This window comes from Cryptomeria japonica, chromosome 6 (assembly GCF_030272615.1).
Source record: "Cryptomeria japonica chromosome 6, Sugi_1.0, whole genome shotgun sequence".
In the NCBI taxonomy this organism is placed as follows: Eukaryota; Viridiplantae; Streptophyta; class Pinopsida; order Cupressales; family Cupressaceae; genus Cryptomeria; species Cryptomeria japonica.
In genome coordinates, this window is record NC_081410.1 from 565,338,079 (window position 1) to 565,482,257 (window position 144,179).

The 144,179-nt window shown below is 37.4% G+C and overlaps 1 protein-coding gene across 3 annotated transcripts; it reads right to left on the minus strand.

The window, feature by feature from the left end:
- Positions 1 to 14,765: 14,765 nt before the first annotated feature.
- On the minus strand, positions 14,766 to 121,175 carry LOC131041249 (uncharacterized). 3 transcript variants are annotated; one of them, XM_057974275.2, is made up of 17 exons: positions 121,033 to 121,175; positions 120,531 to 120,918; positions 89,257 to 89,659; positions 89,072 to 89,143; positions 88,840 to 88,902; positions 80,808 to 81,017; positions 79,973 to 80,617; positions 63,138 to 63,890; positions 39,060 to 39,350; positions 38,686 to 38,841; positions 36,807 to 37,255; positions 35,810 to 36,701; positions 32,659 to 33,448; positions 32,451 to 32,515; positions 15,938 to 16,525; positions 15,787 to 15,825; positions 14,766 to 15,637 (listed from the first exon to the last, which is right to left on the minus strand). In XM_057974275.2, exons 2-17 carry the CDS (start codon positions 120,914 to 120,916, stop codon positions 15,455 to 15,457), a joined length of 5,985 nt encoding a protein of 1,994 aa, XP_057830258.2. In that variant the 5' UTR covers positions 120,917 to 120,918; positions 121,033 to 121,175; the 3' UTR covers positions 14,766 to 15,454. The 3 variants fall into 3 exon arrangements, with proteins under 3 accessions (XP_057830258.2, XP_059063473.1, XP_057830259.2); XM_059207490.1 differs by having other exon boundaries at positions 121,043 to 121,167; XM_057974276.2 differs by lacking the exons at positions 79,973 to 80,617; positions 80,808 to 81,017.
- Positions 121,176 to 144,179: the final 23,004 nt, after the last annotated feature.

A 144,179-nucleotide genomic window follows, 5' to 3' on the forward strand; every position in this document is an offset into this window, starting at 1 on the left:
ATTGAACCTAGGAAATTGTAATGTAATCCTATTGGACCGACATGAAATCAAATTCCTTTAAAAGGACATCATGTCTGGGGTTTTAGGTTGTTGCTGAAAGGGTTCATGTTGTGCTAGGGTTTAAGGTGGTTGTTGAATTGTTGTAAGAGCAATCTTATCTGAGAAGATCAAGTTGTTACTGAGAGAGAGATAGAGAAGACTGAAGTAATGCTGGAACGCATTAGCAGTGAGCTATACTGGATCTAACCAAGTAGTTTGTGCTATTAGATAGATCAAACACTTGTTGATTACTCACATCTTTGACAAGTCTGTAGCCCTTAACTGGGTAGGCCCAAAAGCCTTTTGTAAAATCCTCTAACAAGGTGGTTCACTTCTATGAATCTAAAATCCTCTAGCAAGGTAGTCTTTAATCGGACTTATCTCCTAACAAAGATTGAGATTCCTAACAGGATCTGTTTTGGTGAAGAACATTGTAAGACCTTAACCGGTCTGGTTTCCATTCTGCAGATAGTGACTTGTGAGTTCCATCTCACCGTGGTTTTTCCCAGTTGGGTTTCCACGTCAAATATCTTGTGTTATGGTTGTATTGCTTTTGTGGGTGAATGCTTTATTTGCATTTTGGTTTACATGTGTGATAACTGGTCTGTCTGTTAAACTATTTTACCGATTTATTTTCAGACTGTTTAAGTGTTTAAGGACAGAGATTTTTGGCATACTAATTCACCCCCCCCCTCTTAGTATTCATCATATTACACTTTGAGTTAGAGTATTGTCACTTTCTAGAGATTGCATTCCTCAAGCTAGCCACTTGAAGTAGTGTGACTCTCCTCTTATTTCTTTTGGTTAGATTAGTTTCATGTACATATGCATTAGTTAGTGACTATTACTCTCTTAATTGCAGTTAGTTAGTTTATGGGTTTTGTTAATGTTTTCATTAGATAGAGTCCTAGTTAAAACCAAAATAGTATAATGTTACCCACAACCACTATTTAGTCACTCTTCAAGTAACCTGTACTAACTATTGTATAATATAATTTCCATTTCTTGCATTGCTACACTTTCTTTATTTAGTATTTCTTTCATGCAATGATAGAAGGCTAGAGAAACCTCTATTGCACATATAGTGTTAGCATTATTCTAGAGTTATGTCCCTGGTCGATAATTTGATGAGCCTCCACTTAGGACATTTGGTTACCCTATTGGGCCAAGTGCATTACATTATACATGAACCATATGTATGTTGTGGAGACTAATCAATAAGAGTGTGAATTAAAAGTTGAAAAATTATGTAATTAATTATCTTTAGGGAACAAAAGGAGATTAGAAGAACGATTTATTAATTGTGGGGGATAATCAATTAAATAATGGTATTTAATTAATTGATAAAAAGATAGCATAAATAAGTAGAGTTGGATACAAGGTGTCTATAGTAGTTTCTTTTAATAAAAATCTTGTTTTCTTCTATAGAAAATCAGCAAATCCTAAGAGGTAGACATGAAATCTGACACTTGCTCTTGATTTTTTAAGATGGAATAAAGGCAAGCTCTTGAAAACAAGTCGTCATTAATTATTTTCCCTTTGATGCTCCTCACATAGTTTCCTCATTTTGAATATATTTTCTTCACAACTACTTGATTTCATGAACATGTAGAATCAGTAAATATATTTATTTTTTGACACAAACTAGTCCATTTTGAACATATCATGTTATCAATATGTCATTGAGATCATCATGAAGACATTGAAGATTAGCCAAAAAGAATTGATATTCTAAACTAGAGACTACCAAAAGATACATCATGTGATGCATCTTTAGACAATGTGATTATTATTGTTCTTTTTTGCTTCTGGATTCAATTGTGTTATTACTTTTTACATCAATCTTTCATATCTCACTCCATGATCCATTATTAGGATTAAGAGAGCTAGAGAGGAATAATTTTTTGTAGACCAAGATATATAAAAAGAAGAGAGGAGGGACAAAGGTGGTGAGAGACTTTGGACTATTCTATTGAAATTATCTTTTCATATTGGTCATGTCAATTGCCACTTATCATAGGAGAGGGGTTGTAGAACTTGGGACTTGTGGCTTGACGGAACCATTTCTAATTTCACCAATAGTGATCATGTCATCTTAAATATTAACTAATTGTTCTTGGGATTCTTTGAGTTCATTAATTTCATAATTTTTGTTAATAGAAAAAAACATTTTTTGATGGAAGCTTGTTGTTGAAACAACTCAAAATAATTTATGGAGCCAACCTTAAATAATTAGGAATTCTACCAGGTTAGTTGAATTGTGTGATGGACTCCCTCATGGACTTGTTATTATCATTTTTTACATTTAAAGGTAACAAGAGTTATGTTGCAAGTTTAGATTGTTGTATCTCATTCCCCAACAAAATCCTCAAAAAAATAACAAGTTAAATTATCTATGGTGTAAGACTATAAAAAAATAGCATATGTGGTATAACCATTCTTCAGATTCTTACTAAACCTAAGACTAACAATTTACAATTATTCACACCATCAAAGATTTCATAGGGGTTTGCATTATTAGCTAAATTAGACACCAATAATATACAACAATAAGAAATGATTAAACAAGTAATACCATATAAATTCATGAAATAAATAGCATAAATGCATACAAAGTTACAAATTGAAAAGATGGATTTTTCCAATACTACGCTTACCTAAATATGATATTTTGCCAATTTTAACTTAGAAATTACAAATATATAATCATTTATACTAAACAATGACCTCTTAAACTTAGATGTGGCTTCCACCACTTTGATGAAAATGCAATAACCTCGCTAACAATTTCTATAACATTGATTCAATATTAACTATCGTCACAAACTAATGTGCTCAAGACACTTATGAACTCTCAAAAGATAGCTTTTAGAATTAAAATAATAATAAAAATTTAATAAATTCATTTTATAAAACAATTGTATCTCTATCTTTAAAAAAAAACCAAAACTATTTAAAGAAAACTAATTCTAAAACAATTAATAAAATAAAATCCTATCAATAAGCTCAAACTTATCTCCTTTAGGAAAATATAAACTTTTTGTCACTTTAGTCATTTTTAAAAAAATAGAATGACTTTGTCTTACAAATTTTATCAAAAAAAGCTTGTGGAAATTGTTGAAACATTATCCATGGCTATGAAACCAATGATTGCTTTAGAAAAAGAAAATTAGGAGAAAAAAAGTTTTTGAAAAAAGTGACTCTTTAAAATAGAAAAGATTTTTAACTTAATTCACCATTCTTTAAAAAATAATTTTGAAAAATAACAACTTTAAAAAATAGAAAGATGGATTTTGAACTTTTATTATTATTTGTCAAAAAAGTATACATGTTAAAATATTAGTTCTAAAAAATAAAATTGTTTAAAAAAAAAAGATAAAATATTTACTAAACATCGAAATCTTGGCTAGGAGATTATGCCCAACAATTGAGTTTGAATTTTCCTATATATGAATTTTATCATAACAATGTCAACTATTGGGTGGAAACACTAGCCAATTGTAAGAACTTTTGGGAGATAACACTAGCTAAAATGTGCAAGTTTCCCTTCAAAATTTTGTCATGCTTTTGTGCTAGTAAGTCACTCAAAAAGTGTGATTTCTCTTTCTTTTTTTCTTTTGGTCGATAAAAGGCATAGCCAGATTAATATATTGATTCAAATAAAAGTTTACAACATTAAATCCAGGATTTCCAATAAAGCCCAGAGGAACTAAAGACAAAAAATATGAAACTATGTCCCTGAGTATGCACAGAAAAGGAAAACCAACTCCAAAGCCCCAAAAAAATTAATGGGCTCGAAGTGGATATAGAGTTTTTCTTACAAACATTAATCCTTATCAAACCTCGTAAAGCATTCAAAATATTATAAAAGTTTGAAGCTGCGAAAACGAAAGCATAGCAGAATTTTATGAAAGTTTTTGTTTTCGTAGACAATTTAAAAAACCAATTGTGGGCTCTGAGACAGCCTCAAAAGGAAAAAAACCCAACTAAAACACCTATCTTATTAAGAGTCCTCTTCTGGCATTGATTGAGGCATTGGAGCTTGGCCTCTTCCAGATCCTCTACACGGAGGACGACCCCTTCCATGACCAAAGTTGCGACCAGAGCCTCTGCAACCACCTCGTCTGCTCTGTTCTGCTTGGGGGTCCTCTTCTTCTAATTTTGGAGGCAAGACACCGTTAAGTCTGGCGAAACATAAAAGCTCTTATTCCTTGCCCAAATCTTCTAGATTTTCCCCTAGAAAATGTCATTTTAGGAATATGCGGCCCATGCCTGGAAAGGTTTTGTGCTTCTAAAGGTCCTTACCAGTAAGGTCAAGTAGAAAAGGGTAGAATTTGATCAGCTCGTCGGGAACGTTGAAGAGAATTCTCTCACTCGGCCGAGGAGCCCCATAATCATGTCGCACCTTGTTAAGAACCTCTTGCAGTTTGAGCAAGATGTCATTAGGAAATAGTCTTTTGGTGAGGGTCCAGACTGCTTGTTTGTCAAGCTTTAGATCCATGAGGGAAGCGACAAACCGAGATGAGATGATGGTGTTGTCACGGGGGTATTCTTCCCTGCTAATATGTCCACTGCCAAGGATGAGCTTAACGGCCAGGATAACCGTTGGCTCGAGGAATAGGAGGAGCCTCTTCAGCCTTATGTTCGTGATTTTCTTGAAGGAGACTTGATGAGTGGAGGCCAAAAGAGAAATGGGAGTGTTTGCACCAAAACATGAGATTGGTCTAGGGTAGACACTCATTATAAATCCAAACGGCTCCTCACCAGACATAGATTCAAAAATTTGTAGCACCTTGATCTTCTTTGTGTGCAATTGCAAAGATAAACTAGTTGATAATTGAGGATCTGAAGCTACTTAACCTATTTTGTATGCGATTGCAGAGATAAATTAGTTGATAATCTTGCAAAGGAAGCTGAATAAAAGCTAGATGGCACTTTCTTCGACAAGCATTAATGAGAAATGCCTTGCAATTAATTCACCTGCAAAGGTGGCGAAGGATATCTATCTCTAATCATGCCAAATCTCCCGGCTAAAGAATTAATCTCTATCCAATGGACAGCGCATGCCTCATACTTTGAATGATGGTGGACCGCAGGCTATCTTTTTGGGAGGCGAGTGGGAGAATTCGCTGATAAAAAGGCCAAGATTAGGTGATGTCATTGATGACGTGACTTATTCAATTCTTAAAGTTGGCGGAAAAGTTTGAATTCAAAGAAGTAGTCGTTTCACCAAACTTAAATGTCAAAGTTAATGCCTGAGGAATAGAGAAAAGAGACCACTGCTGGGAAAGATAGATTAACTCTCTGAAGGTTGACCTTGGGAATTTTTTCCTTGCTCTCGCCAGAGCAATGAAAAGTCATCTGCTATAGATTTTAATATTAAAGTCTGTCTATGATAGAATCTTTTAGCAAATAATGGAAATGCTCTGTAGGTTAGCCCTGGCAATTACCTTCCTGCTCCCACCAATGAAAAGAAATGTCTTCTGCTGCAGATTTTGAGAGAGCACATGCCTCTGTATTCGCTTCTCTATAGATATGTTTAACCTCGAATTGCTCTAATATAGCCAAATTGTTATGTTATCCAATATTTCCTATACCCGCTAGTTTGGGGTTGACTTCAATTTGATTGCATTAATTTCTATCTCTGAATCTCCCTCTACTATGATGTTTCTTAACCCATGATTGAGGCAATCTAGTAGGCCTTTGAATTTTTCTATATTATTGGTATCTGATGGCAATGGCTTGGCCATTTTTCCATTAATTGACCCTGAGTAATCTCTAACCACATATCCTATATCTGAAGGACTTGGGTTACCTTTGGAGGCTCCATCAAAGTTTAGTTTGAACCAACCCTGTTTAGGAGGGGACCAAATAGCTTCCTTTCAAGCATTAGGTTTTTGCCCAAATGAATGAGGAATCTTGATTCCTTGCCAGTTATTTCTTATACCATCATCCCAAGGAGAAAAGATTTTGGAAGAATCTCTTGCGAAAGCTAGTTTGTAATTTATTGTCTCAACAATTGAGGTTTCAATTGAGATTAAAGCTGATTGAAATCTCTTTGCTTTATTGTCAAAAAGTCTTTGATTCCTTTCTTTCCAAATTTCCCAAACAAGGCAGGAAGGAGAGATTTCCAAAATCTTGCTTAAAGTGCTTTCCTTAGAAGGAAGAGGCTAGCATTGAAAAAGAGAGAGTATATCATTAGGAAGGGTTGATATCCACCCCAATTTTGCACGAAGTCATCTCCAGCTTTTTGAGGCAAAAGGGCAATTCAAGAGAAGGCGATCAATTGTCTCTACATGGGCTTTGCACAAGATGCATCTCAAGGGCCCTTCATAACCCATTTTAGTAAATCTTTTTGTAGTAAGAATCCTCTTTTTGAAGGCCAACCATGCAAAGATTACTGCTTTTAAGATGATCTTACTGCTCCAAAAGAGCCTAGTTGGAATATCTTGTTCCTCTTGATTCCCAAAGTTAACTAGAACCCTATAGCCATCTTTAGCATTATATTGACCTGTTTTCGAACAAGCCCAAATAAGAGTATCTTTCCCTCTTCTAGGATTAATATTTCTTAGTCTTATAAGGTCTAAAACATGTTTGATTTCAGCAATTGGTATAGGCAATCCTTCCATAGCCTTCCAGCTCCATCCTTGCATGCTAGAGGTCCTTTCCAAAACCATGTCGTTGCTAACTCGGGATCCCCAATGTTGTTTAAGACAATGCTTAGTTGTTGGAATCTTAAGAGAACTTTCAATGCTCGGGTATCCTCCTCATGAGTCTTCCCAAAAGAGCCTAGAGGGACCATCATGAATGTCCCAAGACAAGAAATCTGCAACTAAGTTTCTGCAAGAGACAATGAAATTCCAAGTTCTAGAGCCCTTTGGATGAAAATTAGATCCAAGGAGGTTTTGAGGATCCCCATTTGTTAGATATTTAGTTGCCAACATCCTAACCCATGTCACTTTGGGATCTTTAATGAGCTTCCAAACTAGTTTAGCTCCTAAGGCTTTGTTCTGCAATTTAAGATCTTTGATTCCTAGACCCCCAAAGATTTAGGTTTGATGATTTTATCCCAAGCAATTAGGGTAATTTTCTATTTTTCTTCAGTGTTTTGCCAAAAGAAGTTTCTCATCTTCTTGATAATGAAGGAATTTGCACCAACGGTTAGGGATAAGAAGGATAAAAGGTAGATGGGAAGGGCCAAAATAACTGCCTGGAGCATTACTAATCTACCATCCCATGAAATTCATTTCCCTTTCCAAGAGTTTATATTTTGAGTCATCTTTAGCTTTAGAGGGTCCCAAAGTTTAGTGTACCTCAATCCTCTGTCTATTGGAATGCTCAGATGTATACAGGGGAGGATGTTTGATCTACAATTCAAGATTCTTTGGATCTTAGCCTGAAGGGGGGGAGGGGTGGAGAAGAAGAAAACTGTTGATTTTTCTTTGTTAATGATTTGTCTTGAAGCCTTCCCAAAGGATTCCAGAAACATTTTTAGTTGAATTACTTCTTGACTTTTGTTGCACCCATCAAAAGGTTATCATCTGCAAATTGTTGGTGTGTGACAACAAAATTTGTGGTTACTTTGACTCCTTCCAAAAGGTTGTTAGATTGTTTTGATTTAATGGCCCTCCCTAGAGATTCCGTCATGATAATGTAGAGAAATGGAGAGATAGGATCTCCTTTCCGGATGCCCCTTGAGGAGGAGAAAAAACCTATTGGCTTCCCATTTATCAAGATTGAAAATTTGGGCGTAGAAATGCATTCAAAAACCCAATTGATCCAGTTTTTGTCAAAACCAAAAGCCTGCATTATTTTGCATAAGAACCACCAGTCCACATTATCATAAGCTTTAGAAATATCTAATTTGATTATCATACCTAGTCTCTCGTATTTTGAAGAGTGTGGATAGCTTCTTGGGCCACAATGACACCATTGAGAATTGAGCAGCCGGGGACGAATCCAATCTGTTCATCTGATATAATGCAAGTCATAAGGGGCTTCATTTTGTTTGTGATTACTTTTGAGAGGATTTTGTAAATTGTGTTGCAGAGTGAGATAGGCCCGAAGTCCCCTAATTTAGAAGCTTTCACCTTTTTTGGAATAAAGGTTATAAACGTATTGTTGATTTCTTTGAGCAAGTTGCTTGATCTTCTTGTAAACTCCAGAGCCTCAACAAGATCTTGACCCAAAATATGCCAGCATTTTTTGAAGAAGTCACTAAGGAATCCATCTGGGCCAGGAGCCTTTCCAGAAGGAAGCTGATTAAGAGCTTGAGTTACTTCTTCCAATGAAAATTTCTCATTTAACTTCTGATTTTGTTCATATGAGATGATATTTGGAATCAAGGCCAAGAACTTTCCCTGCTCTATAAGATGGGAACCTTCTGCATTGTTTAGTAGAGTAGAATAATATGAGATTATTTCTCTCTTAATCTCTTGAGGGTCTTCTATAGTTTGGTTATGATTCAAATCCAGTTTTAAGATCCTATTTCTGCTCCTGTGAATCTTTGTCACATTATGGAAGAACTTAGTATTCTTGTCACTCATTTGGAGCCAATTTTCTCTAGACTTTTGCTTCCTGGAAAATTTATTCTTTAGATAAGATATCCTCATAATCTATGAATAGACTCTTTTCTTGTTCAAAGGAGTCTTGATCCATACCTTTAGAAATAATTTTAGCATTTAGGACAGACAACCTCTCTTCTAAAGATTTTTTGGAGGAAAAGATGTTTTTTAAATGTTGAGAATTCCATTGCAACAACTTCTGTTTTACATATTTTAGCTTTGAAATGAAGCAATAAAGTTTGGAGCCTTCAAATGTTTCTTCTTTACACCAGTCTTCTATTAGGGCTAGAAAATTTTGACCTTTCATCCACATGTTCTCAAATCTAAAAGCAGATTTGGAGGTGTCAAAGACACCTTGAAGGGAAATCATAATGGGGAAATGGTCAGATCCTAAACATGCTAGAACTGAGCATTCAAAGGAGAAGGGAAAAGAGCTAAGATCCCCCAACCAGAAAAATCTATCAATTTCCTTTGAGATGTTACTAAAACCTTTTCTCCTGTTTGTCCATGTAAAGGAATCCCCTAAGTCAATATCTAAAAACCCATTCCTTTCTATCCAATCATTAAAATCATGTTGAGATATGCCTAGCCTGATAATGCCTCCCCTTTTGTCTGACGCATACCTAATAGCATTGAAGTCACCTCCTATGATGAGTTGTTGATCCAAAAGATGGGATATGACCCCATCAAGGGATAGCCAGAGTAGCCGCCTGTTTTGAGGAGACATTGGTCCATAAGTGTTGATGATAAAAAAAGGAAGTATTTGTTTGTAGGTGAATGAACTTTACTAGCAGCCAGTTTCTATTATAGGCAACACCTTCCACATGAACTCGAGAAGGCTTCCAAAGTATCATTAGACCCTAGAGGCCCCTTCTGAAGCAACTATTGATTGAAAAGAAGCTTGAAAGAGGGAGCTAATTCCCAAACCAAAGGAAATAGCTTGCTGGTAATCTAACTTAGTTTCTTGGAGGAGGGTAACATATGCGCTGATCAAGAGAATCCTTCTCTTGATCACCCTCTGTTTGTTAGGGGCGTTGAGACCCCTAACATTCCAAGAAAGGATTTTCATTGTTGTTCAGGAAGGGTGTTTCCCTTCCCTACTTTCCAAAGGTCTGTGATTTTGGATTGGCTCCCCACTGCCCCTTCTTGAGTATTCCATTTTGTGTTTTCTACACCCATTTGTCTCCTTTTTGTCAAGCTTTTGTCTTGGCAATGCTAATAAAAAAGTGCAACACTAAAACTTGGTTTGATTCATATTCCCCATTGTCACCATTTTATCATCTCTTTGCCAATTCATTGTCATGATTTTCCAATGGCATAGCCACTAAAAGAGATTAATTTCTTTTTCTTGCAGTTTCATAATGGCCTTGCCACTTCTGTCACACTTTTTACTCTACCACCATGGCTGCTTTTTTTACATAAATTGTTGATTCAATCAATCATTCCATGAGTGTATTTTTTTGGTCTTTCAATAATATGGACCCAAATTCTTATGTAAAGTTCATGTTTAACTTAGTCAACTCTTCTTAAACAACTCTCTAAGTTATTATTGTTAATTAACTTAAGTATTTTTCATATAAATATCTTACTTATTCCATAAGAGCTATAATTGAATCAATGGTAAATCTATGAATCCTCCTAATAAAAAAAAATTGTTAAACCTTTGGATGTATTTTCTATATAAGAAAATTTAAGATGTAGATTATTTGAATTTCAAGAAATATTTTAATTTTATTTTTAATTTTTTTTTTATTTCCATTAAGTTGAAATGGAGAACCCTTTATGGTGATAACAATATTTTATTGCATAGATGAGATGAGTGGGATATATGGGAGAAGTGGAAAGGGCCTCCTATACTAGTAACATATTTATTCACATTTGGGTCCTAGAAAGTTGTATTGTACCAAGGTTCTAAGATGAGAATAGCAAAAAGTGGGGACATGTTTCTATATAATAGCAGACAAGATGCCTTTTCTAAGGGACAACAATTAAAATATAAGGAACATTGTCGACATATGATTTCCACAATCCATAACATTATTGTGTGTATCTTCTAGTAATAATTGTGTGTGTTTATTTCCTCAAAAATAAACCAAGCACATTCTTCATGTACATTCTTTCTCAACCAACCACCACATTCCCTTGGAAGAAACCCAAATCTTGGCCAAGGAAGACAATTTCTTTAGAAGAAAACTCAAGGAGGCAATTAAAATCTACCAACATCCCTCCAACCTTAACTGGGATATAGGTTGGTGTCTTAACTTTTCTTGCAAAACCCCTTCTATCCAACTAAATTTGGGCATCTCACCTTGAGTCTCCATCCTTCCCATCAGCTAAATTTGGACATCTCACCTTGAGTCTCCATCCTTCCCCTTTGTTCTTTTGTATCCCCTCTCCTCCTTTTCTTCATTCCTTTACCTCCCCCTAGTCTCCTTCCCCTTTCCCCTCTCCTTTTTTGACTACCCATTTCTTCTTTGTCCTCTTTCCCCTTTACTCATCTTCATTTTATAACCTTATATTTTTATTTATAATTTTCATTTTCTTTTAGCTTATTTATGTTTTTATAATTTAATTTTTTCTTTCCCTTTTCTTACTTCTCATTTCTTTATTTTCTATTTAGTTATTGTATGTTTCTTTTTTTTTCAAATCCTTGTTCTTCATATTCGTTCCTCATATGCGTGTGTTAATTTTATTCTTTCTTTTCCTTTATATCCTCTTGTATTTTCTAATTATTTTTTAGTTTTGTTATTTGTCTGTTTTGTAATTTCATTTTCTTTAAATATATTTTAATTTCTTTTTCTTGTTTTTAGTTTCCTTTCTCACCCTCTCTTGTCACCTTGGTCCTTGTACCCTCCCACCCTCTCCTTTTTTATCCAGTCTAGTTTGCTAGCAATCTAACTATTATGTTCTCTTGATCATGTAGTTTGATCTAAAATATGATTAATTTTGAGGAAATAAACACATGCAGCTATTACCAGAAGATACACACTATAAGGAACATCTTTAAAACATAAGAAATTTCAATTATTCATATATAGGAGATTTATCAAATACATTATAGAACCATTTTATGAAATAGTAAAGCTAAATATTCACAAGTCAACATAAAAATTAACAAAATTTATTTGTATAATTAATTTCATTTTGAGTTTTCACTACCAATGTGCATATTAATAATATAACAAAATGAAAAGGTCAAAAAGCTACTACTACTATGACTTTGTGTCATCCTCACCTAAATAAAGAATCTAACTTTGAATTTGACTCCCACCAATATTAGGGGTTCCCTTATTCAATAGAAAACCCACCAATCCGTTTCATGCCCCCATATCAATTTATGTGGCATCTTTAGAATCAACATCCCACCATAGTGTTGAAGTTTGTTGATCATGAATTCTTAAGGCACCATGCACTACTACCAATTTATTGGCTTGTAGTGAAGCACAAGCATGTTCCTCTTGATAAATAGGAATTTGTATGTAAACTTTTTTTCCTCCACATTAGAGGAAGTGGCAATTTGTGAAGGAAGTAAATGGAAAACATCCTCAACTTTGATGTATCTTTGTCATGTCATCTCCATCATCCAATAGGGTTGGATTGAGCTAATATAGCTCTATATGTCATCAACTCTATTTTTTTTTTAATGTTGGACCATGAATATCAACAAAAGCAAGTCATTGTATTTTAGGCAAAAGTTGTCACATGAAAAGAGTATTCATAGTGTTCCACCAGCATACCATAGTGAGCCTATTAAGCTTCAAATATAGCCTTAAAATTAAGATTTGTTATGAATTGTTTGATTCATCTACCCAAGAATGTTGGCAAGTGTCACATTGATCTCTTCAAGACTACAAGAGTTTGTTTCGAGATATCTAATCACATCTACAAGGGATATGAGAAGCATATGCATCTACAATCAAAATTTCCCAAAAAAACGAATAAGATTGTATAAATGACGAAGAAGGAAAGTTGATACAAAATATAACAATAATAATAATAAGTTACAAACATTAAGTAATTATAATTTAATAATAAAAGCATAGTACTTCTCTCACCCCAATCATCATCAAGAATCTTGTGTTTCGTATCTATTCCCTCAATCGTGCTTGTATCAAACCATCTACTCCACTTTAGATTAACCTTCATCAACTGTAGAGCTTCCTACACCTCAAAAATTGTCTATAACAAAATAAACTAATTTACACATCTAGTCTCCAAATGTTTGAGAAATTTATTCGTTGAAAAAAACCTAAAGAGATTGAGACATGGTGATCACAAATGAACACTTAAATTGATCTTTAGCTTCTACCACCAATCTCTTCCCCCAATCTATATTCCCTATCTTTTAATATATTGTTCAATACATGAACACAACACAAGATATAAAAGATGTATTCAAAAACACCCTCAACCATCATGCTGGCTACTTTACACACATGATAAAACACAACATTTGACACCCTAGCCTCCTCTACGGCCTCTTTCGAAACCTAAAATTGGAAGTATGCATCTTTGGGTTTCCTTGAAGAAGCAACAACTCTAGAAAATAAGCTAACTACACATTTGAATACGATGTTGATGAGTGGTCAATATTTAATATTGGTCAACCCATCCATTATAATAGAGCAACTCTCCCTTATCCAAATTTCTTTTATTTCTTTGATCAATGCATTCACCTTAAAATACTCTATATCAAGAAGGGCGGTGCATAATTTATGTTCACCAAGGGTTGCCAACAGCAATTGCATTCTTTTTTAATTTGTTTGAACTAGGAAGAACATGCCACATAAATATCATGGCATGCGCAATAAATAAATAAAATGGTAATGGAAGACTGAACCACTTTTTGTGATTGCATATTGATCATCTATGCAACTATCACCAACCTTTCACTATCACAAGTCTTCCTCTCTACTCTTGTAGAAACATTACCAATACTACTAGCAACTATGGTATTGCAAATTGTGTAGACTCTACTACCATTGGCCTACCCTTAGATCTTGTTTCACCTTTCATAAATGATCCATTCACCTCTTCCTTCTAAGTTGTTTTATATCGGGACAAACCTTATCCTCTATCCTCTAATATCCAAGAGATGACCAGCTACCCTAGTGTAACTCCCTTTAAATTATTTATCAAAATTATGACAACCAAACACTACTTTCCACAAAATTTTGTGTCTTTTGCAAAATGTTTGAAGAGAGTAAAAGGGCACTCAAACATGTATGTGGTTGTCGTACTTCAACACACCATAATGAAGCCCTTGCTAGAACCCTTATTAGTTCCATACCAATTGTTCCACATTCGCTCCCATTGCTGCTACTCATGTTTAGTGTTTTGTGAAAAGGAGTGCCACTTGCAAGTGCAAAGTGAAAATGCATAGAAGTAGTTAAAAGAAAAAGAAAAAGCATTAGACAAAATTAAAAGAAGAAAAAAACACTATAGTAAATTGGATCAGCACTTCCCTTCTCAGTCTTCACTAATGTCGCTGCCTCAAAAATCAATAAAATATAGTATTCAGCTGAAGTCTAAAACTCAAACTGAAGTTTTAAACTCTTTTTTTCTCTCCAACTTCTAGCAGCTAGCGAGGATGACGAATGTCAAATGAATAAGGGGGCTGTTTTTAACGTGTTTAGGGCTTATCATGGTGTGGAGCAAACCAAAAAACTCTTGTTTTTAACTATTTTATTCAACTTAGGCTGCTGCTTTTTTTAAACTTGCTGTAAATGGGGATATTCAGGGGATGTCATCAACGTCCCTGGCTCTCTTGGAGATGACCAGTTTCACCAATATTTTTGTCTCTCTACTTGCAAGACATTTCCATGCATTTGTGAGGGTCAAGGGGGATGGGACGGAAATTTTACATCCTCAAAACATCCTTGGTATGGGTACGCCTGCAAAAAGGGAGGAAATGTGTTCCCATTTACCCTTGCTAAAAAGTAATTTAATAAGGACGTAAAATAGATGCGATTACAAGTTGTAAATTGATGCTATATTAAATGTCACCCTATCGATTTATTTAATTGCAAAAGAGTGAGTCAAATTTTTAATGTTGTTAGCATACAAATGTTGTGGTACAACTATTGAGTTTTTATATGGGAAACCAGTAGTAAATCGCTAAATTGAAAATTAAAAGAAAACTCCTGTGAAAATAAAAGTTAATTTAAAAATACAAAAAATGGCACCTTCATTTTGCTGTGATTATACACCAGATATAATCATGCTGTGATTATATACATGCTGAACTCATCTCTCAAATAACAGAGCTCGTAAGAATCCTCTCAGATCAATCTTGACATCATTGTTAGCTTTCCACCATTGGTTCCCTCAAATATGAAAAGAATCATAATTTCTGAACAATAAGGTACATAGAAGCAAAATATTCAACCGATCCAAGAGTAGCACATGGAAGTAAAACACATGGCAGCTCCAACTGTTGAATTTCTCTTCTAAAAATATGTTATATGCATAAGGCCAGCCAGCCCAAAGACAATCACAGTTCCAAGAGGAAGCTAGATCTCCCTCCATAGAGTGAATGAGCATTAAGTGTGCCTTTGTTTACAAATATGATTAGGGCCAATAAAGGTGCAGACTGCATTCAATTACATAAAATGTAGCCCAAATGCTTCAAGTGAAAGCTATTTTCGCATTAGTCATATGGTAGTTGTTTGCGTGAATCCATCAAGAGCATTCAAGACAACTTCTATCTTCGTACTCAAGTGTTGATAGCATATTGCTTGCTGAAATTCATAAACAGACAAACGACTACCCTCCAGTTAAAAATTATCTCCACCTAAGAGAAGGTTAACCTTTAAGGCAGGGAATTGAGAAGAGCCTCCCGAGGCTACATATTATAAGATTGCCGTACTCATTGGATTGGCATAGTAATGTTTTCTCCATACTTGTTTTCGCTTCTTAAAATTTGGTCCAATTAGACTTTTCAATATGTTCGGTGGAGTTCTCTTTGACTCGCACATTTCCCTCAGATGAAGATGGTTATCCAACTCAAGTAACTGTAGCAACTTTCTGGCACTCTGAAAATACACCAAAATTAAATGCATATTATAAAATGCTTTCACATGGACTAGTACTGTACCAGCCACAATGGTATGAGATAAAAATAGAGAAAAACTAGAAACAAATAATATCTTCAAATGGACAATTGCTATGGACAATTTCACACCTGTGGATTCAAAATGTCCAATTGCTTAATAAGATCATCCTGTACACAGTTGGACAAAATTAATTAGCAACTGAATACACAAACAAAAAGAGTAAACCATGCTTCATCAAGAACAATAATGAGATAAAATTGAAAGAATTTAAAGCTTCACCTCCAAAATTCCAGGATGTTGCATAACAATGCCCAAGGCTCGCCGTGTTAATGCTTTCAGCATAACTGTATTCGTTTCGCCATCTGCTCCTAGCCAAGGCAAGATAGGTAGAAACTGGCTTTGAGCATTTACAGGCAAATCCTGTTCGCTTTGTGTTGTCTCCTGCTCCAAGTTAAAATTTTGAACAGCAGGACAATTTGAAACAGTTTCTAGCTGTTCCTCATTTTTCTCTGTATTTCCAGTAGACACTACTCCCAGAGGATCACATTGCTTACAGATGGCTGGATCTGTCTTGTCCATTTCTGGCATTTCTAGTATCGTTACTAGATGTCCATCACCCACAGTTACACTCCTGTCCTTATGTCGACCTAAGCTAATGGAGGGAATAATAGAAGGTCTACAAAATCCCTCATTTTCTTGTGTATACATCTTTTGGATATCCTGGGTTGTCTTCAGTATGCCTGTTACTGCTTTGTGATGTCTGGCATCAGCTGTCTTAGTATCTTCATGATTTTCAGGGAACACAAGAAGAGAATACTTTGAACCATGAGGATGTGTAAAGGCACGGACATGATCAAATGCATTGACCTGAGAGAAATGATAGATTTCATTTTAGTAACAAATAACATAATCAAAAAAGAAATTAACATCTAGGAAAAGTTGAAGTTAGAGATACCACAAAAGAATATCAGGTGGGTAAATTTTATTACCTATGCATTTTCTATAGAACCAAAATTCACATCACAGAAACTGGCAGCCAAAAGAAGTTGGGTTCTTTCATATACATGCATGTCACAGTAATATTTTAACTTTAAATAAATATGTACTTGATCTATCAAACACAGTTTTAATTGCTGAGTTGCCAGTTTGGTTTTTGGTTCGGGTTCAATCTTTGGATTTGGCAGTTAGTAATTTGTTTAACCAGGGTTCAGTAGTGATTGGGTACAACCGTACAAAAATATAAAAAATAGCCATAATCTCTGATTCCTTGACCAGGAATCACATGCAAATGAGCTTTCAACCAACCACGAGTTGTTCTCTTTCAAATTTATGTTGCTTGTGTAGTTAGAGTAGTTGCTTTTAGAGCTTGTATAGTTTTTTTTTACATTCTTTTTCAGATTTTCCTCAATTGCCAGTTCTGGTATGGGTGCGGGTATTGGCACAGGGTTCTGGTAATTCTTTGGCTGTGGTACAGCTGGGTACAGCTGTATACCAAGCCCAAATCTAGGTGCCTTTGAAACCATAGAAACCTTCATGGTGCATGTCATTTTCGCAATTTTATCATTTAATGGGGAAATTAGGTGTTTGGCACATCTTTGCTTATAGAATGTTGTTTATTTATTTTTTGGTTTGGGTGATCCTTGGGATCGCCTAGGAGCAGCCTGGGCACACCCTAGGTTCCGCCAAAGAACCCTGGGTTCACTATGAGTTCACAGGAAGGACCCATAGTGAACCCAGAGTGCTTGGGCTGCTTGGGCAGGACCTTGGGCATACCAAGGCTGCTCCCATCACAAAACCCATACCGACACCCATTCAATACGGGACCAGGACCCCAGAGGGGTGTACTCGGTTACACTGCAGATTTGTCTCAAATGAACCCAGGCCACACCCAGGCATTATCTATTTTCTGCAGCAAAATTAAGGATACTCATATTTAGACCATAGCAGGACTAGAACCCAGTATGGGTGCATAAATATAAACACACAAACCTAGTATCAAAGTTTAATTGCATATATCTTATTAATATAAGATTACTAGTGTCCAGATATGGCCAAAGCCTAAAATGGATTGCAAATTTAACAATGATCAGAATGAACAGAAATTTTGCAAGGTGTGCGCCTTGGTCATCTTGCCCTGTTGTAGTTAGCATCAGGTTTGCAAGACATTTTTGTATCTTGCCCCAAGAGCAGTTAGCCTTGGTCAGCATGTCCGGAGGAGTGAGCTCCTTCGCTGTAATCTGATATACACTTAGTCACCAGGTTCACCGAATTTCATGGTTGAAGTTCGAAATTCAGCGAACATTAAAAAAATGTATAAAGTTCGTTGAAATTCGTCGCTAAATTCGTACGGAGCACTCTGTATTAGGTTTTTTCAAAACAAAATTCCTCCTACTCGCGGCTAGGGCACTACATATTTTTTCAAGGCGTGACAACAAAGAAATGGTGGGTGAGAGGATATGTTTTACTCAACATGCCACCACGGGATCAGTCTGCTCGAAATCGTGATGGCTGTCGGGCAATAGATTTGGTAGTGTTCTTTCTTGGCTTAGCTTTCATTCATTCCACGACTGCTCTCTCTCTCCCATCATTTTCATTCATTCCCACTGCTCTCTCTTGTTGCGACTTCTTTTGAAGAATTTAAATTTTCTTATATGTAGTTGATTTAAAACTTTTCTATGGTTTATATTTTTTTATAACATATATTTTATATTTGAATAATTTATATTTATTAAAAAATTAATATTATTTTATTTATATTAACATTTAATATATTTAAACTTAATATTATTTTACTTGTTTATTTTTATTTTTAAATATTAATATTTAATAATAACTAAACATATTTAATTTATATATCTTACAAAATTACATATGGTGACTTTAATTTGAATTTTATACATTTCAAATTTTTTCCTTGTCGAACTTCATTCGAATTTCAAAGCTGTCGAACTTCGAATTCGAATTTGAACTTGGTGACTTAGGATATACATAGTCGATATATTTTGTGTGCAGGTGCTCACCGTGGTTTTTTCCTGTTTAGGTTTTCCACGTACAAAATTATGGTGTTGATGTGTTGTTTATCTTTTGTTATTGTGTTACTACATTAATTTTGATATAGACTGATTCAGCCCCCCTCTGAGTCCTGCCTTGGGTTCAACAAGTGGTATTAGAGCCTGGGTCACAGGTTCAAACCCCTCGCTTGCAGTAGAGGGGGGATTATTGCAAGGTGTGTGCCCTTGGTCTCCTTGTGTTGTGTAGCACAACACTCGGGTTTGCGGCATGGCTTAACTGACCCTTGTGGATTCATTAAGTCTCATGGTTGTATTGGGCATTGACAAGTCGATTTTTTGGTGCAACGGCAACTGTGTTTCCAACAAAATTGAGCCTAATGCACCTTCCATGAAGAAAAAAGTGTACATGAGAGAAGTAGGAACAAGACAATGAAGTGAAGAAAACTCTAAGTATAGATGTAGTACTAGTGGTAGTCCCAAATGTGATAGAAGGTACAAACAATTACATGAATTTCATAATAGACTAAAACCAATACACATGAGAAGAGAGAAAGCATTTGCAAAGGCCAGAAAGCATTTTTATTGGATAAACATGAAAAAAGAAAATAGAGTACATAAATGCATGTCCAAGATCATGACGTATAAAAAAAAAATCCCTCAACAAGATTATCAGTGTTTTACCGAGTTTCGGAATGGCAGGATGGGGGGGTGGGGGTACCAAGGACCTACATTTGGGGATGGTGGGGGGATATACAATTCGTAAATTAATAAAATAGAAAAATCACAAATACTAATTACTAAGATTTAAGATTTCCATTTTCATTTTACATACTTGAATACTAAATAAAATTTGACAAATGAAATCATCAAATTAATTGTTTTTTCACATCCCAAAATGGGAGACTTCCAGTCGTCCCATAGACATATGGACATCCCTAATGTCCCAGTGGAGGTGGAGGGACAATAGGGCGATGCCCCATCCCCGCACCAAAAACATGGGGGTTTTGGGGGGAAGGAACGCGTCCCAGTGGTTCACCGAAGATTATTGATGTCCTTACATGTGAACCTTATTGTTGTTTATTAAGGATTCTATAATGCATATGTCAATACGATGAATGCATTATCATTGTTATCGATGTTATCATATGAATATTTGAAACTTTCCTATATTTTTTAAATTTTCCATATTTTTAATATAGCCAACCCCCTATGTCGTCATCTACCATCCCCAAAAATGGCCTCAAAAAATCCCTCCTAGAAACTTGGTGGAACATAGCAAAAAGTACAACCAAAGCAAGTTTGGCCTGGCAACAATAGGGAAACAATAGAAACCCAGCTACTTAGCAAAAAAGCTTAAGATTTCCATGGAGATAAGCTACAATAAAAAAAAATTAAATGGTACCTCACCAAACATCCTAATTTGGTGACTTGGTCTAGATTAATAATAACAAGTAAATCAATTCAAGTTTTCGAAGTAAGATTTATTTAATATCAAATGATTTTCTAGAAAATGGGGTAGCAAGGAACAAAGATGTTAGATCAATATATGAAGGACAAAAAGTAGATCGAGGGTGATAGGTTGTAAATGGGTTACACAGATATGAAGAGTAAAGGTGTGCAAATAAACTTGTAAATGTCCCTTAAGCGTCACTTTTCTAGATAAAAAGGAGCACACTGTTAATCATTCTCAAGTGGCATGAATTTGAATAGCATAAACAAGAATTTATGACCATTAACAGTTGTAAAAATAGACTTGGGCATAATTTTTTGATTCATATTTGCAATTGTAGCTGTCAAAGAATATTTGATCGATCATCTAATTTTGTTGAAACGTGTTTTTCTCTTAATATCCCTATCTAAGGAACTCTACACGTTGTACATTCGGTTCATGTGAAATTTCCATTACCATAAAATTTGATATTGCTATGATATCAGCATAATGCATATAATATTGTACTTTACAATTGTGTTTTGGCATTGAGTGTAGGCATCCCATTTTGAATTTATTCAATTGTTAGAATCTTTACTCCATAAACTGAATGGTTCTTGGGTTAAAAGAAAATAAGTTTTTCTATTTTGTTGTATGTACTAGTGCATTTTCAACCCAGTGAATGGTAATTCCTAAGTAAAATGTTTTGTGAAAGCAGAGCTGAAAAGTGGGTGTCTCTTCCCATTTCAATAATCAGGGACTTGGGAAAATAACAACACTCATCAACACTAATGATAAGAGAAGGAAAAGTGTGAAATCCATGGACCAAAACCTACATTAATGTCATCCTTGTACTCTAATCATTGAATACAAGAAGCTCAGTGAAATGTTTAAGTCAAAATCATGCAGATAATGGTTAAGAATGCTTCGTGGCTAATGTACATCCATCAGTCTTACACTAAGACTGCGCTAAAATCTTTAAAATTGAATCATAAAATGAATATCATAAGAAGCAGCAAATCCCTAGATAGCTATCCAAAATTCCATGATAGGGTGCAAGTCTAGTTCACCTCGCTACATTCTACAAATTACATTTTAAATATGTGAATGTCAGAACTCCCAATGGTAGTGCCTTCTCTTTGAGGATAACCCTAAACTATTTTGTTTAGTACATTGCAAGAATCGTAACATGAAATGCTGCATTCACCATAGTTTGCATGCAAACCTGGTGTACAATTAATCAAACCACTCATTCCTGTTTTCTTCTACCAGATGCTGTTTTAGCCAAGTTCTCATACCTCAGATGTAATTTCCTAACAAATTACAATAAGCTCAAACCATTCCTAATCCCACAAAGTGTCATCTCCATCCTTTTTTGGAAAACTATATTAAATGTTCAACCCAACAGTTCTTAATGCATTCCTCATTTGTCAATGTTCTTCCCTGTTGTGCTTCGCACAACACACTCCATCTTCGCAGGGGACCCCCATTGTTTTTTGCAGTCTGCCTGAAGTTGCTTAGCTGAGAAGGCGTTTAAAACCATTCGAAGCCCTAGTCATCACTGTAATTTTGTACCCTAGGTTTGTTAAACAGATTTATATCCTTTAAATTATGCCCTAGATTGTAATCAGATTTGTAGCATTTTAATAAGTCATAATTCAGTAAAATCAGAGATGAAGGAAATAGATCAGAGACAAACACAAATACCTTGGGAAAACCTCCAAGGAGGAAAAACCCAGCATTAAAGACCCTTAGGTCAAATTATATATTCTCTTGATAGCAAAAGTACAATAATTAGCTCCCTTTAAAGTACAATAATTAGCTCCCTTTACAAATCTGAATCCTTCATGAATGACAGATCTGCACTTCTTCAAGTCTGTACCAAAATTGCCTTTGTCCTCTAGAACTAGTTCGCATAAGTCTGGCCAATTTCGCACCCTCAAGAGCAAGTTCGCACTTCTTCAGGCAAAGCTACTTCGCTGAAATAATGAATGAGTGATATTGACTTGCAAGGTGTCTTATATTTATATGCATCTTTAACTTTGTTTTATTGCAAGTCAGCCTCCTTTAATTTGGGCGCCAATATTTGTTGTAGCGTGGGGTTTTTATCATAGGGCTGGGCTTAACCTTGAGGCACGTTACCCTTTAGGATAGGGCCCAGTCCTAAGTGGGTTCGGATGTTGCCTTTAAGGCAATCCGAACCCATACATTATCCTAGTTACAAACAACACTCCCTCTTAACTAGGGAAGAAGAGAATACATAATCTGAACCTTTAAAGTTCCATCTAGCACACAAGCATAGAATTACATCTTCCACCTAGCACACAAGCATAGGATGGTTCTAGCACACAAGCATAGAAAGTGTAATACACAAGTGGGTCTTTACATAATTACAATTATCCATCTAGCACACAAGCATAGATTGGACATAATTCATTCTTGCACACAAGCAAAGAATGATTCAAAGTGCTACAGAAGAGTCACTGAGATTGAAGCTCCCTCTCAATCAGGGTTCCGTTTTCCACAACACCAAGTCTGTCTCTGAAGTATTTGAGCTTCACTCTGGATAAAGGTTTGGTAAGAATGTCCGCAATCTATTCATCTGTGCTAATGTACTTTAGATGAATGGCGCCTCTTTGCACCATGTCTCGAATGAAATGATAGTGAGTTTCCACATGTTTAGACCGATCATGGAATACGGGATTTACTGACATCTTTATACAGCTTTGATTATCACAATGAATGGTGGTAGGACCACTAGCTTGACCAAATAATCCAACAAGGAGCTTGCGAAGCCACATTGCTTCTCTGAATGCAACAGATGCGGCAATGTACTCAGCTTCTGCAGTGCTTAATGCTACCGAAGATTGCTTTCTACATGCCCAAGAGATCACTGCAGAGCCCAAGTTGAAGCAAATACCTGAAGTACTTTTCTTGTCCTTGACACTTTTTGCCCAATCTGAATCTAAGTAGCCTTCCAAGAGGATTGAGGTATTAAGTGAATACTTCAGCCCATAACCAATCGTGCCACACAGGTATCTTAGAATGTGCTTGGCAGCAACCAGGTGAACAAGTTTAGGTAAGCTCATGAACTGACTGAGAGCATTCACAGCATAACAGATATCTGGCCTAGTATTGACTAGGTACATCAGGGAACCAATCAACTGCCTGTACTCAGATGGATCTACAAAATCAGAGTTAGCTGCAGAAACACTTAACTTCTTTAAGTTAGATTCCATAGGAGTATGCATAGGTTTACATCTATCATTCTAAATCTTTTCAAAATATCAATAGTATATTTTCCTTGACTTAGAAAAATTTCATTGGATCTTTGCCATACTTCTAACCCTAGGAAGTAATGCATTAGACCTAAATCCTTCATTTCAAATTCTGAGGCTAATTCCTTCTTACATCTTATGATTAATTTATTCTCACCAATGAAAAATAAATCATCCACATACAAAACTAGAATAAGCATCTCATCATTATAAACTTTCAAGTAAATGTTAGCATCAACATCATTCTTGCAAAATCCTAAGCTTAGTAAGTACTTATCAATTCTTTCATACCAAGCACGAGGAACCTGTTTGAGCCCATATAAGGCTTTCTTCAACCTGCAAACATGAGAATCTCTTTTATGGATTACATAACCTTCTGGTTGCTCAATGTAGACTTCCTCCTCAATGACACCATTGAGGAAGGTTGTCTTAACGTCCATTTGATGCAGCTCCCACCCTTTGGCTGTAGCAATAGCTATTATAGATCTAATAGAAGTATATCTAGCAACAGGGGCAAAGGTTTCTTCATAATCTATTCCTTCCTTTTGAGAAAAACCACGAGCTACAAACCTAGCTTTATATTTTTCAATACTACCATCAGCATTATGTTTAATTTTAAACAACCATTTAGAGGAAACAATAGACTTACCTTTGGGTCTGAGTACAATGTCCTAGACATCATTCTTGATGATAGACCCATACTCTTCATCCATGGCTAATTTCCAAGCATGATGGGACATAGCTTCTTCGACATTGTGAGGTTCAGACTCAATGAGATTGCACATCACAGAAATGTAGCTGGCGTGATTTTGGAATCTCTTGCTATCTCTAAAGGTTCCTCTGGGAGCAGCAAATCCTTCAGCATCTTGAATCGTGTTTCTAACCCAAAGTGGTCTCTTCTTGCAGACCACAATATCCTGAGGTATATCGGTAGAGTGCATAGGTTCTGATGGGTCATTCTGAACTTCCTGATCTGGAAGGTCAGTAGACTCCTCCTGTATCTCAGGGTTAGCATCAACTATTGAATCTTGATTTTCAATCACCATATCATTATTGTTGGATAATGAATCTTTAAATCTTTTGAAAGCAATATCTTCTTCAAAAGTTACATCTCTACTTACCTCAACATACTTTTGACCTGGAATGTAGATCCTGAAAGCTTTGGAAGATTCGATGTATCCCAGTAAGATGCCTTTCTTTCCAGATGGATCCAATTTGGTTCGTTTTTCTTTAGGCACATGAACATACACCGGGCAACCAAATATCCTTAGGTGACTGATGTCAGGTTTGATTCTTGTAAATGCTTCTTCAGGAGTTACATCCTTTAGGGCGCGATGAGGACATCTATTCTGAATATAAACTGTTGTTTTGGATGCTTCCGCCCATAGAAAAGGTTGCAGGTCTTGATCATGGATCATGGCTCTTGCAGCTTCAACAATGGTCTTGTTCTTTCTTTCAGCAACTCCATTTTGCTGAGGATTGTAGGGAACGCAAAACTCCCTCTAATTCCTGCTTTAACACAAAAGTCATAGAAACTACCTGAGGTGTATTCACCTCCATTGTCAGACCTCAAACATTTAATTCTATTTCCTGTAGTATTTTCAACTAAGGCTTTGAATTCTTTAAATCTGTTTAGGACTTCTTCAGACTCTTTGGATTTAAGAAAATAGATCCATGTTTTCCTAGAGAAATCATCTATGAAGATAACATAATATAGGAAACCGCTAGGAGATGCTACAGACATAGGACCACATAAATCTGAATGAATAAGTTCTAACCTTTCTTTAGCCCTACTATCGCTTTTATGAAAAGGATTCTTTACATTCTTACCCATTGCACAACCTTTACAAGCATCATCATGAGATAAACTGAGTTTAGGCATACCTTTAACCATTTTACCGAGAGTGGGGAGAGCTTGGCAGTGTAGGTGACCCAATCTTCTATGCCATAGCTCGCATGATTCAGGGGTCTCATGAATGAGAGCTTGAATTGGATTAGCTGCAAGCTTATATAAACTATCACATCTATTTCCAATAATACGAGCAGATTTGAAATTAGATTTCTTAGGCCAAGCGAGTACTTTCCCTTCAAAAAATGCTATTTACAAACCCTTATCTTCTAAGGCAGAAATGGAAATAAGATTTCTTTTAATACCAGGTACAAAGAGAATATCACATAGTTGTAAGGAAATACCAGAATCTAGTTTTAAAGAGGTAGTGCCAGAACCTTTTACCGAGTATCGAGCATCATCACCGATTACTACATGAAGGTTGGTGTCCTTTTCAATCAGATCTGAGAGATGCTCACGAAATCCTGAGATGTGTCTGGAGGCACCACTGTCAAGTATCCATGTATTGCTGTCTGTGGGAACATTGCTGGATAGAGCAGAGATAAGAAGGTAATCTTCACTTTGTTCGGCAACTTCATTTAAGTTGGCTTCCCTTTCCTTTGGGTCAGTCTGACAATCTCTGGCATAGTGACCATACTTATCACATCTGAAGCAATGAATGTGAGAGGAATCTCTTGACTTTTTCCTTGGATCATAGGAGGAGGATCTGAAATCTTTGCTTCTCTTTTCTTTCTTCCAACATCCACCTTTCCTAGATTTAGCTAAGAGAACATGATTATCTTTGTGAGAGTTCTTGAGTTTTCCTCTTACCTCAATTCGAGATTCCTCTTCGATGCAATCAGATTGAAGACGCTCAAAGTTGGGACGATCGGCTCTTCCACCAATGCTATGAATGAATGGTTCCCATTCATCAGGTAGACCATTTAATGCAATCATAACAAGATCTTTATCCGAGATTTGGCAATCAAGAGTGTTTAGCTTGTCCTTTAGTTCATTGATCTTCATGAAGTAGGTTATGATTGAGTCTTCTTCTTTCATTTTCATGTGAAGAAGTTGCTGTCTTAGAGCAAGGGCCCTGCTGAGGTTGTTGACTTCATACATCCCTTCCAAGTGTTTGATCATTTCCTTGGCAGACACAAACTTTGATATGACAGTGACAAGATGATTCTTGACGGAATCAATTATGATCCTCCTAGCCTTGAGGGAATCTTTCTTGAACTATTTCAGCTCTTCAGCATCTTCTGAAGGAGACAGCTTTTCTTCTTCTACAAATTTCAGCAGATCATTCTCTTCAAGGATCAAAAGAATACGGACTTTCCAAGCAGCAAAATCAATGGCTCCCTCAAGTCTATCTTCAGCCTTCAAACCTGACATTTTAATCTGAAAACACACAGCAGCTATATGCAACAATTGATTTGCTAAAATTAAAAGTTAGAAACACCTTGGCTCTGATACCATGTAATTTTGTACCCTAGGTTTGTTAAACAGATTTATATCCTTTAAATTATGCCCTAGATTGTAATCAGATTTGTAGCATTTTAATAAGTCATAATTCAGTAAAATTAGAGACGAAGGAAATAGATCAGAGACAAACACAAATACCTTGGGAAAACCTCCAAGGAGGAAAAACCCAGCATTAAAGACCCTTAGGTCAAATTATATATTCTCTTGATAGCAAAAGTACAATACTTAGCTCCCTTTACAAATTTGAATCCTTCATGAATGACAAATCTACACTTCTTCAAGTTTGTACCAAAATTGCCTTTATCCTCTAGAACTAGTTCGCATAAGTCTGGCCAATTTCGCACCCTCAAGAGCAAGTTCGCACTTCTTCAGGCAGAGCTACTTCGCTGAAATAATGAATGAGTGATATTGACTTGCAAGGTGTCTTATATTTATATGCATTTTAACTTTGTTTTATTGCAAGTCGGCCTCCTTTAATTTGGGCGCCAATATTTGTTGTAGCGTGGGGTTTTTATCATAGGGATGGGCTTTTAACCTTGGGGCACGTTACCCTTTAGGATAGGGCCTAGTCCTAAGTGGGTTCGGATGTTGCCTTTAAGGCAATCCGAACCCATACATTATCCTAGTTACAAACAACAATCACATTCAAAGTCGAGAGTCATGTAAAATTCACCCATTTTGGCAAAAATGCTCGAGTTAGCTCAGTCGCGCTAAACCTAGAGCCACGCATTCTCTCCAAAATTCCTGAAATGCAAACCAATTTGTTCTAACCACGTAAGTCCCCTTTGTGTTTCCAACAAAACACATCAAACCGTTGAGTTATCCCGTAGTCATGACCTGACATTTGGAACCTTGAGGTTGTCCCCTTTGATCAACTAAAACAGCATTAGGGATTCCTTACACAAGAGAGGATAGGATACTCAACAACATTCTATTCTGTGTTGACCGGATGGAGTTGGTTATCCGACTTTAGCCATGTCAACAAAATTGGCGCTAGAAGGAGGGCCCCTGTCAGGTTCCTTGCAGCAACTTGAGTCTATTGAGCCCTTTTAAATGTTAAATTTGGGATATACTAGATCCCTATTAAACCAGAAAAACCAAAAAAATATGAAAATCTGAAGAAAAAAAAATACCAAAAAAATTTCTGAGTCAAAATGTCGGGTCAACTACTTCATGAAGACTGTCCACAGTCTGACACTTCCCAAATCCAGCAAAGGCTAAGTGTGCAGTTGTACCCCAAGAAGCTATCTGAATTCGCATCTGCAGGTCACTGCAGAATCCACAGATAGCAGAGTACGAAGAATCGAACTATTTGACATTTTTGTCAAGAGTTGAGCTTGCATTGCAAGGACATGTTTTCGGGATATCCCCAAACCATAGGAGTTCATACAGCCGGATATCCCCAGTCCTCCGTCAAGCATTGATGAGTTTACACGATTTAAGGACCAGATTGAGAACCGGTTTGGTCTCGATGAAGAATTATGCTTGGAGAGCATGCTGTCACCTTGGTGGTGCAGAATTCATCACACCCCACACTCAGAATTCACCTGCTCATTATGCATGGAGGCAGTTAGTCAAGTCAAAGCCCGAAAATCACTGAGTGGAAGGCTGAAATTGTCTACAAATTGCCCAAACCCCCCGCGTTTTGACAAAATCACGCATTTTTATTTCGAAGCGTTGAGTTTGCAAAAGGGGGTGAAAGTATAAGTCTGGCCATTCAAGAACAAGTTCGCTCATTTTGCCTTCAATCACTGAGAGTACCCCCTGACCCTTCTCAAGCAAAATCCTGAACAAAGAGTCGAGACGAGAAAAAAAAACACACAAGCTCATTCAAAAACCCAAATTTCACATAGTGAAATGATTAAAAAGATCAAAGTTCGACATTTTCTGGTATTTTGTAAGGGTCATAAAGTGCATTCAAAATTGTTCAAATGCCTGAAAATCACTAAGGCAAGAAGGGCAATATAAAATTCGGCATTTTTGTTTAAGAAAATTACCAAATAAAAGAGTTCGCTCATTCCAAACAAAATGCCTGAATTTCATAATAAGGCAAAGAGACATTTAAAATGATTCTTGGCATATATATTTGAAATATCACATTTTAAACTTAAAACCCTAATTTTGCAAAAGAGGAATTTATATTGTTTTAAAGGGCAAACATCTCTCATTTTCGTCCAAACAAAGCTCGACATTGCCCCAAAATTTAATATTTGTTAAATTAATTTATTTAGTTTTACAAAATGATTAACCCAAGTTGAAATTGATTATTTGCAGATCGACAACATCGAGAAGATAGGATCGCGATCGACACCAAGAAGCGAAAATGCAAAGCGCAAAGTCAAAACGACGACCCCAGAGCACTGCTAATCCAAAGCGCACCCCGAGCGTAAAATGAAGCACGGGGAAATGCACCATCACCAGACGACAAGTTGAAGTCCACCCTCAAGACCGAAGACAAAGAACACTCGGAATGCTACAAGTCTATGCATTCTAAGGAATACACGATTGGAATTAATTCCAGAAAAGATAGTTTGTAAAAACTGAAATTGTTTAATGTTCATGACTACCTGTGGGCCCCCATCTAATGTATTAAAAATGAGGGGACACTGGTCAGTTATTTCCAACTACCAGATTGACCAAATTGATGTCAAATAGTGGTCGATACTTGAGAAAGTGGTTGGGAGGATAACTAAGGATTAACTAGGCATGGGTTAAAGTTGTCAAGTTCTAGAAGACAGATCAGGACTGTTACATGCAGTCAATCCTAGCCATTGGTTCAATTTGTAAAATCTATAAAAGGCAGGATGCCTCTCATTGTAAAGGGTTAGATTCTAGTTAGAACAAATTAGATTTTTAAACTCTTAGAGGTTAGAATTAGTTATATTTTAGTAGTTAGATGCAGTTTGCAAATTAGGAGTAGCATAGAACTGCTACAGAAATTGTTGTAATGGCAGCTGAAGCAAATATATGAACATTGAAATATGGTGTTTGTTGTCTTTGTTTTCTTTTGTTTGCATGGTTTCCCTTCAGTTGGTTAGTTAGAGTTCAATGGTTTTAATGGCAAAATGTGGGGGGTATTTGATGCATTTCAGGTTCATACCATTGGTGACCTGCTGACTGTAGGTCACCATGCATGGTTAGTCTGAACCGAAAATTGTGCTTAGTTCAACTATAGGTATTCATTTTAGGTTGCACCAGAATTGGGTGCCTAGATGAGTATCTCCGGTCTGAAAATCCTTCATCCTCTTGGAGATTGCATTGTTCTTGTCGAGTTGTGAGGGTGTCTCTAGCGAAACAAAAATTGGTTATGGAAATATGTCTACCCATAGCACTAGCCATTCCTATCATTGCACTTAAGATCCCTAAACCCTTCTCTTTTGCTTTTATTTTTCCCAGCTTGAGAATTGCACCATCGTTGGATGCAGACCAACTTGTTGCAAATGTAAGGCCCCTTGTGTTTCCAGCAAAACACATCAAACCATTGAGTTATCCCGCAGTCATGAATAGACATTTGGAACCTTGAGGTTGTCCCCTTTGATTAACTAAAACAGCATTAGGGATTCCTTACGCAGAGAGGATAGAACACTCAGCAAGAACATTCTATTCTGCATTGACCGGAGGGAGTTGGTTATCCGACTTTAGCCACGTCAACATTCCCATGATTGACTTTACACACAAAATTGAGAAATTTTCTAGACTAGCTGTGATAGCACCAGAATGTACAACTAGATTGTACCATGACTGAAATATACCTGCTCGGTCTTACACTATTTTTTTACTTATAAAACTTACTAACACAGAGATATTCAAATAGACAGATGAATCAGACAGATTGCTCATCACTTTCACTACAAAATAACATAAAGTTTACAATACTGTTTTTCCAACATAGATACAGCATTAAGTCAGTCACATCTGGATGTATATTTAATCACAACATGTATTCTATTCACCTGATATAGAATTCTGTAGATTCCTCTGGACTAGCAGACAGGCACAGTTCCCTCCTATCAACCAGATTGTTTCAGACCTCCGATGATTATAACTGGAACACTAATATTGCCTTTACCAAGCCTGCGTTTTCTTCCTTGCTGGTATGTTAATGATCTCTGCCACTACTCTGGGTTGTCAACTCACAGAAAATCGCTTCACCAAGACACCAATTGCTCTATGTATTTTGCTACTGTCACTGACACATAGCAAAATACTAATTGCCCTTCTCCAAACAGTCAAGGAGCTTCTCACAACGGATAGCAGAGGTGCCCTTCAAATATCCACAACTCAGCCACCAGAAATATGGAATTATAAACCATCAAAGGATCCACGGGTTCCTCTCCAGTGTATCGGCTAGGTCTCAAATAGTCCGCAAATCAGATATACCACCGTCTGAATATCCAGCTCACTATCAATCTGGCAATGATTCTGAATCCTCACAATTTCCAAATGTAATACAAGCAAATGTGATGACGGAAAGCGTATATGCACCGACTTCAAACAATGAATCGGATCCACCAATAATTACCATATGATACTCCGAATATTTATTTAGGGACGGCTCTTATGATAATATCCGCGAGGTTGCTCCAGCCATGATTTCATCCTAATCACTAAACATTAGCCATATTAAAGCCTTTGAAAGCACTAGGTATAAACTGTCGTCCTATGTGTCGCCCATCTCTTCATCAGGCTAGTGATTTGGCACCTCTTGCACTGCCTCAGCAATATCGTGTTTGCAATTCAATCGAGCAGGCATACAACCAGCTCACCAATATGAAAAAGTTCCTTAATTTAGTTCCAATATGACTTCGGCTATAGGAACTGAAAGTATGAAAATGTCCATCTTGAAATAATATTGAAACTTAATTTCTGAAAAAGCCCTTATTACTGCAAATTTGTCTCTAAAGGAGACTTCACAAATTTGGCTCAGATGTAGACTGTCATGAATCTACCCCTTCGGAAGAAATAGGTTTTCGTCCAGCTCTTCTATCAAAACTCCTGAAGGGTTCCATATCCAGAAATCAAAAGTCGTTTATCAAATTCTAGCATGCCTTACTTCCTCCCTCCATTCACCTTATAAAGAACTCCAAGAAGCTTCTAGAATATTAGGCTGACCACATTTGGAGAATTTTATTTAATTAATAATATTTTATCAAGTTATTATTATTTAATTAAATTAATTAATATTAAGTCATCATTTGAATATATCTTTTATTTTTTCTGACAACTTAATAAAAATCAACTTAATTAATTGTCACTTAAAAATCTGGGGCATTACAATGCCTTTGCTCCCAAGTTGTGTCATCTCCTCCCTCTGCTTACACAAGTCAATATTTATGATTTATCCAGCGTTTCCTATTGGTTCGTATCTTCCATTCACCACTGTTTTTTGTGAAATTGACTTTTCACATAAAAAGTTACAACCAGCTCATACCATGTCTTAGCCCTCAAATTGTGTCCTCTCTGTTATTTACCTACCTAGTTAATTTTCATTCTAGTAATATAATTGGATCATATAAATCTTGTCACTGCTTTTCTGATTCTCCTACCATAGGATTTTCACACAGGCTCACAACTTCAAATATTTTAAATTTATTTGAATCATGCATTCAATATCCCAACTTGCAAGTTCCTATCTTCTTGTTAGGTAGCTTTAGAACAGAGTAAAACTAAGAGTCAGCTGGCTATTGGTATACTAAAAATGAAAACAACCTACATAGTTATCTGTATACTTTCTGAGCTTAATAAAATCATCTTGACATACCTTTATAACTTGGTTGAAGGACTGCAGTGCCTCGACAATTGCATCTGTCTGTACCATATGATGTTCTACAGCCACAACATAAATACAATGGTTAATAAATATGAGTTAAGCACCTTACTATGGAATAAGGATGAAGAAATCCAGGATTTCCAGTTATTAGACTTCATCTTCCAAACAACAAAACACAACACACAGAAAAGGCACATACCATCTAATCCAATAGAATGTGCGACTTGTTCCAAACTCAACCCTTCATCACCAGCCTTCTCAATGGCATCCAAAGCTGACTCAAACCACTGGGGTTGAAAAAAGGAAGGTTCTTCCTGCATTGTTCTCAAAGAGAAAATCTCCTCTGCAAAACTAACCAGAGCTTCCAATAGATGTTTGTGAGATTCTATGCTCTGTGTGTTTGGGCCTTCTAGATGATCACAATTATAGTTTGGAAAAAGGTCACGATTTACAGTGACTGAACTCAAATCAGCATCTAAATCAGATTGACCAGAACATCCAACTGCATCATCTTCCAGCTGGTTCTTATCATTCACGTCCCTAGTGAAAATTTCAGCCATGGGAATTGTTGCCCGATGCACATTCACTTGAATCCCAGGAAACCCCCTTTCCCGACGTGTACAAAGTTCCCCTTCTCTTGGCCACGGGAGCTTTCGTTTTGCAGACTGCGGGTCTCGATTGACTTTCTCTTTATCAATCTTACGCTTCAAGCCCCTGGGATCATCAGCATCCCCGATCCCTTCATTAGGCAGATTAGGTGCAATAAGGATGTCTCCAGAAGATACTAGACCAAAAAGATGAAAAAGATCACCACAGTTCAGTTCAGAAGGAAGGCTTATCCAATCCTCTTCAAGCTCTTTTTGAACCCTAGTTAACCATTTTGCAAACTTGGAAGCTTTTTCCCCTGTACCAATAGGAAAGGGAGATGCAGATGCATTATGAAAAAACTTGGGAGAAAGCACAAACGGCTGAACACCATGACCTACAACCTGTAGAGAAGCAAGAAACAACACATAGTCAAAGAATATACATAAAATGGATGTAAATGTTGCAAATGGATACACCTAATTTGTCGGTATGTTAAACATATCAAATAAATAATAAGACAATAAACATCATCCAAAATATCTCAAGGGCTGAAATCTGTATCAATTGTTAATAGCATCTTCACATAAGCTCTTCTAATAAACCTATATATATGTTTGGCATTTAATCTATGAAAAAATCGAACAATTTCATAGAAGTATGGTCTTATATAGTTTAGCAATCTTAGAAAGTAAAACAACACAAATTCCATTCTTCATGATGCTTTCTTGTTAAAACTTATTTCTGACGTTAAAATGCATTTTTTCTGACAGAAGTGACACCTAGATACAGCTGTAAAACTCCAAATAGAAGAGTAAATTGAACAATATATCAAGGAATTAAGGGAGCGGTAGAGAAACAGTGTCAGCACTAGAAGCCATGCAAAAAATTCTCATTTAACTCTTGCACAGGCTGCAGCAAACTGTGTTAAGCTTTTCATGATCAGAAAATAAAGATCCCTCGAGATCATCCAAAGCAAATCTGCATCCATCAATGAATTGGATGATATTTAACACAAACAAATCAACACATTCTCATGGAACAAAGAGAATAACTATGAGAGCTAAACCTGTCCTTGTCTCTCAACAGTTGGACAAAATGTCCATGGTCATAAACTAGTTTCACCATAGTCATCCTCTCCAAACAATCCAAAAGATGAGGAATTTCTCAACTGAATTCAGGAAGATCTAGAGAACAGGAAGAGAGAGAGAGATGAAAGGAACTTCAAGAAAGAAAATATGGCAGTTGATTTTGGTTTTACTTTTCACTTTTAAGCAAAGACAGGGAAATTCTAAGGAGTTTTTTGCATAATTATGTATCTGAATGAAAAGATAAAGCAAACAAGCGAGCATGATGATCTGATTGAGATGTCAAACATAGACAAAAAGAGCTGTTAAAAGAAGTAATGGATTTGATGTTTTTTACTCTGTTAAGTAGTATGATATTTTATGTTTTTTTAGATTATATTCCAAGGATTAGTTGTTCTCAAGCATTTCAAAGTTATGCATCAATCTCACTCTGTTAGTGGTTAGAATTTCTAGCTTAAGTTTGCTTTTGATTTTATGATTGTGAGTGCAGTAGACTCATCTTATCATGGAAAATAGCAAAAATTGATGAATTGGTGTATTAACTCCATTTCAAGCATAGCAAAGCATTGGGCTTTCTATGTTTTTAAAGATGTAAATAATTTTGAGTGAGGAACTGCAGTAGAATTGAAAATGACAGGGACTCTTCATGCCAATATGCACTTTCTTGGAAGTTGGAATGGTAAGAGCTTTTTCCTTGATGATAATCTCATTAGTGAGGCCTTAAGCATTGGGAAAATGGTATCTTTGTGCAGTTAGATTCAGAAAAATTCATCTCATACATTTGCACTGCCAACACAACGTAGCCATTACAGATGTAAAGGTATCAGCCTGTCAGGTAACTGCTTCATTTCCAGAGAAGACAATTTACAGGGGAATGTGCCAAATTTTAGAGGACAATGTGCTCAAACTTTGGACTTGTCTATATATATTATATGTAGAAGCAAGTTGATGCTGCATTTTCTTAAAAAGAGACTAAGAAGATGGGTATTTTAAATCTATCAAGGGGAATATTACCATACTTGAGAAAGTATTAGGGTCAAATGAAAAACAACTTATGATGTTATAATCTGGGAAAAAAGGTTTATTAGTAAGCTATTTCAGGATTTCATGAAATCAACTCCGGAAGGGTATGCCAGAGCCTCTCCATGATGAACCACACAGTAAAATGATTAAGTAAGAAAAGCTTAGAACAGATTACTCGAGTTAGAACAATGGAAAGGAGCAATGAAATAGGAAATTATAGACTGTTGAGCTAACAATGGTCAACAATGATCATTCAGCATACAGCACCATCAAACTAAGACTGATGATGCAAACCACAAATGTAAGGGATGTAAATGGTTCTATTGTTGATAAGGAAAATGCAAACAAGCAAAAAAAATAGAGAAATTTCAGAAGTAAATCAACACTACAAATATTGACAGAAAAAATCACCAGTCAAGGTTCCCCTACCAGCACCAAGGTGATACTTACATGATTTGACATGGTTAATTTAATTTCAACAACACCTTCATCCAGATTTTTATTCATAAATATAATAGAGAATTTATCCTTATTAATTAGAATTCTCACTATAGAATGGCTACTTTCACGTATTTGGGTCCACAATAATATTTTATATTATTTATTTATCACTCTCACAAAGGAATACATGGAGTCAATGGAAGACTTACATACCACAAGCCCATGTGCTCTGAGAAAATTGAAGGCCGCAAAGACATCAAATTCACTATACTGGCGAAGAGTATTCACTAACACTTGGGGAACCTCAGTGTTTGTTGAGGAATTGAGGAAAACAAGCTTGATGAGTTCAACAGCATTTGCCACTGCAACAGACTTGTGCACTAGCTTTTCAGTACTGAAATCCTCATTCTCCAATAACTTCTGAACTTTCTTTGGCAAGCGACGACGATTTGTCCTTGTTCTGCCTCCTCCAATATTTATCCGACCAGATGGATTAGTATCAGCAGAGCCAGACACCACAACACAACTCATTGAGCTAGCAGAAGTGGGAACACCAAAGTCTGCTAAAGCACATGTAGATGAAGAGGATACTTTAGAGGCATGCTCTGAAGAAGAATATGGGTATTCACTGACATAAGCTGGACCCGAACCATTATTCACAGAATCATTGGAGGTAAATTTATCAGATGGAGTAGACTCGGACCAATTTGCCACAAATGTGGAAGAGACTCCATTCTTTTTAACTGCACTTAGCTTGGCCATGCATTTGCATCTCATAACCTCATCAACTGCAGCTGCAATGCTTGGTTCTTCAAAATCATCCCACAATGGGTAGAGTTGGCTGGGGCCTTCTAAATTTCCTATATCAGCATCATCTACAATTAGATCTCCATCCATTTGTTGGAGATGCTTAGAATATCGTGCAGTAAGCAAATTACAGAGATGCATTAGTGCTTTCCTCACAGTCGGCTCATGTTTGAAAGAAGCAATTCTTCTTCGGCAAGTTTCTGGGGGAGCAGGCAAACCAGGTACTGAAACCCAATCAACTCGATGAAATCGAGCCCCAAGTGGTGTTCTGTATCTTGCATAGCTAGTAATCAATGACCTGTCAAATTAAACAGAAATGAACATTGAATATTATTCTGGTTAAGAAATAAATGATATAAGTCTAGATGTGAATGCTTCATTATAACTTTTCTTAAGTGTGCACCTTTCTAAACTATCGGTCCAGGGAAAACGTCTCTTCCGTGTAGGCTTCAGCCTAGACAGAGAACTTATGTGATTAATAAATATGTCATCATTAGCATCTTCATCATCAAGATCATCTTGATCTTCCCCACCTCCATCATTGCCTTCACAGAGTTCTTTTTTGTGTTCATTATGCCCTTCGTCAACATGAGTACCATCATAGAGGTCACCTTTTTTGTCAGTTCCTTCATAAGGGTGACTTTCCCTCTGAAGAGATGGCCTTTTAAATTGGATATCTAGGTTTTCATATTCTGAAAACTCCTCTAGAGAAGACCTCTTTCTCTTTGGACTATGTCGCTGAGTTTTAATGCGTATTTGCATTTTATCATCTAGATCAGAAGGATTCATAGCTTCTCTCTGCAATGCCACAAGACGAGCTTTTCTGTTCTTCTCATAAGATACCCTGAGCACCTGTGATAACAATACTTAAAAAAATTAAATACTTCTTTAAAATTGCTTTTGAAAAACCTTATCTAATTGATGTAATATAAGATGCATGTTTCGAAAAAGAAAACTCTCACATCTAGACATTGCAAAGATCGAATAGTGCTTCAGTGATATGAGAAGTAACTAATTCTAAACCAAGAAGCTAGAATGGTATGAAGCTATCTTTCAGAACATGTAGAAGATTTACATAGGCATCAATATGAAAGTGGTCAAATCAACTAGGACCATATAGATTTACGAACCTGAAGAATACTTGGATAAACACCAATATTATCAATTCATCACTGAACCATACATTTTTATTGCAATCATATCAGATCAAAAGGATGAATAAGAAGCAATAACTGCCTTCAAATTTAATGGGCATAGACAACAGAGGTGCTGATGCTTGAATTAGTGTAACAAGCAAAGCTTTTATCGAAATGAAAGCCAATCACTAAAACAAACAGTACATGGAAAGACCTTTGAAAAATGGTTGATATTTAGATGATTAATTCAAGGATGCTCACTCAACCCTGAAAATATATAAAATGATATTAGAACCACATAACAAGTCAACAAACAAAATCCTTGTAAATTGGATAAAAATTGCCATTTGAACTGTCAAGAAAATTGCCAATAGTAAAGCCAAGTATTTACGAACGAATTTTCAGAAAAATCTCTTTAGAAGAAACCAAAAATTATCCTGCCAAAAAACAAAATTTTAACTGTAGAAAAAAACTGATTAATTGAAACCACTAAAAATGACATGGAATGACACTAAGAAATTTCACAAAGAATTGTGGTTGGCCAGAATTTTTATTAAAAATGACACACATGAAACAATGGCTACATATATCTCACAAAATGCTGTTACAAAACTAGCAGAGAGAATAAATGGATCCACGCCTTCCAAGACAACAAGAAATATGGTTAAGAAATGTTCGTTTTGTGCCATTTGTAAAAGGAGGGAAAATATCTCACCCTATCAAGGTCCCTGCTGATTAAGTACCCTTATTTCTATGTATAAAAAGAGAAACAAAAAAAGTAGAGAGAAGAAATGGATTCAAACCTTCCAATGCGAAAAAAGAAATATGATTAAGAATTGTTCAACTTGTACAAATCATAAAAGAAATAGCTACAATGTCTCACCCTATCAACTAAGTTCCATTTCTCATCTTATACATAGATAATGATGTTAAATCAGTTAGGACATTATCAGTGGAAGCTGCGTAGGACTCGTTGATGGAATTCAAAAACATTCAAGTAGCAAGAACCAAGGAGCATAATAAACAAACAATTTAACAAGATGAAAAATAAAATCAACTCTATGATACATAATTTGTTTGAGGGAATTAACTATGATAGATAATACTGAATTTACATTACAGTTTACTATGAATGTAAAAGATAACCTGTTCCAAAGTAAGATTTAGATCCTTGGAAATCTTAACACATTCCTTGAATGACATGCGCTTCTCAAGATCATCATTTGCAACACGCTTCAGCAACTCTGTTCGCTGATCAACGGTCATAACCCGAACTGATGTCCAAGAACGCTGTAAGAAAATCTGAAGATAAAATTGAAAAATAAATGTAGTCACAACTTAATATTAACAAAATACAAGTTATGCTATAAATGAGTTCAAAACTACTGTGTGACAGAACTTCATTCTAGTCTAAATAAATAGATTGTGGCAGATTCAGGATACAACACTCAAAGAATAAAGTCAACAAAATCTTATCTTCTTGCAACACAAACTTATAGCTCCTAAGTATGTACAAATACCTCAGGTACACTAGATCCAGGAAAAGCACGAGCTGCAATAGTTGGATCTGCAGCGCAAAAGCAATATTCGAGAGTTTTCCAGTATGCATCCAATGCATCCCTGCTGGAGAGGACAAAGTCATGTCGCACCCTTGGTCTAAGGTCGAAGACATTCGCAGTCAATGACGGAACCGCACGAGGTACAGGCTCTTCAATGTAAGGTTTGAGTTCCATAGCATATGTTAGAACAGCCTGGGGGACTGCATCGCCATCGTCTTCCTCATGTCCCTTGACCATCACAAGCCGAAGCAACTAGAAGCATAAACCATTTCATTATACACATAATCAGATAGCTATTTATCAAAATAATATTTGACTACTCACAAAGATGATGGAGCTATCATAAGAATACAGGCTTAAAGTAATCAATTAATCCATGTGATAATAAGCAATATATTGTGTTAGTAATCATAATTTAGCATTAAACAAGTTACTAAGCATATGGATGTAGCCATGTCGTAGTTCTAAGTAGCAAGTTACAAATGGCACTATCTTGGTGCATATGTGTATGTATTTTAAAATAAGATATAATTAGATGCTAGAGAAATAGACCCTGGTCTCATGTCAACATATTTAAATTAGAGGTCAATGTCGTATTTTTCTCTAGTTATTTTGCATTAAGAGTGATAAACACACATGCACATATGTGCAAATATTTATGAGAAGTGGCAATAAGAGAGAATGGCTAAGAGTTTTAAGATTGAAAAACTAACCTTAAACCATTTGCCATACTTTCCAGAATTTTCACACTCAATGAGTTCTCACAAGATTCACCAGATTCTGCAGTAGATGAGTAGCTTGAAATTACTTATGAGAAATACATGCTGCAGAAACTCAAGAGTTACTCAGCTAGGCTGATAGGAGAACTCAGCAGCTGCAGAGATATCTGAAAACCCTTATATTTGTCATTTTTGTCTTCAGCATCTTGAGTGATTGAAAAGATTTATTGATGGTTGCCTAAAAGTGATGTAGTTATGAAAACTGCCATGCACCATGAAGGTGCATGTAAGATTTGACAATGGAGATAGCCACCCAAGATGAAGAAATCCTAAAGGAAAACTTGAAAGACCAAAATGATAATGTATAAATTGTATTCCAATCGAAAGATGCAATAAAATGTGATACAAGAGTACATAAGGGGGGTATATGTAAAATACACCACCAAAAGATGTGAATGTACAACCAATGTGGGATAAAGGAGATGTAAAGTACATGTGTGCACAACATCTCGACCAAACTAGGAAAATACAAGTCACAACGCACATGATACAAATACAACCTACACAAGTAGATATCTTCCCAAGTAAGATCATCCTAACTTGGATACATATAATGCAATAAACTAAATTCAAGAAAATAAAATAATACATGAATTCCCCCCATAAGAGCCGCTTAAGTGTGTATCTAGAGATGGATAAATGGATCGTACTAAATATATAACCATTATAGATACTCGTGTACAAAATTGCCCCCCCCCCCCCAAAAAAAAGAGAAAACCCTTAAGAAAAAGTTCCCTCCAATCAAAGGATGAAGAGATAAGGGTTGTGTGAGGGCACCCCTCCCTTGAAGAAAGTGTCTTGTTCCCTCAAGAGAGCTTGCAAATAATGAAACTTACTCTTAGTGAAAGGTTTGGTGAAAATGTCTGCAACAAACTCTAGTATAGGACAAACTTCAAATCAATGACCTACCACTATATCAACTGGTTGATGTAGTGCATATGGATCTCATTGTGTTTGGTTCACAAATGATGAACAAGGTTCTTTAGAATCTACATGATACTTTGGTTGTCATGAAAGATGACTAATGGTCAAGGAAATGAGATACCAAACTCAATAACAAAATTCAAAATCCAAATAGCCTCAATGGTAGTATTAACGGGACCTCAATTCTCAGCCTCAATCAAAGAAAGAACAATAGCATGTTGTTTCTTGCTTTGTCAACAAATGGGGCTAGAAACAAGGTGAAAGTTGTAACCAAATGTGGACTTAAGATCATCAAGATTGCCAACCCAATCAAAATCCATATATTCAACTAGGTGTAAACTATACCTATGGCATAGTGAATCATTTATTTGTGGGTGCCTTGTATATAGAGCAAGAAGTGTTTGGCAACTTTCTAGTGAAGCTCATGTGGTTCCTACATAAAGCATCAAACCTTATCAACTACATATGAAATGTCACGGCAACTGTGAATCAAATAGATAAAGTTACCAAGAAGTTGACAATACAATATGTCATAAACAAGTGAAAGGGAATATAGCCTCAAACTTAACTCCAAACAAAAAGGGAGATGATATAGGCTTACAATCAGCCATGTGAAAGTGAGTTAGAAGACCAAAAGCATACTTAGGCTAAGCAAGACTAATCCCAAAAGAAAAATAAGTGATCTAAATCTCAAGAAAATAGAGCAATAAAGCCACGTCAATCATGGAAAACCTATCATGTCAAGCCAATGATGGATGATGAGCTCCCTAAAATGATCAAGTCATCAACATTGAGAACTAGAAACAAGTCATCTTGTCTCAAGATGTAGACATTCACATTGGAGTGACATTTTAAGAATATGACCAAGAGAAAAAAGTTGCCCATCTTGGCATATCAAGCCCAAAGAGCTTATTTGAGGCCACAGATAAACTTCTTCAATCTACAAACTAATGCAAGAGGAGAATCGTCTAAATCATCATCATCAATGAAGGAATCTATTGTGGAGGAACAAGTGCAAGAGAACAAGCTAGGAGAGCTTTCCTCAATGTGAACATTCCAATCAATGAAAATGTCATGTGTCTTGAGATCCATTGGCTTGTAACCCCTGAACCATCAAGATATCCAAAAAGGATGCAAGATTGGCTTTGAGGTTCTAAAGCCTCGTGTTTCTTTGTAGGAATATGTTCCCATGTGTTGTGACCATTTCACACATCGCCCCATTAAAATGGGGACCCCCCTCTTTTTGCTTTTGTTTTGCTTGTTCTTCTCTCTGCTTTTAGGATTTTGAGTAAGTGAGTGAGTCGTCTGGACTAGGGTTAAGCCTTAGGAGTTGCCTTTTGATATTTTCAAGCCAAGTCTAGTCTAATTTTGAAAGATTATTAAGCATCCTCACGGAGATTGCAATTTTGAAATAGGATGAGCCTGCCAGGAAGTCAAGTATGTCTCAGGATGGGTCCAGTTAAGATTTTGAGGGCAAATTCAAGTTAGGTCTAAGGGTTAGCATTTTAATGATGGAATTATACATTTTGTCTGGGCAAACTCTAACCAAATTTTGGAAGCAAGGTAACCGATTCCTGGACTTGAAGATGACTTAGCCTTGCATGATGAAGTGATTTGAAGACCTAATTTTTTGATATTTTGGCTTATAAGGGCAAAATCGCTCCTGTCCCTCTCTCAGGGACCAGAGCGATTTTCTTCAAAGCACACCTTCTTGGACATTTTTGGATTTGGACTTTTGTTCATAGCTTGCAAAATGATGGTATTTTCCCCAGCAAAGGAAATTTGAGATGAAAATTATAAAGATTTGACCTTGAGGACCAAAATCGCTCCTGTCCCTCACTGAAGGACCGGAGCTTGTTTTTCAAAGTTGCACTGTTCTTGCAGGATCAAGACAATTTTATGATTGGAAGAGATCAAGGAGGGCATGTCTTGTCCATTGAATATAATTTGAGTAATCGACAAGCAAGGAAATATGCTAAGATGACAAAATCGCTCCTGTCCCTCACTGAAGGACCGGAGCTTGAATTCCAAGTTTGCCTTATCCTTGCAAGATTTAAATGATTTCGCGATTTGAGAAGGACAAGGAAAGTATGTTTTGCTCATTGAATATAACTTGAATGGACCACAATGGAGAAAATCGATCCAAATTGGCTAAGGCGATCCTGCCCCTCTCTCAAGGACCAAGGCGATTTTTAAAGGAAGCTCTTGTCCCTCTCCAAGGGACCAGAGCGGTTTTCCCTCAACACAAGTTTTTGGCAAAGGAAAAGCAAGTTTTTCGTTTGAGAGGAGTAAAGGAAGGCATAATCGATCCATTGAAGATAATTTTGAAAGTTTGCAAAACACAAGTGGAGCCTATAATGGCCAAGGCGCTCCTGTCCCTCACCCAGGGACCAGGGCGAAAAATACATTATCAAGTCTTCCCTTCCAAATTTGGTCGAATCCAGGCCAAGGCACATGATGGCGATGATATTTGGAATGCTTCAAAGAAGAACGAAGTTGCAAAAAACCACAAAACTTGATGAAATTGGCTAAGGCGCTCCTGTCCCTCACCAAGGGACCAGAGCGAAATCTTCAAATTTGCCTGATTGCCTAACATTTTGGAGTGCTACTTTCGTTGCAAGACTCAAGATGGATTAAGGAACAATGTTTTACGCCTTGAAGATAATTAGATATTGATATGATTAAGGATTTGTGCCATGGACTAAAGATCGCTCCTGTCCTTCACTGGAGGACCAGGGCGATTTCTATAGAATCAATCATTCCTTTCCAAAACCACGTCAAGGCGAGATTATGCAAAGTGAGAAATATCTTTAGGAAGATAATGAACAAGGAATTAACCTAAAAATCAACAATTTTAAGCTCAAAAGCAAAAAATCGCTCCTGTCCTTCACTGAAGGACCAGGGCGAATATCCTTGGAAGAGCTCATTTTGTCTTGGAGAAGCGAGTTAGGCATGCATAGAACAAACAAGGAAGATCATTGATTGCCCTGCAACATGAATTGGCGATTGGAAAAGACAAGGACCAAGGGCAAAAGGTAGGATCGCTCCTGTCCCTCACCAAGGGACTAGGGCGAAAATGTTTTAAGATACACTCCTTCCAAAGATGGAATAAATCAAACTCAAGATTCCAAGCGAAAAGGCCATTTTGGACGTCCAAGATAAGACTTTGAATGTGAAAAGCGAGAAATACAAGGCCAAAATGCATGATCGCTCCTGTCCCTCTCCCAGGGACCAGAGCGATGTTGATAGATGTCCCTTATTCTTCCCATGCTTAGGCGCCAATATTTTCCAAATTACATTAAAATGCCAAATTCGCTAAAAACGTGAAATATTTAATTAAGTTGGCATTTAATAAGTTCGCATGGGCATTTAATAATTAATTTAGGCCTTTTAAAAAAAAAAATCGAAATTTTAATTGCAAAGGCATTTAAATTAATTATTATTAAATTAAATAAAAAGAGAGCGCTTGGGATATTATTTTTTTATAAAGGTCGGCCTCCTCTTTTATTTAATTTTTATTTATTTTTTACCTATTTTCCAAGTCGGCCTATGGGCAATTGCAATAGTAAGCGCCTATATAAGGGAGGTATTTTGATGCATTTTAATCCATCATTCAATCATTTATTTAAATGCGATTTGGAGAAGCAATAGAGGTGTGAATTTTGATCCAAGAAGAAGTGCGAATTTCAATCCAAGAAGGAGTGCGAACTTTGTTGGAGGTTAGAGGTGGAGCGAGTTTTCCTCAAGGCGTTGAAGACCCAAAGGGTGGTGAAGTTGATGAAGGAGGCGCATTTGCTAGAAGACTTCGATCTTCATTTTGCCTAGCGAATTTCTTAATTTTTGCATCGTTTTTTAGAGCTAGTTCTCAAAGAGAGGTATGGCAAGATCTTCCTTGTTCAAATTTTGAAATTTTGAATTTCCAATTGCATAGTCATATTTAGGAAATGATAATTCAAAGACTTATCATGAAGTTTCCTAAATTTAAAACTTAAATCCAGTCTATATTTCTACGTTCCAAGGTATATTGCTCATTATGAAATATTGTGTAGGTGTCAAGATGGCGACCCCAAAGGCAGGAGCATCCACCAGTCGTCCAGCCCTCATGAAGGAAGATCAAAGGAATGAAGAAATGGAGACCAAGATCGTGTCAAAATGGAGCAACATTGGAGATACCAACTTGGGAAACTTCAGTGTGAAGAAGTTTCGAGAGGTCCCTTATATTGGAAAGCCATCACCTGTCGCAAGGAGAATAATTGAAAGTGGCATTATCAAGGCGGCCGGCTTCACTCCAGCAATCCAGTGCCATGAGCTGATGATTGAGTGTGCTCGCCATTATGACCCACAGTCAAGATCGATCGTATCCAAGGACGGAAACACTTTGGCTTATCTTTCAGAGGAGGCTATCAGTGAAGCTCTCCATCTACCAGAACATAAAGATATGATTTACAAAAGCTTGGAAGGAGCTAGATCCATGTATGAAGATGATCCAGACACTTGCTTGAGCATCATCAACAAAAATTGGTTACTCAAAAATCGTCCTCGCCTGAGCAAGATTCCCAACACACCACATAGGATCGACTTCCAGGAGGAGTACAGAGATTTGATAACCTTACTCAATCGAGTTACAGGGGCTCCTCAAGCCTTCTATTTTGAGAAGTGGATGTTCTTCTTCATCCAAGTGATAGTTCAAGGAAAAGGAACAATTCATTGGGCTAGAATCATTAGCCATTGCTTGGATGTGCAGTTAAGAAGACTGAAGGCTACCAAGTCATTCCACATGAGCTCATACATCATATATGCCTTGATCAGGAGTTTTGAATATGCAGGACTACCTCACAGAGGAGTGATTGGAAGAGGACCTGGAGAAGTCAGAGTTTGTGACTCTTATGTTCATTTGCATCATCCACCAGGAAGTAACTACAAATTAGTCAATGATACTTTCACAATGAACATCACCAGGACACTGCAAGGCAGGATTCACAATCGGCTATCTCAAGAGGCACAAGAACTTGTAAAGAGGTATGGTGTCTGGTTTATCCAATTTCAGAAGTTTACATATATTAGAGTTCATGGGTGTCCTTCACCTCCATATATGTTGCCAAGATATCCGACAGACCGGATAGTACTACTTGAGGTGACTAGGCAGTTGGCAGCTTATGCAAAGGCATTCAGACATAGGCATGGAAATGGAATTCCTGTACCTATCATACTAGGAAATTCAGTAGAGGTATGTCCTAATGCTCCAGCTTTAGATGATGCAGAAAGAGAGTTGGCCTTATATTCATTTTCATTCTTTTCATTAAGGGAGAATTTTGATCCTTATGGGTATATAGAAGAGACAGTTGGTAGAAAATACAAGCATGAATGTCAGGTAGAGGACTTTTGGATGAATCTCTCAGATGATTTAGAAGTAAAAAGAAAGATGCATTCCAGATTGCCTTTGGATTTCATCAGGAAATGCAAAGTTTACAGAGTGGCCGATCAAGCTCAGGACAGTGGCAGGCACCTCCAGTCATCCTATGATAGAGAGGACAAGGCAGTAAAGATAGATTGGAATGAACCTGAGGTTGTGGACTTAAAAGCTTTGATGGCCCCAGTTTTGTCCTGTACTCGCAGATGGGTTGATGTGCAACATCAAAAGTTGAGAGAGCAGAACATAGCTATGACTTTTACTTTGGAGGAAAGATCGGCAGAAGGAGGAGCAAGCGCAAGTGAAGGCCATCCTCATCCTAGAAGCACAAGCGAAGGCAATCCTCACCCCAGGAGCGTAAGTGAAGGCAATCCTCATCCTAGAGGTGCGAAGAGGAAGGAAAGACCTGAGAAAAGAGAATCTTCCAAGAAGAAGCAAGAAGCCAATCAAGATCGCTCATCCGGCACATCTTCTCGACAAGAGAAGAGGACACTTGAAGTGGAGGAATCTATGGAATCAATGGTTCAGAATGATAAACATGAAGAAGGACAGGCATCTCAACGTTCATCAAGTCAATCTCCCCAGGTCAATGAGCTACATGAAGACAAGAATGATGATGAAGCGACATCTCCTCTCCGAAAAGAAGAGCCACTACCTAAAGAAATACAAGTTAGAGAGACAAGGTCCGCCATTCCAGATTGGTTGAAGGAGAGACTAACAAGGGTGATTGTGATCGAAGACGAGGATAATGTGATTGATTTAGATAGCCTTGTTGGAAATCCTCAGGGAGTAACAGAAAAGAAGAAGGCCACCAAAATGTCCAAGATGATCAGAGATGAGACAGGGTCCAGGAAGTTGCAGATAGCTACACCGGCAGTGGACAAGTACGAGGGTGAAATCCTTGCAGAAGAATATGATGTAGAAACCGTTGAGCTTGGTCCACTCACCACCGAGCAGGCAATGGATGAGGCAACTGATTCATTTGAGGCGCTTAAAGATAAACTTAAGGAAGAAATGGAAAAGAATAGAAAACTTGAGAGAGAGAGAGGTGCTTGGAGAGGCTACTTTAGCCACCTCAGTCAGCCTTTGGAACGTCAGGATCCAGCAGTATCTCCTGTGCAAGCACTTCCCCTTGAATCAGTTGGTGAGGCAGAGAGAGTTAAGAGCTTGGTCCAGCTTATGAGCTCTTGGATTGACAAATCCCATACAGTTGCCGTTGAGTTTGCAACAAGAATGATGCAGACCATTCATCGGGCTATCCACGTCCTTGAGATCATCCACAACCTAATGATAACAATAGCCGCCTTTGCTCATACTAAAGATGTTATCATTCCTGTTCTTCAAGTAATTAGGCAAACACCAAGGAAGACCTTAGCACAAGAAAAGATAATGGATGGAGGAGCTCATAATTTACTCCAGTGGTCTACTTTACTCCAGATGAAGGAAGTTCTTTTCGAGGACACCAGCGCCAAATGCAATCAAGTGGAGGAGGTCATCCATCCAATCCAGGACAAGGTGTTTGGGGTTTTATGTACTATTCTTGGCAGAAGGATCGAAGTTGAGACAGATGTGGATCTTCAAGAGTTGGAAGAAAGGGTCAAGGTCATCTTTTGCAAAGATGAGAATGTTATTACAGATGAACAAAGAGATCAAATGTTTGCTACTATGCTCTTGATTGAGAAAATCAAGGAACTCGAACCTGAATGGGACGCAGCTCTTCTCAAGGCCTTTGATCAGATTATTCACTTGGAGGAACGAATGAGGAATCTTCCTGAGATTCCTATTGCTGAGATTGAGGGAATCGTGTCCAGATTCATTGCATATGCTAAAAAGGAGCATTGGAAAGGGAATAAGGTTCTAGAAGAGAGGTTGTTATAGATGACATGGCACCTTAATTATCATTGGTCTATGTTTCCTAGATTTTTGTGCCAAATTAAATATTTGGCTATGCATTTAATATTGTTCAATAAAAAGGGAACTTTTGTAATAAAACCCTAATTAGGGTTTAGGTGTCAGAATCTCAACCGTTGATCTTCTTTTGATCTGAGCCGTTCATTGTAATTGAGGATGCTATATATACCCTCATTCATTTTCATTTTGGAATTAGAAATAGTGAGCAATAAGAAATAGTTAGAAGATTAGAGCTTTTGGAGAGAAGAAAGTTATTTTGTAGCAAGATTGAGTTTTGAAGAAAGAATTTCAAGCAATTTTTGTCTATTTTGGCTTTGAGATCAATAAAATATTGAAGTTATGGTGTTTTACTGCAATTCTTGTGGCTATCTTCATGGTTGTTTACTTTCATGAATCATTCTCAGTCGAAGTAGTATTTAAGTTTGAAGGACTAAGTGTTGGGTTTGATTTTGGTGAGATTCACGTTCCAAACCACTAGCTTCTTACTGATTGTAGGAACGCCTTGTGTGGTCGACTGGAGAGACTTGAATTGCTTAAACCTTCAATCGTCATTGAGCATTGGATATGTGCCTTTGTGGTAGTGTCTATGATCCTTGATGAATTGAAAAATCATTTGTTACCTTAGAAGATCGCATCAATTTCAGTTAGGTTGTTATTTCATGGCAATATTGAAATTGGTAGAATCTTGCCAAGTCTAGCCTACATTAGGTCATTCTTAGGATTAGATTAGAATTTATCCCTTGCAAACCCTACCTTTTGATCTTTTTGAGGACTTGTTAGTGTAGCGTCCTAAAATTGCGACACTTGCAATTTCGACTGCATTTGGGTCTTCACGATGGCGGCGCAACGTTGAACCTGAATGGAGACCCCGAAACCTGTTTACAACATCAAAAACTGCATTTTCTGCACCCTGGTCTGATCCCTCCTTGCACCCTGCTGTCCCGGGAGGTGGGACCATGGCGCCCAGCGCCCTGGTCCCTGGCCCTATTTTGGGCCCGGTCTCTTGTGGGCATCGGGTCTTTAAGTTTGCAAATTGGAAAATAATGTTTCCTGGTCGGCCTAAGGTCGGGAAAATCAGTCTATCAGCCCTAATTGACAAATATATAAACTACTTTTCCTCTCCCATTTGAGGAGGTCGGAAAAAAGGAAATAAGCAAGAGCAAGATGCAGAAGCGATATTCACACATTCAAGCATTCAAGCATTCCTTCAAGCAATTGAGCATTCTAAGTCTCCATTCAAGGCTAAGTGTTGCATTCAAGACAAGGATTCAACCATTGAAGAGGAGATCGCATACAACATACAACATACTACATACATTACACCTTCGCATGTAAGAATACAAACATTCTTACAACAAGGTATCAGTACTTGTTTACATTACAAACATTTACACTTACAGCATTCTCATTTCTTGGTTAATTCCAAAACCGGGGTTTGACCTAAAGGCAAACCCCTCATCCCTACCCCCCCAATCGTCCTCTCTTTTCTGTGTGTAGGTTGCAGGTACACGGCTGTAATTGAAGATCTGGAATCCTTGTGCAGAGACGAACAGATCCCCCTTCGTTTCGCGGATTTTTCGGAGGACTGTGTGCACGCCGGGCGCCATCGTCCCGTCAACTTTCGCTCAAATTTGCAGAACAGCACCGTCTTGACATTTTACTGCTAATTCCAGGTCCACAGCTTCATCCCATATCCCTATCTCTGTTTATAAGCGAATCTTTCCTACTTTACATGCATTCCTAGTTCAATATTTCTATCTACATTCTTTACAAAAGAGGGTATCCTTGATGTCTTAACCCTTGAAACTCATTTAGAATCCAATCTTGCATTGCGTGGGATTGGATCTTGTGGGTTTCAACCCCTCTTTTGAATGTAAAGTCTCTCCTAAGTGAAAACCATCAACCCTAGTGACTCTCCCTTCTCTCTCCTTGGAGTTGGGGAGGGGAGAACGACTAGGGTTCGATTTTTCCGCTTTACATTTTGGTGAACCCGACGTGAACATCCTCATTCTGATTATTCATGGTTAGATCTGAAAAATTTGCTTCCTTAATTACATTTCCATGTTTGATCTTTTGCAAATTTTAGAGGCTAATTGCATAAAAACCCTAAAATTTGTGGAATGTTTAATTGTTAATGCTTGTTTCAGATCTACCCTTCTATTGCAAATTGTCAATTCATATTTGTGCTTTAATTCTGAAAATTAAGTGGTTAAATGTCAAAACCCTAATTTTTAAGACCTTCTTGATTCAACCTTTGACTGATAATTTCACTAATCAAAACATCTCCAAATTGGTTGTAACTTTGGATTCCGCAATAAAATCACAATATCTTTCATCCCTGAAAAATTTGGAAAAAAGTTGCGAGGACCGTGTGCACCCTGAGCGCCTTCGTCCCCGACATTTTTTCCGAAATTTCGGGAGCTAGATCTTACTGTATTTTTCTGCTAAAATCCAGAATTTTGGCTGATTTTATCAATTTTAACACTTTCAAAATTAAAGTCAAAGTTGGTCTAGCGATTGCTTGGATTGAGGCTTCTAATCATTCAAAAATTGTTGAAATTAAAATTCATATCAAAATTGTGTTTCTTACAGTCCTAAATCTGAAAAGTGTGTTGGCATTCATTCGAAATTTCAGTGCTTTATTCAAATTTTTGCAGTTTGTGACCTTTGAAATTAAGTGTTTAATTGCAACAACCTTGATTTCCACTTCCAAATTCGAATTTTGCATGAAATCGAGTCAACTTTTAAATTTCGAAACTTGCATTGCTTTCAGTATTCCCTCTAAAATCATAAAATTCAAAATTTCAGTTTCCCCCTCTTTTTCAAAATTCAAATTTTACATTTTTCAACAATCTTGGTAGGGTTCAATTTTGAGATTGCAACTTTAATTTGGCCTATCTACAGATCATAAAATCACTCATTTTTTTCAGATTAGCTTTAAAATCATCATAACTTTCATCCCTAAAAATTTCGAAAAAAGTTGCGAGGACCGTGTGCACTCCGTTCGCCACGGTCCCGGACATTTTTTCCGAAATTTCGGGAGATTGTCCTGATTGCATTTAACAGCTTAAATCTAGGAGATTGGCTGATTTTATTGAAATTTGCTACCTCTAAAATTCAAAATCTTCTCTCTCTTTAGTGCATGAGTTTTACAACAATAAGCCCTACTTACACTATTCCTGTTAGACGAAGCCTTAGAATTAAGTCCTTCCAAGGTGTAATTACCGAGGAGATGGAACCTAATTTGAATGGCCTTTTTAACGAGGACATGGGTAACTCCTCTAATCCTCTTAATGATGAAGAAGCTCTCCATGAGGTTTCTGTAGAACAACTTTCAAAATTGGATAACCAATTTGATGATTTTCGACAATGGATGTCTCAAGAATGCCCCGATAGTCAAGCTCTTCCTTTAATTGAGGGTCTAAAATGTATGGTTCAAAGTGATAAGAATGGAATTGATATTTTGCGTGGTATTGCACACATTGTGGATTCGAATGTGATGCCGATGAAAAGTTGTGCCGAAACCTTAGGTTATACACAACCTCCTACTCAAGTTAATCATTCTATTCCTTTGACAACTCCTATTGCTAGTATACCTACTTTTACACCAAACATAATGACTACTTCAATACAAGACATTCCTCCTATGATCACCAGTCATGGGGGCAATCCCTCTTCTTCAATCAACCCTCTTCCTTCATTCAATCCAACTTCTTCATTCATTCCTTCAATGAGTGTTCCTATTATATCTCCACAAATAAACATGACGCAAGGGGGCAATTCATTTAACCCTTCCATTCCTCCTTGTAGTGTTCCTCCTTTCCAATCATCTCCTATGACTAACTATCATAGTGTCCCACCACCTTACTCTCTACCTTCTTTCAATAACATAACACCTCCATCACAATCTAACACATCTAATATGAACTCTTCGACTGAAGTGACCATTAACAATCTTGCACAAACTGTCTCTTCTTTACAGCAACAAATTGCCTCTATGAATCAATCTAAGTTTAGTGTGCCCACATTTGATGTTGCGAGCCCACTTTCTCTTGACATTGTTCGAGCTATCCCCCCTAAACATGTTGAAATTCCGCATTTGGAGCTTTATAATGGTAAGGGTGATCCTCTAACACATGTTAAGACCTTTCAAACAATATGTACTGATTTTGCTTATGACCAAAGGTTGCTTGCAAAACTGTTTACTAGAACATTAAGAGATAAAGCCCTACAATGGTATTGCTCGTTGCCTTCTTATTCTATTACTTCTTTCGAACAACTTGCAAATGCTTTCATTCAACAATTTCAAAACAATATATGTCCTAAAGTTACTTTGATTGATTTAATGCAATGTAAACAAGGTGTTAAAGAAAAAGTGACTGATTTCATTGGTAGATATAAGCATTTGTATGCTCAAATTTCTTTTCCAGTACCTGACAATGATATTCAAAGAATCTTTATTTCTAATTTACAAAAAGATATTAGAGAAAAACTTCTGTTTTCTGAGTTTACTTCTTTCCAACAGTTGTGCGCAACTCTTCACAATTATCAACTGACTGTGAGTCAAATGGAACAAGCAAGTCCTATGGCTCCGAGTGATAAGGGTGATAGTAGTCAACAACCATTTGGGAAGTTTAAACCGAACAGAGAGTCTATTAAATTCAATGAAAACATCATCAACAACAATGTGAATGCGGCATCAGGTGTGCCTCCTATTTCTAAGTTTTTCAAGAAAGAAAGAAAGTTTACTCCTTTGAATGAATCATTGCATAGTATTATGAATAAGTTATTGGAACAAAATGTGCTTACTCTTCCTCCTATAAGGCAAATAGATCCTGCAAAGATTAATTCACCCTATTTTGATAACAAATCTTTTTGTCAATTTCATCGTCATCCTGGGCATGATACTGAAAAATGTTTTGCTTTAAAGGGTAAAATTCAAGATTTGATTGATAATAATACTATCTCTGTTTCTGGTGTGAATGATAAAGGCAACACATCTGTAGCTCCTCCTAACCAAAATCTTCAGATTTTTACTGATCCATTGCCTTCTCATACCTCTAATGCGATTGATACTACTGATTCCTCTGTCTCACCTGATGATCTTGTGTCCATGACTCCGAATGTGATTAACTTTGTAGAGCAGCAAAAATTCCCTAAAGAACCTTCCATCACCTTTGATTCTAGTGAAACTATCAGGGCACCTGATGGTCCTTTATATATAGTTGCAAAAATCAAGAATACACCTTGCCGTGGAGTGCTTATTGATCCTTCTTGTATGGTTAATATCATTACTGAAGAATTTCTTTTTACTTTGCAATTGAATCAAGTGATCTATGATGAAACAAATGTGGTTGTAAAACTATTTGATGCATTTTCTTCTCCTGCAATTGGTTCTATTACATTACCTATTGAGGTCCATAACAAATCCCTTGATGTGGACTTTGATATTATTCCATCATCCGAACAATTTCGTGTGAAGCTAGGCTATCCTTGGCTATCTTCCATGAAAGCTATTGCTTCTCCTATTCATAAGTGTCTGAAATTTCCCCATAATGGTGAAGTTGTTACTGTCAATCATAGTCTCTTTAAACCAGCTGAAAGAACTTCTAGCGTTCCTATTGATTACTTTTGGCCTAAACAATTCCAATCTCTTCCTCGGCGAAGTGATCATCTTTTTAAATCTTATCAAAAGTGGAAAAAAGATATGATCCTATCTCTAAGTGAACCTAGAACACCCAAACTTGACATTCCTATCGTTCTTGAGAAGGAAGTTCTTCCTTTGAAAGATAAAACTAATGTCTTTCCTCAAGAAGATTCTCAACCCATCCCTATGAATGTGATTATGCCTATATCTAATAAACTTCCTTAAAGTAGACCTATACCTCCTCGTCATGATGGACTTGGTCTCCTTCCTAAACCAAGTATTTCTCCCTTATATGGAGCAGTTCCTCCTCCTTCCTCTTATGGAGAGAAGAGACCTTCCTCTTCTCCTATTATTCAACCTAAGAGACCACAACCTAAACACCCAAGTGATAAGGATGAGAACATTCCTCCTCCTCAATCTTCTCAACTTCCTACTAAGACTAGACGGAATCGTTCTGCACATGAACGCCGACGAAAGCGTCGTCTTAGAGCTCAGGCAGCTGCTTCTCAAACTTTGCAATCCCCAAAAACAACTTCAGCCAGTATTATTCCATTTTCTCCTCAGCCGACGATTGAGCCGAAATCTCCTAAACATAACATGCATGATGGTTTTGATCCTGTGCGAGTTAAAGATCCTGTTTTTATAAATCTTGATGATGATATAGATGAAAATGTTATTCATGATGAAAATGTTACTCCTGTTCATTCTGATAGTGAATATGAATATGTTGATGTTGATAACCATCTATCTAACGAATTTTCTAAAGCACTTATCCTAGCTCCTAGACAAGAACACCGTGGCTTGGGATATGAACATAGCCCTTGTTTGGATCTTGTGATAGCTCCATCTGCTGTGTTGGATGTTCCTCCTCTAGCGTGTTTCCTACCTTCCCGAAATATTGATCAGCAAGATCAGGGGGTAGATGACGTGCTGGACTAGTTTCATTAGCATAGCAGACTCTCTCCTCCTCTCTTGATCTCTTTTGTTACTTCTTCTATGTGTTATTCTCATTCTTCTATTTGTTGTCCTTAGTGTTGTCTACTTGAGGACGATGCAAAGCATTGAGATCTCTTTTGGTCTCTCTCATGTTGACTCAAAAGACACATGTGTTCCCTTCTTCTAGGTGACCTTCCTTGATTGGGGAATGAAGAACAATTATGCATACATATATATGATATACATGAATTATCATACAGCATACTGACCCCAAGGAAAGCGAAGTCACCTTGTGCTTTGTGTTTTGTGTCTATTATCCTTGGGCTTATCTCACACTTGGGGGCTAAATCCTTGTGATAACGTGCTCCTTTCTCATTTCTTATATGTATCACTACCTTAAAGCAATCACCCTCGGTGAGGCGTGTGCGATCGTTTTAACGTAGGGGGGCATACATCCCGTTCATATCTTTTCAAGATACTTGAAAATTTCTTGACAAATTTAGCTTTGCCTTGAAAATTTTTGATAACTTTCTTGCATGGCTCATAGTGAGGGAACCTTACTACTAACAGTCATGGTTCTCCCTCGTGATCTTCCCTTTTACTTTGTCAATCGAAGTCGTAAGATCCTTAGTCCACTGGGGGCTTGGTGTATCTTGCCTCCTTGACGTGGTGAAAGTTTTTCAATGTTGTTTCCTTGTACTTTACCGGAAGTATGAGCGTACGCTTATACTCCCGCTAAAGTGGGGGCTAAATGTAGCGTCCTAAAATTGTGACACTTGCAATTTCGACTGCATTTGGGTCTTCACGATGGCGGCGCAACGTTGAACCTGAATGGAGACCCCGAAACCTGTTTACAACATCAAAAACTGCACTTTCTGCACCCTGGCCTGATCCCTCCTTGCACCCTGCTGTCCCGGGAGGTGGGACCATGGCGCCCAGCGCCCTGGTCCTTCAGGACTAGGGCGCCCAGCGCCCTGGTCCCCCAGGACCATGGCGCCCAGCGCCCTGGTCCCTGGCCCTATTTTGGGCCCGGTCTCTTGTGGGCATCGGGTCTTTAAGTTTGCAAATTGGAAAATAATGTTTCCTGGTCGGCCTAAGGTCGGGAAAATCAGTCTATTAGCCCTAATTGACAAGTATATAAACTACATTTCCTCTCCCATTTGAGGAGGTCGGAAAAAAGGAAATAAGCAAGAGCAAGATGCGGAAGCGATATTCACACATTCAAGCATTCAAGCATTCCTTCAAGCAATTGAGCATTCTAAGTCTCCATTCAAGGCTAAGTGTTGCATTCAAGACAAGGATTCAACCATTGAAGAGGAGATCACATACAACATACAACATACTACATACATTACACCTTCGCATGTAAGAATACAAACATTCTTACAACAAGGTATCAGTACTTGTTTACATTACAAACATTTACACTTACAGTATTCTCATTTCTTGGTTAATTCCAAAACCGGGGTTTGACCTAAAGGCAAACCCCTCATCCCTAACCCCCCAATCGTCCTCTCTTTTCTGTGTGTAGGTTGCAGGTACACGGCTGTAATTGAAGATCTGGAATCCTTGTGCAGAGACAAACAGATCCCCCTTCGTTTCGCGGATTTTTCGGAGGACCGTGTGCACGCCGGGCGCCATCGTCGCGTCAACTTTCGCTCAAATTTGCAGAACAGCACCGTCTCGACATTTTACTGCTAATTCCAAGTCCGCAGCTTCATCCCATATCCCTATCTCTGTTTATAAGCGAATCTTTCCTACTTTACATGCATTCCTAGTTCAATATTTCTATCTACATTCTTTACAAAAGAGGGTATCCTTGATGTCTTAACCCTTGAAACTCATTTAGAATCCAATCTTGCATTGCGTGGGATTGGATCTTGTGGGTTTCAACCCCTCTTTTGAATGTAAAGTCTCTCCTAAGTGAAAACCATCAACCCTAGTGACTCTCCCTTCTCTCTCCTTGGAGTTGGGGAGGGGAGAACGACTAGGGTTCGATTTTTCCGCTTTACAGTTAGTTTAGAGAAATCTTGTTCCTAAAGCTCGGAGGACGTAAGGCCCCTTGATGAAACAGTATTCACAACGACCACTGGTGCTTATCCACACGTAGAGACCCTACATAAAAGAACATTGGAGTCACCCTGATTGATCCTTTTTTGCGACATCTTCAGCAATCAGAGGCTTTATTCAAGAGAGGATAAGGTACCCTTGGGTATTTTATTCTGTGTATGATTGTGTACAAAATACACGTCAACACCATGCAAGGATGCAAAAAACTCAAAAATCCCATACAATCATTTCCTACCACACCAAGCTTCAAAAGGAGTGATACCTTTCAAGGCCTTATGAGGAACCTAAATGTGAGCAACATATTAACAGCTCCAAACCATAATTTTAGAGCTAAAGATCAAGCATGAATCATGCAGCTTGCCATCTCCTTCAAGGACATGATCTTCCATTCTACAATACCATTCTATTATGGTGTGTATGCAACTATATGTAAAAGATCAATCCCCTAAAGAGTACATAATTGTTTAAATTTGTGATTCACATATTTTTTACCATTATTAGTGCAGAGAATCATCACATACTTCCCAAATTGCTGCTCAACAAGAGCCTTGAAGTCTTGAAACGTTTCAAAGACTTCACCCTATTGATGAAGTAGACCCATGTCTATCTAGAAAAGTCACCAATGAATGTGAGAACATAGCAAGCCTTGTTGAAAGAGAAAGACGGAAAGAGACATGTTAGATCATTGTGAAACAATTTGAAGACTTGTGAAGCCCTCCAAAACTTTCCTTTGTCAAATTTCTTCTTTGGGTGCTTGCCCATTACAACCTAAACATGCACCATTAAAAAAGTTGATACAAGGAAGACCTATAACCATATCCTATGAGCTAAGCTATTAAAAATAGCAATAGTTGAGAGGGACAAACCACTCATGCCATAGTTTGCTCACTGTATGAAAATGAGTCAGCAATGCAATAGGAGAATTAAGCACAAAGTAGAAGAATGCATATAGCCAAGTTTGATGGTCAACCTTCCCCATTGCAATCAAAGAATTATCCTCAAGATCCCAAATCACAACTAAATCTAGAGTGACTCGACCTTCCTGTCATTCTCACGATGAGTGATCTAGAAAATAAAAAAGAAGGCTAGTAAACAAATGAAGTACACAAAAGACATCCTCAAACCTTCATCCATGTCAATCTACTATCGTGTATAGATCAAGGTTCCAAAGAAGAAAATTGTTCTCAATCAAAATCCATGTGGTGTGAAGCATCAAAGTCAAGTATTCAAAACTTAAATGAGTCTACTAATGTAACTAATGTCTTTCCTCTCCTGTTAGCTGACTTTGAAGAAGTAGATGAACCCTGTCAAAGAGAGGATGGCAGAGTAACGTGATTCTTCTCAAGAAGATGTTTCAACACATCAATCTATTTAGGGTGACATTAATTCTCATCATGACCAACTTTCTTGCAAAAGAAACAAGTTGGCCTTTCCTTCTAAAAATCCCCTTTCATAGAAGACGATTGTGATTTTTCTTGTGAAGAAAATGAAGGCTATTCTCTATCATTTCATGACTTGTACTTATATTGCTTTTGTTTCTTATTAGGATTACTAGACCCTTTCTGACTCTTTAGTTGACAAGCCACCAATGTTTGTGATTTGAATGGCTTGAGAAGACCCATTAAGATTAACTTTTCAGATTCCTGCATCAGAATTTTTGAAAATGAACCAAAAGTGCCTATAATATATATCTATTCTATGGTCATCTACTAGGTTTGAGAGCTCGAAACTAAATGAAACATATTGAGGACCAAGTTTTCTTAGTAAATTGAAAATCAATTGTACATCCTTTTTATCAATACTACAACCTTTGAATTCTACTCTTAGATCATTGACCATAGTTACATAATCTTGAATATTGTCATAACTTTTAGGGTCAAGGTTCATCAAATTATTATCTATTTGATAGCACATAATCTCATCAATTTTGACCATTCGAATTTGCATCATAACTCTTTAGGTGTTGTACACTTTTCAATGTGAAAAAGAAGATCAAAGAGACAAATGTACATAAATATACAACAACTCTTGTATGTTTAATGAGCCATGCAATCTGTTTTTTAGTTTCTATCAGTTCTAGAAAAGATTCCAATATATAAGGGGAGTACCCTGCATTCATTAAAATATTCCATATGTTTTGCTTCCAAGTTGAATAGTTGTATGGAGTTGAGGATCTTAGTATGACCCATAGAAAATTTAGAAGAGCACAAATAAGACTCAAAATAGAAAAAAAGAGCACAATCACATGAACACTCCCCCTCAAATTACTCAATCAAAAATTCATCCCAACAAATTTGATAGTGGCATTTTATATTTAGAGTTTTTGCAGTTTACACTTGTTGAAATGCAAAGTGGACTTGATTTCAATACTTCTATAAGTGCCAAAAGTATGCTATAATGCTAAAGGTATAATTCCATATAACAATGAGTACAAAATCATACACTTTCAAAAAAATTGTACCTTCAAATGGAGCAAAAGGTCTCAAAACAGAAACTGCTCTGAACAACACATAAAAATCTGCAAATTCTAAACAAACCATGCATCAAATTAAAAAAATATGTGCACCCTCACAAAGGAAGTTGTAAACTCAAGATTTTCGCCCTTGAAAATCCAATTCAAAATCCAAGAGCTCAATGGTGAAAGAGACCAAATCGAAGGATTCAGTTGCTAACACTAGCAAACACCAAATGATGAAAATGAAATATGCCCAATTGATAGAATATTCCATTCTGGTTACACGACTACTATCACTTTGCTAAGAAGCCACCTATAAATTTGGCCTTTGCACAATAACTTCCTTCCTTATCCAAACAAGGTGAAGTGGTTTGATGATAAAAGATGATAATACCCTAAAACCATAGTGCAATATAGGCAAGATGTAGAAAATCTACCATGGTTTGTGGAAGCTATGTCACATTATAAAATCATCTTCATGCCACATGTCAATCAATTAGGGCAAGACATTCTCTACAGGCCTAGGGTAAACTGCTCAAAATTTGATAAAATAACAATTGATCTACATGTTTTTCAGCCTTCTTAACACAAAGGTGAACTCTAATTTGATCAAAAATGCTCCAAATTGATGGTGACTTGCTAGGTATGGTAAGCACCTTCCAAACAAAACCCTTTGTAGATTTGGCCTCTGTAGTGTCGTAAATTGTTGACCTTAACAATTTCACACTAGGTTTGGGACCCATTTTGGCAAACGTGCCTAATTTATGTGTGATTGTGCCTAGTTTTGGGACTTTCCATAAACTTGGTTTATTCCCCTATTCTTACCGCCATGCCCCTGTCCAAGCAAAAGGAGCTCACCTTTTCAAGAATGAATGTCGGCTTTGCAAGTAGCAAGAATTTACCTTGCTTCGTCGACCTTCCCTAAAAGATTATTTTGAAAAGGTGTGAGTTGCAAATAAATACAACTCTCTTTCTCATTTCAAAGTCTAGCAAGTCTTTCAAGCAAGCATCCCAACACTCTAGCAATCAAGCACATATCTGCAATTCAAGGAGCATTCAAGCATTCAAGTCTACTACAACAATCATGATCAATTGCATTGTGTTTCGTCATGTTGAAAGCATGCACTAACATCTTGCATTACTTCACTTCATCACATTGAACCTTGTGTAGGATTCCATGAAAGGGTTTCACACTTGAGGTACTATCTTGTCAATTCAGCATTTAATTACTTGTTTAGCCTCTGTCCTTGCAAGGGAATGCACTTAGATCTCATCATTTGCCGTTGTGGAAGTGAAAACACTAACACAAGGTTTGACTTAGAAAAACCCCTAAATAGTGAAACACTTTTCCTCGTTTATCGTGTGTGCAGGTGCAGATCTGACAACAAGAAAGCTACATGAAGACCAAAAATAGGCAATGACAGATTGAGACATACTAAACAGACAAAAAGCCTCAAACTAGGGCATCCAACATCTTCATCCTACCATTTTGAGCTAGATTTCTAGGAGACAATAATACAAAACCTCCTGATTGCATTTTTTATTGTCTTCCGAAGCCCCCAATCTTTAGGAAACCTCTCACTTGTACTTGTGCATGCTTTTACTTGTATGTACTCTATGGAATCCTTGTGCTTGTGCATCTTTCCAGGAATCTTCCACTTGTGCATACTTTGGGAACCTTCCAGGCATGTTCATATGTCAAGAGCACTTGCTATGATTGTGCTTACACAAGGAATGTAGCATATACATTGAAGCATTATCAATCATTCAGAAACTGGATATTCTCAGTATCTTGGGTGCATTCTACTCTTTTATTGGTCTTCTTAATTCTTATTGTCTGCACTTGTTCTTGACATGCATCAGAGCCTTTTCTTTGGTGCTGATTAATCTTGGTAGCTTGCTCATTTGTAGTGTTCTCGTTTTTTAAGAGTTTCATGGCATAAGCCTTATACCAAGCCACTTTCATAAGCTTTAAATCAGCTATCCTGAAAGTGGTTTTTTTGCATCTTGCCTATACTACACTATGTTTTGGGGTATTATCATCAAGCTTTTAATTCATGCTAAATTCATATTCTTTTGAATTACCTAGCATTGTGGAATATAAGGGGATACCATATATTTGTTTGCTTGTGGCTAAGTGATCTTATCCCTTTTAATTCAATTTTGAAGTATTTAAAGAAGCAAGTTAAGTGTTAGTTTTAACACTTTCAGATTAATATAAACTCAGAAAACCAGAATTTAGTTTCTAACTAAATTGATTAGATGAAAGATTTATAGTTTTCCAGATTTAGGCATAACAAAGAAATGAACAAAATAAGAACAAGACACGGTTACCCTGGGAAAACCTCCTAGGAGGAAAAACCCAGCTGGAAAAGATCCTCAGATCTGATTATGAATTATGTTCATATGAGGGTTACAACACTTATCTCAAGAACTTGAAGGTGTTTGTACTGAGGACTGATAATGTCTTCCACAAAACTGCACTTTCACAAGCATCAAGTAGTCACATCTGCACCTTTAACCCTTCCAACAGCAATCAGGTCCAAACCCTAGGTTGGTAATGTATGAAGTCTGGTCTTTGATGGACAGCAACCTTATCCCTTAGTTCGCTCTCTTCATTAATGAATTTCGCACCACAACTGGCATGTGTAGTTCGCTGATATGACAGGGATAAATCCCTTTAATTGCAGATGTAGTCTTCCTCTTGAATTCGCATTGGTCGACACATATATTTCGCATGGATGGAAAACCTGAAATAAGCGAATGATAGGGCGAAGTTGGAGTTTATTTATATGGGGAATAATAATCTTAATCATGTCGGCTTGCATTATGATTTAATGACTTTAATTTATTTATTTAACCGAAAGCATTAAGATAGGGTTGGCCAAATACATGGTGGTGTGTTGGCTTGAGTGTAGCATGGGATCTTCATTTGATGCCATGAGGTATGGGGCCCAGCCCTACACGTTGGGAAAGGGGCTGGCCCCCTTGGGCGGATTCCAATGTTGCCCATGGCAATTGGAATCCGCCATCCCTAATTATAATCAACATTAAGGAGAGACATAAACTAAAAGAAACGTATGCATGCACCTTGTTTAATTATAAAACTGTCAATTGTGTATGTGGAAATAATAAATAAAAGAACTATTAACTACTTCAACCATTTGGGTGCCTAAACAATATTATTGTTCATTCTCTTTATGTAGAGATAGTATTGATAGAATTTATGACCAAATAAAGCGTAAAGACTGAAATTGATTGAATTTGTAATTTGTTCACTTCATTCTACTGTTCTTCTATCCTGGACGTGGATTTTCATCAGCTTAACATTGAATATACTACATTATTTTTGGGATATTATCTTCTTTTATCATCAAGCTCTTGAGTCATATGAAGTTCATATGCTTTTAATTTACCTCGCATTGGGATTGTCAGGGGATATGTATTTTGGTTCACTTGTCTCTGAGTGATCATATGCCCTTAATTCCATTTTTAAGTACTTAAAGAAGCAAGTTCAGGAAAAAAAGAATTTGAAAAAAAAATAAGCACAGGCCCTGTTTGATAAAATAATGTTATTCACGTATGTGAAAATAGTAACTACAGAAATTAAAAACAAGTTCAACTGTTTGGCTGCCTGAACATATTGTCCAATCTCATTTTGTAGATATTGTAGATAAAATTTATGACCTCCAAAAGAAACCCAAAATATTGGAATTGATTGATTTCAACAATAAGTATATACCAAATGATATATCATAGGTTCAGTCTGCTTGGAACAAACACTAAAAGAAAGTAACTTTTATGAGGAGAAGAACGTCTAATCAACTTTATGCAAGTCCACTTCACATGGTATTGACATCTACCAAACAAGATATACTTGATCATTCAAACAAAACACAAAACTAACCTTTAATCGCCTTATCACATCAATGAGCCAAGAGAGACGTCCAGTTGCATGTGTATCCATAAGAGATTTAAATTCCTCCTCAGGGAGGTCACATAAGCAAAGTCCAAGCCTGCAATTTTCGGCCAAATCTCCAATTTTCTTCACAGATCCAATTACTTGCATAAACAATTCCAGTGGCATTGCTTTAATGGCACCATCCAAAGAAAATAATTTACATGTGCTATTTGGATTCTTGACATCATATCCATGTTTGCCAGAAGATAATGCAGCATCCCAGTCTGGTAAACTGCTCACATAAGACCACAAATATTGATGTAACAGTTTAATACGAACCATCTTTGCAGGAATAAAACCATTGGCACGCATGGACTCTGCTCTAACTGATTGAAAATCTGAAGGTTCAGAGTGAGATGTCCTCTTTATTCCACTTAGAATAGGTACAGAATCATCATTCTTAGACCTAGCTAATCCCTGTCCACGACTTTGCATTTCAAAATTTCTTAATTTTTCATGAATTTGCCCCATAAGTTCTGGTCCTACTTCAACAGATGGATGCAAGACCACTTCAGTTGTTCGACTCCGGCCACAGTTGGTTACAACAGGTACACTAACTAATATAGACTTACAGTGACCCTCATTTTGAAGTCTTTGTAGAGCACGTGTCAATGTCTTCCTGTCCATAGTTGTACTTTTTCCTTTTTCAAGATCTTCAAGCCACCTGTATAGCTCAACCCTTAAAATAAACTTTTCCACCTGTAGCCGAAGCCCAATATTAGAAGAGAATAATTGTCACAGAAGATAAGAGATCATGTAATCAAACAAGAAGAAACACACAGCAAATATTAATAAGCAATCATTCTAAAATAAATTGACCTATACACTGATCAATTTACATAATTGTATTAAATTGTTTAATAGCAAAGAGCAACAATTTATACATCTGATAATATTCTTGACCATGTTTGGTAATTTAAAAATGAAGAAAATGCCAGTATGCCAGATAGGCCATGTATGGATTCAATTATTAAAATAATATACTATAAGAAAATGTAATGGATATAATCATATAGATAAATTATTTTCAGAGTTTGTCTTTTCCTGACTACAAAACAAAAACAGGTTACCCCAAACAACACATTTTGTGTTTGGAAAACATAGCACACCATACTGTGCAATTGCAAATATGTTTTCACTTTTCAATGCTAATCTGCCATATCAGTTTTTCAATTTCACTCTCATATCTGATCTCAACTAGCTCAGATGGACAACAGAAAAGAGTGAAGATAGCAAAGGATTTTGAAAGGAGCAAAAAGGGGTTCTCCAAGGATACAAAGAGTACTGAAAGACAAATTTTCAGCAATTAAATGAAACGTTTATGAATTTCCATTGAAATAGTAGTCAGTGACTGAGACTGTAAAGTAATACCACAAGAGAATGCTTAGTAATACCACAAATTAAAGTTAGCCATCTCAAAAAGGAAGACATTGATAAAAGATTTTATCAAGAGAATGCTTAGTAATACCACAAAGAAAAGTTAGCCATCTCAAAAAGGAAGACATTGATAAAAGATTTTAACGTCCAAATGGTCTCTAGGCCATCATTGTCCATTCCTATATCCAAGGATAAAGAGAAACCCGTGCTCATTAGGTGGTATACTGATATCCCTATCTGCTGGAACAGTGGACTACAGTAAAAGTTAAAACTAGTTGCTGTGCTAGATGCAAAAAAAGGTATTAAGATATAAAAAAAAATAAACCAAAAAAATGAACAAACAAACAAACATTCCAACATGCATGAATTAACTTATCTAGGGTGACCTTCAAAAAACCACCTTCAGTTCTACAAAATTTTAAATTCAAAAATGGTGTACCTAGCAATTACAATTGGCTTCCCATATTAACAAAAAAGCTAAGAAACTTACTAATTATCAAACTGGTCTATATTAGGATTTAGCCCAGTTTAAATATCATTGGATTGCTCACTTGCAAACTTGCGAATGTTATCTTTTCTAACTGCTTGGTGGGAAGATTCGGGTGCATTGTTCAAAAACTGTGATACCGGGTTCGCCTATCTAAAGGCTCTAGCCCGGACCAGGTCCGTGTGGGTCTTGGTTTGCACTGGGTTCGCAACGGGTGCGACCTGGGTGCACACCAAGGGCCCTGGGTTCACTGTGGGTCCGTGAACACAGACCCACAATGAACCCAAGGCCCTTGGGGTGCACCTAGGTCGAACCCGGCTGAACCCAAGTTCGCCGGCTGGTCTAAGTCACATAAAATGACTTTAAAACATTAAAAAATAAATAAATTGCCTTTTTTAAACAAAAAACCCTAATCCGCCCCTTGCTAGATACATTTGAAACCTAAAACAACTTCATTTGCTCATCTATTCTTTCTTGGTTTCATTTTGGCATTTTGAAGGCCAACTGATTATTTTCGAAGGAGATTGTTTGTGGAGTGCTTGACGAAGGTAGAGAGCTTGCACAAAGGAGATTCAAGCTCTTAAGGTAAGTATTTATCCCTATTCTTTGATCTTGTAACAAAAATTTTCAAGTTTTTCAAGAATTTTTTCAAGTATGATTTTTTTTATATTTATTTTAGAAAAAGATAAACAAGTTCTACTATTTTTTTATAATGTTTTTTCATACTTCCATTAGCTTTTACATTGTGTAATCTTGCAATTCTTTTTGAATTTTTTTCTAAATTACAAATGTTTAATTTCTTATAATAGCAAAAAACAAAAATGTTAACAAGTTCGAGTTCAGTGGGTGGGGGGCGTTACAAGACTAAAAACCAAAAATTTAAAGTTAATAGAGGATCTCCTTTATGGAACTATACTACAATGCATCAACAACTTCCAAGAGGTGGGGGATATGAATGGACTTGTAATTTTGTAAAACCAATTATAGGTGCTCGTATTATCGAGTGAAACGTCACTTTTGTGGCCTTGCTAGGAAAGGGATTAAAATGTGTGTAGAGCCAAATGAGAAAGGGTTGTCTGGAACACAAATAGCAACATTCATTAGAAAACAAGAAGACATTGATCAAGCTATAGCAAGAGAAAAACAAAGAGCTAATCCATCTACAAGCAAAACACCAATGACTTTACCTAATGATCATATACTACCAGAAAAGGCCCCCCATCATCCTTTCTTGGAGATACCCACTATGCAAGATGAAGTTGAAGTAGAAAATTCCCCTCTTTCCCGCAAAAGAGGCACATTGGATAAAGCATTCAAAATGGAATCAAGAGATATTGCAGAGCAAAAAATTGTGTGTTGCCTCTATGCTAATGGTCTTCCTTTCAACTTGGTAAGATCACCATATTGGCGGGAGATGGTGACAGCAATCAATAATGCACCTATTGGTTTCACAAGTCTTGGGTATGAAAAAGTGCGCACCACCTTATTGGCAAGAGAGAAGAATTTTATAGAGACGTCATTAAAACCAATTAGAGATTCTTGGGTTGAATCAGGTATTTCTATTTTTCTAATGGATGGAAGGATTGCCAAAACCGGCCATCGATAAATGTTATTGCAGTGTCCCCCAAAGGGGCAATGTTTTTGAGGGCAATTGATTGTGAGGAGCAACTCAAAGATGCAAAATTCATTTCCAGAATCCTCTTTGATTCCATAGATATGGTGGGACATGAAAATGTTGTCCAAGTCATCACAGACAATGCAAAGGTTTGTAGGGTTGCAGGTGCTTTGGTTGAACAAAGATATTCACACATTTTTTGGACACCATGCACCGTACACTCCCTCAACTTGGTGATGCAAGCAATTGGCACTCAAATAGAGTGGGTCAGGAGATCCAAATGTTCGTGACAAACCACCATATGTTACAAGCCATTTTCAAGAGCTTCTTGAAGTTGGAATTGCCGAAGGTAAATTTAATTTATCTATTTAATTTATTTATGCCATGTTTAATTTTATTTTATATTTTTTTAAATGTGTTATTGACAGATTTTTTACATGAACCTAGGTTGCTGAGACCCGATTTGCATCACATACAATAGTGATGAGACGAATTTTGAAGGTGAAAGAGGCATTGAGTGCCAAGGTTATTAGTAACCAATGGAGTATTTGGAAGCAATCAAATTCAGTGAGGGCCCAAAAGGTCAGGTCATTGATCTTGGATCTCACTTGGTGGGATTGTGTGGAATATATATTGAATTTCACCAAGCCTATCTTGAGTATGATACCTAATACAGATGCAACATGTTTGGGGGAAGTCTATGATGGCATGGACACCATGATTGAAAAAATCAAAGTCATTATATCAAAAAGAGACAAGGAACCCCAAGAAGAGTTTTTCAAAAAGGTGGAACCAATCATTCATCATCAATGGAACAAGATGACCACGCCATTGCACCTCCTTGCACATGCTTTATCTCCCATGTACTATAGCAATGAAGTGCTTTCTTTGCCAGGGAGAACTAAACCATATAGAGATTTTGAAGTTGCTACTGGATACAAGCGGGCATTTGCTAGACTCTATAGTGATCCCGAAGTGGTGGAAAGTGTTAGGAAAGAGTTTGGTTTGTTTATCTAAGGAAGAAAGCATAGTCCTTGTGCCATTAATGACCAATCCAAAATGGATGGTACTACATGGTGGTACCTCCATGGTCAAGATTATATGTTCCTCCAACCTCTTGCAATCAAGATACTATCACAAGTTTTTTAACTCTTCAATTTTAACATTTGTATTGTAGACTTTAGCTTTTAAGTTTTTAACATTCTTTAATTTATTTTGCATTTTTTTAATTTTAAGTTTTGTTGGTTTTCTCTCCAATTTCAACAAATTGCAAGTTCTTCCGCTGCTGAACGGAATTGGAGTACATACTCCTTTATCCACTCAGTGAAGCGTAACTGGTTGGCTTCAAAAAGAGCAGAAGACTTGGTTTATATTCATTCCAATTTGCGTCTTCTAACAAATAAAGGACAACAATACAAGGGTCAATGAAGCATTGGGATGTAACCCTTGAGTGTACCAACTTGGATGCGATTGTTGATGATCTGGTTAGAGTCACTTTGGATGATGATGATGAGATACCTACAGCTAATGTACCTAGTGGGAGTGGCACTTGTTTGGGTTCAAATGATTTTGAATTTGAACTTGGAGCAAATGATGATGATCTTGATCTAGATCCTTTTGATAATTAATGAAGATAGAAGACAATTATTATCTTTGATTCTCAATTTTGTAATTGTAATGATTTTCATTTGAATTGTGAACCTAGATATATATGAATCTATGATACATTGATATATATTATATGGCATATGACAGAATATGATATTATTGAAATCCTAAACTATCAATTGGCATTTGGCATTGATCAATGATGAAGTAGCATACTATTAAATGTATTCAGATTTGTAATTTTGCATATTTCTTTAAATTTTTGCATATAGTATGTATACACACACACGTACGGACGAACCTGACCCACGAACCCAAAAGGCAAAAAAAAAATTTGCCCAAACCCACGAACCGGGTTTGCATCCTCAAACCCAATCCAAAATCTGAACCAGTAACTTAGTTCAAAAACCTCAAATCTTCAAAGGCTATCCCTCTAAGTTTTGTTTCAAACTTGTGGCCCTTCTAGATATGAGCACAATTGGAGTTTACTCGATTCCATTCATATTAAGAAGCACAATAGGTTGACATAAAGCTATGTCAATGATCTTATCTTCATACGATACAAGCTTCAATGATGGAATCTCAATTTGTAATACCACTTTTCTCTGAATATAAAATTGGATAGATTTAATATAAGTGTTGATTTTATATGGCAGTGGATTTATTTATTTACTTTTTTGTAGATTACAGGTTTTTTAGCCTTGTCCATTTCCAGATGAGGCCACAAATGGGGGAACTCATCTCTATATGGCAGTGGATTTATTAATGTTATTATTTAAGTTAAATATTATAAGGTATATCTATAAGTTAGATACAAATGTCCAAAAATGCTTATTTAAAAATGTTAACTCAGCTAAGACTTAAGCGCATTAAGAACACCATCATTAACATATAAAATCATGTCTAGAAATACAAATATAATAAAAAGGAAATAAATAACATATTTTGAGAATTTAATTAAATCAACTCCATTTCATTTATTTATAAATTATAATCACTTTAGTGCTTATCCAAATCACAACACTTGGAAAGGTCACTCACCTAGGAAGATTTCAATGGTATCAGCCCCCACACCTATGGCACACTCTAGACTCTAGAGAACCTATGTAGTATGTGCCTACTTGCACAAAATCCCTAGCCAAGACAATCCCAAGTGTTATTTTTACTTGGACACACTCTATGTGCCCCCTTCTACAATGCCCATAGGCCACCAAAGCACCTTCTTCCTTGAATGATCTCCATGCCCTCTTTCCAAGTCTCACATTAATGCTTTATATAAGCCTTTGGGGGTGCTTTCTAAACAATTACACCCTTTCATAAAAGTTGTCTTTTATTATTATTTAATAAAGGCGGCTATTCCTCCCTTTAAAAAAGTTTTCATAAATATTCGTCATTAATCTCCACTCTAACCAAAGAATCATATTATACTTTTATTTGTCCATCTCCCTTTAATGATTTAATAACTTTCTTTTCACTTTGGGGAAAAAATTTCATAACACAATCAGTCATGAGGCAATTGACTTGGAAAACATTTCTCTATATAGTGATTGGACTACCCTTGCCAAATTTGAGAGAGTAGAGGAGGGTGCAGCAGAAGTAGAAGTAGGGGAGAGTGGATTGAAGGGGACCATGGTTGAGGATGAGGATGGTCCTAATGAGGAGTCATTACCTTGTAGTTTAAGGGCGGTGCTGGAACTGCAAGTGACATGGAGTAGAATCCCAACCATCAATTGGATGTATACGGGGAAGAGAAAAATATAAAATGTTGTCACTTGAATGAAATTGTTACTTTTTATGATGATTCTCAATCATTGTGTGATTCATATTTTTGGAAGGATATATTGTTGTGAGGCACCACATATGTTATTTGGGTCATTTCTAGATCCATATGTCCATTATATACCCCTTAAATAGGCTTAAAACACCTCTAAATGCCTCGATAAGCTATACAAGAGTAAAATATTATAGAAAAAAAGGCAAATCCGTGTGAATAAGATAATTAAGAGTTATTATGAAAGGATATGATGGAAAGGCATTATGAAAAGGCATAAAGAGGCTATATAAAGAGGGAAAAGTGAGAGATAAGAGTGTGGAAGAGTGTGCAATAGAGTGGAACATGTGTGGAATAATATTTATTAAATATATGTGAGAATAAGGAAGTGTAAAATATATATGTGATATATGCATATATGGATGAAACATGATGAATGAATAATAAGATGTGTAAGCTATAAAACTATACGATGTTATGGATGTATATATATGAATGAATGTAACATATTATAAATTGGTTTATACTAATTGCATATACATGTTCTCCCTTTGTATTGCATCACACCAAGGTTGACTATAGATAAAAGAATATTAAACCTTACACTTTAGTCAAGGCTTTTCTATGAACACATATCATATTATTGACTATTGTATTCTTTTGGCAATGTGATATTATACTCTCTTTTTATTCAAATTTAAAAGGAAATGCTTCGCCAATGTTCTACAAACTTATTTCATATGTTTCTAACTATATGTTGCATAATATCTATGTTACCATTTTGCTGGGAAAAGCTCCTTGTTTCGGGTCCAGTCCAGCCTAGATATGGGTATGGATTCAATTTGCCCTAGGACCTGTCTAGGGTCCTTCAAATTGTCTGCAGGTCCATCCATGACAAACCAGTGCATACTTGCAGCAAATTTTGTAGGAACCAACACCCAAGCAGTAAATTTGGTCAAATTTTTAATTTTTTTTACTTCTAAGTTTGCCCAAAAAGCCAAATTTGCCCCTCCCCCAACCCTAAAACATGGATTCAAAACAATTAAACTCTTATTGTGAATGCAAAATGATGTGTGCCATGAAGGTCTGTGTGGTTTTGAAGGTCTTGTTTGATATTGATAATAAAACAAGAAGAAACATACAACAAAACATTGACAGGGAACACCCCAGGGGTGCTGCCCTCAGACCTCGCAAGGGACACTACCCCTTGACCCCACAGTGGGCATCACCCCCAAACCCCGACGAAACTTATTTGATTAGCCAACTACTCTCCGGGTCCAAGTTTGCAAACTATGCTTCCAAGTTTGCCTACAGGTTTTTGTCTACAATATCATCATCAAATTGGACCATCTTCCCCAATTTTACCTAATGCTCATTTTTTCCTTATCATCAAAAAACAACTTTTTCTTTTAGAAAGATGACATAATTAGCATACAATGTTAGTTTTCATGATCAGATTATCCACAATAAACAGAAAACTAAAGTTGCACAGTAAAGCATACAAATAGAGGATCACACAACACAAGACTACCCTAGGAAAACCTCCCTCTTGAAGGAAAAACCCAGCAACAAATCAGATCTAGATCCTTTTATTAATTGTAGAATACAATGGCAATAAAGATCAGATTACTTATCTGATATAACTGTCAACCTAGGGCAGAATTAGAGTTACAGTTGTAACCCAACTAGGGCACAATGTAACAGCAGAAGATAACAGACTTAATAGCATACAACTTCCAGCTCTTCGTAGTTCTTCACTAAACATTGCAAACCTAATGATGTTTGTGGACCTTCAAGAGGAACTCGCTATCCTCTTCAATGTATTCACTGTCCAAGATCGCATGTATGGCAAATGCTGATGGCAAAAGTAATTCGCTGATCTTCAGAGGTGGTTCACTTGCCTTCAATGAATATTCGCTAACCTCCAGATCTTGCAGAGCTAACTTCACATTGATGATGATAAAACTGAATGATGAATACATACAAATGAATCTCTATTTGTATGTGGCATGGAGACCAATTCAAGTCGGCTTTACCTTAAGTTTTGTGCCAAGATTTAATTGCAATTATAAGGCTTACACGTTGCCTTAAGTCTTGCCCTATTTTGGCATCTTAATAATGATTAAGTTATATTGCAAGGGGAGCGCACCTATTTAGGACCACACGTTACATGAAGTGATATAGGGTCGGCCCTATAATATGATGAACACGTTTCATGTTGCTTGGCGTGTAGGAGATAAAGGGCCCAACCCTATTTGAGTTTGTGCACATAGAGATAGGGCCCAGCCCTATTTACACGCCTCCTTAATGAAACAAGGCCCAGCCCCCTTTTTGGGATTCAGACAACATTGGAATAGGGCCCAGCCCTATTTGTTTTACACATTACATATAAATACAATAGATAGGGCCCTGCCCTATAAGGATTCGGATGATGCCTTAAGGCAATCCGAATCCTATTTATTTTCCTAACCTAGTTACAAAATCAACACTCCCTCTTAACTAGGGAAGAAAATAAATACATAACCAAATTCACATGGACAAGCCCATGGCATGAACATTTACAAGGTTTAGGATTAGGGCCCAGCCCTAATAGTTCAATCAATATACAATTCGTGATTTGATCATGCAATTACATTACAATGAACCTTTACATGATCTTCTCTAGCAATGCCTGTAGAGGAAGAAGCCAACGCTTCACACTTTCCTGGGAACCTGCATATAACACCATTATCTTTCATCATGCACATCCACAGAGGATGAAAGAGGCCTTTCCATATGCACACCTGCAATAATTAATACTCAAAGATATATATAAACATAAATCATGCACAACCGCAAAGGATACATAAACTTCTCCCAGAGAAGAACAATCTGTCACCTTGCACACCGCAGAGGGTGAACTCACCTTGCACTCCGCAGAGGGTGAGAAATAACCGCCACCTTGCACTCCGCAGAGGGTGGGAAATAACCGCCACCTTGCACTCCACAGAGGGTGGAAAGAACTGCCACCTTGCACTCCGCAGAGGGTGGACTCACCTTGCACTCCGCAGAGGGTGAGAGAGAACTGCCACCTTGCACTCTACAGAGGGTGGATGATACACCCAGTGTATCATGGTTTGTATCATCATAAATAAACATTTTGCAATAGACAAGGAATATACATTAGATATATATTATCAATTCCTCTATTAAACCATAATGATTAGAACCCAAGAATGAAATTGAGATATTAAAAGATATCAAGACTCCCTCTAAAACCCTATTTAAATAGAGAATTCACAGACCTAATGATTCATTCTTACTTACAAAGTGGACCCATAGCATCTTAAAAGAGAGAGATGAAAGGTAGACTTTCATAATTAGTCCGATGACAAGATCTGATTGAGGGAGGGCTTCTCAGGTCATGCATGAAAGCTTTCTTCAGAGAGACATAATCTGAAAACATTATCTTCAAGAGTAGACATTAGGTTACCTTAGAGACATGATATAGTAAAACAAAACACCAACCCTTACAAACCCTCAACACACAGATTCAGACATATAGATAGAAGAAATTTACCTATACTCGGATCCTAATAGTTAATACACATCCATATATATACACTATCACTATTCAGCCATGAATACATTGAATATAAGTGATAGCAGGTATATGATAGCAGAAATATAAGGATGACAGCAAGTATCAAAATAAGGTAAGTTTTAAGGTAGCTTCAAATCACCTACAACTTCACTTACCTATCTCCCTTGAAATAAGTTGAGATACATCACCTTTGAAGGTTCTAAGATACTAAGAGGATGAGGAATCCATTGATGCAGATGAAGGACCTTGACTGTGCATGAAATCTTCTGAAAACCCTAGATCTGCACTAAGAAGTCTAGGCTGTAAATCTGATCATTGCACATGCAAACTTGGCTCTGATACCATGTTAGTTTTCATGATCAGATTATCCACAATAAACAGAAAACTAAAGTTGCACAGTAAAGCATACAAATAGAGGATCACACAACACAAGACTACCCTGGGAAAACCTCCCTCTTGGAGGAAAAACCCAGCAACAAATCAGATCTAGATCCTTTTATTAATTGTAGAATACAATGGCAATAAAGATCAGATTACTTATCTGATATAACTGTCAACCTAGGGCAGAATTAGAGTTACAGTCGTAACTCAGCTAGGGCACAATGTAACAGCAGAAGATAACAGACTTATCAGCATACAACTTCCAGTTCTTCGTAGTTCTTCACTGAAGATTGCAGACCTAATGATGTTTGTGGACCTTCAAGAGGAACTCGCTATCCTCTTCAATGTATTCACTGTCCAAGATCGCATGTATGGCAAATGCTGATGGCAGAAGTAATTCGCTGATCTTCAAAGGTGGTTCACTTGCCTTCAATGAATATTTGCTAACCTCCAGATCTTGCAGAGCTAACTTCACATTGATGATGATAAAACTGAATGATGAATACATACAAATGAATCTCTATTTGTATGTGGCATGGAGACCAATTCAAGTCGGCTTTACCTTAAGTTTTGTGCCAAGATTTAATTGCAATTATAAGGCTTACACGTTGCCTTAAGTCTTGCCCTATTTTGGCATCTTAATAATGATTAAGTTATATTGCAAGGGGAGCACACCTATTTAGGACCACACGTTACATGAAGTGATATAGGGTCGGCCCTATAATATGATGAACATGTTTCATGTTGCTTGGCGTATAGGAGATAAAGGGCCTAGCCCTATTCGAGTTTGTGCACATAGAGATAGGGCCCAGCCCTATTTACACGCCTCCTTAATGAAACAGGGCCCAGCCCCCTTTTTGGGATTCAGACAACATTGGAATAGGGCCCAGCCCTATTTGTTTTACACATTACATATAAATACAATAGATAGGGCCCTGCCCTATAAGGATTCGGATGATGCCTTAAGGCAATCCGAATCCTATTTATTTTCCTAACCTAGTTACAAAATTAACATACAATGCCTATTATTATGATGACGGTGATAAGATTCTGTGAGTCCAAAATTATAATGCCATCAATTATGTCATGAAAGAGTTCCAACTGGGAGTAAGAGTTGAGTGGCACATAAAAATCTCTACATATAAGTTTGGGACTAAAAAAGAAGGCCCTACACATAACAATAAATCAGTAATCTCAAAAGAGGGAGCATAAGATTAAAGTAACTTCATCCTGACCATTACTAGTTTTAATAAAGTAATTTTTAGCCCCTGCACATAACAATAAATCAGTATCCTCAAAAGTAAAAACATAAGATTAAAGTAACTTCCTTCTGACTCTGAGTAGTTTTCAGATAGCAATTTTTAGCTATCTTTTTATGCAATACAATTCATCATATACAATTTCTGAGAGAATAAACTAAACTGGAACTAAAGTTATGATATTTCCACGGTCCATTATAGTGCATATGAAAGCTTCTTGATTAAAACTGCTTAGAAGATTTATGCAAAAAACTCATGAAAAAGTTTTAATCCAAAATCTTTCGTATAAACTAGAATTGATTAATTATATGGTAATTAGTGGATATGCTAAGAATTGTGTGCCAGGATACTGTATAGAACCTCTCCGAGTCTGTATGAATAGACTATATAATACCGATCCATGACCTAAGTTATGCACTTCCAATCACTAAATTATCTACCATCTGTTTGACATCATTGTAAACATTTGTTCTCATAATAATTCTAAGAAATGAGATAAATTAGAAAAGTGCAAAAATTTACATCAGCAGATAATGTTCATTCCCATTGTTGAAGATTGGCAGCGTCGGTTATCACTTCCGGTCTGAGGAAGACAAATGTGTAAGTGGCCTAATCGGCTAAGATGGAGTGTTGATCAAATTCCTACAGGCCGACATAGATAACATAAAGGTTGTGATTATTATTGTCATATAATAATTATATTGATAGGCATTGATAATATAATTATTATGATATAATAATTATATTTATAATATTATTATTATTATTGAGATTATATTATATTATTATATAATAATATAATAACATAATTATATTATAATATAATATAATTATTGGGCCAAAAGTGGTGACCCTTAGTGAAGGGACACCACCAATATATATAATTGAAGTGATGAACACATACAATCAATTAATGGACGATATGTAGATGAGCACCCATATGCATCAATAAAAGAAAGAATCAATACCTGTGGTAAAATCAACATGGTATCAGAGTAGGCACGATTACAGGGCTATTGTTGAGGCAATGTAAATGGAGAGGAGAATATGATAAAGGAGGTTTCCATTTTGTGCCCATGATCTGATTCTCCCAATTGGTGGTTGGTTACCCTATTGAAGGGGTCAGCTTTACATCTGTGCATTTTATGATGCAAAGGCGATTCACCAAGTTACCAAGCTCAAGGTTCTCATTGCAAACATTCAATATGTGGCGTCTTATAGTTGTTTCTATACCATTAGTGAAGGCAGAGGTTGAACCTCATCAACCTCCCAATAAGGCAATACGGTCACTCATGTTTGCCAATCTGATGAAATAATTAAATGAAAGGCGTCGAGGATCACAGTTTTTTTTTAATGCAAACTATTTAATACAAGCAATATCAATCCATTGTGATGAGGCATCGGACTTTAAGAATTAATATGTGTTTGAATTCGATCATTTCATTGATCAAATTCAAATAAATATTGCTTGTATACAGGCGATTACTATTCTGAAGGCGACTTGACTGCACTTCTATATTCAATTGCCAACAGCGACTAATGCAACGATGGAAGCCCATGTGACTGTGATAGATGCATAATTTCAAGGAGGCAATACTCATCTTGATTGTGTGAAAGGATTCTCGGCCTAGGCAATATTCAAATCACTGAGAACACCATAGTGGCGATTATGTCTCTCCAGCCTCAAGTCAACAAATTCAATTGATTAAGGATAGCAACTTATTGAAGAGAGACGTTCATCTAAACGGCGATTTAATCAGATATCTTCAGCAAATCAAGGGTCATCAAGATTCAAAACAACAAATTTGGATCAGTGATTTGACCATATACAGCAACTACATTCAAAGGCGTCGATTCCAAATCTTCAATGCATTTCATCTAACAAATAAGCGACTTGGTAAGATAGCAAACACGCAGAAGGTGATAGCTGATGGTTTAAGTGCCACAAATTTGAGTCCTTTAGTAGGCTCCTACTGCATCCAGCAAACTCATTCATGTCTCTAAATTGAATTCATTTTATGGGGCAAATTCAATTTCGTGCCACTGTATTGAGTTTGCGGTCATAGATTTGCTCAAAGATCTTACGACAGAAGTTGTTTGATCGTGTTTGATCTCATTTGATCCTCTCCACTCCTTGATTGGCTGTTCACTGGTCCCAAAAGTAGGACCTGATTCTTCATCTACCTGCAGCACTGAGAAGTGCTGTATCTACAATTTCACAAGGACCCTGTTGGGCATGATCTGCAATAGAGGCACGATCTATGGTGGTTGATATTTTATCTGCCCACATTGAATGATTAGATCGGCTGATATATCAAGAGGCTGGTATAATTGACAAACTTGTGTATTGCTTTGGATCGACCTCTATCTTGTTTGACGCATAAAACCTATGAGAATTTGACCAATTTTGAGGAAGAATCTGAGCATTGGTGTCAGCTGTGCAATTCCCATGCTTGGAGGCACGCAGTTTATATATTGGCAATTGCTGTTTTGTTTGAATGGATGCTTCATCCCTCGCGCGCACACTTGGAGACATCAGCTTCATTGATTTGTGGTGAATTTGGAATTGTTTTGGAACGTATTGGATTGACAAGGTGGGCCTGGAGTATGTTGTATGCGGTGGAGCATTATCTCTTGCGCTCTATCTCACGTGCATCATGATTTACCATATTCATTGTTGAAGGCCGTGGCATGTGCTAGTGTGCCTATGCAGGTGGATAGCGAAGTGCCAAGCATCATTGGGCAAGCGGAATAAGTGTTGGAACAATTGGGAATGCCGTGTTACATCCTTGCATGAAGAATCATGAGGTGGACTGTATTCTATCGGTTTGGTTACTACTTTCTGTAGTGGCAACCATGGACAACTACTGCGTGGGCGATGCTCTTTGTTTGAGCCCATATACAATTCCTCTTTGTGTTTGTTCATATCGTTGTTTCCTATATACTCAGTCCCTTCCAAGGAAGTATATCGCTGGGCCTAGAGATCTGAAAATTAAACATCAGCGATTCTAATATTGGCTGGAAGTAAGTTTACCATATTGTTGTAAACCTGATGCTTAGTGCGTGGAGTTTTGAACCTGTGTGTCAGTTTTCGCTGAGTGATTCACTCTAGAATCCAAGTTGTTGCATTCTAGATGGAGGAATAGCTTGATGCATCCTGTGAGGAAGTCATGCAGGCTGAAGAATGGAAACATAGCTTACAGCCATGGGACTGAGTTGGTGGCTAGAGATATCTCTCGACGAGGGAGAACATATACAGATTGCCATTACAATCAGTTTCTTCAAAGAGGAGGAATCAACATTCAGAGGGAGTCTGACATTTCATCCGAAGCAACTTTAGACAAGGAGGTCAGAAGGTTGATATCTGTTTCAGAGGGAGCCACATCATCATCAAGCACTTGTTAATGCATTCTTCTCCATTGAGATAGATTTGAGGTGAAAAGCCCTTATCTCCACCCTCTGGGATGAGCCATGGTGGATCCACCCTATGGAATGAGTTATGGTGGATGTCATGTGTGTGACACCATGACAACATCATGTGAGAGTCCGTGGTGATTTTTTTTTTTTTTGTACTTGTGTGTTTACCCTTTGGATGAGCCATGGTAAATATCATTGTGAGGGGACAATCTCACAATAATGGTTGATATCTCGTGAGGTGATATCTATGGATAAGCCATAATGGTGGATATCATGTGAGGTGATATCTATGTATAAGCCATAATGGTGGATATCACGTGAGGTGATATCTATATATAAGCCATAATGGTGGATATCACGTGAGGTGATATCTATGGATAAACCATAATGGTGGATGTCACGGGAAGTGATATCTATGGATATGCCATAATGGTTGATATCACGTGAGGTGATATCTATGGATAAACCATAATGGTGGAGTCACAGGAAGTGATATCTATGGATATGCCATAATGGTTGATATCACGTGAGGTGATGTCTATGGATGAGTCATGATGGTTGATACCACAGTGAGGTGATATCTTTCCTTTCCACATATGGATGTAGCCATTGTGGTTAACATCACTATGAGGTGATATGTTTTGTGCAGCTGGAAGTATCCTCCCTAGCTGAGAGGGAGTGTTGAAGATTGGCAGCGTCTGTTATCACTTCCAGTCTGAGGAAGACAAATGTGTAAGTGGCCTAATCGGCTAAGATGGAGTGTTGATCAAATTCCTACATGCCGACATAGATAACATAAAGGTTGTGATAATTATTGTCATATAATAATTATATTGATAGGCATTGATAATATAATTATTATAATATTATTATTATTATTAAGATTATATTATATTATTATAATATAATAATATAATAATATTATTATAATATAATAATGTTATAATATAATAATATAATAATATAATAATATTATTATATTATTATATTATATAAAAATAAAATAGCATAATTATATTATAATATAATATAATTATTGGGCCAAGAGTGGTGACCCTTAGTGAAGGGACACCACCAATATATATAATTGAAGTGATGAACACATACAATCAATTAATGGACGATATGTAGATGGGCACCCATATGCATCAATAAAAGAAAGAATTGATACCTGTGGTAAAATCAACACCCATAATATATAACAGTATGTTTCTCAGGCAGAAATTTAAAAGGACAAAGGAATTGTCAGAAACATAATAAACTTAAGTAGGTTTTGATCTTACATGTAATCTCTCCAGTATTCGTTGTTCTCTTTGAGCACTCACAGTTGTTACTGTAAGACAGGGATATCTTTGACCTGCTCGCAGCATTGGAGTGGTAGAATTAATAGGTTGAGCCATATGAACTTTTTCATCAAATTGCAAATTTTGTGTCCTTGAAGTTTTTGGGAAAATGTTCTCTTCTCCTCCATACATGTGGCCATCAGGATCTAACTGTTTTATGGTGGTCTCAGCACAGACTAATGCTTGACAATTATCAGAAAGGTTACAACCTCCTTTTTGTAATTCTGATTTTCTCTGTTTTATTTTTATTTTCAACCTTCCACACTGAGAAACGGCTTCTTCTTGTTTATGACTTTTCCTCGTAGAATTGAAATGTGTTTCTGAAATGGGATTGTATGAACCACTAATTAGCCTTTCTTCCCCATCAACAAGAGCAAGTTCAGATCCATGTGCTTCTTCTGAGACATTTTGTTTGCTGTTGGCTGGACAGTCATTCTCATAGGAATTAAGATTGTTTGATGTCCACACACGATAATGCATTGATCTTTTGTGACTTTCTGCTTGTAAGTGTAAACCAAACCTTGAGACCATATTGGTAAGTCGGTAATAATTCCTCTTATAATTAAGCCCAAGCCTTTTCCACATCTGCATAATCACAATATAAATGTAATATCTAAGATTGATATACTCAGAAGCCAACTATGGAGTGTCTTGTTTATTTTCATGTCTTGGATACTGCTAGGTAGAATTAACTCATTAGAGAAACAAGTCAAAAATTAGAAGTATGAATGAATAAATGGAAAACACATAAAAACTTGAAAATCTCAAAATAAACCTCTGTGACAGTCAATCCTTTGGACCCCTCACTTTCAATCAGATCATAAATTTGATGATCAATAGGAATTTCCACAAGCTGTTCAGTTGCTTGGCCACGTTTTGCTTTCCTTATAGATTCTAGCTCACAATCATCATTCCCACTATTGGCAAGTTTTGGATGAAAAGCTTTAGCATCAAAACTCTTCAAGAGACGAATGCATTGCACCACCTGAATAGAAGTTATTGATCAGTAAATACATCAAAAGCTAAAATCCATTGAATATTTCACCTCTTACCCCCTAAAACCATACATATCCATCAATCTCTACGCAGTCATAGTGAACATTAATGGATTATCATTAAGGACAGAAATTTCCAAAGGCATATTTGTATATGTTTTTCTAGATATATCTAAATTTTAATTTCAGCTGTTCATCAACTCCAAAAGCATTAATAAGATTTCATGTTCATGAAGAGGCTCATTAACTATTACTGGGCATGCAATCCAAATTCCAAACTAGACTCAAAAAAATGTTGCAGACATTAACCGTGACCTGATAGAATGTCTCTGGAAGAACATTATGCAGACTAAACATCTCATATGCCTTGAAAATATTAAAGTCCTCATTAAAACCTAACAATTTCATTATAGCCTTGGTGGAGAAGTAAAGAAAATTGAACTTCAACCCAACAAAATCATTGAGAAATGGGCTTTACCCTAAGCCGAATTTGGAGACATATTTTTGACAAATTATTTTGGAACCTTATTAAAACTTCATTGTACATCTCAATTTTAATCTATTTGTTTAGAAATTTTTACCCATATTGTCTCTTCCCCTTTAAAAATTTTCAAAACTTACCCTAATTATACTTTATTCCTACATATACTAAATCTTCATTTCTTTCTGCTAGGAAATATATTTAAATCTATGAAAAATTGTTCCAGAGCCATGCCTATATTCTTTTGCAATCATTTTCACACTTGGCACTTTAGAACTTGAATAATTATTCCCACAAAAAACAAAAGACATATCTCTAATAACCGAGAGACTAGTAAAGAAGCATTTCTTGATGCCAGGAGACTTTATTCTGCATCTTATGTGTATTCTCCTGCTGCCTGCAACGGAGGTTTTTTTTCACAATTTTCTGCAGATCGCATGAATACTTTTTACCGCATGTGAAAAGGGTTTTACACGCGACGGCTCTGCAGTCGGATTTGGCACGATTTGATCAGACAGTTTGTTTCTGGATCGCGCGATTAGGATTTATTTTGGCTACCACGTCTGGTGACTTTTCCAAGTGTCGAGTGAAGAGTTTTCTTTCGAGTTTCTGGGGTTTTTTTTTTTTTCGTGAAGTTGCAGAACCATGGTGCTTGGGTTCATTTTGTCTGCCTAGGGTTTGAAAGATCCCTGATGGATCCCTTTGCTGATCTGCTGTAGTTTTTTAATTATTTTGATTGAATTTTCTGTTTATTACTATAATCTTCCAGAAAATAGACAGAAGTTGCAGAAGGTTGAATTTTTTTTTATGTTTTGATAGTTTTTCAGCAAGTAATAATTGAAGAACAAGTACATGAAAAGAGTACTGGAAATAAATGTTCATACACAGCCATATCAGAATCGTACCAAGCAGATTTCTGATTATTTAAATCAAATAATTATCCATATAGTGATTTCAAACAATTCCAGGAAGATTACAATAAGCAATGAGTCCAACCTGGATGAAGAGTGAATACTGTAATCAAGAAGGAGGCTATGGCAAACGCCCAAAGCTCTTACATAGCTCCACGTGGGAAGAAAAATGGCTGCAAAGTACGGCCGTACGGTTGTTTGGTGAGACCAAGCTGGAAACCCCAATCTCCACGTTGAACCCTAACTCTATCCACTGAATCCTCCAGAAAAGATGTCGTACCAACTCTAAGGCACTGAAAAATGAATGCAAGAACCAAATAACCACTGTGCTGGGGGCTACGTCCCAGACAGGAAAGACCCTGGGGTTTTCGTCCCAAATGTTGAATCGCTCTCCAAAGCAAATTCTCCAAATCAAAGAAACGAGACTCGGACTCGGCACGGACTCGGCAAGGCCAACTTGGACTCGGACTCGGGACTCGGCGTCAGACTCGGCTCCAGCCTCGTCTGGACTCGGGATAGTGAAAAACTCAAGAAATTTAGAGATTTTTAAATATTTAAAACTTGTTTCAGACACCCTTTATTGAATACACCTTAAAGACACAATAACATCATCAAACTCGGTTCATTTGATTACATACACAAGTATACATCAATCACATAAGCATAAACGCAAATTGTAGCTGAAGAAAATAACAAACATAGATATATAAATATTGTCAAATGTATACAATATTACAAAACTCATGGAATAAAAAATCCATGTCATCATATGATCATCATCAAATGTTTCATACAAATACCAAAGGTAAATACAACTACAAGTCTATGGCTCAGAGGAGCCTGCACCCTCCGGCTCCAGCCCCCTGCGAAGGTGTCTAAGGTAGGTCCTGGATGATTCGACTGCCATAGCCGCTCCCCGTGACACCATGCCATGCTCACCAACATCAGGAACATCCGTGTCACTATCTGCCTCTGAATCTCCTGTCTGTGCTCGTGCTCTCCGCTCCTCCTCTGCCATGGCTACAGTCTCAACCTCTATATCTACCTGGTCGATCCAATCAATGTCAAATTCGTAGGTTAAATTTTCTCTACTTCTATCGACGCAATTTCCCCCATATTTTTCGACGGGGGTTTGGGGGCAGCGCCCCCAAGGTGGGGTCAAGGGGCAGCGCCCCTTGCGCGCTCCTTGTCCCGACAGGGCGAGGTTGAGGGGCAGTGCCCCGCGAGGCCAAAAAAACTTATTACAAGTCTGAATTAGGGTTTCTTTGAGAGTCTTCCTTAGGGCCTGGTTTTGCTCTTGTTGCTAATTGGGTCTTGCTTGGTGAGTGAGTATCATTCTTGAAGGTCCAAGCTAGGTCAAGTTGGTGAGTGATAAAGTCTGGAATGTCATCCTGATCTTCAAATGCCCTGAAATTTGGCTAAGTCTGGAATGTCCTAATCCTGAAATTTGACTAAGTCTGGAAAATTGAAGAATCCTCCAAAAACTAGATTTTGCAATATAACTCCTTGAGGCCCGAAACCACTCTCAAACATCCTGACAGTATTTATGGAATATAACTTAAAGTATAAGTGCTTATACTTAAATGTTATATTCCATAAAATAATCCTGACGGAGAGACCAAAATGTCAAATTTCGCCCTTTCAAAAAAACTTATTACTTTTTAAAAAACTTTTTAAAATGTTTTTTTTTTGTCATTTTATTAATCTAGCCAGTAGCCGAGTCTGGGGCTCAGGACTCGCCGAGTCTGGTGATTTTGAGCCAAAATCGCCAACTCGGCGAGTCTGGCGAGCTTACTCTCCAGACTCGGCCGAGTCCGAGTCCGAGCCCCTGGGACTCGTTTGGCTTGACTCGGACTCGGACTCGCCGAGTTTGGGCGATTTCAGGCGAGTCTCGTTTCTCTGCTCCAAATCAAAGATAAAATGTGTAAAAGATAGATGATAATTAAGTTACCATCTCCTTATAACTCCTCCCCTCTAGCTCGAACCCTAAAAGTGTATGAAAAGTGCCCTTAGGCTTATAAAGTCTTATTTCTCATTTTTAGTCGCCAAGTATAGAGAAAACGCCACTTTTTTAATATAAAAGAATTTCGTTCATCAAAAGGGTCCCTGACAAATGGGAAACATTTAGAAAAGTTCAAGACCTTTCCAATGAGCTATAAAACATGGGCATATGCATCCAGATGAATCCAAAAACCCCTTATTACTCCAAAATGGCTATAAACATAGTTTTAATTAATTAAACGCTAACTTAGGAAATATTCAAATATATTAAAATATAACCCAAATAGCTGCAGAAGGCTCAAATGACTCCAAAAGCCTGAAACGGAACCTGCCACCTGTCTATGACTGTAGTTGGAAATCATGGATCCACTGGCAATCTTATCCCTAAAATCTAGGGATGCTCCTAGAAACTAGGAAACATACCCAAATCTTCTGAAACTGAAACCAAGAAATAATCTCATGGAAACCCAACCCTGGATACTGTCATAACCTCCTAAATTGTAGGAATAGCCTCCACACATGTAGGAACTGCCTCCTAAAATTAAGGAACTGCTCCAAACTAGTCTACTATTGCCAGAACACCAAATCCCAAACACTGAATATCCTCACTGAGTCTCTATCCACCACTGTCAGCCTACAAGACTCCAATGATAGGCCAACTCCTCCGTCTCTGATGTCCACTCTAGAAAGGGGACATGACAGGGTTTTATTGTTTTTTCCTTAAAATAAAAAAGAACAAAAAAATTTAAAAAACGAAGTTTTGTATTCTGAGCAAATTTGTCTTGGGATTCGTGTCAAACTAGTTTGACTAGTTTTGACCTGAAAATCAGATTTTTTTAAGTTTGTACCAGCTGTTGCTAGAGGTTTTTGCTTGGTTTTTGATAGAAAAATCAGCCTCTTTTGAAGCCTCAAGTTTGCCTCGTTTTTTGTGCATAAGAAAACGGGAGGGATGGCAACTTTAATGAAGGTAATCAACGCTTCAACGGCAAGAACTACAATACCTGGAAGCAGCTGATGCTTTCTATTTTTGAGTACCAATACCTTGACCAGATTGTTCTGGGTAAAGCATCTCGTCTTCCAATGGGGGGCGACAACTAGACCAAGTTTGATGAGTGTAACCGAGAAGCAATTATGTTGTTGCAGTTATCAATCATTGATGAGATGCTTCCAGAAGTGCCATCAGGCAAGAAAGCTAATGAGAGTTGGGATCACTTGAAGAATCTTCATGACACATCCGACAAGAGCCAAGCGTTCAATCTGAAGAACATGTTCTCAATTATGATGGATGAGAAGATGTCACTACAGGAACTGTAGACGTATAAATCTGACCACCTTCTTAAATAAATATTTAATATTTATTTAAACCTCATCCCCCCTATTTAATTAAATCTTATTTAATTAATTTCTTCATTTTCATCTATTTGATTAAATAAATTATTCAACTTATTTAATTAAATTTACCTAAACCTTTTCTAGAATTTAATTAAATAAATCACTTTATTTAATTAATTCCCCTTTCTTCCTTTTAATTAAATTGACCCTTGCATATAAATAAATCTAATTTATCTATAAAAATCCCCCCACTTGTATTTATGCAAGTTGCATTTATTTTAGTTGAAATAAAACATTTTATTTTAATTAAAATTCTTTTCTCCCACTTGCCCTCTCCTACATTTCCCACTTGCCTCCTAATCATTCTTCTAGAACCCATCTAATCCTAATCAATTAGCTTTAATCCCTCTAATCATGTCATTTCCCTAAATTTGAGAAGGTCACTTCTCAAATTTGGAAGAAAGTCTTCTAAATGCGTTAAAGGCTTTATTTCTTCAACAAGCTAACTTGTTGAGTTCCCCAAATTTGGAAAGACTCTTACAAATTTGTCCCCAAAGTCTTCCAAACCATTAATGGTTAATTCAACCTCCCCTCGTGGTTGGAGACTTTCTCTCTAACTTAACCCTCATCTAACTCAAGGGTCTCATCAAACACTCATGGCTTTGACCCTAGTTGTCCTATCTAACCCTTGCACAAGAGTTTACCCCTTGGGTAAAAGCTTTATCCAATGGATGACCCTAACCTAACCATAACCTTACCTCCTAAGGTAACCTTCATGTCTCCTGAGGCATTTAATGCCTCATGCATCTCCTCTCAAGCCACCTCTTGTTGACAATTGTCACCATTTCATTGGTGAAAATTGTAAACATGGATTGAGTAACTTTCAATCCTAACCATTGTTAAGATTATTCAATCTTAATCATCCATTGCCCTATTTTCCCTATAAATAGAGCTCACATTCCTCATTCTCCATATCCAAGTTTCATGCATCTACATTATAGTCTAAATTATTAAGCATTTTAGCCTCTCTTTGTTAAAATATCATCATAACATTTAGAAGCATTTCATTTCATATCATAGAATATCCATGCTAGTATATCATGTTAGGATAATTTTTTAATCTCTTTATCATATCACTATCTCAATCTTAACTTAAGCGTCATAGTTTTTAACATATCATATAGATCTTAGAATGCATTCATGCATATAGATCACAATATCACTCATTCTTGGAGTTGTCATTCCTAAGTCATTTGCTCAATGATCTGAGAGCAAAACATTGGCTTTAGGGATCCTATGAGATAGAGAACAATGGGACACCCCTTGGGAAGTTAAACTAGTTTAAATTAGTTTATACTTGCACTAAGAGTCTCATTGGTATGTAGGTCATTTGATCTCGATTTATTCGTTTTGATCACCACATTTTACTGCGTACAGGAACATCTTACAAAGATCAAGGAAATTTGTGACTAGTTGGAGGCTATTAGTCGCAAGATGAAGGAAGAGGATATGGTCGTGATCACACTGAAGAGCCTGGCCAAATCCTAAGAACACTTTATTGAGACGCTCAACATTACCTCCACTAATGTTGACTTAAAGTTTGATGAGTTGTGCAATAAGCTATTGCAACAAGCCAGATGGAGACAACAGTTTGGTAGCAACGTTGACATGGCCAGTGTAGAACACGCGTTTACTACCAAGGACAAAGGAAAAGGTGATTCCACTCAACAGAAAGAACAGCACACACCAATGGAGGGGTTCAAGAAGAAAATCACATGTAACTATTGTGGTGGACCTAGACATATCCAGAGGTTCTACAGAAAGAGGTTGGCTGATCAGAAGTCCAACCAAAGAGGGTCTCAGGAGTAAGAGCAGACTCATGTCGCAGAGCGTTCTGAAGAGGAGTCATCCGTCTTCTATGTTTTTTAATAAGCAGATTCGTCATCGGTTGAGTAGTTGATAGAATGACCATTAAAGGAGGATATTAGAATAAGCTGTGTGTGTTTATTAATGATCATTCAGTTATATTTTTAGAGTAAGTTATATTTTTAGAGAGTTTTTTAGTTGGTTGTTATATTTTAAGAGACTTCGTGATAGAACTGGGAGTTTCTATGTTTAGAGTCAATTTAATGGTTAGTCCCGATTTGGACAACCGCCTTGTAATTGCCTATTAAATGCCTGTTACAGATTTTTGGTTTCAATTTGACACGGTACACATGTACCCATTATTCTTAAAAATGGTGTCCCTTTTCCAATCTCCTCGGTGACTATGCTTATGCCTCTTACCTGCTTTATTTTACTCAGCAGTTCATCAATCTAATGATGAGTGACATAGCACACCTGAGATCTCAGAATAAAAACAAAAATGCAGATATATCCAGAAACTTCAATACCAAGATTGCTGTTATTTTGGAAGAGAAGTAAAAATTCTATACCAAATGTTGCTCCTTCAAAATAAAAGTAGATGCAAAAGTTTGATGGTGTATGTATGTGAAGCCAATAAGACTTCCCTGTGGGCATCAGCACTATGTGACAGTAGCAATTGAATGGCAATTTCTTTAGGGAAATTTTAATTGGAACCACAAATCTATGGATGAGGAATTGTAGAACTAGAATTAAAATAACTAGGTTTGGCAGGACACACCATGCTCTGGACCACAAAGGGCCTATCTCTCATCATAGAACACTCCTGCATGCTCAACAAGAGTCCAGTACTAGCCGGTAAATGGAAAACATTATCAAAGCCTTACAAGGAGCATTAATTAAAAAAGAATAGCCTTAGGGGTTCCTGAGAGAACAATCAACACTCCAAACCTCAAGGAGAGTTAATAGGTTAGCAGTATTAACACTCCAGCATATGCTAATGGGAGGAGCTACATTTGAGCCCTTTCTAATCCATCAGAAATAAGTTGATAACACTAGACTGTCTTGATTCTTAATCTCTTAAGGGGAAAAGGAGGAGAAACCTTCGCAATCAATATGCCACAGTGAAATGACTTGAATTCAGTAGATGTCACTAATCCTTTGCATTTAAATTTGAAATTGCCATCTATCATCCAGGATTCAAATCATCTACAAAATACACACCTTTTTATCAATACGAGCCTGGAAAAGTTCAACAAGTCCAGCTGCAATCAACCTTTTTGATATCTGTAAACAATTGTTATATGAAATTATTTTCTCATTCTAGACAGGAGCTATATAACAGTTCTAGTTACAGACAATGCCAACATAATTTAATGCCTTCTATAACAAGTTACTGAGAACTGAAACTTCAACTTAGAGACATTGATTTAATTTGGTAGAAAATAAAGCGTACTCTGCGCCATGCTCGATGCCCTACGGTCATGCGATATCCAAGACTCACTTTCAAATCTGAAACCACAAGAACCTTTAAAATGGCAAAAGGAACAACTATTATTAGTAACTACAGAAATATTGCATATGCCATAAACCATTCAAAAGTAAATATGGTATTTACAAATGTTTACATTAAAGAAATACCTTGCCATCTGATTCCTCTAGTTTGTCACATACAGATTTCATTGCTGGAAGATCATCCTTAATAAGGAGGTCTTCTCTACCCCCTTGTCCAATGCCTTCCATTCCAGAAGGCATATTTCTATCTTCAATAAATTCTGAAGCACTGGATTTTCTGATCTCAAACCGTTGTTGAGAGCTTAAATTTAGATGTTTTGCATAACGAGATAAATGAATTAAGTTGGTATTAACAATAGAGTTGCCTTTGAACCCATTTTCAGCTTCAGAACCACCTCCTTTTGTACGTACCAGAGTTGACTGTCTTACCAGCAAACCTCGAGACTCAAGGCTCCTTACAATATAAAACAATTTATTCCCTTTTATTCCAAATTCTTTAGCCAGCTGATTCTGTGTAACTCCCTGTGTTCTACAGTTATTAAACCAAGGGTAACCCTCCATCAAAAAACAAATATGGAAAATTGAATGTATATAATGCTACTTTCTATATGGAAGACAAGCTACATTAGAGCCTAGTATAAATATGAATCATTTACCCAGATAAGAAATAAACTGAAAACATGTGCGTTCATTTTCACACATTTGTTAAAATATGTTTGTTAAAATATGACTACATTCTTATTTCCAAATAGATAGAAGACGAGCAAGAAAAAGAAGAGGACTTGCATGCTAGATGAATGGAAGCAAGGGACTAACTAGAATGAAGACAGAACCAGATTTACAGAGACAGGGCAATATACCCTGTTGCTCTAAACTTAGATAGGACAAGAACTTACAAAATATAGGCATCGCCATTCAGGCTGATTGATAGCATCCTTTTCAGAAGGAATTACAATGGTGTGCAGTTAAGGTGTACAGGAAAAAGAAAGAGTCCCACCACTGTGTTGATGTGTGTTTTATGCACATAACAGTTTAGAATAAAATACCAAGGTAATCTACCCTCTCTTGAACAAAATCACCTCAGATGCTAAGGATAAGATCAACTAAAATGATTCCAAGGTTTCTACATGTCAGGTCTTGACGAGTGGGTAACTCAATGGTCGATGTGGATTGCTGTGTTCACTTGGGGACTTACGCAAATGTTAGGATTATCTTCATCGATCATGAAGATGCAGAATAGGTGTGCTGACAACTTAGGATTTAACAATGAAGCTCCAGACTTAATTCTTACTAAAATATGAGCAAAAGGAATAGGGTTCGGGAAATCTATTCTAGGACTAGGAATGTAAGAAATGATGAACAAATCTAGTGGAATCAAACTAGGCAAGGTCTCATAAACAAGTATTGACACAAGCTTAGTGCAATCGGCTAAGGTATACTTAAGGATTTTCAGACTATTACCATCACACATTGACACCATTCAAGTTGATGCTTGTCAAAGGTTGCATAATAGTTGAAGTTAAGCTTACTCAAATTTTCAATTGACCACACAAGACGCACTTACCAGTGGCAAGAGGCTAGTGGTATGGATGAAGGATTCCACACAAATATATTCAACAAATCTTTCACTCAATCTAACATACATGAAAATAAATTCTAATCTAACTTGGAGGAATTGAGAACCATGAATGCAAAGACAACATTTGAAGAGCAAAATCATCAACAATTGAACAATGATTATGATTCAAATAGTTGCAGCATATACCAACAATTCTACAAAAACTCTCTCTTACAAATGAGAGACAAGGAGGCATATATAGAGTCTTTTACAAAATGGATGGCCAAGATTGATACAAGATCAATGGCCAAGATCATGCCAACAAAACCCTAGAATTGCCCTAATTAGGGTTTACATCAAAAATGGCGCCACCAACATATGGCCCAATAAAAAGATACCTAGTCATCAAATAGGGAATCTTCTAGAATATTCTTCCCTGCATCTCTCTCTCTCCTAGCATATTCCAAGAATCTAGCCAATACAGAATCTAACTCCTGCATAGAAATGCTAGGCAAGGTATCTTGTTGCAAATCAATCACGTCCAGTGAATCTAAGCAAGCGTCCAAGGTGTTCTCCCAATCTGGCATGAGCTTCTGCGAACTATGAACATGAATCAACAAAGAGACCAAGTCATCTATCTGACTCTTCTTCAAAGAGTCCAATTGGCAAAAATACATAAATTTCATCTTGTCTCTTAATTCGGCAAGTGTAAACCACTAGCATCACTAACATCAACACCCGATAACTCCTCAATTCAAGCAAGGATCTTCATCTGAATGTCCTAAATCAATCCCTCCATCTCCATACAACTCAACTGAGCGTTCTCATAAGTTGATCTCTTCATGGCTAATGAACAATACCAGCCATGGAAATCGTATCTGTCTCCACTGTGCACAATGTTCTCGCTGACCAAGGTCGAATTAGGAATCTTCTTCAAAGCCTTGAGGCGTGGAATAGTCTTCTCCTGAATAGGCCGGAATTCTTCCCAAACTCCCTCCAAATACTGGATTCTAAACACAAGCCCTATTGTCCTATCATATGCCTGGACAAACTGAGTAAGGAAATCATCCGCTTGTTTTCTTGCACTCTCAATCCACTTTTGCACCTCAGAGAGTGTATCTTTCGTTGTCTCATAGTGTGAATGTATTCCATGGTCAACTGCAATAGGGGAAATAAGGGTGGGATTCTCACGCCTTATCCCCGCAATATACTCTCTAAGTCTGATATTCTCTTCTCTGTACTTCTTTCTCTTCAATTTCTCTATCTAACCTTGCGCTGATCGCCTTAAGGTTATCACCAACCTTCTGAAACTCTTGCTCTCTCGATGTACGGCCAAGGGCAACTGAAGTAATCTGAAAATCCATAGGAGTAGTGTTGACGTGTATTTTATACACAATCATACATAGAATAAAATACCCAAAGGCATCTTATCCTCTCTTGAATAAAGTCGCTAACTACTGAAGATTCGCAAAAAGGATCAGTTAGGATGACTCCAATGTTCTTTTGGTAGGGTCTCTACGTGTGGATAAGCACCAGTGGTCGTTGTGATTGCTGTGTCATCAAGGGGCCTTACGTTGCCGAAGATTTTGCTAAACTAAAGAAGCTTTTCAAAAAAAAAAAAAAAGATTGGGTTTTGCGAGAGGTCCAATCTAATCTAACCCTAAGAATGACTTCATGTGGACAAGACTTGGCAAGATTCTACCAACTTCAATTTTTCCATAAAATAACAACTCAATTGAAATTGATGCGATCTTCTAAGGTAACAAATGATTCTTCAATACATCAAAAGATCAAAGACACTACCACGAAGGTACATATCCAAGATACAATAACGATTGAAGGTTAAGTGATTCGAGTATTCTCCAGTTGACCACGCAAGGCGTTCCTACAATCAGCAAGAAGCTAGTGGTTTGGAAAGCGAATCCTACCAAAGATCAAGTCCAACACTTTGTCCTTCGAATTAACACACTACTTTGATCGAGAAATGATTCAAGAAAATTGAACAACCATGAAGATAACTAAGAGAATTGCAACAAAACACCATAACTTCAATATTTCATTGATCTCAAAGCCATCATGTACAACAATTGTTTGAATTCTTTCTTCAAAGTTCAATCTTGCTACAAAAAGTAAATTGCTTCTAAACTCTAATCTCTCTCTAATGCTGATTTTCTAGTTATTTCTAATGACAAAATGAAATGAAATGAGGGTATAAATAGCATCCTCAATTACAATGAATGGTCCAGATCAAAAAGCAGATCAATGGCCAAGATGATGACACCTAAACCCTAATTAGGGTTTTATTACAAAAGTTCCCCTTTTATTGCACAGCATTAAATGCATAGCCAATTATTAAATTTGGCACGAAAATCTAGGAGACATAAACCAATGACAACTAAGGTGCCATGTCATCTATAACAACCTCTCATCTAGAATCTTATTCCCTTTCCAATGCTCCTTTTTAGCATATGCAATGAATCTTGATATGATTCCTTCGATCTCAGCAATTGGAATCTCGGGAAGATTCTTCATTCTTTCTTCCAAGTGGATGACCTGATCAAATGCATCTAGAAGAGTTGCGTCCCATGTAAGTTCAAGTTCCTTAGTCTTTTCGATCAGGAGCATGGTAGCAAACATCTGGTCCTGTTGCTCATCTGTGATATTAGCGTCCTTGCAAAAGATAACCTTGATTCTATCTTCCAATTCCTGCAAATCCACATCTGTCTCAACTTCGATCCTCCTGCCAAGAATGGTACGTAGTACCTCAAATACTCTGTCCTGGATCGGGTTGATCACCTCCTCAACATGACTGCATCTAGTACTGATGTCCTCAAAGAGAACTTCCTTCATCTGGAGTAAGGTTGACCACTGAAGTAAACTGTGAGGTCCTCCATCCATAATCTTTTCCTGCGCTAAGACCTTCCTCGATGTTTGTCTGATTACTTTCAAGACAGGAATGATAACATCTTTGGTATGAGCAAAAGCGGCTACCGTTATCATCAAATTGTGGATGATCTCAAGAACCTGAATAGCCCTATGACTAGCCTTCATCATCCTTGTTGCAAATTCTACGGCAACTGTATGAGATTTGTCCATCCAAGTACTCATACGCTGGACCATACTCTTGAATCTCTCTGCCTCACCAATTGATTGAAGGGGAAGTGCCTGTATGGGTGATCTTGCTGGATCCTGACGTCCTAAAGGCTGATTGAGATGGCTGAAATATGTTCTCCATGCACCGACCTCTCTCTCAAGCTTTCTACTCTTCTCCATTTCTTCTCTAAGCTTGTCCTTCAATGCCTCAAAGGAATCTGTGGCATCATCTAGTGTCTGCTCGGCTGTGGATGGACCTAGCTCAAATGTCTCTATATCATATTCCTCTGCTAGGATCTCCCCTTCATATTTGTCCACTGCCGGTGTAGCTATCTGTAATTTTCTAGATCCAGTCTCATCTCTAATCATCTTGGACATCTTGGTAGCCTTCCTCTTCTCTGTTACTTCCTGAGAACGTCCAACAAGGCTCTCTAAATCAATTACATTGTCCTCGTCCTCTATTACGATCACCTTGGTTAATCTTTCCTTCAACCAATCTGGGATGGCTGATCTTGTCTCTTTGACCTGTATTTCCTTATGCAATATTTCTTCTTCTCTGGGAGGAGATGTTACTTCGTCATTATTCTTGTCTTCATGTAGCTCATAATCTTGGAGAGATCCACTTGGTGACTTTTGAGGTACCTGTCCTTCTTTATCATTCTGAACCATCGACTCCATAGACTCTTCCACTTCAAGTGTCCTTTTCTCTTGTCGAGAAGATTTACCGGATGAACAATCTCGGCTGGCCTCTTGTTTCTTCTTGGAAGATTCTCTCTTTCCAGGTCTCTCTTTCCTCTTCGAGCCTCTTGGATGGAGATCGCCTTCACTTGCACTTCGAAGGTTGCCTTCATTTGCATTTCTGGGATTAGGATTACCTTCGCTTACACTAGCTCCACCTTCGGCTGGTTTCTCTTCCAAAGTGAAAGTCATAGCTATGCCTTGCTCTCTCAACTTCTGATGCTGCACATCAACCCATCTGCGAGTACAAGACAAGACTGGAGCCATCAAAGCATCTAGATCCACGACCTCGGGCTCATTCCAATCTAACCTTACTGATTTGCTTTCTCGGTCATAGGATGACTGGAGATGTCTGCCACTGTCCTGAGCTTAGTCGGCCACTCTGTAAATCTTGCATTTCCTGATGAAATCCAAAGGCAATCTAGAATGCATCTTTCTTTTCACTTCAAGATCGTCTAGGAGATTCATCATAAAATCTTCTATCTGAAATTCATGCTTAAACTTCCTACCGACTGTCTCCTCTATATATCCATGTGGATCAAAGTTTTCTCTCAAAGCAAAGAATGAAAAAGAATACAAAGCTAACTCCTTCTCTGCGTCATCCATGGCTAAAGCATTAGGACATACCTCAACTGAATTGCCTAAGATGATAGGTACAGGAACTCCATTTCCATGTCCGTGTCTGAATGCCTTCGCATAAGCTGCCAACTGTCTTGTTACCTCAAGTAACACTATTCTGTCTGTCGGATATCTCGGCAACATGTATGGAGGTGAAGGACATCCATGAACTCTGATATAAGTAAATTTCGGAAATTGGATAAACCAAGCACCGTACCTCTTTACTAGTTCCTGTGCATCCTGAGATAATCTATTGTGAATCCCGCCTTGCAACGTCCTTGTGATGTTCATTGTGAAAGTATCATTAACTAACTTGTAGTTACTTTCTGGCGGATGATGCAAGTGGACATAGGAATCACAAACTCTGACCTCGCCGGGTCCTCTTCCAATCACTCCTCTGTGAGGTAGTCCTGCGTACTCAAAGCTCCTAATCAAAGCATTTATGACGTATGAACTCATGTGGAAGGACTTGGTAGCTTTTAGTCTCCTCAACTGTACGTCCAAGCAATGGCTAATCATTCTGGCCCAATGAATTGTTCCTTTTCCCTGAACTATCACCTGGATGAAGTAGAACATCCACTTCTCAAAGTAGAAGGCCTGAGGGGCTCCTGTGACTCGGTTGAGCATTGTAATCAAATCTCTGTACTCCTCCTGGAAATCGATCCTATGTGGTGTGATCGGTATCTTGCTCAGGCGAGGACGACTCTTGAGTAACCAGTTCTTGTTGATGATGCTTAGGCAAGCATCTGGATCATCTTCGTACATGGACCTGGCTCCTTCTATGCTCTTGTAGACCATATCTCTGTGCTCTGGAAGATGGAAAGCCTCACTTATAGCCTCCTCTGAAAGATAAGCTAAAGTGTTTCCTTCCTTGGACACGATTGTTCTGGATTGAGGATCATAATGACAAGCACACTCGATCATCAACTCATGGCATTGTACTACTGGAGGGAAGCCGGCCGCCTTAATGATGCCACTCTCAATTATCCTCCTGGCGACAGGTGATGGCTTGCCAATGTAAGGGACCTCTCGAAACTTCTTCGTACTGAAGTTACCCAAGTTGGTATCTCCAATGTTGCTCCATTTAGACACGATCTTGGTCTCCAGTTCTTCGTTCTTTTGATCTTCCTTCATGAGAGCTGGACGACTGGTGGATGCTCCCGCCTTCGGGGTCGCCATACCTACACAACATTTCATAATAAGTAACTAGATATTGCAATGCATAACATAGATTAGATTAAAGATTAATTTTAGGAAACTTCATGATAAGTCTTTGAGTTATCATTTCCTAAAAACGATTGAGCTACTGAAATTGAAAATTTCAAAATTCAAAATTTGGAGCAATGACGATCAAAACTCAAAATCAAAACAAGGGATCACATTGCCATACCTCACTTGAGAGCTAACTCTAAAATGCAAAATAAAGAAAATCGCCTAGGCAAAACTTAATTTGAAGCTTCCCACGTGATCCCTCTTCAAATGAACGTCCTCCTTATCAATTCGCCACCCTTGGGGTCTTTGATGTGATCTTTAATGTCTTTGGCAAGTTCGCCTTACTTTAACTTCAAGTTCGCACTTCCTTGATGATGTTTGCGCCTTCCTTGGAATGGAAATTCACTCCACTTGAATACCAATCGCACTTCTCCAAAATCGCATATGGAAGATGATAAAATGATAATGTGAAAATGAAAATTTTCACCCTCCTTTTATAAGCGCTCACCTCTCATTTACCTCTAGGCCGACTTTGCCAAAATAAAGAAATTAAAATGATTTTTAAATAAATAACAAGGGCCGACTTTTATAAAATAAATCCAAGCGCTCCAATTTTCTATAATAATAAATTAATTAATTGCCTTTATAATTAATTTTTTCGATTTTTAAATAGGCAAAATTAATTAAATAAATGTTTTGCGCAAATTTTAAATGCTATCAATTAAATATTCCAATTTATCGATTTTTAGCATTTAATAAAAATTCAAAAAATGTTTAGCACCAAAATTGGAGGAGGGAAAGATGCAAACCATTATCGCTCTGGTCCCTGACTGAGGGACAGGAGCGAATTACCATTTTAGCCTAGAATCTCGTGCTTTTGACATTCGAAACCTCCATCTTCATGTTGAAACTGGCATTTTTGCTAAGAATTTCAAACTTGATTAACTTGGTTTTGTGGATGAGTGCCTTTTATGACCATTATCGCCCTGGTCCCTTGGTGAGGGACAGGAGTGAATTATGTGTTTTCTCCTTGACCTTCGTTTCTATGATCACCAAATTTCATTATGAGGGAGAAACAACGTTAGATTTTCGTTCCATGCTTGCTTCACTTGTCTTTAACAAGGCATTTTGATGCTTGAAGGATTTCGCCCTGGTCCCTTGGTGAGGGACAGGAGCGATCTTTATGCTCTTAGCCAAAATTCTTCGTTCTTAACCTCAACTTCTCGTTCATCGCCTTCCAAACGATATCTTTGATCTTGTGTACCTTGGCTTTGACGTGATCTTGAAGGATAATGAGTGATTATGTGAAAATCGCCCTGGTCCTTGCCTGAAGGACAGGAGCGATATAGCTTCTTGGTTCAATTTGATCACCCTTTGACGTTTGATTTTCTCGCATATCATCTTCTTAAGACACCTTAGACCCTGTGTAACCTTGTACGTCCTTGACTTGGCGTGATTTTTGAAGGAATTGGCTAGTGAAATGAATATCGCCCTGGTCCTTCACTGAAGGACAGGAGCGAACTTTGGTGTCTTGGGCGCATCCTTGTTCTTATCAACTTGCAATTGCCTTCATAATGTAAAACGGTGTCCTTTGGTCCTTCTTGAACATACGAAATGTGATTAATATTCAAAATTTAAGCCTTCATAGAAATTTCGCTCTGGTCCCTGACTGGGGGACAGGAGCGAACTTGAGCATATAGTGCAATTCCTTCATCATATTAACTTGCAGTTGTCTTCAAGGCTCAAAATGATGCTCTTTACTCCCTTTCGAACACTTAAAATGTGAGTGGCAACTTAAATTCGGACACATTTGAATATTTCGCTCTGGTCCCTGGGAGAGGGACAGGAGCGAACTTGGGCATTTAGTGCAAATCCTTCATCCTTGGCGGCCTTTGCAACTTCATTCTTCGTCGAGACACCTCAAAACGTCATTGCCTCCTTACACCTTGACTTGGAGTGACTTGAATTTGGGTGGAAGGCAAGATAATTAACATTTCGCCCTGGTCCCTGACTGATGGACAGGAGCGAATTTGTACTTGTAGGCTCCATCACAACTTGCTAACTTCAAAATTTATCTTCAATGGACTCATTGTGTCCCCTTTCACCTATTCTTGGCATGAAATTCGCTCTAACTTGGCGAGAAATTTTCTTAAGGCAAAAATCGCTCTGGTCCCTGATTGAGGGACAGGAGCGCCTAGGCCAATTTGAGTCTCCTATTGATGTCTTGTAATCTTCAATTTGTATTCAATGGGTTCATTTCATCCTCCTTTCTTGCTTCAAACTCAAAACTTGCTCAATCTTTACCCAAATTTTGCCCTATGAGGAATTTCGCTCTGGTCCCTGGGAGAGGGACGGGAGCTACACTGAATTTCGCCCTGGTCCCTGGCTGAGGGACAGGAGCGATTTTGCATTTTTGATCCATTTTCCTTCACGAAGGCACTTCCAAATTATATTCAACTGATGAAACATATCTCCTTGGTTCTCCTTAAATCGTCAAATTGTTTAAATCCTGCAAGGACAAGGCAATGTTTGATTTTGAGCTCCGGTCCTCCACTGAGGGACAGGAGCGATTTTTACTCCTGGGGCATTTCCGTGCTCATGAAATTCTTCAAATTATATTCAACGGAAAGATCATGCCTCCCTTTACCACTTCCACTCGAAAGATCATCTTGATCCTACAGGGACAGTAAGATTTTTGAAAACGAGCTCCGGTCCTTCACTGAGGGACAGGAGCGATTTTGCTCCTACAGGCCAAAATATCAAGATTTTGGGATTTTGATCACTTCACAAGGCAAAAACAAGTCATTTCCAATGCCCGGGATCAGTTATCAAAATTCTCAAAAAATTGGTCAAAATTACTCAATCGGACAAAAATCAAAATCTCATCATCAACACTTAGGCAAATTATCAGAGTTGCACTCAAAATTCCAATTGAAACTAGACCAACTTACTTAGCCTCTGGCGAATTCACTTTATTCAAAATTGCATCCTACGAGAGGAAGCTCAAAAAAGCTCTCAAGACTGACTGGACCTTGGGCTGAAAACGACAAAACAGAAACCCTAAGGCTTGACCCTAAATCCAGACAACTGACAAACTACCAAAACCCTAAAAAGCAGAGAAAAAGAACAGGCAAAACGAGCAAAAAGTGGGGGCCCCCATTTTAATGGGGCGATGTGTGAAATGGTCACAACAAGTAGCAATGTCCGTTGCCATACCTCCAATAGGAACAACAACCTGCGCAATCTGCATTCCTATCTCATCTCTAGCTATGTGTGACAAAATCTCAGCTCTCTTGAGTTTTTTCTCCTTATTGCTCCTAGCTAGGTAATCATCAATGTTATCAATAGGTTGTACCTCTATCATTTTCTTACTCTTTTCCATACTTCTCATCAGCCAATCAGGAATAGAGGCCATCTCCATGCCATCATCGAGACACATCTCTCGATCAAGCCCTCTCAATGCCGAGATAACATCATCATCATCATCAGGATTATTCCTGGTAAAATCGTATACCTCATTTCCCAAACTAAATTCCAAAAGGACAGTAGGGGATCCCGACTGATCATCGTTCTCATTTGGAGGTGCAGATGTTGTTGTGGCATGTAACTCCCAAATATTCTCTAGTAGTATCACTGTGTTGGAACATTGTTGGGTTTCTCTATTCTGCTTTGTTATGTCAATCACCTTAATTGATGAGACACTGAGAGGTGGTGAAGGAATGATAGGTGTGGGAATGATAGTCTTTTGTTTCTTCTTCCTCACCTCCTCAATCTTCTTCCCTCTGGCCTTGACTCCTCCTGGCATGTTCTTCCTTCTCTTGGGAGCTTGACTCTCTTCGTCTGCATGAATCCTAACATCATTGATAGTCCTTTGATCATCCTCGGAAGTAGACTCTTCCGGCTTTATCTTTTCATAAGTGAAGGGAACACCCATATCTACTAACTTATTCATCTGAATATCTACCCATGCATGGGAGAAACTCAAGACCTCTCTCATCAATACATTCAAATCAATCTCTTCTGATTCTAACCAATTAGGCAACAAGATTGCCTTCTTCATTTCATTCTCATACTGTGGATGCGTATGATCCCTGTCATCTAACACTTGATCAAGAATGAGAAAAAGTCCACACTTCCTCATGAAATCCACTAACATTCTAGACCACATTCGTCTCTTCACTATCTGCTCGTCTATCAGGTCAGCCTAATAATCTTCTATGTCTACCTTGTGGATGAACTTCTCTCCTCTGATCCTTCCAACTTTCTTATCTGGATCAAATCTTTCTCTTTTCTTGAAGGTTGCAAATCGATAGAATGCAAGCTCCTCACTCGTAGTGCTGGCAGCTAAGGCAGACTGGCAAACCTCCGATGTCTTCCCAACTGAAATAGGGAATGTCATGCCTGTCCTATGCTTCTCTCTTTGAATAGCATCAAACTCTAGAAGCTGTCTCACCACTTCCAACAAGATCATTCTGTCAGACGGATACCTAGGAAGCCTGTAGGGTTTGAATTGAAACCCATGAATCCTAGGGTACGTGAAAGTGGGAAACTGAATATACCACGATCCATATTTCTCTATTAGCTATGTTGCCTCCTTGGACAATCTTCTATGGATTCTGCCTTGCAGCATCCGCATGATGTACATGCTGAATAGGTCATTCACTCTCTTATAATCTTAAATTCTATACATGTTCAATTGGGGGTAGCACTCATGACTCCTGAATTGTCCTTGTCCATTCCCGACTTCACCTCTGCATATCAATCCTTTGTATGAAACGAACCGTGCAAGCAGGTATACCAAGTAGGAAGTCATGGCGAATGACTTGGACCGCTCTACATTCCTCAGCTGAAAGTCTAGATTGTCACTTATGATTCTAGACCAATTTACCAATGTCCCTCTTAAACAATCCTGGATGAAATAAAACATCCATCCATCGAATATTGCACCCTGTGGCATCCCCATCACTCTGTTGAGCAGGAATACTAAGTCACTATATTCCTCTTTGAAGTATGTGCACGAGTGTCTTAGAAGCCTTGGAATGATGAAGCCTAGGCTCGATCATCCACTCTTTGTTTATCATACTCTTACACACATCCATCTTCTTCGTGTACAGCTCTTTATATTCATCCTTAGTTGCATCCTTCATATCTGCTCCGCGTGGAATTTCGAACACCTCAACAATTGCATCCTCAGCAAGGTAGGCAATAACAACGCCCTTGGGAGTCTTGATCATTCGCGAGCAAGGATCATAACATCGTGCACACTCCAGGATAAGCTCACTGCACTGTATGGACTGTGGAAATCCAGCGACATGAAAAATACCACTCTTCGTAATGTTTACATATGCTGGGGAAGGAATCTGATTTCTAATTCCGAACATCTGCTGTCGCATCAGGTTCAGGTTCAGGAAATGCATGTTTGTATCTGTAACCTCCTTCCATTTGGATGATATCTTGGGCTCTGGATTGGATCCAGTCTCCAGTATCTTCTATTGTTCTTTCCTTTCCTTAAATCCGGACTTCGACATTGTACTTGTACGAAGCTTGAAGTTAGAACTTAGGAGAATAAATAATATTCTTAATAAAATTCCTAACTTTCTAAAGATTTTAAGCTAATTAGAGCATGAAGTCAGGAAAATAGTCCACACTCTTGGTAGATCTTAACAATTAGATTTGAAATGTGACAATGACTAGGGTATGAAAACCCTCATGAAATTCATTAACACCTTATACTTAGAAATTGTGTAAACTAAAGTGGAAAGGAGTATACTGGATCAACGGTGACTAAGGAAAAGTGTGAAAGGTTGTGTTCTCACACAAAGTATGTCTAAGGACACCTTCCGCAGCCAACAATGGAGGTCAACAAAATCTGAAGACAACCTGAAAATTAAACTTTTAAAACATGTTGCAATCACCTAGATATGCACAAATTTGATGAGAATCAACCTTCCAAGGCAAACACAAGAAAATCTGAGCATGAATGTAGGGTTGGAAATGAAAACTTAGTCTGAAGACAAATCTGAAAATGAAGTTTTCAGACTTACCAGCACCCTTAGCAATGATAAAATACTCAGAAATAAACTCCGGAATGAAGCAAGAATGCTTCTCAAGTGAAATCGCAGGGTAGGTAGGTGGCTGGAAAAACTTCTTTTCTGAGGACAGACCCCCTACAATGGAGTTTCAGACCTGCAACAATGGAAGATAACTCTGAAAATCGATTGGGAATGCCTCCAATCAGCCCTTCGGATAAAATCGCCTAAGGCACAAATTAGCTGGGAACAAGATATAAGTCTGAAATTGATTTTCCAGCCAGCTATGGAGGTTGAAACAGCTGCAACAATGGAGGATAAACCCAGGTCTGCAGCACATCAGCAAGTAGGGAGAAATGGCAGCCACCAAGTATGAAGGGAATTCACCAAAATAATGGCACAAACACTTGCCAAATTAAAATCGTAATTTCCAACTATGGCGCCATCCTTCATAAGTCTGAAAATGGTCTTCAATGCACCTCAATCTGCCAACAATTTGCAACTAAAATCTGGGAACAGCAAGCAATAATGGTGGAGATAAGGAAAATCGCCAAAGTTCTTCAACCACCAAAAATCGCCATCCTTCACAAAATCGTGATTTTCACCAAAAATGGTGGACTTCACCAAAATTGAAAATCTGAAAATAATGGAGGCAATAAGCCTCAATGGCAGCAATGGAGAGGATTGCCAAGCTAAAAAAATGGAGGCCTACAACCAAACACTTCACTTCAACACTTTGCCAAAATTCGCCAATAAGAGAGAAAAATCGCCAAACATGGAAACACCTAGCAAACTTAATAATAAAATATTGCTGGAGACTCCTCTCTTATACTTGCCTTTGTCTCAAATTTCACCACAGAAGCAATGTGGGATAAAACCAAAGTTCCCATACTCGGACTCGACTCTGACTCGGCTCGTGACTCAACTCGTGACTCGGCAATGACTCGACAACGACTCTGCAAAATAAGAAAACCCTTGAAATTTAGAGATTTTTAACGATTTAAAACTTGTTTCATACACCCATTATTGAATTAAGCTTAAAGACACTATAACATCATCAAATAGAAGCTAATTTGATCACATACATAAACATACATCCATCACATGCGTAGAAATGTAAATTGTAGCTGAAGGAATTAGAAAACATAGATATATAGAGTTATAAATGTTGTCCAATGTATATAAAATCCACAACTTCAAATGTTCCCAAACATATATGTAACTGTAAAGTGTAAACAAAAACAAGTCTATGGCTCAGGCTCTGGCTCAGCTTCGTCTATCTGCCTCCTAGAAAGGCGTCTAAGGTAGGTCATGGATGACTGAGTATCCATAGTCTCTGCCTGTGATGTGCCAGTCTGAGTAGCCATAGGTGTTGTGCCTGATCGTGCTCTATACTCCTCCTCTGCCATAGCCACAGCCTCAGCCTCTCTGTCTACCTGGTCAACCCACTCAAGGTCCTCATTAGTGAAGACTGGATCGGTGGACTCGGTGAGCCAATCGGACTCGGGGTCGACTTCCTCTAGAGTGATTGGAGAGGAGTCAACATCCAAAATCTGTCTGGTCCTGAGACGAAGGTTGTAATGAACAAAGACTAGATCATTCAACCTCTCCACAGACAATCTATTTCGCCTCTTCGAGTGGATGTGCTCGAACATGCTCCAGTTGCGCTCACATCCAGAAGCGCTGCATGGTTGGCTCAATATGCGGATGGCAATCCCTTTTAGGGTTATAAGAAAGAGAAATGACAAAAAAAATTATTAAAAAATGTTATGTTTTTTTTGTTTTTTTTACTGCACTTTTTTAAGTTATGTCGGCCGGGTCACGACCCTCGGACTCGGTGAGTCACGCCCCCTGACCCGTCCGAGCCCGAGTCAGGGTCACCGTGACCCGGCAGGGGTCACTCGGCCCGCTAACTCGTGTGACTCGCCGCGAGTCACAGAACTCTGGATAAAACACTTGCTCTTATACTTGCCTGGGAAAACTAATTTGCTTCTAGATTGCAAATTATTTAATTTTGTTTTTAAATTTTAAATAATCGTCAATTATCATTTAAAAACTAGCTTACCGGGTTCGCCCCTAGACACCCGTGGTTCGGGTCCGGTCCAGCCTTGGTTCGACCAGGGTTCGAATTTCCCAGAGGGAGTTCGACCTGGTTTGAACCCAGGTGGACCAAGATCGAACCAGGTTAAACCCGGGCAGACCCAGGTCGAACCCGAACGGCCGGGCGGCCCAAAACGCACTTTTTTATGCAAAATTTTAGTTTTTTTTTAAATCCGCCATGTAAAAAGTGAAACTTATACCCTAAAAGTGACTTCTAAAACATTATATTCACTCATTTCACCTCATTTGTGTTGCAAACAAAAGTTTTATGAGAGCAGGTTGAAGAAAGGGTGAACAAAATTTGGCTTCCAAGATCAAATAGGAGTTGAAGACTGATTTTTGAAGCTTCAACAAGTGCTGCAGCATCATTTCCATACATTTGCAAGCTCCCATTGCCTAAAAGAGGTAGATTTTTTAACATTTTTTTCCAACTATTTTTGTTTCCCAAATTTTCAAACATGAAACATTAATTGTTTTTCATTATTTTGTTTTTGTTTTTGAATATGTTTATGTTATTTCTTTCCATAGGAACTAGAATGGCATCTACCTCTTCCTCCATTGGCAATGAACAAACAATTACAAAACAAAGAAATGATTCAAATTCTCCCTTATGGAAGTATGTTGACATTTTAAACCCGCTTCCAGGAGGTGGGAGATTTCGTTGGAGATGCCAAAGATGTGGTATTGAACCTAATAATTCATATTATCGAGTAGTAGGCCATTTGTGTGGAATAAAAGGAAGAAGCATCAAAAAATGCCCTGGAAAAGATGGTAACCCTATACCAAATGAGATAGTGATGAAATATTTTAAAGAGCATGAAGAGGCAAAAGAGAGAGAAGCCCATAGATTGACTCAATCCTCTGCAAAGAAAACAAGGGGAATGCAAGCCCCATCTCATCCCGATGTTGTAGTACAAGACCACCCCTTCTTTCCACAAATGAACCTGAAAATGAACCACCCTTGACAGGCAAAAGAACAAAGGGGCCTTTAGAAACCGCATTTCAAAATGAGAATAGTGACATTGCTGACTAAGATATAGAAAGGTGCATTTGTGCAAATGGGTTGGCTTTCAAAGTAGTTTGCTCCCCATATTGGAAGCAAATGATAAAAAGTGTTAATGAAGCTCCAAGAGGGTATAAGGCCCAAGTTATGAGAAGGTACGTAGAACATTATTGGACAAAGAGGTGAAGAGGGTTGAAGATGCATTGAAACCCAGAAGGGATTCATGGGCAGAGACAGGTGTAACAATTGTTTCAGATGGGTGGAAAGATGCTAAAAATCGTCCCTTTATCAATGTCATAGCGGTGTCCCCCTAAAGGGGCAATGTTTTTGAAAGTTGTGGATTGTGAGAGCCAAGTAAAAGATGGCCAATTTATTGCAGAAATTCTCATCTCCGCCATTGAGTCAGTGGGACCCCACAATGTTGTCCAAGTCATAACGGACAATGCAAGAAATTGTAGAGCTGCTGGTTTGTTGGTTGAGGAACGCTATGATCACATCTTTTGGACACCTTGTGTGGTCCATTCACTCAATCTTATGCTACAAAGGATTGGGACTAAAATAAAATGGATCAAAGATGTGTATGCAGAGGCTAAGGACATCCAGATGTTCATCACAAACCACCACATGTCTCAAAGGATTTTTAGATCCTTTTCAAATTTGGAGCTATTGAAGGTAAGTAAAATAGTAATTTAATTTTACATTTTCTGATTTTTTTAATTTCAATGTTCATAATATCATTGTGTAAGCTATATTGTGTATTCTTCTTTAAAGTTTGGCTTTATTTTTTAATCATTTTGGCATTAATTTGTGTTATAGGTTGTTGAGACCCGTTTTGCATCAAACACAATTGCCTTAAGACGACTTGTGAGAGTTAGAGTGGCACTATGCAATATGGTGATCAGCAACAATTGGACTATATGGAAGCAGAGTAGCAGTGAGAGAGCAGAAAAAATTAGGGAGAGAATATTGAATGAGAAATGGTGGGATCTTGTTACATATCTCCTAAGTATCACTGAGCCCATTATGAGTATGATTCGCTATACCGACATGGATAGGCCTTGCATTGGTGAGATTTATGATGGCATTGACTCAATGCTTGAAAAAATAAAGTTCACTATAAATGCAAAAGAGAATGACCCTGAGGAGCAATTCTTCAAAGAAGTGAAAACAATTATTGTAGAAAGGTGGAATAAGATGACCACTCCTTTGCATCTTCTTGCCTATGCATTGACACCAAAGTACTATAGCAATCAGTTTCTTGATAAACCAGGAAGGATTCCGCCATGGAGAGATCTAGAAGTATCTGATGGGTACAAGGCAGCATTTCTTAGACTATATCCTGATGATGATTTGCGAGATATTGTTACAAATGAGTTCATAGAATTCGCAAATGGGAATGGTCTAAGTGTTGAGGCACTTCGTCATAGATCCAAGAAGGATGCTCATAGCTGGTGGTACTTCCATGGTGCATGCTTCCAACACCTACAACCCCTCGCTGTAAAATTTTTATCACAAGTTTAATTAATTAAAATTATCACAAGTTTATTTATGGTTTACTTTGTCTTCATAGGTTGCTAGTAATTTTTAATTTTAATTTTATTAATGTATAACTTTAATTGTTTACTTTGTCTTCATAGGTTGCTAGTTCATCTACTTCAGAAAGAAATTGGAGCACATACTCTTTCATCCACTCAGTAAAGCGCAATAGGTTGCTATCAAAAAGAGTGGAGAATTTAGTATATGTGCATTCCAACCTACGTCTTCTTTCCCACAAACAACGTGACTACACACAAGGAGAAACGAAGATGTAGGATATAGAGCCAGAGCATACTGATTTGGATGCTCCCACTTCTCAGCTTTTTGCATTGACACTTGATGACTTGGAGGGCGAGCAAACTTATAGTGCAAGTGCAAGTGGCGTTGGCTCATCTAATGTCAATGTCAATGATGAAGAGGATGAGGAGGAGGAGGAGGATGATGAATTAGCTGATCCATTTGATGATTAAACTTTATATTGTTGAAAGTTGAAACAATGATACTTGAATATTTTGTCATTTTGATATTAAACTTTATGTATATGATGCTATTATGGTATGATCATGATGCTATGATTACAAGTTTATGTTTGTTATGTTGTTTATATGATGCTATGTGACATGCTAATCTTAATTCATGCTTACAGGCTGCACAAATATTAAAATATATATATATATATAAAAAAAAAAAAATTACATGTTTTTGTACTAACGAACCCAAACCCCTTTTCAAAATTTTGTCGTACCAGCGTACTAGTTCTTCAAACCCAAACCGGTGCCCGAACCCGAACCGGTGCCCGAACCCGAACCCGAACCGGCAAGCTAGTTTAAAAACAATTAAAATAGGGCTCATTTATTAAAATAATTCAATTCAAGTCAAAAAATTGAGCCATAAGGAAAAATCGATTCAAGTAGGGATTAAAAAATCCCATGAAAATCATTTAAAATGCCAAAATTTTCCCCACAAGGGAAAATCAATCTCAGTGTGGACAAATATCCTCATCAAAATTCATATAAAATGGGCCAAGGGAAAATCGACTTGGGTCTGGAATGAAAATTCCATTCAAAAATTAAGTCATCACCCAAAAACACCCCTCTGGTGGAAAATCGACCTCAGTCTGGATGAAAATCCGGACTCAAAATTATGAAATGCACTCTCAGTGGAAAATCACTATGAGTCTAGAAAAAAATCCGGACAAAAATTCTCAAAAACTTGTCACAAATACCTGGTGGAAAATTGACCTAGGTGTGGAATGAATGCAAACATCATCAGCAACCTATCCATACCTCCCTGGTGGAAAAACGTGGGTAGTCAGGATAAATCCTGACACTTAGTCAAATTTAAAGGCTTCCAGGGGAAAAACGACCCTAGTATGGATTAATAGTGGTGGAAAAATGAGGCAAGTATGGATTTTAGGGGAAATCCATGTCCAGTCCGGATTTTGAGCGGGGAAAACCATGGGTAGTCAAGAATATGAGGGGAAAAGCACCCCTAGCATGGAATTTTGACCTTTTAACCCTTAGAATATGGATTTTACTCCGGAAAATGATGATTTTTCCACTCATAACCACTTAGAAACTCTGTAACTTAATAAAACTCAACTAGACTTAGGCAAATTCATCAAAATTGGAGCGTAACACAAGGAAAACTATTGGAACAAAGTGTGAAATCAACTTGAATAATTGCCTAGGAGCGAGAAAACAACTCCAAAAGGTCTGAAAACACTTAGACACTTAAAATCACCAACGAGTACATTTAAAAACACGTTAACACTCCAAAAAGGGGGTCTACACTTAGACAAAACTAGGATCATTAAAATATCAATTTTCACGCGCCTGATCCTATAACTTCAAAACCCTAAACGGCACTAGGCATGATCAAAACTCCGAGACTCGAGCATGGGAAACACACAATTGCACACTACGCAAACAAAACCCTAACCTAACAACATAAAAAGAAAAGAAAAGAGGGGGTCCCCGTTAGCAATGGGGCGATGTGTGAAAAGGTCACAACACACTGCTAATGGAGTTCACCAAGCCCTTTCAAGAGGACGTAACTCAAACTACTGCAAACAAGATCATGAGAGGCAAATACTTTTGGCCTAGTATATTTTCAGACACCCAGAAATGGGTAAGAACCTACCAAGAGTGTCAATTCGACACTAGAAAGAAAAGAAATGCATAGCTTCCCCTAATTCCCATTTCTGCCAACCAACCATTTTCCTAGTGGGGGCTAGACTTCACAAAGATGATCGATCCTCCTTCCAATGCAAGGCACAGGTTCATATTGACAGCTAGAGACTACTTGACTAGGTCAATCAAAGTTGTAGCAATGAATAAATCAACTGAGGCGGTCATCATCAACTTCTTTGAAGGTATTATTACCTATGTTCCATAGAGTCTCCAAACAAGGGGTAAGGGGGTCAAGCAAACCAAGGGCCTAGATTTGGGGATGTTGGTGCAAATATATACCATACTTAATAAAACTGTTGTAAAAGAATATACAAGGAATAAAAATGAAATTTTGAAATACTAAACATACTGCATTGAACAATGAACAAGTCGAATATCAATATATTTATATTATACTCAAATTGACAATTACATTCAAAATTCAAATGCAATGGACTCCTCGTCACTTAAACTAATGGACTCCTAAGTCAGCCTCCTCCAAACCAATATCAAACAACCCTATTTGTGCCACATCCTCATCAATATTGTTGGCTCCTCTAGCTCTACATCCACTTGACTACTAGACTCTCCTTGATATAAGCGTGTGGTAGTCAATAGATGCAATGTGCTATGAGTATGTACAACTACAAGCTTCTTTGCCCTCCTAGAGGTACGGCTAATTCTCTTAATAGAGTGGATGAAGCTATATGTGGACCAATTTCTCTTAGCAACAAAAGCACTAGAAGCCTAGGACAATAGACAAATGGCTAGTGTGATTGTCAAAGATGTAGCCCCATTCATAGTCCACCACAAAATAGGCTCCTCCTCTACCATAGTCTCCCTATCTAGCTTGACCTCTTTTGGATATTCCCTGAGAGACAAATTGTATCCACTCAATACAAATATTGCTAACAGTTGTAATATCATATATCTTCTGAATAGCCTTCATGAATCTCACCTCTATCTCAACATCTTATATAGGGGTAACTTTGTCAGGCCTTTGCATTTACCACTTCTAGCCCAATGCATGGGCAACCATGTTCAAGGTCGTGTTGAATGATTGGTTGAATATGTTGACTGTAGAACTGCAATGTGGAGTCCTTTTCTTGTACAACAACCTTCATTTGCACATCATACACCTCTCCAAGGCTAGGTGCATTAATGCCCCCATATCTAATGACTTTAAAGACTACACCAATGATGGCAACAATGCATTTCATATCAGCCTAAAAAGTGTCACCCTTCACCCTCCTTTCCTACTCTAACTTAAAATCAAGCCACCAATTCCACCTTGCTTTTATGACCATTCATGCAATGCTTCTTACAAATCAAACATCCTCTCCAAGAGAATGAAGTGTGATGCATATCTAGTCTCTACAAATTTCAAAAACCTCTGCTTCAAGAAGGTCCTAAAGAATGCATGTGAAGTGTGGTGGTTGCAGATAAACATCTGCACATCTCTAACACTATTATCTAGATCTTTGATCCAACCAATTTTACCCATGACCTGAGTACAATAGTCATGGTTTGCACATGACAAAGATTCCACTACATATGTTTGTAGCACACCTCAGTCAACTCTCCTACAACTTTGCACACATATGCCACATGTCACTGCTTGCACCACATTCTTTAGCCCAACTTCCTCAATAGCAGCCCAACTTCCTCAATAGCACATCTAAGGATTTGGTACTAAAAATTGGCATCCATGGAGTCACCAAAACAATCAATAGCCCTAAGGAAGTAAGGACCTTTGTAAATGCGACCATGATGTTAATGAGTGGACAATGCCTCACGTTTGTCCACTCATCCATGACTATGTTGCATTCACTAGTGACCCATGTAGCCTTCATTTTCTCCATTAGAATATTGATCTTGGAATAGTTCTCCAAGATTGTAGTCCTTAATTTTGTTTCCCCTAGTGGTAAACATGATGGTTCTGCTCCATTATCCTTGCCACAACCTCCATATAATAAGGAGAGCAAGCCACATGGAATGAAATGCCATTGCCTCACGCTTATTCACACATTGAATAACTTTGCTACTATGTATGTAGCACCAATACTACTAGTCATTCTATATTTCCTATTCGGCTTTGTTGTCCCTAAACAAGATGGAAAAGTAGGAAGTCCTAGCTCTTAGAAAGTACTATTACTAGTAGGAGTAGGACCCTGTTGACGTGTATTTTGTACACTGTCAAACACAGAATAAAATACCCAAGGGTACCTTCTCCTCTCTTGAATAAAGCCTCTGATTGTTGAAGATGTCGCGAAAAAGGATCAATCAGGATGACTCCAAGGTTCTTCGATGTAGGGTCTCTACGTGTGGATAAGCACCAGTGGTCGTTGTGAATGCTGTTTCATCAAGGGGGCCTTACGTATCCAAATTGCAGGAACAGAAATTTCCTAAAACTAACAAGTTCTCAAAAAAGATCAAAAGATAGGGTTTGCAAGAGATGAATTCTAATCTAATCCTAAGAAAGACTCAATGTAGGCTAGACTTGGTAAGATTCTACCAATTTCAGTATTGCCAAGCAATTACAACTCTACTGGAATTGATGCGATCTTCTAAGGTGACTAGTGATTTTTCAAATCATCAAGAATTATAGACACTACCATAAAGGTACATATCAATAGTTCAATAATGATTGAAGGTTCAAGCAATCTATATATCTCCAGTTGACCACACAAGGCGTCCTTACAATCAGTAAGAAGGTAGTGGTTTGGAACATGAATCTCACCAAAGATCAAGCTCAACACTTAGTCCTTCAAACTAAAATACTACTTCGATTGAGAATGATTCAAGAAAGTAAACAACCATGAAGATAGCCACAAGAATTGCAATAAAACACCATAACTTCAATATTTTATTGATCTCAAAGCCAAAATAGACAACAATTGCTTGAAATTCTTTCTTCAATGCTCAATCTTGCTACAAAATAACTTTCTTCTCTCTAATATCTAAAATCTGATTTCTCTATAATATCTCCTCTAATCTCTAATGACCAAATGAAAATGAGTGAGGGTATATATAGCATCCTCAATTACAATGAACGGCCCAGATCAAAAGAAGATCAACGGCTGAGATTCTGACACCTAAACCCTAATTAGGGTTTATTACAAAAAGTTCCCTTTTTAGTTGAACAATATTAAATGCATAGCCAAATATTTAATTGGCACAAAAATCTAGGAAACATAGACCAATGATAATTAAGGTGCCACATCATCTACAACAACCTCTCTTCTAGAACCTTATTCCCTTTCCAATGCTCTTTCTTAGCATATGCAACGAATCTAGACACAATTCCTTCAATCTCAGCAATAGGAATCTCGGGAAGATTCCTCATCCGTTCCTCCAAGTGGATAACCTGATCAAAGGCCTTGAGAAGAGCCGCATCCCACCCAGGTTCGAGTTCTTTGATCTTCTCAATCAGGAGCATAGTAGCGAACATTAGATCCCGTTGCTCATCCGTGATGACATTCTCATCTTTGCAAAAGATGACCTTGACCCTTTCTTCCAACTCTTGAAGGTCCACATCTGTCTCAACTTCGATCCTCCTGCCAAGAATGGTACATAACATCTCAAACACCTTGTCCTAAATTGGATGGATGACGCCTTCAACTTGATTGCATTTGGTGTTGATGTCCTCGAAAAGAACCTCCTTCATCTAGAGTAGAGTTGACCATTGGAGTAAATTATGAGCTCCTCCATCCATTATCTTTTCTTGTGCTAGGATCTTCCTTGGTGTTTGCCTGATCACTTGCAGAACAAGAATGATAACATCTCTAGTGTGAGCGAAAGCGGCTACCGTTATCATCAGGTTGTGGACGATCTCAAGGACCTGGATAGCTCGGTGGATTGTCTGCATCATTCTTGTTGCAAATTCAACGGCTACTGTGTGGGATTTGTCAATCCAAGAGCTCATAAGCTGAACCAAGCTCTTGACCCTCTCTGCCTCGCCAACTGATTCAAGGGGAAGTGCTTGCACAGGAGACACTGCTGGATCCTGACGTCCCAAGGGCTGATTGAGATGGCTAAAGTAGCCTCTCCAAGCACCGACCTCTCTTTCAAGCTTTCTATTCTTTTCCATTTCTTCCTTAAGCTTGTCTTTAAGTACTTCAAATGAATCGGTTGCCTCATCTAGTGCCTACTTAGCAGTGAGTGGACCAAGTTCAAATGTTTCTACATCATACTCTTCTGCAAGGATTTCACCTTCATACTTGTCCACTGTTGGTGTAGCTATCTGCAACTTCCTAGATCCTGTCTCATCTCTAATCATCTTGGACATCTTGGGGGCCTTCTTCTTCTCCGTTACTTCCTGAGAATTTCCTACAAGGCTCTCTAGGTCAATTACATTATCTTCATCCTCAATCACAATCACCCTTGTCAATCTCTCCTTCAACCAATCTGGAATGGCGGATCTTGTCTCTCTGACTTGTATTTCTTTAGGCAATGGTTCGTCCTCCCGGAGAGGAGATATCACTTCATCATCATTCTTGTCTTCATGTAGCTCATTGACTTGGGGAGATCGACTTGATGAATGCGGAGGTGCCTTCCCTTTTTCAGGTCTATCATTCTGTACTATTGACTCCATAGATTCATCAACCTCAGGCATCGTCATCTCTTGTCCTTCAATTTGACTTGTCCTTTTCTCATGTCGAGATGATGTACCTGATGAGCGATCTCAATTGGCCTCTTGCTTCTTCTTGGAGGGTTCCCTTTTCTCGGGTCTTTCTTTCCTCTTCGCGCCTCTAGGATGAGAATTGTCTTCACTTGCGCTTGCTCCTCCTTCCTCTGGTCTTTCCTCCAAAGTATAAGTCATTGGTACGTTCTATTCTCTTAACTTTTGATGTTGTACATCCACCCATCTGCGAGTACATGACAAAACTGGAGCCATCAAAACTCTCAAGTCTGAAATCTCAAGCTCGTTCCAATCTATCTTCACTGCCTTGTCTTCTCTATCATAGGATGACTGGAGATGTCTGCCACTATCCTGAGCTTGATCGACCACTCTGTAAACTTTGCATTTCCTGATGAAATCTAAAGGTAATTTGGAATGCATCTTTCTTTTCACTTCTAAATCACTTGAGAGATTCATCCAAAAGTCTTCTACCTAAAATTCGTGCTTGTACTTCCTACCATATGTTTCTTCTATATACCCATAAGGATCAAAATTCTCCCTTGAGGCAAAGAACGTGAATGAATATGAGGCCAACTCCCTCTCTGCATCATCCAAGGCTAGAGCATTAGGACATACCTCAACTGAATTCCCCAATAGCATGGGAGCTCCATTTCTATGCCTGTGTCTGAATGCCTTCGCATAGTCTGCCAACTGCCTAGCCACCTCAAATAGCACTATCTTGTCTGTCGGATACCTCGGCAACATGTAGGGAGGTGAAGGACACCCATGAACTCTGATATAAGTGAACTTTTGAAACTGGATGAACCAAGCACCGTACCTCTTTATAAGTTCTTGTGCATTTGGAGAAAGTCGATTGTGAATCCCGCCTTGCAATATCCTAGTGATGTTCATCGTGAAGGTGTCATTGACTAACTTGTAGTCACTTCCTGGTGGATGATGCAAATGAACATAAGAGTCACAAACTCTGACTTCTCCGGGTCCTCTTCCGATCACTCCTCTGTGAGGTAGTCCTGCATATTCGAAACTCCTGATCAAGGCATATATGACGTATGAGCTCATGTGAAATGACTTGGTAGGCTTTAGTCTTCTTAACTGCACATCCAAGCAATGGCTAATAATTCTAGCCCAATGAATTGTTCCTTTTCCTTGAACTATCACTTGGATGAAGTAGAACATCCACTTCTCAAAATAGAAGGCCTGAGGAGCCCCTGTAACTCGATTGAGCAAAGTTATCAAATCTCTGTACTCCTCCTAAAAGTCGATCCTATGTGGTGTATTGGGAATCTTGCTCAGGCGAGGACGACTTTTGAGTAACCAACTCTTATTGATGATGCTCAAGCAAGAGTCTGGATCATCTTCATACATAGATTTGGCTCCTTCTAGGCTTTTGTAAATCATATCTTTATGCTCTGGAAGATGGAGAGCTTCACTTATAGCCTCCTCTGAAAGTTACGCCAAGGTGTTCCCTTCCTTGGACACGATCGATCTTGATTGTGGGTCATAATGGCGAGCACATTCGATCATCAGCTCATGGCACTGGATTGCTGGAGGGAAACCGGCCGCCTTGATGATGCCACTTTCAATTATTCTCTTTGCGACAGGTGATGGCTTGCCAATGTAAGGGACCTCCCGAAACTTCTTCACACTGAAGTTTCCTAAGTTGGTATCTCCAATGTTGCTCCACTTTGACACGATCTTGGTCTCCAATTCTTCATTCCTCTGATCTTCCTTCATGAGGGCTAGACAACTAGTGGATGCTCCTGCCTTTGGGGTCGCCATCTTGACACCTACACAATATTTCATAATGAGTAACATATTTCGCAATGTGGGAATATAGAAATAAAGGAAGATTTAAGATTTTAATTAGGAAACTTCATGATAAATCTTGAGTTATCATTTCCTAATTAACTACGCAATTTTCAAAAACTTAAAGTTCGAAATTCAAAACTTCAACGTTGGAACTAGGATGATCTCGCCATACCTCCACTTGAGAATTAATTCTAAGAAATGATGCAAAAATAGGAGGATTTTAGCTAGGCAAAATGTAGATCGAAGTCCTCCTTTTAGCAAAATGCGCCTCCTTTAGTCTTCACAAGCATCAACTCCACCACCTTTAGTCTTCAACACTTGAGGTAAATTCGCCCCAACTAGACCACATTTCGCACCCTCTTCTTGATCTCCAAATCGCACTTGAAATAATGGATGAATGATGGATTAAATTTGATCAAAGCACCTCTATTATATAGGGCGTTCACCATTTCAATTCCCTACAGGCCGACTTGATGAAAATAGGCCAAAAAATAAATAAAATTAAAAAAAGAAGAGGCCGACTTAATAAAATAATAAAAATGATACCTCAAGCGCTCCCTTTTTTAATTTTAATTTCACAAAAATTAATTTTAAATGCCTTAATAATAAAAAATCGATTTTTTGAGGCTCAAAATTAATTTATTAAATGCTATGCGCTTTTATTAAATGCCAATTTAATTAATTCTTTTTTTATTTTGAAGTTGATGATTTTGGCATTTCATGCGATTTGGAGGATGTCAACGTTGGGATATGGCAAAAATAAAAAATGCCAATAACTTTGCTCTGGTCCCTTGGAGAGGGACAGGAGCACTTTTTCATTTTTAGGCTAGGATTCTCAATTTTTTGAAGTCAAACCTTCATTCACCATGTTTTAGAAGATCCTTCCCATCTCATACAACTTTGCCTTAGCATAATCTCGGAGGGAATTTGTTGTTTCATAAAAAGCACCCTGGTCCTTCAGTGAGGGACGGGAGCACTTTTGAGTCCATTGCATGAATTCTTGATCATATCAACTTCAAATTATCCTCCAGGCGTAGAATATCACATTTCACTCCATCTTGAGCCTTGGTAATAAAAATATCATTTCAACATCCAAGGTAAATGGTCATATTTGGAAATTGCGCCCTGGTCCCTTAGTGAGGGACGGGAGCACTTTTGCCAGTTGTCGTCAAAATTTGCAACTCTCGCATCTTAATTCCACTTCAAGGCATTTTAAACACTTTTTCAAACTTGCGCCTTGGCCTCAATTTGTCCAAAATTGGTGAGAAAGGCTAGAATCGCTAGATAACATGTTAAGCACTCTGGTCCTTCAGTGAGGGACAGGAGCACTTTTTCAACTTCAAGCTTATCCGTCCTTTGCTAGCTTCCCAAATTATCTTCAATGGGCTAATCATGTCCTCTTCCATTCATTTCAATCACAAACTCGCCTTGTCTTTGCAAGAGATTTACACTTTCTTGGAAAATTGCTCTGGACCCTTGGAGAGGGACAGGAGCACTTTTTGGAAAATTGCTCTAGACCCTTGGAGAGGGACGGGAGCACTTTTTACATTTTGGCATACTTCTTTGTTCTTTGAAACTCTCAATTGCGTCTAAGGCATAAAACATCATTCGTCCTTCCCATCCAAGTCAAGTTTTGCCATAAAATATCAAACAAAGAGGAGAAACTTGAAAAAGTGCCATGGTCCTTCAGTGAGGGACAGGAGCACTTTTTGTCATTTGGGTTGATTTACTCCTTTGTGAACCGCTTAAATTATATTCAATGGACAAAACATGCTTCCCTTGACCTCTTCAAATCGTAAAATCACTTTAATCTTGCAAAGGTAGTGCAAATTTGAAATTCAAGCTCCGGTCCTTCAGTGAGGGACAGGAGCACTTTTTGCCTTCTAAGCCAAATTGTCTCACTTTTCACCTCGAAATTCCTTTGCTAGGGAAGATTTCATCTTATTTCACGCTACGAATAAGAGTTAATGTCCAAAAAAGGTCAAAAATTCTGCATATAAAGAAAAGCGCTCTGATCCTTCAGTGAGGGACAGGAGCACTTTTGACCTTCTAGGCAAAAAACTCCATCATTTCATCGTTTTTGATCAAGTTTGGATGCTCTATCATGTTCATTTCGTCCTTCACTATGTCTTTGATGTTTCAATTTGACCAAACATGGCCAGGAATGACTCAAATAAGTCCTTTTCGCCTTGGTCCTTCAATGGGGGACGGGAGCACTTTGCCTTGGTCCCTTAGAGAGGGACAGGAGCACTTTTGATGATTCAAACAAAATCATTCACTTTTCCAAGCTAAAACCTCTTCAGGCGGGTGGAGAAAATCACTTGTTTTCCATTCATATCCAACACTTGGCCTATTTTCACTGCGAGATGAGGGAATTCAAAATTTCGCCCTGGTCCCTTGGTGAGGGACAGGAGCACTTTTTCCTTCAACCTTCAAAATTCACCATTTTCATGCCTTCAAAATCTTCAAAAGTATCGAGTCACGACCAATTATCATTCCGGGAGACCCTACACAAAACAAAATAGAAAAGTCAATGACAAATATGCATTAAATAACATTGGCGCCCTGGTCCCTTGGAGAGGGACAGGAGCACTTTTGTCCTTTCTGGCTAAAATATTCAAAATTTAGGTCTCCAATCATTTCACAAGGCAGAATTAGGTCATCTTCAAGGCCAGGAATCAGTTAGCAAGCCCTCGCAAAACAAGAAATTGCACTTAGAATGAAATTCGCCCTAGGCCTCAAGTGAAGGACAGGAGCACTTTCTCTGTTTCAGGCATCATCTTGCCTCCGAAATTTGATCAAAATTTACCTAGGCAAGAATATACAATTTCATCTTCAAAATGCTAACACTTAGACAAAATTTGAATTTTACCCCAAAAAATTCCCGAATCTAGACCTAACTTGGGACATATTTGACTTCCCGACAGACTCACCTTATTTCAAAAATCTCAATCTTCGGGAGGGATGCTTAATAACTTTCAAAATTTGACTGGACTTAGCCTAAAAAACATTCGGAAGAAACCCTTAAGGTTTAGCCCTAGCCCAGACAGATAACTCACTCACTCAAAACCCTAAAAGCAAAGAGAAGAACAGGCAAAACAAAAGCGAAAAAGAGGGGGTCCCCATTTTAATGGGGCGATGTGTGAAATGGTCACAACAGACCCCTAAGTGGTGAAGTAGAAGCTATAAGTGTTTGGTCTTCACCACAACCCCACAATCTATTTATTTGTTTGTTTGAATGACAATATATCAAACACGAAGGATATGTGCATTTACTCTTGTAATGTTGCCTTGGAATTCAACTTGACAAAAACGAGATCCCCACAACCTAGTGCCCCCTTATTGCCCCAAGTTTTGCTTATAGTTTGGTTGCAAATTGTCTTAAAGAAGACTTTTATCAAAGGGACCCTTGGCAAATTCTCAGATTGCAAAGAATAGCCTTCTTTTCCTCCTCAATTCGGTCCTTAGCACTGAGTTAAGATGTCAGTTTCTAATGATACAAGGCAACATTGCTCTCCTCAAGTTGGTAGCAACAAGGAGGCTAACCAAGTTTGCGGCAGTTTGTCATGCCCCCAGTCTGAAGCCTTTCCCATAGGAAGAGACCTGTAGGTGAAATCATCTTACAAGATAATACTTAGCTGTTCACTAAATGATGTCAGATTACAAAAAATTAACTTCAACCACTCTCTTTCACTAGGTAATAGTGTAGAATCTGTATATGAGGTATTGCTTAAGATCTTATGATACAGAGTTGAAATGCACTATTGAAGATTGATAGTATCAATAAGAATTCTAGATAACTTTAAGGGATGGGGCATATTCTCAATCTAGCAATTGACTACTAGTAAAAAAATATTGATAATGTTTGTCTATTTTCATCATATAGGAAACCTTTACAGTGGTGAATTGGAATTACTACGGCCCACTTCTGATAATTTGGGTATGATAGATTGATTGATTAGATGCTAATAAATACCCAGTGGACAGCACTTTAATTGCTAGAATTCAAATTCTTTAAATAAAGAAATAAATATTATACAAGAATTCAGAAATAGAAATGACATTGACGACATTTAGAATTGTAACGAATTTGTTAATATGAAAATTCCGAGCATGATATTCTCTTGAAAGAATTGAATGCCTACATACGAAAATGCAATGCCACGGAAGGAAAATACCATTATGGAAGATGAAACACTTGCTCTTACATTGGCAACTCTGAACCGTCTTATAATGCAGGTTGCAAACAAACATTCAGACAAATTTTCTGTGACAATTTAAGGCTAAATCATACCAAGTGGATTCCAGAGAGGTGTTCAAAGTACTTAGTTTCGACACTTTCTGACTGAGTTCAAAATATCTTGAAGAAAACAAACATCCAATTAAGTTTTCATTGACAATGTAAAGCTAAAAATTCTCAGAGGATTCGAGACAGTTGTGATATCTAAAAACTTAAGGTTTCAAACCTTTCTAAGTTCAAAACATCTTTAAAAGAACATGGATAGAAACAAGTTTTTAGTGACAATTTAAAACTAAATTATCCTGAGCAGACTCCAAATAGTTGTGATATACAATTATTTAAGGTTTTGTCACTTTCTGGCTAAGTTCAAAATTGAAATGCAAACCAACATTCATATTAAATTTGAGAGACAATTTGATGCTAAATTATTCTGAAAGGAATCGAGATGGTTTATTAACAGTTTCTCACGGAGTTCAAAACTTCTTGAAACGCAAACAAACAATCAAAAAAGTTTTCAGTAACAATTCAAAAGTAAATTATGTTGAGTAGAGTCAAGACAACAATAAAGTAAGCAAACAGCTCGTGCTCTTTTAATAAGAGGCTGTGAGTGAGAGAGAGAGAGAGAGGGAGATGAATTTTAGCAAAACCGACCTAGCTGTGGCCAATCGCTCCAGAGCGAATCTCTGATCGGCAGAAAGACCAGCGTCCGAGAACTTCAAATCGTAGAGGCCAACGCAGCTATCTCTCAAATGCTCAGGCGCCACAATGTTAAGGCCAAGCCGCTCTGCGCTCTCCACGGACTGTATGGACGGGTGCGAATTAGGAAATATACGGTCCATTGACGATCCCGGAGCTCCAAAGCTAAGCCCTGGGACCTTCAGAAGAGCCTGCCATATCATCTGCTTCACTCCATCGCATAAATGTAAACCTGCAGAAGCTGCGGCTATCTGAAGGCCACTCCATAGATGCTGCAACAAACACCCCTGCTCTCCCCGGGCAGATATTTCGTTCAACGCAGCAGCTACGATGGCGTCCATAGCTAAAACCAGAGGAAAGCAAGGTTAATCTCTGTCAAATATTTTCCATGGCAACGGTGATTCTTTACACAGTTTTAAATACAGATTATATGAATTAATCAATTTTTTTACTGTACTTTGTGTTACATGATCGATTTTGCTTTTTTTGAGGGGCGATTTCAGAGGCAAGACTAATGTTCGGCCATCGATCTCAACATCGAATCCAGGGGGGTTTGCTTCAACAAAGAGCCTTCATGTAAGGGTTTCGAAACTCGCTAAGTTTTTTCTTTTTTTTTTCCTTTTTTTTAATAAATTAATTAAAATAAATTGATACTTACCGCGGTTTGTTGCTTAATTTAATCCCATCATAGGTTAAACACTTTTTATCGGGTCTTAATTTATTGAAAGGGTATTATTATTATTATTATTCAAATTAAGCTTTTATGTACTTTTATATTTACTTTAATTTGTTTGTCTTAAATAAAAAATTAAAATTATAAAAGTTGGTAAATATTTAGAATATCGATTTTGTTTTCAATTTATTTATTTGAATAATCTAAATTTGATCATTCTATTATTCATTTTCTATTTAGGATATTTTTAAATTGTGAAAGTATTTATAAAATTGATTATTTTGTTTCAAAAATAAAATCAAAATTTGGGTCTTTTAATTTTTCTTTAACTAATCATTATAAGCTGATTTGAAGTACAAAATAGTTGAATTGCATTTAGGGAGTTGTATTTAAGAACAAATTCTAATTCATTTAGGATATCTAGCAAACAAGTGATTTGAACACCTCCTAGCACACATCACTCACCTAAAATGAATCAACATTGTATTAGCATGTTAGGACACACGTGCACAATTGTTTGTTCTCCTTAATCTTGTTCAAAAGTAATTGACTTGAAATCCTTTATAAGGTTTGGTAAATAGGAGCAATTATCATCATCATGTATAAACCAAGAAACAAAAGAATCGTATTCTTTATACAAGTACAAACAAAATATTTCAAGACAAGCTAATAGAAAAATAAATAAAAATTATGCCTGGTCATATAGACACCAAATAGCGATTAGATTAGCAAGTTCAAATTTACACTCATAGGACTGATTCTACAACCACAAAAATGAGCATAACAATAAAAAAAATTATAAATTATTATTCATTCATTTAACTAGCCATATTCTTTTATAAAAGTGACAAATCATTTTCAAACATCTAAAAAAATCATAATATACATAAATCAAGATATAAATCTGTTTATTCATTTAATTTTATTCCAAATATGTCAATGATGAGTATGGTGTTTTATAAGTAATGGTTCACATGAACCCATCTCTAAGGGCATGTTCCCATGCGGCTGCTTAGCTTATTTTGGCTAGCAGTCGTTGCTCAATGTTTTTAGGGATTATTTATGAAGCAGCTGACCCCATGAATATTTATCTTTACTGCTTATTTTTAACCAAAACATCTTAAATTTGTATTAATAGCATTAATACTAATTTGTGCACCTAAAACTTGGAAGAAAAAAAAAAGAAATAAAATCTTTAAAAAAAGAGGGAAAGAAAATTGTGGAGCCATGTGGCATTTTTGTTAATAAGCAGCCACTGCTTATTTCCAGCCCCCCCTTTTGTTCCATAGCTTATTTCTAATTCCTAAACAATAGTTGCTCCACCAAAATAGGGAAAGATTTCTCAATTATCCCTTTTTTGACAATTTTTAAGTTGCATGGGAACACTTAACTGCTTAAATTGAAGCAGAAAATAGAGTTAAGCAGCCGCATGGGAACATGATGTAATATCTATGAATGGTCCATGAAACATTAGTACACACTTAAACTTAATTAAATTTTATTTAATAAATTATCCCCCTCATAACACAATTAATCTCATTAATTATGTTATCCCCTCTTTCTTCTAAAATAATTAATTAAAGTATATATAATTAAGTATTATCCCCTTTTACATAATTAATTAATTATGTCTCCTAGTTATTCTTCTAAGGTTTCATTTATTTTAATACATCAAATCCCACTTTAGTCAATATTCCTCTAATCTAGATTAGTTAATTAATTTCTAATTAATTAAATAATCCCCTTGATTCCTAACCTCATTAAATTTTCTCCTAGTTTTTAATTCATCACACCTAACCAAGTCCACATGTGACTACCCCTCTTAAATGTCTAAGTGCATACATAAGTCATTTTCAAATATCCACCTCATCCTTTGACCAAATAAAATATTGGGTGTTCACACATGTGTGAGAATGCTCTTCCCAATAGAGCCACCCTACCCTTTCCTCTTTTTTTCCATTTGTTACCTTTCCTCTATTACACCTCTTCCATTTGCCATATTTGTGTCCACTTATCATTTTCATGTTCTTACCTAGATGTGCTCGTGTAAGCACACCTTGCCCTCTTCCCCATGACAAGTGTTCTTCCCAATGCCTCCACCTTGTGATACTTGGCATAGGGATGCATATGAACTCAATCCAACTCACGTCTCCTCCTTCAATCTTAAGCCTTCATCAACTTTTTATCCTCACCATCCATTTACCTTCCAAAAATCTATAAATTGGAGTCATCCTCCCTTCATAATCACATCCACTTCATATGCTAAACTTATGCTACCATTTTGATCACACTATCATCATCCCTATGTTATGCTATTTGTGAGAGCAATCCACATATGATCCAATCAAAGAGAAAATCAAATAGATATGGGTGCATCTACTTCCGCTCAGTCAAAGAAGTTACGAGGAAACATGCTTAGGTTTAGATTTGATTTTCATGTTTAAACACTTAGTTAAGCATTATATTCTCATCTTCATTTTGGCACACCTGATGGGACCCACATCCCTTTCAAGCTAATCAAATTCTTGAGTTCTTGTGAAATTTTTTATGTCCAAGTTGTGGAACGGTGTCTACGACTGCAAATCAACATCTTCGTTGTATTTGCACTAATAGTTTGTTTTGCAGTTTGAAAGATTAGTATTCAACATATTTGCATTTAATAACTTCTTATTTGTGAATTTCTTGCTAATCTATTGGCAAATAGCATATTGGAAATATTAGTGATTTTGTGATAACCTTATCAAACCTGTTTTGCAAGGGCTCGAGATATTTTTTGGCTAACTATTTGTTGTAGGTTTATGAATCGGCGTCTTTGCCTAGTAATTTGTGTCTCCACTATTACGTGTCTTGAACTGTGGATCAACGTCTTTGTGTAGGTATACTTTCCACTAGGGTTAAGTTGCTTAGCTGTCTTTTTATAACTTAGTTTAGTTTCTATTTCTATTATTTAAAATTAGAAAATACATAAAAAGTTTAAAATCTAGAGAAAAATAAAAAACATAAATTTGATTTTGCTTTTTGTTTTTATCCAGATTTATATTTCTATAGTTTATTTTATACTATGTTATTTCTTAGTAGATCGACATCTCATAATGCCCATGGACACCTGCATTGATCACCATCTCTACCTGTACATCAATGTCTCTACCTATACCTAGGGTTTTTTATTTTTGTACTAAATATTAACACTTGTGCAACCCGTTCACATCTGTCAAAGATCATTTTGGGCAACTACTATTATGTGGTCTTGTAGGTTTAAAAGTTAAAGACTTTTCTGTTTATTACTACTTTGTAGTTGCACATAGTCAAAATAGGGGAAAATTGATTTTGTTTGTCATGTTTCAAGAGGTAGTAGGTGTATGCTCTCCCCTTGTGCATTTGGGTGATCAAAAAGAAGACATACCTTATCTTTGTTTAGGTTAGATCTTGAATATATTGTGAAAGTATCCTCCCCCATCTCCTTCATGGAACTTGGGTGAAGAGAAATCACAATATTTTCTTGTGTTTAGAGGGCTTGCCTTTGAAGAAGCACTTCATCCAAGGAAAACGACCCAAAGCGATTTTTCCTTTGGGTTGTTATATAAAAGGAATAGGTAAAAGCTACAGCTTAATTTGTGATTATATGTTGATAGTGTCCTACAAGGTAAGGGTAAGGGCTTTGCTAGATCAAATTAAAGTCTTAAGTGGCTTATCATTGAATGTGTATCTACGAGTCCCCCGAACAATGACTAGAAACCTTTTTGTAGTGGACCACCTTTTTTATTGAAAGAGTTGTAGCAATACTAGTGCAAGGGTGTAGCATCGCACCTTGAAGGCATTCACTATATGTATTTCCTTGAGATGAGATAGAAATCCTCAGGCAACATAAGCTAATTGCATCTTCTAAGGAGAGGGTGATTGGGGCATGCTTCCAATCCTAGATCCCCCTACCTATCCTTCTCTCACAAAGACAAAGGTGCAAAACACTCCTTAAGGTGTTACGCATTTGAGTCAAATAAATACCAAGATGTGAGCCTGATATTTGCTACAACTAAGCCATTGACTTCTAGGTTGTGAAAAGTGCTTGGCATGTATTCAATTGTGCTAAACTAGTGGAGATTGGCCTTGAGGATCCTTTTGAGCCTACCCTTATTTATCATTACAAATCAAGAGTCGATCATTGTGTATTATTGTTTGGCATCTTGTGCCAAGAAATCAAAAATTTGACCAAAATAATCAAATTAGTCCTAAAACTATCATTCGGTGTTTGCACCTACAAAACCACATTTGTTCTTTTCGCCATCTCAACCTTACAATCGATGTTTATGTCTAGCCTTTGTTGTTTTTGCCTTGACAAGATCTTGACCAATACAACCTATCCTGCCACCTAACAAACACAATTCTTAACATCTGGTACAACAATTTCAACGATCCTAAGGAACCCTGATAGACCTACAAACAGAATCTTTGATTGATCAAACTACCTTTTACATACCAAGACACCTTCCACATCATCATCCTAGTCATCCACCTTTATACCATCTTTCCAAACCCAACTTTCCTTTATCCCTTGTGGACTGAGCAAATCAACCCATTAATCAAATTTTCCCCGCATCAAATTTCTCATCCATTAATCCTTAATCATTAACCCAAGGTCAAAAAACTTAATAAAAGTTTGTTTAGATCCTCAATACTTTGTGTTCCTTAATTGTTGTAGTGCTTAATAACTTGCCTATCTTAAGTGTTGCACTCAATTACCTCTAATCATTTGGGTTAAAATCAAAAAATCTGTATCTAATCTTGCTTGGAAACTTGACCTATTCCATGTAAGAGAAGATTAATCCTAATCAATTCCCTAAGGATCTAGACATTACTATGTTTGTTTTGACCTTATACCATCCAATAATTAAATTCAAACTCCCAATCCGAACCAATCCTAATCCAATCCAATCTTAATCCAAGTTCTAAGGTCATCCAATCCAATCAAAACCTAATCCAAAAATTCAATCCTAAGTCCAAAACCCATCCAAGTCTAAACCAATTATCCTAAGTCCAAGACCATTTCTCCTAGTCCAAATTCCAAACCATCCATTTTCGTAATCTTCCAACTCTCGTCATCCAACCAACCTACATTTCTAACATCTGAAGGTTTGTCTTTGTATGGTCTACACAAGAGCTCAAAAGAAGAAACTCATGGATTTCCACACAAATGAGCTCCCCGATCTGAATGAGCTTCCCTATGGGATGCTTGATACTATGAATCAACTCTAACCATCACAAGAGGAACAAGTGCTTGTAGACCAACCCGGTGTCTCTCCTCGAGTGGCCACCTTTCTCCAAGACCAATACAATCAATAAATGATGGAAAAGGCTATCCAAATGAACCAAGACTTAGTCCTATTAGACCTTATCCAAAGTGGAGCCAAACTCATGCCTTTTTTTTATTTATCCCAACTCGTTACCCCATCACAATCACCCGATGTTGAAGGAACTTCCGACAACCCCCAATCCATTACCCAAAACCTAATCTGGCATACCTTCCATTTTGTACCAATTACCCAAACAAGTGCACCTTCAACTTAAATATCCCTTTATAACATGGCCGATTTCAATCATACAAGTCTTCCACCCATTAGCACCACACGTGCCTCACAATCCCCTAACACCAATATCCATAAAAATACACATGCTACTACCTCTACATACCAATATGCCAATTTTAAAATTCCTCCTACCTCAAGCTACCACCAACATACATCCAACACACACCCTTCATATAACTAATATTGTTCTCTTCACCACCACCAAAGTGATAACCTTCAAATCCCCAACTTGGCTAAAGAGCTTAAAGATATGAAGAATATGATCCAATATTTAGGGATGGACATCAAAAGAAAGCTTATACGTTTGAAGAAATATATCCTTATCCTTTTGATAAATCAATCTCTATGGCTCCCTATCCTCCTAAATTTTATATTCCAAAATACAACAAGTATAAAGGAAAGGGAGACCCAAGAGAACATGTTAAAGATTTCTTTACAACTTGCCAAGAAGTCTCTTTTAGTGGTTTAAACTTGAGAAGACTCTTTCCCAAGAGTCTAGGAGGCCCCGCCCTTGAATGGTTCACCAACCTCCCCCATGGCTCTATCTCATCATTCTCCGACCTCTAAGAGGAGAATTTTGTGGCACATTATAGATATAGCATTGAGAATGAGATATCCATGATGGACCTATGTAATACCAAACAAAGGAATGGGGAGACCTTCATGAAATTTTTACAAAGATGGCATCACCTTATTAGTAGATTCCCTTGGCCTATTCTCGAAGAGCACCAAGATGAGATGTTCATTCGCAACCTTGTCTCTAAAATGTCCTTTTGATTGCATGTCCAATGCCTTGATAAATTTGAAGAGATCGCTAAAAAACGCTTGACTTTAGAAAGGGCACTTTTGAAACAAGGTATTGTTAAACATTATCAAAAGGACGTCCATGGCTCTTCTTCTAATGATAAGCCTAAGTTTTGGGCCAAGAACAAAAATGTGTTGAATGATGACGTGGCAGATGCTAAGCATGTTCAAACAATCTGCATACTATCTAATCCACCTAATAACACCAATCAACCTAAAAACCCCACCCCACAACAAAACCAACCCAAAATCAGTACCAAAATTTTTGTTCCCTATGGCCCACCCCAATCCAATAACAAGGCAAAATGTGAGTATACACCTCTTTCCCAACCATTGTTGTTTTTCAACACCTCATGAAAGAAAACATGGTTCAACATCCCATCACCCAACTTTGTGATGAAAACCAACCCAAACCCACATGATATAATGAGAATGAATATTGTGAGTACCACCAAATCAAAGCTTATGAGACTACAAAGTACATGAAACTTAAGAACTAGACCCAAGACCTTATTGATAAGGGTGAAGTTGAAGTTGAAGGTGCCAAATCCAACACATCCAATGACAAGCTCAAGATCTATAAATATCCTTTTCCTAAGCATGATAAAGAAGAATCCTCATCATCTCACTGTGTGCCCTATTATTATACCAACACCATTTCACCCTTTGACTCCCTTGTTGGCTGAATAGAGGAAGCCAACAACCAAGTTAATACCATCACCATCAAAGGAGACAATTGTGATTCAACCAATTGAAGAGGAAGGATAACTATTCAACACCACCTCATCTTGACTAGCAAAGATGTCCCATCCAATGAGCCCTCACATGATAAGCCCCTTCATATCAAAACCATTGTCCATAAGCATAAAGTAAAATCTTGAGTCCTTATAGATTGTGGATCCGATCTCAATTTATTTACATTCAAGCTAATAAAATATTTGGGATAACCCAACAATATCATTGATTCCGAAGGCAAAATCACAATCAAAGCTTATGATGATGTAGAAAGAGTCTCTAAAGGCACGATTACACTACCACTTCAAGTTGGACCAGTTGTGGTAGAAACAATTTGTCAAGTCTTAGACCTTGATCTCCCATACAATATCCTTCTTGGTCACCCTTGGATCCACTCCATTCAATTTGTACCCTCCACCTATCGTCAATGCCTTGAGTTTTCATACAATGGCAGTAAAATCACTATTACCACTGATCCCCAACCCTTTCAATATCACAAACTTCTAGAAGGGAAACATATTCATCATTTCCTTTCTTATCATTTTGGCTTCTACACCTTCCATTGACTCCATCACTATCGCCTCGACCTCCAATTCCACCCAACTTAAGATTAAGGCAAATGTTGTTTATAATAGATGTGGAGAGTACAACCTTCAATATTCACTCTATGTGGGGCACCTCGCTACATCTCTGAAGTCCTATGGTAGGCCTAAAGAGATAGAAATTTAGAAAAATCCCACCATACAATGTTAAAAGAATATATTTTAGCAATGGGCTCCTTTGGATGAAGAAAACCTTAAAGAAGATGTCACCTCGTGGCTATATAAAGAAGAACATGTCAAACCCATCAATACCCCTAAATAGAAATACCCTAAGGCATTCCCTATTGTGGAAAAAATGGGATATCAAGGACATCCAGACTAGGACATTCATGTTGTGGTTTTGGTTTTCTAACTTAACCCAATGTTTCCTTGATCTACATCTAGTGAACCCGAAATGTACCGCAAGTCTTTTATGATGTATTTGTGAGTTTTTGGTCATTTGCAGGTACTCAAGAAGCAATTTTCCATAAAAAATCTAGACTTTCATCTTTTGTGCCTCCGAAGTTAAAACCTGCACACTTGGTCAAGGAAATTGTGCACCTAGTCAAGGAAATTGCACACTTGGTCAAGGAAACTACGCACTTGGTCAAGGAAAATACACACTTGATCAAGGAATTAGTGCAGTTGGTCAGGTTATTTGATTTTCATTAGTGATGACTAACATGTAGGGTTTTTTATAATTGGATGTATCACATGTAGAAATTTCATTAATTAGGGTTTGTACTTGCAGATTTTGGAAGACCTAACGTGTGCACGCAGGTTAATTGATTTCAATTTTTGTTCACAATCTTCATCTACATCCTAATTAGGAGGTCAATTGATTTTAATTCCAGTTCACAATCTTCATCTAGATCCTAATTAGGAGGTCAATTGATTTTATTTTCAATTCACATTCTTCATCTAGATCGGAATTAGGAGGTTAGTTGATTTGAATTTCAGTTCATAATCTTCATCTAAATCCTAATTAGGAGGTTAATTGAACTTTCAATTCAAGTAACAATCTTCATCTATTCCTAATAAGGAGGCTAATTGAACTTTCAATTCAATTACAATCTTCATCTAGTCCCAATCAAGAAGAAGAACGAGAACAACAAAGACAACGAGAACAAGAACAACAACAAGTTTTTCAACCAGCTCCCGCACCTCCTCAAAAAGATTTTACACTTATTTTTCGCTAATTTCACTTATTTCATGCTTAATTTGTTGTTTTATCTTACCAATTTGTGAAATCGAGTGGAATTTCTCTTATTTGCAGAAATTACACACTTGGTCAAGGAAACAGTGCAATTGGTCAAGGAAGTAGTGCACTTGGTCAAGGAAACAATTCAATTGGTCAAGGAAACTATGCACTTGGGCAAGGAAATAGTGCAATTGGTCAAGGAAACAATGCGGTTGTTCTTTGAATTTGTGTAGTTGACAAGTATTGAAAATTTGTAGATTAAGGTTTTGTTAATTGATTTTCAAGGTTTTCAATTTAATTTGGTCATAAGATTTTAGGGGTTACTAATCAGTTTGTGTAGCATCTTGGCATTCATGGGATGGAGATCAAAGAAAATCCTACTAGTGCAGGATGATTGTCAAAGATTAAAAGCTCAAACAAATTTATGTGATTGATTTTGCATTAGAATAACTCACATTTGAATTTTCTTAATGGGAATCGACATGGATTGTCTTATGTTTAGTTTAGCTCACAATTGCTTTTTTTTTAAAGGGAACGAACCTCTATTTTTTATGTTTTGAGCATTGGTTTGTTCTATAGGGTGGGCCCACTGTTGCATCAAGTATCTTTCCACCCGCCTTCAAGGTCTTGGGAGAAAGAGAAAGGTGATAATGACACCCACATTTATTTTTTAGTAGAGGGATATCTTTGATTAGGGATTTCATCACCTCACAAGGGTATTTTGAAACAGGAATTGCTCTAGGAATTTTATCACCTCTCAGCGATTTTCGAGCAGTATCTCTCTTTGGGCCACTATATAAAAGGCTTTGCCAAAAGGTTGCTTGTGGTCGAAGTGCAAGCTAAATTTGGGTCTTCCTATAAGGGTTGTTAGAGCTTTAAGTAGCTTGCTTCATGAGATCCACATACCAAATTTGTTCCTCAAATAATTACTACGAACCACTGTTTTTAGTATCCCAAATTCCTTTGCTTGCTGGTGTTGGAGGTTGGACCTCTAAAGCCACCGCACATTGCTACTATTCATTGTAGAGACAGATGTTCCTTAGTTCATAAGATCTTCAGATATTTGAGGTATGAGATTTTGGTATGCCCAAGAAGTGTGTGTCGTGTAAGGGGGAGTCTGTGGTACCAAAATCTCTATCTATATGTATTGTTTCAGTATTTGGACAAAGCTGAGTGGGGACTTGACAAGTAGAATCATCTTTCCAGCCCAAGCAGTGCATGCTTCAAAATTTCTTTTATTTGTTAATACTAGTGAAATCTAGGCTAATGTAGGCCCCTTTTAGTGTCAACTCTGAGTGTGTTTCAGAGTCAAGTCAAATAGCCATTTCTGTCTTCTATGACTATTCATAAACATTGCCATTTTAGAAAATTCAAACTTGTCCAAAAGACTCCAAAGCAATCCAAAAATCACGAGTTGTCCAACAACCTTCAAACATTGAGAACCCCAAATGATCTCAAATGTTGCAACATCACACGGGAAATTTAAAACTATCTCAACTTTGCATTAGATCCTTATCTTAGTTTCATTTTTATTTATAATTGTAATTATCCTTATCATAGATCCATTGTCAACATCCCTAGTCCTAGGTTCAATTATCATTGTCACTATCCCTAGTCATAAGTTCATTTATCATTGTCATCATCCTTACCTTAGGTTCATATCATTGTCATTATCCTTATCTAAGCTTCATTATCATTATCATATCATTAGTCCATTAACACATATCATCACCTTTCTCAATATTGTTTTCTTAGTGTCAATCTTCACATTGCACTTACATCCTAAAATCAGATTTTTTAAAATCCCAAATAACGTCAAGTTTTAGATTCACACCTTGTGTTATTGTCAAAGAAGTCAATACCTTGTCAAAATTTTGTCCATCATTAATCACTATCAAGTCAAACCCTAGCTCATCAGTCTAGCAAGGGGAACAACTTTTTGCCTTTTCATTAACTTGTCCCATTGTCCTTCAAAGGTCTTGGCTTCATTACAATTTCCTAGGGTTGCACCTTTTAGATTTGTAGTCTCAAAGATTTCTAAAAATCTCAAAAATCAAAATGAAAAATATAGGTTGCATTTGTCCATTTTCAAAATTTTCAAAATCCAGAAATAATAGGGTTGGCTTTGTCATCCTTAGGTGCATCTTATTTAATTCAAAAATCTCAAAGATTCCAAGAAAATTCAACAAAAAAATTCAAAACATTAGCCCATTTTCATCAACAAACTTCCTTGATCTTTGACCAAAACAAGCATACTGACTCAACATTACCAGTATCGTAGGGAAGGTAACCTTCCAATGGAAAGAGCATCATCACCATATCAACCTTTCTACTCCCATGAGGCCATGTCATCGCAATCAACCAATCAATCATGTCAATCTAACACATACATGTCCCAAATTATGCATCAAACTTATCATGACCAAATAAATGCCATCCACACTTCTCCATCACTTGAAGAAAAACTAGCTCGAGAATTAGAGATCTTGGAATACAAAGTTAAAAAAAGTGAAGAGACTAGATCCCAAATGTCCAAACTATTTTAAAAATTTAGAGATCCTAATACAAACTTAGAGCCAGTTGATGTACAAGCTCTTATTGCAAAATCATAAATACCAGCTCTCCTCTCACAAATAAACATTATGAACCAATTTAAAACAATGAACACAAATCAAAGCTCATTTGACCAAATTCAAAATCAAACCTCATACAATCAAATCCCAAACCAAACCTCATACAATCAAGTCTCAAGTCAAACCTCATTTAATCAAGTCCTAAATCAAGCCTCATTGGAGCAACTCTCATATCAAACTCCATTCAATCATGTCTCGAATCCAAACTTGTTCAACCCACCGCAACCAGAGTTTGTTATAATTAAACAAGGGCCACAACTAAAGATTGAATCAATTTTTCTTCCAATGCAACCAAGTGTTCCTCAAGCGACCACACAACTCTCAGTGCCACAAGTAATTTTGCAAACAAGTCAACCCCTACCAGTGTCACATACAATTACACAACCGACTTTGTCTCCAGTCGCATCACAAGCCAACAAATATCCTCTTATGTCCTCAAATGCATCATCAAGGGTGTCCCAAACAAACACAAGTGTAGTTTTAAACACGCCACCCTTTGGATATCAACAAAACATTGTCAATGTGTTAGCTGTCGTGAAACAAGGTCAATCAACAACTACCCTACAACATGCAAACGTTGGAGTGATATCACAAATAAGATTGCCCAAACAACAAAAATGCCAACCTAAACTTCTCGATAGTTTGATTCAACAACTAGGTTGTACACATGATCCTATTTTTGAACATGATCTCCTGCCCATGTCTAGCAATGGTTGACCCTTCCATCAAGAAATTGACTCTCGAGTAGCCTCCATATCCCCCACCATTTTTGCAACTTCTAACATTTCAAAAGAACACTCAACACCATCTCCATCAAATGACACATTTTTATGATACAATCTCTCAAGGGCTATCCATAGTAGGTTTTCGAGCTAATCCAATTTGTGATGCAATTCCCTTCCATGCTTCAGAAATGAAAGACCCAATCACACCATATACTCCCATTCTAGAGAGTCCCATGCAAAGTCTATCTCCCTCATGTCAAAACATTGATTCCTTCCCCAAATCCCACACACATATTCAAAATCATACCCCATGTCAAAAGGATGATCTAGAGAATTAATAATAAGTCCTAAAATAGATCAAGATCAAGAACTTAAAGTTTTCCTATTGCATCCAACATTTGACCAAGATCTCATTTCTTTTGATAATCCCACCATTCTTGACCATCCTATCCAAGGCGATTCCTTTCTGTCTCAAGAACACATTATCCTTCCACGTCTTATTGACACTCTACTTCCTAAGCAAAATTATGACGTCCCTTCCATCCTTCCTAATGATTCCATTCAAAATTAAGAGCAAAACCGATAGGGGTTGCCCTAGCCTGCTCAACACTTCCCAAGTTGATGTTGCTCAATTCCACCAACTCACCAAGCCTAGTTGCTTTCTAAGCCTCCAATTCCCTCTCACTCTCTTCTAGGGCTTAATTCTTGTCCCTACTAGGGTGTTTGCTTCAGGTGTTTTGGTTAGGAACCCCATCAATTTACTGTGCTTCTCTAGTGCTCAATCCTGGCCTCATAGCCTCAACTTGTCATAATGGCCCTCAATTGAAATGAGATGTTGCAGAGGTGTAATAAGGTCTTTTAACATGTTTTTGGTGCATATGGAGTCCTTTGGTAGTTTGCAATCCTAATATTTCCTACCAGTTTCACAATCTTGCCCAGAAAAGGGCCACAAGGAAATAAGCATAATTAGCCCTCCTAAACCAGTTTTCTAGGGCTTGGAGGATAACGACTCAAAGAACCCCCAAACACGTTTTTCTTTCCTTCAATGATACACCCATGCCCAATAGATTTTTGTAATTTTAGGCTCTAATCTGACCGTACAAGGTACGAACCCCAAAATGAGGGTTTGTAGGGTTTTTAAGGGCTTTAACCGACAAAGAGTAGGCAATTTAGGGTTTTGCTATTAAATGGATTCTTCAAGACTCCTCCTTGTACATACAAGTCTTCCCCAACCCCATGAACTCCTCCAAATTCAGAAATGGTGTTCTTTCATTCACCCCTACACTCTTCAACACTTTTTCACCTCTTCTTCTCTAGCCGGGTTGCTCCTGGACTCACCTGAATGAGGTGGCAGTCATATCCAAACACTTCTCAAACATTTTAACCTGCATATTTACAATGTACAAGAGGTTGCCAACCATGCCCCAACTAGTCGTGATGGTAGCACGTGTGGGACTCATGGGGCAACCATATTTACAAGAAAATGACTATTTACAAGCCAAAACTGGCTACTTGTGAATCAAACCACTTCAACAGTAGTAAATGCTAATTACAATGCTTGAAAATGAAATTCTTACTCTGTAACACACTATTGAATCTCAATCCATCATTGGATTCATGGATTCAATCCATTAAACCTTCAAAGTATGCAAAAATTGATTAAAAACAATGAAAAGTACAGTCCAAAATATTGTATTTTGATTATTGCTTTCAAAATCCAAGTACCCCAACCTGGTAAGTGTGCAAGAGGGGGTTTATATAGCTTTCCCACATGTGGAGTCCTTCCATGGCATTGGAAAATCCCTAAATCCGTCGCTAACCAATTTCAGGACAAAAGTTGTCATTACAACTTTTTGCAACTTTGAGTTTTTGACACTGTTGATCTCTCCCACCTAAGAGACCTATATCTAGTCATCACATAAGACATTTCAAACATGTCTAAGGCCTATTTAACCCTCTCTAATGTTTTTTTCCAACTTTTAGCACTTTTGACCAACAAAAAGGCCAAACACCTACTCAAACTCACTATTTACACAAAAATGCAAACCTAGATAAAATGAACTCCACCCAAGCCTACATTGACCAATTACGCACTCTTGGACCCTCCTAGAGTCCTTATTCCCTACTGACTTGGCTAGGGTCAGTACAAGCCAAAATTTGCAAAAACAAGAAAGCAGAGCCTAGGTGCTCCTACACCAAAAACACCCTTACAATGGAGTTCAATTATCCTCGTCTAAGTCAAGATCAAAGTATCCCTTCACCTTCGTGTCTACCACAAGATCCTATCATCCCTTTATATCCCTATCAATATCCTTCCATCCCTTCATCTCCATGTCTTAATCCTCCATGTCTAATACAAGATCACATTATCTCTCTAGATTTCATCTCACCAGATGAACCTACCATTTATCCTAGTCCCCCTCATGATCCCAATGCCTTTGCACAAGTTGATCATGAACCCCCTACACATCAAATGGTTTCCTCCACCTTAATCCTATCTTGTTTATACCATGAGCCTAACATTTCTTCCATACCATATCAAGGCAAAGGGTTAGGCCTACATGAACAAGCCATATTAGAACCCATCCATATCAACACAAATCTTGATGGTCATGACCTTGTCTGTATAGCTCACTCTCAAGATGTTGATACTCTTGCTAAATCCCGCATTCGTCTATCTAAGTCTAATCATGCACATTCCTCATCCTTCAAATGAATTTTGGGTCCTCATATCCCAAAATCAAAACCTTCATCCTTTCCATCCATCTTAGGTCCATACATTCTTCCATCCACTAGCTCACAATACACATATCCTATCATAGATCATGATCAACAAAGGCGCACATCTTTGAGAACCTTCCCACCATCTACTAACATCAACCCATCCAAAAGACCTTCATATTGTTCATATCCATCCATAAATTCCATTCCTCTTCCAAGTAATTTGGATGCCAAGCATAAAATCCACAAGTCCAAAATTCCACATGCATTTAAGGATCAACATGTCTCGTCTAATTGACATGTGAAAAGAACAAAGCATAATATGATCCAAAAAGAAAAAGAAGTATCTAGAAGGCCACAAAGTCCCTTTGAAAAAAATAAAGGAAAGTCACAAGCCATATGGGTTCCTAAGTCCATTGTACAAGAAATGCACTCTAAGGAATCACATTTGAAAGAAATGTCAAAACCTATGTGGATTCCCAAGCGGATCCTCAAAGCACAATATCGCAAAGAAAAATCAAAGTTGGCATCCAAAATTGCTATCCCTCCATCTAAATGCCTTCAACCTTTCAAATCCATTTTGTGTCCTTATGTCCCAAAATTCATATTCCCTCCTCTAGCAAAATTTTAAAATCCAAAATTCACTTTTCCTACATCACGAGCCACCACCTCTCAAGATGTGTGCCAATGTTGATCTCATCAGCATTTTCCTCCACTCATGCACAAATCTTCTAACACCCAATCCATTATCCAACACCTCTTTTCCACCCTTTCATCCCTCTGATCCAATCCTTTGCATAAATCCTTATCGCATGTCATCCAATCATCCATTTCATTATCCTATCAATATCTTTGAGCATACCTTCATAGCCATAGTCTATTGCCACACATATTTCAAGGGTACCATCCAAACAACAAGACGCTTGAGTCCTTCCTCTATGTCCTATCATGCATCTATTGTCTTCTAAAAAGCACAAAAAAAAATTGAATATGGATCCTAAAAAAAGAAAAATAAAGTAAAATAGTAAAGAAAAATCATTCGCCCATTAGTGAAAACCTGGCAAATAGGCGCTCTGGGTAAGTATCATCGTAAAAAATTGGCAAACAAGAACCACATGTAGGAGATCATTGCTCCATCATCTATCATCACTCTATCTAAATCTTATTCATATCCGTGATAGATGTCCCATCCATCTTTCTATAAACCCCTTTATCTCTTTATGGCCCGAAACTGGTTGATGTCCATTGTCTTACCTCAGTGCAAACCAGTCTTGTATGTACGCTCATTTTGGCCATTGTATAGAGTTGTGCAGATTGGGGACATCTCTTTTATCATGATCAATAGATGGGGTCTTTCTCATTGCAAGATTGGAGAATGATGCATGTACATAGTCTAAATAGTTGAATATTTGGAATACTGAGAGGGGAGGGGTGAATCGGTATTCCCTTGAACTTCTTAAAACTTCTAATTAACTAATCTCATAACATAATTTAAATGCAGTCCAGGAAATCAACACAAAACACATAACGCCATATTTATACGTGAAAAAAACAACATGGGAAAAACCACAAAGAGGGTGAACTCTCAAGTATAATATAATATGTAACCAGTTACACAATACAAGGGTGGCTCATTGCCGATGGAGGGGGCTCACTACCCAAATACAAAAAGGCTCATTGTTAGAGAATAGGCTTATAGCCGGAATACAAAATTGAACTACTAGAATTGGATTTGACATATTCATGAGACACAGTTCTGTTGAAGTACACAAATTTCTTTTACATCCAATGTACATATACCGCCTAAACAAAAAAAACACATTCACAAAACTATCACATATATAATATGTACACATCAACAATTTTTCAACTACTATATCTATATCTTGCAAAACTGCTAGTTATATATCTACACCAAAAGTTTTGATAAATCAGCTCAACCAAAGAAGGGATCAGACCGATATACACACACGCTACTGCAAAATAGCTTCATATGATGTTGGCTAAAATCTTGAGTCCAATAAACCTTGTAGAATACGCCTTCCATCATATCCGGATAGGACTGGATCCAAAACTACCTTATAGAACATGCCTTCAACATTTTCGAATGGGACCGGACCTAAAATGCCTTACTAGATCACGAAACAACATAAGATAAATTCCAAAGGAAGTGTACAAACTTTGTACATATAATATACCGAAGCAAACAACTAGACCATACTACATCAATGACAACAAGCCAATAATCTCCCCCTTTGTCATTGATGGCAACATAAAGAAAATTGAAGTTAAAAACTAACATTTGAAACTGTCTAAAAGTGAAAGTTTTGCATAAATAACATGACATTGCACTTCTCCCCCTTTGGCAACAATGACAAAGGGCAAAACCAATAAAAGAAATGTTTATAAACTTAACTCCCCCTAAGGGACACAAACCAAGTTAATCGAAGAACTGCTTGATCTTCTGAACATGTGCGGTCCAAGAATCTTTATGCTTGTCCTAATGTGAAATGGCTTATGTTAGGAACTCAATCCGCACCTACAAGAACACATGCATCTTCTCTACTTCTTGTATTGAACTTGGATCAGAATACTTGAGCTATAAAGCTTTGGAAAGAGCACGGTTCATAATAGATATGCTTTCACTGCTCATGTCTCTGAATTGACCCAATGAAAGAATGATATCGTATCTTTGTTGTTGCAACACATAATATTTCTTATGCAACTCTTCAATAGCCAATTTGTTGGATTCAAATAGATCTTGAGTTAACCGGTAATTGGCATAGGCTTGCCGGATTTTGTCTTCAAAATTGTTGATTTCATCTTTAATGCTTCTTGTGGCATCTGACCATTGAAGACTGTATGAGAAAAGTATATTCCCATTTGACAAACATGATTTCCCTTGAGAGATGAGTTTGGAGAGCTATTGATATGCAATCTCACATTTACTTGTTTGTTCTCATAACGATTTCTCTTTGTCTTCCTCTTCGTTTTCTTATATTTTTCTTTCAACTTTTCTGAGTTATTTTTCAAAGAACTTATCAATACTTTGCATTTATCAGCACTGGGTGTAGCCAGATCTAATTCACATTCAAGCATAGTAGCATGAAGTGTAGTAAGTAATTCTTCAACAATTGTATCCTTCTTCTGAGATGCACCTATAAAGTCTTGTGTGGTGAAAGATAGAAAAGCTTCTCTAATTTGATATTTCTGTACAGGATCAACCTTAGAAAAGTCAATTGTGAATTTAGATGAAGTTATGGGTTGGATATTCAAAGGCAAGGCGAACAGACTCTTCCAGGAGTGATTAATTGTACCGGAACTGGTACCAATCGCAGTCACAACCTTAGACCCATTTTCATCTGATACAGTGTTTTGATTTGTTATCTTTTCCTTGGATGCAACCTTGGGCTTAGATTCATGACTTTCTTATTCTGCTATCACTTATCCTTCTTGTTGACCTTTGTCACTTGAGCTTTCAATTTCTTTATCCAACTGGAACCAGTGTTTACGAGAGGATCAACAAAAGTTTCAGGTACATTTATTTCATCATTCATAACAGACACATTATGTTGGAATCACCACTTCCATTACGCCAAAAGCTCGAGCTATCAATGAACGAGAGAGCGGCCAGAGACAAGGATCCATGAGAGGCGGGAGGAAGCACATGTTGCGAATCCCAAAGAAGGTACTAACCCAATCAACAATCGCCCCCTCAGTATCAATAGAGGGTTCCACACCAACGAAATGAAGAGGCTTTCCTGGGATTCGAACCCCTAACCTAGTGCTCTGATACCACTTTTTGGGATCACTGCTGTCGTTATGCCAAAATATCGAGCTATCAATGAATGGGAGAGCAGCTAGAGACAAGAATCCACTAGAAGTGGGAGGAAGAACATGTCATGAATCCCGAAGAAGGTGCTGACCCAATCAACACATTATCTAAAAGATCGATATTCACATCCTCAAATTCACCAGTAAGGGTACCAGAATCAACGAATGGTAACATTCCACAATTATTAGTTATAGTCATTATCTTTTCAGTGATTTCATCCTTAAGTTTTTCTCCAGCATCTAGTTATCCTAACATAAGACTACCCAAACTTTTTTGTGTCCTTAATTCTATCTTACAAGCTTCTATAAGACTGGTTTTGTTTTCTTCAAAAAGAGCAGAATCGATAAAATCAAAAGCATGATCCTTAATGACTCGTTCTTCTTCTCTTGCAACTTGTCTAATTCTAATTAATTCTTTTCACAATCATTTGGAATATGCTTTCTAAATTCTTTTACAATTGCATCTAGCTTAACACAATATAATAAAAAATATTTTACTATACCATCTTTATCTTCATTACTAGCCTCATTGTAGAGATCACCTACCTCTTTTAGGCTTTGTCCTTAGGCAATTGATTCAAATGGGTTGTCTACCTTAAGGGATCTCTTGAATTTCTTGACTTTGGGCTTCTAGACTTGTATCTGGTATTTCTCTGGTTCTTCTTTTTCCTCGGACTCAATTTCTATGGTTTTTCACTTTGTTTCTTTCAGCATCTTTCCTTTGAGGAAATCGGATGAGTGGATATTCAAAGACTTCTCAATTGCCATTCCAAATATTTCTTGTGATTCATCCACATGTCTCTTTAGTAACACTTGAGTTGTACCCTCTATCATTTCCTCAGTAAGCTCATAACCGAATGGCGGAATCCAAAATTTCCTTGGGACAATGACCTCCATGAAACGTTTGTCGGTTGTGAATGCGAAAGTGATATATTCTTTGTACTTTTCAACCATATCCATGGGAATCCTCTGTCTCCTCTGCATGCTGAGTTGAAAGAGAGAGAAATAAGTAGTGAACGCATTTTCTCTTACCTCATCATTAGGAAATCACTTCAGCCATTTCGCAATCTAATGAGCTACGATTTGTCTGGAGACCAAAGAACCCTTCCTTGACCAAGAATTTCTTGCAAAAAATAGAATAAAATACATAGTGCTAGGGTTCCATACTTGAAAGAGTGTTTCTTCTTTTTGCATTGTGTGAGGTTGTCCAAGAATTGTTGTCTCAAAATTTCACAAAGATCAAAATCCTTATTTAACTCAGCTATCTCATAAGTTGTGTTGACTGTCATGGCATAAAAAGAATTGTTTGAGTTGGTAAAGTAGAGCTTATTTCCTATCATCATTGACAGATACTTTATGACCTTGTTCTTAGCACAGGTAATGGATAGGGAACGCCCATCACAAGTTGCCTCTGTTAGTTCCCCTATATCTTTGTTCTTTGCCAATTTTGAAATAGGAATGATCCCAGAATCACTCAAATCAGTAATAACTCTCATTACTTCCTTAGTGATATCATAGGTTTGATCAAACCATAAGAACTCGTCGTGAAATCTACTCATTTCTATTCTTACCCATTTATCTTCATAGTAGAAATTTGGAAAATCATTCCAAGTATTTAATTTCTTGTCAACTAGGATTTTGAATTCAGTTTTTATCTCAAGGATATTTCCCATCATCTCGTCTATCCACAGATTCAACAACTTCCTATGATGACATAATTCATCAAACTTCACATGAATGTATGCTCAAATATCTTCAGCCAACACAACTCTAATTGTTATACTAGAGAATAGTACATCAACTAGATTAGTTTCCATCGCCTTGTAAGGAGTTTTCTCGAATACTAGGTGAGGCTCAATAGCAATGTCAACAACTACCAGAGTAGCCATGGAAACAGATTCAACAGATTGCAACTTAGATAGATTTATCGATAAACCCTAATTGACTTGATCGCCTTCAACGCTTACGATGCTCTTTCCATTTTTAGTAAGATAAAACTTTGTCAAAAATCCCCTTTTAACCTTCCATCCACTAGCTCACATTAAATGCTTATGCACTGTCATCCACTACCTCGACTTTCATGATGACTTGTCGGATTTTCATGATGAGTTATAACTTGTTGCACATTTTTGAATTTGTGCACTCTCCGCTGGTTGTCACAACAACCTCACTTTCTTTGGCAGGGGAAAGAAGGATATGTCTTTGATTACTCCCCTTGGGCCAAAGCCACATGTTCTTCAATTTCTGGATAAAGTACCTGCATCAGAGCTAGGTGCATCCATAGTTTATTTCTTCCTCCAGATCTTCTTCATTTAAACCTTTATATCTTCTACATTGATTCTCTTTGCTAGTTTATTTGGAGCTTTAACCTGATTCCTTTCGCAGTGCCTTGCCATGTGTTTGAATTTGTTGCAATTATAGCATCTGATATTTGCCAGAGCTTGTCTTGACCTGCATTGGTTAGCTTTATGTCCAAAAATATTGCATGTATAACAACAACCTTCAAAATGGTTATATTTTGGTCTATGATGGAATTCCTACATTGATTAGCTTTGTGACCAGATTTATTGCATGCATAACATCTATCTGAGAAAGGCATAGAATTTTTATTCATACCATTCCTACATTCTACTACTTTATGGCCTATTTTATTGCAATTTTAAAGAAATTGTTCCTTTTACTTACCTATTTCTTGACCAATGACCCACCTTTATCCTCCTTGGTGGATTTGCTGGACTCTAACACCTTTGTTGAAGATGGATTCTCTTTGTGATTCATGTTGGATTGTGAGCATTCACCATATTCCGAACTTGCATCCTTTTTTGTTTTCCATAGGCATCTTTGAAACTATCATCTTATCACACTTATCAGAATCTTGTTTGTTTTCTTGTTTCTTTTCTTTCTCTAGATATGCCTTTAGATTTGTTACTTCTTGTTTCAGATTTTCGCATTCCTATGATTTGCATTTCACCATTTTGTTTAAGTGCTCCTTGGTCTTCTCATTATCTTCACTTTTAGATTTGCAAAAGTGTTAATTTGCTTGCTTGAGCTCTTCACTAACTTCTTTATGTCTTATTTTAAACTTTCGGAATTGTTCTCTTTGCCTCTCAATGCATTCATTAGCCAGCTAAATATTTTCTTTTAGATATTTGTTTTCACTTTTTATTGCCTCAAGATCCTCAAGAGCCTGCCTAAGATCTTCACTTAAATCCATAAGTTCAACTTTTTGGATCTCCTTCGAGTGGTTAAACTCTTCCGAAGGACTTAGCTCTAATACCAATTGTTGAATATCTGAAATACTAAGAGGGGAGGGATGAATCAATATTCCCTTGAACTTATTAAAACTTCTAACTAACCAATCACATAACATCATTTAAATGCAGTAAAAGAAATCAACACAAAACACATGACACTGGATTTATACATGGAAAACACAACATGAGAAAAATTGTGGAGAGGATGAAGTCTCAAGTATAATGTAATATGTGACTGGTTACATAGTACAAGGGTGGCTCACCGCCCAAATACAAAAGAGGCTCACTACCGAAGAATAGGCTTATAACCAAAATACAGAATTGAACTACTAGAATTGCATCTAACATATGCATGAGCCATAGTTCCATTGAAGTACACAAATTGCTTTTACATCCACTGTACATATGCCGCCTAAAAAAATCACATTCACAAAACTATCAAATATACAATATCTACACATTAGCAGGTTTTCAACTACTATATCTATATCTGGCAAAACTGCTAGTTTTATATATCCGCACCAAAAAATTTGGTAATTTGGCTCAATTGGAGAAGGCATGAGACCGATATACACACACTCTACTACAAAATAGCATCATATGATGTCGACTAAGCTCTTGAGTGCAAAAATCATGTAGAATATGCCTTCCATCATATCCGGATAGGACCAGATCCAAAATTGCCTTATAGAAAATGCCTTCAACATTTTCAAATGGGACTAGACCTAAGATCCCTTATTGGATCACAAAACAGCATAAGATAAACACCAAAACAAGTGTACAAACTTTGCACATATAATATATCAAAGCAAACAACTAGACTATAATGTATGTCGGACTAGAACCACATCAATGACATAT

Excerpts from the sequence above, each read along its gene's own strand:
- LOC131041249 (XM_057974275.2), bottom strand. The coding sequence starts at position 120,916 with ATGGACGCCATCGTAGCTGCTGCGTTGAACGAAATATCTGCCCGGGGA. Across the intron at positions 89,660-120,530 it reads GAGCGATTGGCCACAGCTAG|AACACAGGGAGTTACACAGA; the intron begins GTCGGTTTTGCT and ends TAATAACTGTAG. Across the intron at positions 80,618-80,807 it reads AAGGATTGACTGTCACAGAG|ATGTGGAAAAGGCTTGGGCT; the intron begins GTTTATTTTGAG and ends GTGATTATGCAG.